The 143,705-nt window shown below is 42.8% G+C and overlaps 6 protein-coding genes across 23 annotated transcripts; 3 read left to right on the top strand and 3 right to left on the bottom strand.

The window, feature by feature from the left end:
* The first annotated feature begins 14,775 nt into the window (after window positions 1-14,775).
* kansl3 (KAT8 regulatory NSL complex subunit 3) lies at window positions 14,776-30,568 on the top strand. Of its 10 annotated transcripts, none has more exons than XM_021621499.2 (22): window positions 14,776-15,026; window positions 15,601-15,843; window positions 16,023-16,193; window positions 16,383-16,473; window positions 16,585-16,770; window positions 19,150-19,281; window positions 20,602-20,718; window positions 20,806-20,904; window positions 21,325-21,396; window positions 22,886-22,960; window positions 23,107-23,264; window positions 23,582-23,645; window positions 23,828-24,016; window positions 24,110-24,266; window positions 24,578-24,655; window positions 26,146-26,322; window positions 26,565-26,652; window positions 26,829-26,956; window positions 27,386-27,492; window positions 27,603-27,801; window positions 29,207-29,322; window positions 29,414-30,568. In XM_021621499.2, exons 2-22 carry the CDS (start codon window positions 15,632-15,634, stop codon window positions 29,414-29,416), a joined length of 2,619 nt encoding a protein of 872 aa, XP_021477174.2. In that variant the 5' UTR covers window positions 14,776-15,026; window positions 15,601-15,631; the 3' UTR covers window positions 29,417-30,568. The 10 variants fall into 10 exon arrangements, 9 of the variants coding, with proteins under 9 accessions (XP_021477174.2, XP_021477173.2, XP_021477177.2 ...); XM_021621498.2 differs by having other exon boundaries at window positions 15,556-15,843; XM_021621500.2 differs by having other exon boundaries at window positions 14,777-15,026; window positions 15,571-15,843; window positions 29,210-29,322.
* Window positions 30,569-43,658: 13,090 nt separating this feature from the next.
* bmp1a (bone morphogenetic protein 1a) lies at window positions 43,659-94,017 on the top strand. The gene is made up of 20 exons (XM_021621495.2): window positions 43,659-43,999; window positions 54,487-54,600; window positions 55,608-55,751; window positions 56,063-56,180; window positions 57,841-58,019; window positions 58,243-58,348; window positions 68,196-68,320; window positions 83,047-83,162; window positions 84,440-84,542; window positions 84,688-84,804; window positions 85,178-85,323; window positions 86,178-86,373; window positions 86,645-86,770; window positions 87,656-87,816; window positions 88,022-88,202; window positions 89,937-90,062; window positions 90,313-90,440; window positions 90,871-91,084; window positions 91,227-91,477; window positions 92,355-94,017. Exons 1-20 carry the CDS (start codon window positions 43,855-43,857, stop codon window positions 92,487-92,489), a joined length of 2,931 nt encoding a protein of 976 aa, XP_021477170.2. The 5' UTR covers window positions 43,659-43,854; the 3' UTR covers window positions 92,490-94,017.
* Window positions 94,018-98,595: 4,578 nt separating this feature from the next.
* On the bottom strand, window positions 98,596-112,649 carry disp3 (dispatched RND transporter family member 3). Its single transcript, XM_021621494.2, has 21 exons — window positions 112,280-112,649; window positions 107,439-108,461; window positions 105,212-105,431; window positions 104,847-104,983; window positions 104,526-104,660; window positions 104,242-104,402; window positions 103,951-104,090; window positions 103,719-103,810; window positions 103,444-103,608; window positions 103,080-103,241; window positions 102,581-102,730; window positions 102,313-102,449; window positions 102,031-102,200; window positions 101,797-101,927; window positions 101,493-101,668; window positions 101,269-101,395; window positions 101,027-101,172; window positions 100,746-100,905; window positions 100,480-100,593; window positions 100,075-100,247; window positions 98,596-99,421 (listed from the first exon to the last, which is right to left on the bottom strand). The coding sequence occupies exons 2-21, from the start codon at window positions 108,451-108,453 to the stop codon at window positions 99,062-99,064; spliced, it is 4,071 nt and encodes a 1,356-aa protein (XP_021477169.2). The 5' UTR covers window positions 108,454-108,461; window positions 112,280-112,649; the 3' UTR covers window positions 98,596-99,061.
* Window positions 112,650-115,876: 3,227 nt separating this feature from the next.
* On the bottom strand, window positions 115,877-134,645 carry si:dkey-32e23.4 (dynamin-1-like protein). 4 transcript variants are annotated; one of them, XM_021621487.2, is made up of 18 exons: window positions 134,489-134,645; window positions 132,906-133,009; window positions 132,557-132,698; window positions 132,277-132,312; window positions 131,986-132,032; window positions 131,727-131,798; window positions 131,529-131,615; window positions 131,224-131,386; window positions 122,431-122,551; window positions 121,318-121,656; window positions 120,787-120,907; window positions 119,079-119,234; window positions 118,889-118,978; window positions 118,643-118,741; window positions 118,309-118,422; window positions 118,086-118,195; window positions 117,819-117,978; window positions 115,877-117,707 (listed from the first exon to the last, which is right to left on the bottom strand). In XM_021621487.2, exons 2-18 carry the CDS (start codon window positions 133,005-133,007, stop codon window positions 117,651-117,653), a joined length of 2,016 nt encoding a protein of 671 aa, XP_021477162.1. In that variant the 5' UTR covers window positions 133,008-133,009; window positions 134,489-134,645; the 3' UTR covers window positions 115,877-117,650. The 4 variants fall into 4 exon arrangements, with proteins under 4 accessions (XP_021477162.1, XP_021477161.1, XP_036791742.1 ...); XM_021621486.2 differs by lacking the exon at window positions 134,489-134,645 and adding an exon at window positions 133,662-133,665; XM_036935847.1 differs by lacking the exon at window positions 132,277-132,312 and having other exon boundaries at window positions 134,489-134,644.
* Window positions 133,408-137,505, top strand: LOC110536016 (ras-related protein Rab-7a). Of its 2 annotated transcripts, none has more exons than XM_021621489.2 (6): window positions 133,408-133,629; window positions 135,136-135,193; window positions 135,373-135,499; window positions 135,707-135,925; window positions 136,181-136,309; window positions 136,470-137,505. In XM_021621489.2, the coding sequence occupies exons 1-6, from the start codon at window positions 133,611-133,613 to the stop codon at window positions 136,557-136,559; spliced, it is 642 nt and encodes a 213-aa protein (XP_021477164.1). In that variant the 5' UTR covers window positions 133,408-133,610; the 3' UTR covers window positions 136,560-137,505. The 2 variants fall into 2 exon arrangements, with proteins under 2 accessions (XP_021477164.1, XP_021477165.1); XM_021621490.2 differs by lacking the exon at window positions 133,408-133,629 and adding an exon at window positions 134,161-134,383.
* ubl4a (ubiquitin like 4A) lies at window positions 136,359-139,599 on the bottom strand. 5 transcript variants are annotated; one of them, XM_021621491.2, is made up of 5 exons: window positions 139,373-139,599; window positions 138,821-138,926; window positions 138,425-138,618; window positions 137,948-138,096; window positions 136,359-136,555 (listed from the first exon to the last, which is right to left on the bottom strand). In XM_021621491.2, the coding sequence occupies exons 1-4, from the start codon at window positions 139,418-139,420 to the stop codon at window positions 137,989-137,991; spliced, it is 456 nt and encodes a 151-aa protein (XP_021477166.1). In that variant the 5' UTR covers window positions 139,421-139,599; the 3' UTR covers window positions 136,359-136,555; window positions 137,948-137,988. The 5 variants fall into 5 exon arrangements, with proteins under 5 accessions (XP_021477166.1, XP_036791745.1, XP_021477168.1 ...); XM_036935850.1 differs by having other exon boundaries at window positions 136,359-136,552; XM_021621493.2 differs by having other exon boundaries at window positions 137,970-138,096.
* Window positions 139,600-143,705: the final 4,106 nt, after the last annotated feature.

Raw genomic sequence — 143,705 nt, 5'->3', positions numbered from 1 at the left:
AGCCAGTGTCAAATTTGATCACATGTATTTAAACCTCATTTTAATATTTTGAAGTAACCTTTTCAAAATATAATGCATGCTAAATGGCCTCGCATTCTGCTAGTTTGATTGTCTATTTGAACAATTTAAACGGAAATGCTACAGCACATTTCTATGGAAAATACAAATAGTTTTTGAATAGATTATTGTGTTTCTATATCTTACCTTGGTAGAGGCTCTGAATTTAAATAGGTTACTATCGCAGAGCACTACTGTAGCCAACCCATCCTTTCAAATATTTTAAATAGGCTACCGGATCTCTACTTTTGAGCAGGTGGTTAGGCTATTAAATGAGTGATGGATAAATGGTAGCCTAATAGCTTTTGTCTAACGAGAATAAACCAGTTTGGGTCCGAAAAGGAGCGACGTGTCTGAAAAGACTGCGCACATACAAAAAATATTGAGACGTGTGTGTGTGTGTGTGTGTGTGTGTGTGTATATATATAAAACAAATCACGACAACTGTGATGGAAACACGAAGTTTCGGTACCATTTTATAAACGCAGACAGATATTGTTCATTGGACACATGGGATCTTTTTCTGTCGGTAAAATGTATTATGCGAGAAATGGCGGTGGAAACAACTTTATGTGGAAATATTGATATAATAACCATCATATGGAAGTAAACTTGGAGTCTGCCTCCCACTACAACTCGGGAAACCATGCAGTTTATGAGGCTACAGATTAAATAAATAATGATGAACTTCACAGGGTAGTGAAAGTGCAAGGTGATGAGCTTGATGCTCCTTTCCAATAAATGTCTAGGGTTTGATTTTGGTGACATGATGATCGATGCTTGACTGCCATTTGACAAATATTATTGTAGACAAGCCTACCCCCACAATATCATGTAGACTAGCCTACCCCTACAGCCTACTGTATCTGCAAGCTGTTGGAGTGCACATGCCCATACCAGAGAGGCACGTTTCTATTTAATGCAACAGTTATTGTGACAAAACTACACTATATATACAAAAGTATGTGGACACCCCTTCAAGTGAGTGGATTCACCTATTTCAGCCACACCCGTTGCTGACAGGTGTACAAAATCGAGCACACAACCATGCAATCTCCATAGACAAACATTGGCAGTAGAACAACCTTACTGAAGACACAGTGACTTTCAATGTGGCACTGTCATAGGATGCCACCTTTCCAACAAGTCAGTTCTTAAAATGTCTGCCCTGCTAGAGCTGCCCCGGTCAACTATAAGTGCTGTTATTGTGAAGTGGAAATATGGTCTGGGGCTGTTTTTCATGGTTTGGGATAGACCCCTTAGTACCAGGGAAGGGAATTCTTAACCCTAAAGCATAGAATGACATTCTAGATGACTCTGTGCTTCCAACTTTGTGGCAACAGTTTGGAGAAGGCCTTTTCCTGTTTCAGTATTACAATGCCCCCGTGAACAAAGCAAGGTTCATACAGAAATTATTTGTCGAGATCGGTGTGGAAGAACTTGACTGGCCTGCACAGAGCCCTGACCTGAACCCCATTGAACACCTTTGGGATTAATTGGAACGCTGACTGTGAGCCAGGCCAAATCGCCAACATCAGTGCCCGATCTCACTGAAGCTCTTGTGGCTGAATGGAAGCAAGTCCCCGCAGCAATGTTCCAACATCTAGGGGAAAGCCTTCCCAGAAGAGTGGAGGCTGTTATAGCAGCAACGGGGTAACCAACTCCATATTAATGCCCATGATTTTGGAATGAGATGTTTGACGAGTAGGTATCCACATACTTTTGGTCATGTTGTGTATCGGTAGAGTTGAAAATGCGATGGAAACACTATGAACTACTGGTGGGAAGATATGCGTATTTTCTTTATGTGTATTTTTAGAACATTAGCACGAAAAACTGTCACCCATTTGATGGAAACCTAGCTATTGTCTAGTTAGTCTGTCTACTGAAAAATGTTTTTAGCTACAGTGGAAGCCCACAAACTTCAAAGCAAAATATCAACTATCTGTTCATCAATTAAATTCTACAGTATATTATAAACCACGCTCCCTTTGGGATGTAAAGATCAAAAGAGGTTACTTGAAAAAATAGCCTGTCTAATAGGTCTGATTTAAATCATTTATATTGTTTACTTGAGACACATTACCGTTCAAAAGTCACTTAGAAATGTCCTTGTTTTTGAAAGAAAAGCAAAAAAAAGTGTCCATTAAAATAACATCAAATTGATCAGAAATACAGTGTAGACATTGTTAATGTTGTAAAGGACTACTGTAGCTGGAAATGGCAGATTTTTAATGGAATATCTACATAGGCGTACAGAGGCCTTTCTTCTGAAACTCATAAGTCTATTCTTGTTCTGAGAAATTAAGGTTATTCCATGCGAGAAATTGTCAAGAAACTGAAGATCTTGTACAATGCTGTGAACTATTCCCTTCACAGAACAGCGCAAATTGGCTCTAACCAGAATAGAAAGAGGAGTGGGAGGCCCCGGTGCACAACTGAGCAAGAGGACAAGTACATTAGTGTCTAGTTTGAGAAACAAACGCCTCACAAGTCCTCAACTGGCAGCTTCATTAAATAGTACCAGCAAAACACCAGTAACAACGTCAACAGTGAAGAGGCAACTCAGGGATGCTGGTCTTTGAACCCCTGAGACAGCAGGGGTTTGTTGTTGTGCACCCTGTTCATATAGCATGGTATTTTTTCACTGTAATAGCTACTGTAAATTGGACAGTGCAGTTTAAAAAAATCACCTTTATTTACCAAGTAGGCTAGTTGAGAACAAGTTGTCATTTACAACTGTGACCTGGCCAAGATAAAGCAAAGCAGTGCGACACAAACAACAACAAAGAGTTACGCATGGAATAAACAAACATACAGTTAATAACACAATAGAGAAAAGGTCTATCTATATACAGTGTGTGCAAATGAGGTAAGATAAGGGAGGTAAGGCAATAAATAGGCCACAGGGGTGAAATAATTTCAATTTAGCAATTAAACACTGGAGTGATATACAGTGGGGAGAAAAAGTATTTGATACTCTGCCGATTTTTCAGATTTTCCTACTTACAAAGTATGTAAAGTATGTACACTTCAACTGTGAGAGATGGACATCACATTGTATGATTTTTAAGTAATTAATTAGCATTAACATTGAGCCCCCCCCCACAGTTTTGTCAAGTTGTCTGGATGTCCTTTGTGTAGTAGGCCATTCTTCACACAGACAGGAAACTGTTGAGCTTGAAAAACCCCTGCAGCGTTGCAGTTCTTGACCCAAACCCGTGCGCCTGGAACCTACTACCCCACCACCGATAAATCCATGATAATTGAGAATTTCAATAAGCATTTCTCTAGGCTGGCCATGCTTTCCACCTGGCTACCTCTACTCCGGTCAACTGCCCGGCACCCTCCCCTGCAACCCGCCAAAGCCCCCACCATTTCTCCTTTACCCAAATCCAGATAGCTGATGTTCTGAAAGAGCTGCAAAATCTGGACCCCTACAAATCAGCTGGGCTAGACAATCTGGACCCTCTCTTTCTAAAAATGATCTGCCGAAATTGTTGCAACTCCTATTACTAGACTGTTCAACCTCTCTTTCGTATCGTCTAAGAGGGGGTGACACTCTAGACCCAAACTGCTACAGATGTCTATCCTACCCTGTCTTTCTAATGTCTTCGAAAGTCAAGTTAACAAACAGATTACCGACCATTTTGAATCCCACCGTACCTTCTCTGCTATGCAATCTGGTTTCAGAGCTGGTCATGGGTGCACCTCAGCCACGCTCAAGGTCCTAAACAACATCATAACCGCCATCTATAAGAGACATTACTGTGCAGCCGTATTCATCGACCTGGCCAAGGCTTTCGACTCTGTCAATCACCACATTCTTATTGGCAGACTCGACAGCCTTGGTTTCTCAAATGATTGCCTCGCCTGGTTCACCAACTACTTCTCTGATAGAGTTCAGTGTGTCAAATCGGAGGGCCTGTTGTCCGGACCTCTGGCTGTCTCTATGGGGGTGCCACAGGGTTCAATCCTCGGGTCGACTCTCTTCTCTGTATACATCAATGATGTTGCTCTTGCTGCTGGTGATTCTCTGGTACACCTCTTCGCAGACGACACCATTCTGTATACTTCTGGCCCCTCTTTGGACACTGTGTTAACTAACCTCCAGATGAGCTTCAATGCAATTACAACTCTCCTTCCGTGGCCTCCAACTGCATTTAAACGCAGGGGAAACTAAATGCATGCTATTTAACCAATCACTGCCCGCACCTGCTCGCCTGTCCATCATCCCTACTCTGGACGGCTCTGACTTAGAATACGTGGACAACTACAAATACCTAGGTGTCTGGTTAGACTGTAAACTCTCCTTCCAGACTCACATTAAGCATCTCCAATCCAAAATGAAATCTAGAATTGGCTTCCTATATCGCAACAAAGTATCCTTCACTCATGCTGCCAAACATGCCCTTGTAAAACTGACCATCCTACCGATCCTCGACTTTGGTGATGTCATCTATAAAATAGCCTCCAACACTCTACTCAACAAACTGGATGCAGTCTATCACAGTGCTATCGGTTTTGTCACCAAAGCCCCATACACTACCCACCATTGCGACCTGTACGCTCTCGTTGGTTGGCCCTCACTTCATACGCGTCGCCAAACCCACTGGCTACAGGTTATCTACAAGTCTCTACTAGGTAAAGCCCTGCCTTATCTCAGCTCACTGGTCACCATAGCAGCACCCACTCATAGCACGCGCTCCAGCAGGTATATCTCACTGGTCACCCCCAAAGCCAATTCCTCCTTTGGTCGTCTTTCCTTCCAGTTCTCTGCTGCCAATGACCGGAACGAACTGCAAAAATCTCTGAAGCTGGAGACTCATATCTTCCTCACTAGCTTTAAGCACCTGCTGTCAGAGCAGCTCACAGATCACTGCACCTGTACATAGCCCATATATCTACCTACCTCATTTTGCACCCCAGTATCTCTACTTGCACATTCATCTTCTGCACATCTACCATTCCAGTGTTTAATTGCTATATTGTAATTACTTCGCCACCTGCTCCTTTGCACCCCAGTATCTCTACTTGCACATTCCTCTTCTGCACATCTACCATTCCAGTGTTTAATTGCTATATTGTAATTACTTCGCCACCATGGCCTATTGATTGCCTTAACTCCCTAATCTTACCTCATTTGCACTCATTGAATAGACTTTTTGTTTTCTTTTGTTCTACTGTATTATTGACTATGTTTTGTTTATTCCATGTGTAACTCTGTGTTGTTGTATGTGTCGAATTTATCTTGGCCAGGTCGCAGTTGCAAATGAGGACTTGTTCTCAACTAGCCTACCTGGTTAAATAAAGGTGAAATAAAAATAATTAAAAAATTGACTTAGGAGTTTAGGCGCAATTTGGATTTCTGCCACTAGATGGCAGCAATGTACGTGCAAAGTTTTAGACTGATCCATTGCATTTCTGTGCAGAATGTTGTATTAAGACTGCCCAAATGTACCTAATTGGTTTATTAATAACTTTTCAAGTTCATAACTGATCACTCTCCTCAAACAATAGCATGGTATTCTTTCACTGTAATAGCTACTGTAAATTGGACAGTGCAGTTAGATAAACAATCATTTGAGCTTTCTGCCAATATCAGAAATGTCTATGTCCTGGGAAATGTTCTTGTTACTAACATCCTCATGCTAATCGCATTAGTCTACGTTAGCTCAACCATCTCACGGGGGACCCATCGATTCTGTTAACCTGTTTCCTCTCCTTCATCTACACTGATTGAAGTGGATTTAACAAGTGACATCAATAAGGGATTGTAGCTTTCACCTGGATTCACCTGGTCAGTCTATGTCAGGGAAAGAGCAGGTGTTCTGAATGTTTTGTACACTCAGTATATATATGATATAGTGGTAGGACAGGGCAGTTTGAAGCTATGAAGTTGCTTGTTTACTTGCTCAACCCAGACCTTACAAAACATGTAATGTGTCTTTCGATATAAAAAAAACCCTGCATGGTTGGGAAGGGCACATAAGCAAACATTTCATGGTCAAGTTTACACCCGTTGTAGGCTATTTAGCACATGTGACAAATACAATCTCTCAACCAGCTTCACCTGGAATGCTTTTCCAACAGTCTTGAAGGAGTTCCCACATGTGCTGAGCACTTGTTGGCTGCTTTTCCTTCACTCTGCGGTCCAACTTATCCTAACCATCTCCATTGGGTTGAGGTCAGGTGATTGTGGAGGTTAGGTCACTCTCCTTCTTGGTCAAATAGCTCTTACACAGCCTGGAGGTGTGTTTTGGGTCATTGTCCTGTTGAAAGACAAATGATAGTCTCGCTAAGTGCAAACCAGATGGGATGGCGTATCGCTGCATAATGCTGTGGTAGCCATGCTGGTTAAGTGGGCCTTCAATTATAAATAAATCACTGACAGCCTCACCAGCAAAGCACCATCACACCTCCTCATCCATGTATCACTGTGGGGACCACACATACGGACATCATCCGTTCATCTACTCTGCGTCTCACGAAGACACAGCGGTTGGAACCAACATTCTTACATTTGGACTCATCAGACCAAAGGACAGATTTCCACCGGTCTAATGTCCATTGCTCGTGTTTCTTGGCCCACGAAAGTCTCTTCTTCTTATTAGTGTCCTTTAGCAGTGGTTTCTTTGCAGCAATTCAACCATGAAGGCCTGATTTACACCGTCTCCTCTGAACAGCTGATGTTGAGATGTCTGTTAATTGAACTCTGTGAAGCATTCATTTGGGCTACAATTTCTGAGGCTAGTAACTCTAGTGAACTTATCCTATACAGCAGAGGTAACTCTGTCTTCCTTTCCTGTGACGGTGCTCATGAGAGCCATGATGGGTTTTGCGACTGCACTTGAAGAAACTTTCAAAGTTTCAAATGCATAACACCAGTCTCAACGTCATCAGTGAAGAGACGACTCCGGGATGCTGGCCTTCTAGGCAGAGTTCCTCTGTCCAGTGTCTGTGTTCTTTTGCCCATATTAATATTTTATTTCTAATTAGCCAGTCATAGATATGGCTTTTTCTTTGCAACTCTGCCTTGAAGGCCAGCATCCCAGAGTCACCTCTTCACTGTTGACGTTGAGACGGGTGTTTTGCAGGTACTATTTAATGAAGCTGCCAGTTGACGACTTGTGAGGCGTCTGTTTCTCAAACTAGACACTCTTATGTACTTGTCCTCTTGCTCAGTTGTGCACCAGGGCCTCCCACTCCTCTTTCTATTCTGGTTAGAGCCAATTTGCACTGTTCTGTGAAGGGAGTAGTACACAGTGTTGTACGAGATCTTCAGTTTCTTGGCAATTTCTCGCATGGAATAGCCTTCATTTCTTAGAACAAGAAAAGACTGATGAGTTTCAGAAGAAAGCTCTTTGTTTCTGGCCATTTTGAGCCTGTAATTGAATCTGCACCAGATACTCAACTAGTCTAAAGAAGGACAGTTTTAATTATTCTTTAATCAGCACAAGTTTCCAGCAATGCTAACATAATTGCAAAAGGGTTTTCTAATGATCAATTACCCTTTTAAAATGATAAACTTGGATTAGCTAACAACGTGCCATTGGAACACAGGAGTGATGGTTGCTGATAATGGGCCTCTGTGCGCCTATGTAGATATTCCATTTAAAAAATCAGCTGTTTTCAGCTACAATAGTCATTTACAACATTAACTATGTCTACACTGTATTTCTGATCAATTTGATGTTATCTTAATGGACAGAAATGTGCTTTTCTTTAAAAAAACAAAGAAATGTCTAAGTGACCCCAAACTTTTGAACGATAGTATATATGTCTCCAACGTATTTTCTCTATCATGTAGTTTCAATCCACCATAAATTCTAACTCAAAACAAATGTGTTGAGTTAAAAAATATTCATTTTGTAGTATTTACTGTATAATGTCCACATTATGACAACAAAATTAAACCCAATTAGGATACCTATGTGCCATGAAGAGCTACAGTAAATTACAGTAAATTAGCAACAACACAGCTTTTGGTATTGGAAAATCAACCAAATTAAAGGACTGTTCTATCACCTCCAAAATCGTGAAAACATAGCATGCAAAATGACTTGATTCAAATGAATGTAGACTGGATTCTGATGTAATGCTACTAGCTAGGGGTCTTCTAGGGAAGTAGATAACTTCACATGCTTTTAAGTAGTGGGTCTTTGTGAGTAGCCTACCCTCTCCTCCTCCCCACCCGTAAACAAAAGTGAGAAAAGTGCTTACCATACTGTTTACATAAGAGCCACTGCTTTTTCAGGATTAAGGGCAGGTGCAGGCCAGGGCCTCAATTATCAATGGTGCGTGAGCACAAAAAAAAACTACACGCTGTATGCACCAGTTTTACCGCAAAGGTTGGTATTTAGCCATTTGGAACTTGAGGGGAAAATGTATGTATCTCCACGTAAATCTCAGACCATGTGTACACACAAGATCTAATGGATGGTCAATTGTATTGCAAGCAAATATTGTTATTTTGGTGAAAATGGAGGTGTTTGATGCACATGAATTATAATGGTAGTAAAATAAAAACATTAAAATGTAAGCCTAATGCTCAAACGGATGCATTTGTCATTGGTGGGAGATCACATAGCAGCATGTGGCTAATATATTTCTTTTACTTTTATTATATAGGCCTAAATCTTGATTATATTGCAGGGCATGCCTCTCCTTTTCTGATATGACTGGTTTATTCCTGCTACACAACAAATATTGTGCTACCATTTATCCATTGCTCATTCAATAGACAACCATGCTTGAAAGTAAATAGACCGGTAGCCTATTTAAAATATTTGAGAATATGGGTGACATTTTAGCCCCACAACCACAGGGCTCTCCAGAGGGTGGTGCAGTCTGCACAAGGCATCACCGGGAAGCTTCTATCTCAAGGCCATCAGACTGTTAAATAGCCATCACTAGCACAGAGAGGCTGCTCCCTACATACACAAACTTCAAATCATTGGCCACTTTAATTAATGGAACACTAGTCACTTTAATAATGTTTACATATATTGCATTACTCATCTCATATCTATATACTGTATTCTATACTATCTATATCTATACTATTCTATACTGTCTATGCCACTCTGACATTGCTCGTCCATAAATGTATGTATACATTCTTAATTCCATTCCTTTACTTAGATTTGTGTGTATTAGGCATTTGTTGTGAAATTGTTAGATATTACTGGTTAGATTTTGCTGCACTGTCGGAACTAGAAGCACAAGCATTTGGCTACACCCGCAATAACATCTGCTAAACACGTGTATGTGACCAAATAAAATTGTATTTTATTTATTTAATCTCAGGTCCTATACCAAGGCAGGAGATAGAAACACAACCATGTATTGATGAACAAAATATTGAACATCAATTTCTCTTTTGCATAGAAGTGTGGGCTCTAGGCAGCACTTTTAAATTGTTTGAATAGACAATCAATCTTGCAGAATGTGTGGCCAGTGTTTGGCACTCGCTATCGAGCCCCACAGTGGAGGTGTCATAATACTCATAAAACCTAGCGGTCAAACAGGGAAATGGTTCCAATTGTTTTTCCACCATTCAATTTTACCATAGGGAATTATAGAAACACTTAAAATCCAGAGCATCCGGCGACGGTCCGGAGTCCCCGGCGACGGTCCGCGGTCCGGTTCCACTGGCGATGACCCACGGTCCGATTCTTCCGGCGACGAGCCACGGTCCGGTTCCTCCGATGACGTGTCCACGAGTGGAGTGGGTACTTCGCCCCACACCGGAGCCGCTCCCGACGGTAGATGCCCACCCTGACCCTCTCCTATTGAGTCCGGTTTTGCGGCCATAGTCTGCACCTTTGGGGTGGGGTACTGTCACTCCCTGACCATAGAGAGCTTTTATTCTCTATGTTGGTTAGGTTGGGGTGTGATTTAAGGGTGGGTTATCTAGGTGAATTATATTTCTATGTTGGCCTAGTATGGTTCCCAATCAGAGGCAGCTGTTTATCATTGTCTCTGACTGGGGATCATATTTAGGTAGCCATTTTTCCATTGTGCTTTGTGGGATCTTGTCTATGTATAGTTGCCTGTGGGCATATTATTAGCCTCACCGTTTGTTTGTTTTATTCTTGTTTTGTTCTTGTTCTTTTGTTTTCTATTTCTATTATGGAAACATACCACGCTGCATCTTGGTCCACTCCTTATAATGATCGTGACAGCTCTATTTACTCTCAGATTAGAAAATGCTAATTAGCAACAAAGTAGAGTGGAAAAAAGTGGAAAAAGTGGAAAAACGATTGGAACTATTTCTTTGTTTGACCCCTAGGTTTTATGGGTATTATGACTCATACGGTGGTACTATATAGGCGGCATGCATTTTCAGTGTGAATAATAGTATTTTTAAGACTTGACTTCTCAGTAACTGGGAAACATTGTAACAGTCCTGAACTACTTTGTGGTTATTTATCTGCTGCAGGTCTTGCTGCTGCTGGCATGGATGGGCACACTCCTCAACCACCTTTAGCGTCTTTGTCGTTCTTCCTCAGCCCTGTTTTGTTGTGGATTAACCCAAGAATGAGGGTGTGACAAGCTGGTTTGCATACCTGGAAGTCCATGTGTTTCCCTCTGACTGGACTTGTGTTGGGTGTGGATCTAATGTTTTCCCCATGCCAGCTGCTCGTTCTCTGGTTTGTGGGGTGTCTGTTTGGCCCACTGCTACAGTTTGGGTGGCTCATGAGGAATGTCCATGCACACAGGAGGTTTAGTGAGGGCACACTGCTTCTTCTCTTCACCCTTGGCTGGCTGAAGCACAGGTCTGGTGGTGCCTGTGTCGAGGCCCTTGATACCAGCAGAGGAGTGGTGGTTCTGCCCGGTGTCAAGGGTGAGGCCCCTGGCGTTGGCAGCAGGGTGGTTGTTCTGCCCAGTTTCGAGGATGGAGAACTCTGAGCAGGCAGCAGGGTGGTGGCCCTGCCGAGTGTCAGGGACCATGGTGCCAGCAGAGGTGTGGTGGCTCTGCCCGGTGTTGAGGGCTGAGACCTTGGAGCTGTCAGCAGGGTGATGGCCCTTCAGATCAAATCAAATCAAATGTATTTAAATAGCCCTTCGTACATCAGCTGATATCTCAAAGTGCTGTACAGAAACCCAGCCTAAAACCCCAAACAGCAAGCAATACAGGTGTAGAAGCACGGTGGCTAGGAAAAACTCCCTAGAAAGGCCAAAACCTAGGAAGAAACCTAGAGAGGAACCAGGCTATGTGGGGTGGCCAGTCCTCTTCTGGCTGTGCCGGGTGGAGATTATAACAGAACATGGCCAAGATGTTAAAATGTTCATAAATGACCAGCATGGTCCAATAATAATAAGGCAGAACAGTTGAAACTGGAGCAGCAGCACGGCCAGGTGGACTGGGGACAGCAAGGAGTCATCATGTCAGGTAGTCCTGAGGCATGGTCCTAGGGCTCAGGTCCTCCGAGAGAGAGAAAGAAAGAGAGAAAGAGAGAATTAGAGAGAGCACACTTAAATTCACACAGGACACCGAATAGGACAGGAGAAGTACTCCAGATATAACAAACTGACCCTAGCCCCCCGACACATAAACTACTGCAGCATAAATACTGGAGGCTGAGACAGGAGGGGTCAGGAGACACTGTGGCCCTATCCGAGGACACCCCCGGACAGGGCCAAACAGGAAGGATATAACCCCACCCACTTTGCCAAAGCACAGCCCCCACACCATTAGAGGGATATCTTCAACCACCAACTTACCATCCTGAGACAAGGCTGAGTATAGCCCACAAAGATCGTCGCCACGGCACAACCCAGGGGGGGGGGGGGGGCAACCCAGACAGGATGATCACATCAGTGACTCAACCCACTCAGGTGAGGCACCCCTCCCAGGGACGGGATGAGAGAGCCCCAGTAAGCCAGTGACTCAGCCCCTGTAATAGGGTTAGAGGCAGAGAATCCCAGTGGAAAGAGGGGAACCGGCCAGGCAGAGACAGCAAGGGCGGTTTGTTGCTCCAGAGCCTTTCCGTTCACCTTCCCACTCCTGGGCCAGACTACACTCAATCATATGACCCACTGAAGAGATGAGTCTTCATTAAAGACTTAAAGGTTGAGACCGAGTTTGCGTCTCTGACATGGGTAGGCAGACTGTTCCATAAAAATGGAGCTCTATAGGAGAAAGCCCTGCCTCCAGCTGTTTGCTTAGAAATTCTAGGGACAATTAGGAGGCCTGCGTCTTGTGACCATAGCGTACGTGTAGGTATGCACGGCAGGACCAAATCAGAGAGATAGGTAGGAGCAAGCCCATGTAATGCTTTGTAGGTTAGCAGGAAAATCTTGAAATCAGCCCTTGCTTTGACAGGAAGCCAGTGTAGGGAGGCTAGCACTGGAGTAATATGATCAAATTTTTTGGTTCTAGTCAGGATTCTAGCAGCCGTATTTAGCACTAACTGAAGTTTATTTAGTGCTTTATCCGGGTAGCCGGAAAGTAGAGCATTGCAGGAGTCTAACCTAGAAGTGACAAAAGCATGGATTAATTTTTCTGCATCATTTTTGGACAGAAAGTTTCTGATTTTTGCATTGTTACGTAGATGGAAAAAACATTATGTTTTCGAATGACATCCCCAAGAGGTCAAATATATAGTGAAAACAATAGTGGTCCTAAAACGGAACCTTGAGGAACACCGACATTTACAGTTGATTTGTCAGAGGACAAACCATTCACAGAGACAAACTGATATCTTTCCGACAGATAAGATCTAAACCAGGCCAGAACTTGTAGACCAATTTGGGTTTCCAATCTCTCCAAAAGAATGTGGTGATCGATGGTATCAAAAGCAGCACTAAGGTCTAGGAGCACGAGGACAGATGCAGAGCCTCAGTCTGATGCCATTAAAAGGTAATTTACCACCTTCACAAGTGCAGTCTCAGTGCTATGATGGGGTCTAAAACCAGACTGAAGCATTTCGTATACATTGTTTGTCTTCAGGAAGGCAGTGAGTTGCTGCGCAACAGCCTTTTCTAAAATTTTTGAGAGGAATGGAAGATTCGTTAATGGCCGATAGTTTTTTATATTTTCTGGGTCAAGGTTTGGCTTTTTCAAGAGAGGCTTTATTACTGCCACTTTTAGTAAGTTTGGTACACATCCGGTGGATAGAGAGCCGTTTATTATGTTCAACATAGGAGGGCCAAGCACAGGAAGCAGCTCTTTCAGTAGTTAGTTGGAATAGGGTCCAGTATGCAGCTTGAAGGTTTAGAGGCCATGATTATTTTGATCATTGTGTCAAGAGATATAGTACTAAAACACTTGAGCGTCTCTCTTGATCCTAGGTCCTGGCAGAGTTGTGCAGACTCAGGGCAACTGAGCTTTGAAGGAATATGCAGATTTAAAGAGGAGTCCGTAATTTGCTTTCTAATAATCATGATCTTTTCCTCAAAGAAGTTCATGAATTTATCACTGCTAAAGTGAAAGCCATCCTCTCTTGGGGAATGCTGCTTTTTAGTTAGCTTTGCGACAGTATCAAAAAGGAATTTTGGATAGTTCTTATTTTCCTCAATTAAGTTAGAAAAATAGGATGATCGAGCAGCAGTAAGGGCTCTTCGGTACTGCACGGTCTTCCAGTTTGGTGTGGCGCCATTTCCGTTCCAATTTTCTGGAAGCTTGCTTCAGAGCTCGGGTATTTTCTGTGTACCAGGGAGCTAGTTTCTTATGAGAAACGTTTTTAGTTTTTAGGGATTCAACTGCATCTAGGGTATTGCGAAAGGTTAAATTGAGTTCCTCAGTTAGGTGGTTACCTGATTTTTGTCCTCTGGCGTCCTTGGGTAGACAGAGGGAATCTGGAAGGAAATCAAGGAATCTTTGTTTTGTCTGTGAATTTATAGCACGACTTTTAATGTTCCTTGGTTGGGGTCTGAGCAGATTATTTGTTGCAATTGCAAACGTAATAAAATGGTGGTCCGATAGTCCAGGATTATGAGGAAAAACATTAGATGACTGTTGACTGTTAGCTACCTAACTGAACTAAGTTACTGTACTGTCTATAGCGCTACAACTGTACTGTTGTAGCGCCATAGACCTTCTAATATGTAGATGGCGTGGGAAGAAGCTCCAAAAATCACCTTCTCTCTTCAGGATGTTTATTGTAGATAAACAGTAACTAAAGTGTTATAACTTAACTCCAGTTCAGTTCACACATAGGTGTACATATCAGGGCCATACAACAACTGAGGAACCAACAGAAAAACACTTAACCTAATTTACAATATCATGACAATTGGAACATGTAGAGATCAAAGTAGGCGGGACATACTGCTTCTGTGGCGCAACAATATTTTCCATAACCAAAAATATTGTGTTTTCAGCTGTTTCAAGCTGGTGTACAAAACCTAAAGTAAAAGACGCAAAAACGAAATGTAAGAACGGGAAACATAGAAATAGCGCATATAGAACACATCTACAGCTTCTTAGACTTGCTGTCAACGAGAATGGCAGATCTATAACTCATATTTCTATGTGCATTTAGTGTGGTTGTCCAAAAAGTTACATATTGCAGCTTTAAAACAGCAACATTTTCTCTCAGCCTCATTACAATATGTATAGAATAGTATGAGCTTGGCTATAAAACTGCACATGACAACATTTATAGAATTGTAGGACGTTAGCTGTTTCCCCAACAAAAAAGACCTTGCGAAGGACGGGCGTAACTGCGGTACGCCTCTAAACTAGGCACCATAACATGCACCGTCCTTAGGAATCCAGTCCGTGTTTTGTATATGTGTGCAGAACTAACTGTGGCGGTGGCTCGCGCCCACGCAAAACAAAAGGAATTCGGTCGTAATATATCAACGAGGCGTAGCTAGTAGCTAACGTCCGTCCTTCTCAAATTTGTGACAAAATCTAGACGTAGGTTGTTTGTTGACATTTATATATTACTTAATTTGGTGTAAATTATTGTTCGATTGCAAATACGTAATGCTATCAATGGAAGTAGCATGAAAAGGTGAGTAGCCGATGCTACTAGCGCGTGCTAGGTTTAATGCTACGTTACCATGTTGGCTAGCTAATGTAATGTTCGCCTTGTTAATATTTGCTACAATAATACACGTTGTAATGCCCTGTATAGTTATCAGTTGTTAGTTACCCCTTCTGTTAGCCATGCTCTAACGTTAGTTTAATGAATATATCGTGTTGTCGCTAACTAGCGTTAGCCGTCTAGCTAAGACATGTAGTTAGCCAACTAGTAACGTCATGTCAACAACGCAGACCTTGCGTACCGCCGTGTATTTTACTATCAACCTTAGCTTCTTCAGAGACGTTCCCCTGTGTACTGTAGCTCGCTAAAATAATGACTTTACGTGTAACTAGTTAACGAACTAACGTTAGTCAACGTCACTTGCCTAAGCTGACGTTACAAAATGGATAAGAATGGTGCTTGTACTAACCAGCTGTGGGCTAAAGAGGAGGGGTACAAATTACATGTGATGTCACATGATGATGTTTGATGAATATGATAGTGGTATTGCTCACAGTTCCTCCTTGCTCAGGCTTGGATTGAAAGCAGAACTCTGTCTCAGAGCTGTAGGGCCCTTGGGGCCCCAGTAGAGGATGCACCGTGGTGTGGACAAGGACTTCCAGACTTCAGTGCGGAGGATGGGTACATCTTTGCTGTTCCAGTTGTCTGTCCATGAGCGTGAACTGGACTTGGTGTTCCTGGACCACAGCTATGCTAAGCCATGGAATGCCCACCCGGACGCCAGCAGTGCCCGGCCCACGCGCATGCTGTTCGTCACACCCCGTCGCCAACCTGATGCCGTTCCGTGAGTTTCAACCCTCATTATCCTCACTGATGACTCATTGCCCAAACAATTTTAACATTGAAAACCTGTGTCTCAGAACAAATGTAATTTTGTAGCAGTAGCTTTATCACGACAATAATAAAGTTGCAGCTTAAATTGGATGACAGCATTTACTGAAGTATGTTTGTGTTCTTTTGCAGGGAATCAGACCTGTCAATAGATGTGGAATCTGTCACGCCTACACCTATTCCACTCTATGACAATCAGAAAGCACGCAGTGTTATGAAGGAGTGTGAGCGACATGTTTTATTTGCTCGCACAATTGCTGAGGGTCCCCCACCCCCTGATGACTGGGAGGAACACATCAACAAGTGAGTGGCCTCCACCCGACCTCCCTTTGAATAACCCTATTGAGGTTTAAAAATATATCTATGTTCTGTAAGGACTTATGTGTTGCAGATGCCTTGTTTGCTCAGCTCTTGTATACACCGTCTTTGTCTCAATCTCCATTTCAAATGGTGATAATCGTCAGACTTCATTACTGACTGCTTGTATTACAGGGCTGGATGGTCGGTCATTCAAAACAAGTTGTTTAATAAGGTGCTGAAGGCTCTGCAAGCTGAAAGACTGGCCCGGCTGGCCAATGAAAACGTGAGTTCATATGCACCAACTAAGTGCTTTTGTATGTGGTACTAATTCAGTTTCAATGACTATCAAAGTTCCTGTCCCTCTAGTCTTACCATCCCTTCCTCTGACTCATAGGCCTCCAATGAGCCAGTATTGCGCAGGATTGCTGTGGACAAGTGTGCCCGAAAGGTGCGCCATGCACTGGCCAGTGTCAACTGGGACACCAAATTGACCCAGTGGCTACACAGCACCCTGATAGAATCCCTCAGTCTGGCCATGCTGGCTGCTTACCTAGACGTACTGCAGACACTCAAGAGCAAGGTACTCCTCTGTCTCTTTCTCTCTCAAAAAGTGTGTACACATTATTTGATGTTGTGACATGCATTCTTATATAGAGGGATACGTTCTATCACTGTGACAATCGTCAAATAAAGATTTTTTTATACCGCACATTTCAGACATGGAATTCAACACAATGTGCTTAACAGGAATATACAATGAAAATGAATACTGAAATATTTTCTACACAACAAACATAAGAGGATTAAAACTAAAGAATAACAATCAAAACTGAACGACTTTAAGATCTCTTTTAAAAATGTCCACAGTTTCGGCCCCCCTCAGGTCCTCTGGCAGGCTATTCCAGAGGCTGGAGTCATAATAACTAAAGGCTGCCTCTCCATGCCTCTTGGTCCTAGGCTTTGGGATAGTCAAAAAGGCCTGTGCTAGAGGACTTGAGGGACCTACTGGCTAAATGACTTAAAAGCCTGTCTGACATGTATTGGAGTGCACAGTTGTGGATTGATTTTAAAAACTAATAGAAGAAGCTTAATTTATTCTGAAATGCAAAGGCAGCCGGTGCAGAGACCTTAAAACCGGTGTATTTTGTGCTCTCCGTCTGGTCTTGGTCATTACCCGTGCTGCAGCATTCTGCATGTTTTGTAGTTGACCAATGGCTTTCTTGGGTAGACCAGAAAGGAGATGAGTACACTAGTCAAGCCTGCTTGTAATAAAAGCATGGATAAGTCTCTCAGTATCAGCCTGAGTGAGGAATGTTCCTCAGGTGGAAAAAAGCTATTTGTTCACATTCCTGTGATTTTGAAATTGAATTCAGAATCTAAAATAAAACCTTTTTTACCTGGTGTTTTATCTTTATTGCCTGTGAACTAAAATGTGCAGCCAGATTCTCTGTGCTTTGGCTCCAACAATAAGTACCTCAGTCTTGTCTTGATTTAGCTGGAGGAAGTTGTTAGCCATCCAAGTTTTTAAATCATTAATACAGTCTAATTTATCCGTGGAGCTAAAATCCTGTGGTGACACAGATGGAAAGTTGTGTATCGTCTGCGTAGCAGTGAAAATCAATGCTGTGCTTTCTGATAATGCTGCCAACGGGTAACATGTATAAACTGAACAGCACCGAACCCAAAATCTAGCCTTGTGGAACGCCACATGTGATATGTATTTTCTCTGAGTTATGTTTACCATGGGTGAAAAACTCTCGACCTGTTAAGTAGGTCCTAAACCAATTAGAACTAGACGGTTAGGCCAATCCACCTCTCCAGAAGGACTCATGGTCAACCGTGTCGAATGCAACACATAAATCCATGAGTACAAGGACAGAGAGCTGTTGGGCATCTGCGCTGGGTCATTTACCACTTAAACTAAGGCTGTCTCTATGCTGTGGTAGTCCTGAAAACCAGATTGGAATTTTGCAAAAATACAGTTTGCACTTGAAAAACTAATATAGCTGTTTGTAAACCAATTTTTCAAGAATTTTGCTTAAGAATGGAAGGGTGGAGATTGGCTGACAATTGCTAAACGCTGAATAATCTAGATTACTTTTCTTCAGAAGGGGTTTCACCATAGCAGTTTTTACTGCAGTGGGGAAAGTGCCTGTGAACAGGGAGTGATTTTCAATAGCTTACACTTCTTCAGATATGCAATTAAAATCTGTTTTGAAGGTGGGGGGGGGGGGGGGGGGGGATAGGATCAAGAAGGCAGGTAGAAGGCTTAAGTTGTGATATCACTTTCCTGAGCATGTCTGTGTCAACCAGGGAAAATAAATCCATAGTGCCTTTGCGTGGTAGGCTAGGGCACATATCATCAAAACTCTCATCAGGTCTTGCTTGATTGATACCCAGCCTAATGTTTATCTAATCTCTGAAATATGCTGCAAACACAGAGCGAGCACTCTCAAATTATTCTGATTATTAGTGATCAAGTTAGAAAAATTTGCCCGTCTGGTAAGTGGCTTTCTCAATGTCATAATGGACCTGCAACTTTGACTTCATCCTCTTCTGTTTTGCCGTTCTGTAATTTCTTAAATGTATTAGTTTCCTCACTCATCCAAGGGGTTCTCCATTAGAATGTTGACTTTTTCAGCTTTGTTGGAGCTATGGCATCAATGGTTGCCCTTTTATTTGCTATTAAAATGATCAACTAAATCATTACGAGGAAGGCAGAATCGGTGGAGTATTGTTCACACTCAGTTAAAATCTCTAGCAACTTCAGAAGTAATATGGTGTTTCTTAATAATGCGTTCAGTATTACCCTGTGCTATGGGCAAAAAGGTAGTAAAAAATACATAGTGGTGATCCGATAAAGCAGCAACACCAATAGTGGATATGTCAATAGAAAGCCCCTTGGTAATAATCAGGTTCAGAGTATGGCCAGGATGACTCAACATCTCTGTCTGTGCAGTTGCCCTCGCTGATTGACAGGATGCTGCTGACTTCATCAGTGAAGACTGGAGCGGCCGGTGCAGAGGCCCTCTCTCTGCTACTGAAGAGGCCCTGGGACCCAGCCGTGGGCGTTCTGTCTCACAACAAACCGGTAGGTCTCTAATGCTAATCCCAGTCTGTGGTTCTGGGAGCAATCAGAATTCACTGCAGTCAGAATGAAAAAGACAATGGAAACATTCCAAATGGTAGTAGGGATGAAATTGATAGTTGTGGCAGGAAGTGCTTTGTAGTTTCATCTTAATACCGTTTCAGTGCATTGCAAAAGTATTCATTCCCCTTGACATTTTTCCTATTTTGTTGCATTACAACCTCTAATTTAAATGGATTTTTATGTAATGGACATACAAAATAGTCCAAATTGGTGAAGTGAAATGGGAAAAAAACCCGGAAAAGTGGTATTTGGGGTATGACTTAAAGATTGCAGTTCAACAGCGGAACCCATCCAATTCGCTGGAGCACTTTTGCCTTGAAGAATGGGCAGAAATCCCAGTGGCTAGATGTGCCAAGCTTATAGAGACATACCCCAAGAGACTTGCAACTGTACTTGCTGCAAAAGGTGGCTCTATAAAGTATTGACTTTGGGCGGGTGAATAGTTATGCACACTCCTGTTCTGTTTTTTTTTGGTGTTATTTCATGTTTGTTTCACATTAAAAATATTTGGCATCTTCAAAGTGGTAGGCATGTTATGTATATCAAATGACACAAACCTCCAAAAAATATTTTTTAATTCCAGGTTGTAAGGCAACAAAATTGGAAAAATGCCAAGGGGGTGAATACTTCGCAAGCCGCTGTATATGCCTAACTTTGACCATTAAAAAAATTAATGGTCCAGACATTGTTGTGAGTTCACTTCTTTTTCAGAAACTTGCCTCAAACCACTCCCTAATCCTTGTTGTGCAGTAAAAAAAAACTGAAAAAAGACACACAAAAATACATCCTTTCAGAAACAGCAAATATATCAGTATAGTGATGCAGGTCTTTGTCATTCAGAACCTTATCTGCAACGTTATATTCCATTTTGTTTGACTCAAGCTGTTTCCCCAACGCTGCTGTGCAGGCTGGGTGTGTCCGTATAGTATACGGTACATCTAAAGACCTGCATCACTATAGTGAGAGCGTTTCTAAGATGCGTGTTTGGGTGTTTTTGGAGCATTTGTTCATGTTTTTTTTCAGGGCCCCCATACTACACAACAAGGATAAGGAACTGATTTGCTATTTGGGGTATGTTTCTCAATAACAAGTGAAATCAGTCTGAGGTGTCTAAAGGTGTCTATATTCCATTTACTTTAAAAAAAAAGAGATTTGGTCATTAAAATAAATTCTACTTTAATGTTTCTGGATTGACTTGGGATCCTTTGATTGCATTTGCTATTAATGTGATAATGACTGGATTTCTATTTTGTATTGCAGAGCAAGCTTCCTGGCTCCCCACTCATCTTAATTGCACCATCAGGGCCCACCAATCCTGCTCTTTCTACCTCGCGCCGAATGAGATTTTGGCAGTCACAGCTTTCCTGCTTGGGAAAGGTTTGTATCTATTCATTCTCAAGTGTGATTGTGCATCACTGCGTTTTATACACACCCAATAGGTATAAACCAACATGTTTGTCTCAGGTAATCCCGGTAAATACCCACGTGAACAGTGGAGCCAATGTGGGCATCACTCAGTGTCTGGAGCACATGTTGGGCACCGTCAGGGCCAAAGTCATGGAGGTAAGGCTGTTGTCTGAACCTGAAGTTGTGTAGCCAAATATCTGTTCCTAATGGACTAGGTCTGCAGTATTCAAACTTTTTCAGCGGGGATCTCCAACTGTACAATTGGTACATTTCAACAAATACATTTAAATTCATTGCACTTTCATCTCTTATGAAAATGAAAAGAAACCAATAAATATATTTACTCAATACAATTATTTCTCAAATCATCTTTCTGGAAAACATTTCTATATTGTCCCATATAATAATCGGCATTCTTATTTTTTATTTCGATTTTTGGCAACCCCAGTGCATTACCCCCATATTTGAATACCACTGGACTAGATTGTTACTGCAATTTCAGATAGTTCTTTGAAAGTTATGTGCTAGACTGTCTATTTGTCTCTTTATCTGCCCTTCAATGTATTTATGAACCAGGTCCACAGTCACTTCCCTCACAAACCCATTATCCTGGTTGGCTGGAATGTGGGAGCGCTCATCGCCTGTCATGTAAGGCTGCTGTATGACTGCTGTCTCTGTCTACTACATGTCATCAACATTTTCTGAGAGTGTTCTGTGATGCTCAGAAAGTTATACAGTGCCTTCAGAAACTATTCACACCTCTACGTTTTTCATATTTTTGTTACAAAGTGTGTTTTAAGAGGGATTTAATTGTCCTTTTGTCAACTTTTTATGAAAAATTAAACACTAATATACTGTATCTTGATTAGATAAATATTTAACCCCCGGAGTCAATACATATTAGAATCACCTTTGGCAGTGATTACAGCTGTGAGTCTTTCTGGGTAAGTCTATTAGAGCATTCCTCACCTGGATTATGCAACATTTACCTGTGTATTATATTCTAAATTCTTCAGTCTCTGTCAAATTGGTATTCCCATAGATTTTCAACTGTTTTAGGTTATTTTCCTGCTGAAAGAAATTAATCTCCCAGTGTCTGGTGGAAAGCAGACTGAACCAGGTTTTCCTCTAGGATTTGGCATCTGCTTAGCTCCATTCAGTTTCTTTTTTTTATGATGAAAAACTCCCAAGTCCTTTAATAATGATTACAAGCATACCCATGATGCAGCCACCACTGTGCTTTAAAATATGGAGAGTAGTACTCAGTGTTGTTGCAAACAGGATGCATGTTTTGAAATATTTGTTCTGTACAGGCTTCCTTTTCACGCTTGTCAGTTAGGTTAGTGTTGTAGAGTAACTACAATGTTGTTGATCCATCCTCAGTTTTCTCCTTTCACAGCCATTAAACTCTAACTGTTTAAGTCACGAATGGCCTCATGGTGAAATCCCTTTGGGGTTTCCTTCCTCTCCGGCAACTGAGTTAGGAAGGACGCCTGTATCTTTGTAGTGACTTGGTGTATTGATTCACCATCCAAAGTGTCATTAATAACTTCACCATGCTCAAAGGGATATTCAGTCTGCTTTTTTTAACATCAATATTTTTTTTACCTATCAGTAGGTGCCCTTTGCAAGTTATTGGAAAAACTCCTTGGTCTTTGTGGTTGAATCCGTGTTTGAAATTCACTGCTCAACATAGGGACCTTACAGATAATTGTATGTGTGGGATACAGAGATGAGGTAGTCATTAAAAAAAGCATGTTAAACACTATTATTGCACACAGAATGAGTCCATTCAACGTGTGACTTGTTAAGCAAATGTTTACCCCTGAAATTATTTAGGCTTACTATAACAGCGGGGTTGAATACTTATTGAGTCAAGTCATTCCAGCTTTTGATTTTTTATTAATTTATAAAATAATTCAAAAAACATAATTCCACTTTGACATTTGTGTGTTGACCAGTGACAAAAATCAAGCTATAACAGAACAAAAATGTGGAAAGTCAAGGTGTGAATACTTTCGGAACATCCTGTGGTTATTGAAAACAATCCTTGTGGAATCTGAGCTCTGATCTGTGTTGTGATTGGTGGATGTGACGTTGGTGCACTGCACATATTGACGTGGTTGTCCTCTGCCAGGTCTCTCTCATGGAATACCTGACTGCTGTGGTGTGTCTTGGCTTTCCACTGCTAACCATCAATGGACCAAGAGGGGTAAGGAAATGTGCTCAAATGTTTATTGCATTGTGGAGACATTTAGATATGATGCTTCGACTTGTCTTACACCGATCAACATAATTTTGCCACATGTCTCTGGATCTTAGATGTGTATTGACTGTTTTTGTATTGTTGACTGGCAGGATGTGGACGACCCTTTGCTGGACATGAAGACACCAGTGCTGTTTGTGGTTGGTCAGAATGCTCTGCAGTGTGGCACAGAGGCCATGGAGGAGTTCCGAGAGAAACTCCGAGCCGACAACAGCATGGTGGTGGTGGGGGGAGCCGACGACAACCTCAGGTGGGTTTACTCTAGGACTGGGAATTGCCATATGATATTATCACGATACTTAGGTACCCATATGATATATCATTCAATTGTATATGAATCACAATTCTTTGTTTTGCAATTCCATGTTCCAAACATTTTGCTCACGATATGTATTTTTAAGACGGAAAGGTAGCAGCAGTTGAAAGCATTCTGAATGTTTTCTTGTGAAGACAAAAGGCCTGAAGTTTTCACTGCTCGCTGTAATTTTCTGCAGGGCTATTAAATTGAAGAATTTGAGTGCATCAGAGTTTGTTTCTCATTCTTAACTAAATGTTTTTCTTCCTCAGAATCAACTCCACAAAGATGAAATCAGAGGGACTGACACAGACCATGGTGGATCGCTGCATTCAGGTTGGTCCATGTCGCTCTTGTCCTGTAAAGAAGCCATAGTGTTTTTATTCAAACAAATTTAGGTTAAGATTCTATGAAAACGTCAAAGGATTTTAAGGATTTAACCCTAGCCATCAAACTCCTCACATGGAATTCCATTGAAATGCTTTTCATGCAGATATACGTCTGTCTCTCCTGTGTAGGATGAGATAGCAGACTTCCTGTCGGGGGTGCTGACGCGGGCGGAGAGCCACGGCCATGGCTCAGGAGAGCTGAGGGACCTTGACACGGAGAAGAAGAAGAAGCCTAGACGCGAGCTACCCTTTGACCTGGAAAGGGGCCGCCCCTCCTCCCCTGCCCTCAGAGTACCAATATCCCCCTCAGGCTCAGAGGTATGTCCTGCATCAGCTCAGGCACGCTCCGGGAGAATAATATAAACATTGCTGATCATTTGACTGGCTTTGTTTTTATGGTTGTGTTCTCAGGACCTGTCCAGTGTGTGCAGTAGTCCCACCTCCAGCCCCAAGCCAAAGACGTCGGGACTGTCCCCAGCACAGAAGTCCAGTCTGATCACTGCAACACAACTCCTCAAGACCCATATGCAGCGGTCTGGGACTGTGCTCACACACAAGCAGGCACAAGGTTTGTGTGCCAACTAGCATGTACGAAAACAGACGCAGACACACACACCACAGCTCTCACATTTGACACATTTGTTTGTGTGCGCTTGTTTTAATGAGTCATTTAACTCTCTTGCCAATGGGTTTTTCAATAGCTCTATGGGCTTGGGAAGATGTGAATGCGATATTGAATGGTGAAAATGGTTTACTTGGACACAAATCTTGTTAGGGCAGTAACGACATCAGAAGGGCACAATGGAACGTGACTATCTTTTCATCCCTTCTCTACTCTCTTTCGACTATCCTTCCACCTTTCTTTTCAATTAATTTCAGCCCAGTTTGCTGCTTTTATGAAACAAAACATGCTTGTGAGGAAAAATCTTCCTCCTGGCACTCCCTCCTGTGTCTTTGGTAAGTATGTCTTTCTCCTTTCTTTTCTCTTCCTTTCTGTCTGCCATCTCCCTCTTACTGCCAGATCATTGATGTACATTGTTAACAGGGTCATATAACCATTTTAAGTGAGCATTATACATACACTGAACAAAATATAAACGCAACAATTTCAAAGATTTTACTGAGTTAGTCCATATAAGGAAATCGGTCAATTGAAATAAATGAATTCCCTAATCTATGGATTTCACACGACTGGGAATACAAATATGCTTTTGGTCACAGATTCCTTAAATAAAAAAGTGTAAACCTAATGCAGCGTGACACATCTCTTTCGCATAGAGTTGATAAGGCTTTTGATTGTGGAATGTTGTCCCACTCCTCTTTAATGCCTGTGCGAAGTTGCTGGATATTGGTGGGAACAGGAATACGCTGTCATACACATTGATACAGAGCATCCCAAACATGCTCAGTGGGTGACATGTCTGGTGAGTATGCAGGCCATGGAAGAACTTCGACATTATCAGCTTCCAGGAATTGTGTACAGGTCTTTGTGACATGAGGCAGTGCATTATGCTGAAACGTGATGGCGGTGGGTGAATGGCACGACAATGGACCTCAGGGTCTCATCACGGTATCTCTGTGCATTCAAATTGCCATCGTTAAAATGCAATTGTGTTTATCTGTAGCTTATGCTTGCCCATACCATCACCCCACCACCACTATGGGGCATTCTGTTCACAACTTTGACATCAGCAAACCGCTCGCCCACTGCCTGGTACAGTTAACCAGGATTCATCTGTGAAGAGAGCGCTTTTCCAGCGTGCCAGTGGACATCGAGGGTGAGCGTTTGCCCACTGAAGTCGGTTACGACGCCAAACTGCAGTCAGGTCAAGACTGGTGAGGACGACAAGCACACAGATTAATTTCCCAGAGACGGTTTCTGACAGTTTGTGCAGAAATTCTTTGGTTGTGCAAACCCAGTTTCATCAGCTGTCCAGGTGGCTGGTCTCAGACAAAAGCTGCATGTGGAAGTCCTGGGCTGACGTGGTTACACATGGTCTGTGGTTGTGAGGCCAATTGGACATACTACCAAATTACCTAAAATGATGGAGGTGGCTTATTACATTCTCTGGCAACAGTTCTGGTATACATTCCTGCAGTCAGCATTCCAATCGCGCACACACTCAAAACATCTGTGGCATTGTGTGGTGTGACGACTGCACATTTTAGAGTGGCCTTTTATTGTCTCCAGCACAAAGTGCCTCTGTAACGGTCATGCTGTTTAATCAGCTTCTTGATATGCCACATCTGTCAGGTGGATGGGTTATCTCGGGAAAGGGGAAATGCTAACCGGGATGTAAAATTTCAGCTCATGAAACACTTTACATGTTGTGTTTATATTTTTGTTCAGTATATTCCATTATACTTTGAGAAGTGATTTTGTAATCAGGGTTGGAATGGTCTGGTCTGTTTATCCCAGTCAGTGATGTGCTGTGTCTGTGTTTCAGTTCCTGTATCCAGTGAGCAGACCGAGGGCCTGGAGAGAGACGAGCTGCGGGCCCATCTGAAGAGGAGGCAGACTCCCAGCCCCACTCCCACCAAAACCTCCAAGAGAGCCAAGATTAAGGTGACCATTCTGCATGGAGAGACAGCAGGGGGCGCTGTCAGTTCTACAGCACAGGAAGGTAACTCGCTCAGATTTAACTATGAGCAGTTTTCTGAACCTCTAAGTGAATGATCCAGTAAAGAGAGATTGGAAGTTGTTGCCAAATGAATTGTAATATGTGTGGGGCTTTTATCTGAATGTTTATCAAATATTTTCTAATTTCCACTATTTCTAAAGTCATTAGAAACCATTTTCAATGTTATAGTGTGGTGTTGTCTGATCAGATTTGGCTTATTTTCTTAATTGTCTGTTCTAATGCAGGGGGTCCTTCTGGGATGCCCCTAGCTGTGACTGTGGGACAGACTGTGTCTGGAGCCAAGGAACTCTCTGGACTCCTCACATCCCAGCGGTAGGCCTGACACACACACGGACACACAATGATCTCCAACTCCCCAGACAATCTCCTGTTGGGCAGCTCTGTGCAGCAAACGGATTGAGTTTTGGACTCGGGTTGGAAGTTGTTGAATAGGAAAAAAACTATGGGGTGGGTAGCTACCACAGCTCTGGTTATGTGTGTTACTGCAGGTCTGGTAGTCTGACAGAGGTGTCTAGTGCCCTGAGCTCGGGGTCCAGCTCTTTCCACAACCTGCAGAGTTGCATGGTGTCAGGGTCCTCCTCACCAGTCCAGGCGCAAGCTCCTGCTACTGCCCAAGGTATCTCCTACCTGCCTGCATGACTGTCCTAACTCGGCACAGCAGCGAATCTCAAAGATGACAGTCTAGACTCTAGACACTGAACTACAACCAAAAATGTTGTACAGTATATTTTCACTGATTTGTTAGTTGTGCAGAGGAACAGCAAATCCATCACACATTTAAAAAGGGGAGAGTTCTGTTTTATGTCCTGATTTTGAGCACTTCATGAGCCGATCTGAGCAAACAATGTTATTGATTACTTGTAGTGTTACTTCTGCATTATCTATGGAAGCTTAACCGTTGGACTTTTCTAGCAGAGGTTGTTTTGGCGATTGGACGAATAGGGGTGGATTCAACTGTCGTCAGTAGTTGTGTTGTTGAGCCTTCGGTATTGACTGTGTGTAAATGTGAGCAGTGCTGATTCATTCTCGCTGTGTTTGTGTGCAGCACCTTCCGCCAGCAGCCTCCTCCAAGGCCTAAGTTTCAGTCTTCAGGAGATCGTGACCAAATCCCCTAGCCTGCCCACCACCACAGCTAGCATGGGCAGCATTCAGGTACACCCTGGACTTTTCTCATGAACCTGTAAAAAGTATACTCAGTAATGTGAGTTTGTCTGTGTGCTGACTCGTTGTCTGACTGACTCCACCTCTCCTATCCCCCTCAGGCCTCTGGTGGGAAGCCCCAGGGTCAGGTCCTTAGCTCCATAGGTACTGGCAGCAGCACTCTGCTCCGGGCAGTGCCTGTGGTCTCCACTGGAGGGCTGTCCAAGACCACTGCCATCCACCAGCTACTCACCAATGGCGGGCTGGCCAAGCTGGCGAGCAGCCTCCCTAGCCTGGCACACATCTCCACCCAGAGTGCCGGTACGTCCCGAACTGCCAAACCACGGCGGCCACGCTGAATGCCCAGGGTTCTCCTTAACCCCCTGATTTTCGGAAAAGCTAGAATAGCAGGACGGGCCCTATCGCCAGGTCACCTTGGCCACACTACAGATAGCTGACTGAGATAGTGGACAGCATGATCAATAATGTGTATGCAGATAGTCATCCATGAGGATCCTAGGTGTGGTCAGTATCAGGAAAACCAGACTTGTAGCCATGTAACATCAAAGTGTACAGATTTGTATCGTAAGGGATGATGTGTTTTTGTACTAATGTTCATGTTTGGAAGAGCCATAAGGAAAACATCAATGAATACATGATCCAGGTGTATGTGACATTGGAATTAGCAGTTTGATGAAGTCATGTTTAATACATATTGTTTATGTATTAGTCGACACATTTCAAATGTAAATGCTTACATGAGAATCTTTGAATATGTTCATGTTTGCCCGTAGTTTCCTTGATACATGGAACTCATTGATACAAAATTGTTGTCACGATAATTGTGAATCAAGAGGGCCAAAAACAAATGGACATTCATGCATTTTGGCGTTTTGAATATCGCCTAAATGTCACATGACAACTGACGATGTCAATGGCCCTGTTCAGACTGCATTTGTTCACCAGATCTGTCCACTCGGTAGATGCCTCTTTATGTTTGTTTCATTTTGATTGATTTGATTGCTTGGTCTTCATGTTACATTTTGTAAATCCATTAATTAAATCACCTGCAACAAGCAAGCAGCAGCCATGATTCCAGATGCACGCAAGGACCCACGGACTCACTGGACTTTGTAGAGAGGAAAGAGTATGAGGAGAAGTAGCAATAATATTCACATCCGGCATACCACCTGTTTCTATCATTGCAATAAAGACTGGAAAATAACCCACGTTTTCATTCCTCTTTTTTTGATCGAGAAATGGGTGTTGCTGTTGCGATATCCAAGTTGTCCACTCCTTTCCCAGGATTGCTGTTGTCTTTGATAGCTTCTTTTTTTGTAATTCTGTACAAAGTTCAAACCTGGATTAATAATTATTTACGCTAAGAGTAAAACGGTACTCATCTCTCTCTAGTCTACATCTCCTGACATGGACTATTCTTACCATTGAGAAAAGCAAGCCAGACATGACAATACAGGCAAAATGCAAAATAAGCCCTTGGGCACTGAGTTGTATTTTAAGAACTATTTAATTTGATTTAGAGAAGAAAAAAAATTCCCTCATTGGATTAGCACACACTGCTGGATTTGCTATTCAGGAATTTCAGTTGGAATGTTGTCCGCTTTGCTGTGTCTGAGGGAAAATGCTGTCTGAACTAGGCTTGACACCCAGTTCTAGTATACATATCTGAGTAGATGTGTAACCCATACCATCACTTTGTTGGCAGCAGGGCTCAGAGCCCCCACCATTATAACTGTGATGCTGCGAGGACAGCCCAGCAGAATGACTACGCTGGGCCAGGCTGAGAGGCCACTGATGCTGTCCAAACCACCTGATATGAAGGTGGGTCTCCTCACAAGCAGCAATATGTTAACATCTCCATCACATGTTCTAAAATGAAGATTTGTTTTCAAATCAAAATACTCTATTGCAGTGATGAACCCAAAGATCGCACGCATCATGCCAGATGTGATACTCATCCTGGAGGAGTGACTGGACTGGCTATGATCCGACTCCATAGAAAAGGAGTGTAGCCATGTACCCCCTGCCCTTATGTCTATTCTCTCCCCAATGCAACAGATGAACACTTGGCGAAGGGTTCCTTCCCCATGGTGTGAATTGACTTGTGTAGTGGACCAGTCTCTATGCTGCAGGAAACGTCATCAGCCCAACATATATGTATGGCCACACTCATTTCAGTTAAGAGTTGAAGATGGTATAAAATATTGAAGGTATTTTATTTTTGTCACAAGGTCTCAGTTGACACTTTTTTGTAAGGCAATGGATAATGTAACAGCCATATGATAGTTGTATATGTGTAGAGGGGAAAATATTGTAATTGTTACCTGTTATGTTATTTTCTTGACCATTGGATCTTTAAATTAAGCCTGTCTTTTGAGATCATTACAACAGTTTTTTTTCATGCTTTGTTCTGTAACTTTGTTTGGCTCCAGTTAGGTCAATGGATTTCTAATTTGACCATCATGGGAGGAATTATGCTAGGTGGAATTTTACAGCTAATATTGTTTCATGTTTAATTAAAGCCTTTTGGCCTGGCAAGATGTTTCAAAAGCCGAACCATGGAATTGATTTCTCAATTCATGTTCAGAAAAAATATGTTCTATGTAGCGTGACAATGATCATGTTTAAGTAGGTGGACTACTCCTGGGTTGAAAATGTGAATTTACAGATCTACATTTGTAAACCATTTTACTTTTAAATGGAACAAAAGTGCGGTTCTCTCTGGGAGTCCTTACCTTTCAGTAATATAATCAAGAGAAAGAAATCCACTGTCTTCACTGAACTTTAATTGTCAAAATGTGTTGGTCTAAATTATATTTATAATGTTATATCCAAAGTTCTGCGGCTGGCGGATTGTAATGATAATGCTTGGCACCATCGTTTGGGGATTTTCATGTAAGTTTGAATAGCTCAATTGGATATTAGTGAAGAATTGAACAAGCATATCATCTCCAAACCGTATTCCAATTCAGAATACAATGATTGAACCGTCTCCTGCGCACTGAATGAATTGAATTTGCATTAAATGATGTGAGTGCATAATCATTCTCACAGGCAGCTGCATTAATATAGACCTACTCATTTAGCAGACATCCTCTGCATCTGCGTTACACACATGGGTAACGGTCCGACAAGATAGAGGACAGTGTGTTTTAGGTTTTAGCTCTTATATAAGCCAGGCTTTGTCTATTATAAGCAGACGATACATATACCCGTCAGGAAGCTAGCGAGAGACCTCTGTCAACTAACTTCCCCACAGTTCATGTCCATTCCTTCAGCGATCCATGATGAGAAATATCATATTCACACTCTCTAGTATGGGACTTTTACTGTAACACAACATGAGTGATCTACAGAGCATTCGGAAAGTATTCCGACCCCTTGACTTGTTACACATTTTGTTACATTACAGCCTTATTCTAAAATGGATTCTGTAGTTTCCCCCCCCATCAATCTACACACAATACCCCATAATGATAAAGCAAAAACAGGTTTTAAGAAATTTCTGCAAATGTATCCAAAAAAAGCACAAAAAAAACTGAAATAACACATTTAAATAAGTATTCAGACCCTTTACTCTGTACTTTCTTGAAGCACCTTTGGCAGCAATTACAGCCTCAAGTCGTCGTAGGTATGATACTACAAGCTTGGCACACCTGCATTTGGGGAGTTTCTCCCATTCTTCTCTGAAGATCCTCTCAAGATCTGACAGGTTGGATGGGGAGCGTTGCTGCACAGCTATTTTCAGGTCTCTCCAGAGCTGTTCGATCGGGTTCAAGTCCGGGCTCTGAATGGGCCACTCAAGGACATTCAGAGACTTGTTCCGAAGCCACTCCTGTGTTGTCTTGGCTGTTTGCTTCGGGTCGTTGTCCTGTTGGAAGGTGAACTTTCATCCCAATCAGAGGTCCTGAGCGTTCTGGAGTAGGTTTTCATCAAGGATCTCTCTGTACTTTGTTCCATTCATCTTGCCCTCGATTCTGAATAGTCTCCAAGTCCCTGCCGCTGAAAAACATCCCCACAGCTTGATGCTGCCACCACCATGCTTCATCGTAAGGATGGTGCCAGGTTTCCTCCAGACGTGACACTTGGCATTCAGGCCAAAGACTTCAATGTTAGTTTCATCAGACCACAGAATCTTGTTTCTCATGGTCTGAGTCCTTTAGGTGCCTTTTGGCAAACTTCAAGTGGGCTGTCATGTGCCTTTTACTGAAGAGTGGCTTCCCTCTGGCCACTACCATAAAGGTCTGATTGGTGGAGTGCTGCAGAGATGGTTGTCCTTCTGGAAGGTACTCCCATCTCCACAGAGGAACTCTGGAGCTCTGTCACACCTCCCTGACCAAGGCCCTTCTCACCCGATTGCTCAGTTTGGCCGGGCGGCCAGCTCTAGGAAGAGTCTTGGTGGTTCCAAACTTCTTCCATTTAAGAACGATGGAGGCCAGTGACCTCTTGGGGACCTTCAATGCTGCAGGCATTTTTTGGTGCCCTTCCCCAGATCTGTGCCTTGACACAATCCTGTCTTAGATCTCCACAGACAATTCCTTTGACCTCATGGCTTGGTTTTTGCTCTGACATGCACTGTAAACTGTGGGACCTTATATAGACAGGTGTGTGCCTTTCCAAATCATGTTCAATCAATTAAATTTACCACAGGTGGACTCCAATCAAGTTGTAGAAACATCTCAATTTTTTTCAACTCGAAATCTCAATTTCGAGTCTCATAGCAAAGGGTCTGAATACTTACATAAATATGGTATTTCTGTTTTATTTTTTTATACATTTGCAAAAAATTCTGAAAACCTGTTTTCATTTGTCATTATGTGGTATTGTGTGTAGATTGATGTAGAGTCATCCATTTTAGAATAAGGCTGTAATGTAACAAAATGTTGAAAAAGTCAAGGGGTCTGAATACTTTCCGAATGCACTGTATATTGCCTCAAACACACTGAAATGGCAGATTTTTTTTCACACAACTCAGAAGTCACCTTTCAGTGTAAATGAAAGCTTTTCCTGTCTGTTCTAAATTATTTGAAATGTCAAAAACAGCCACATTTTCTCTCCTTGGTTGCTTTGCAGTTTAAAAAATAAAAAATAAATCAGACTGCAATTTCATCATGATCTTTGTGTCAAAAGGACACTTTTATTTAGTCAACACAGCTCCATCCTGTTCAGTCCCCAAGCAATGGGCTGAGACACATGACAAATCACATGTTTACTCAGCTAATCTCAACTCATCTCTACTTTCAGTGTAAAAATCAGTACACTAAAAGCTACCTAACCTATGTGTTTTTGCAAAGTTGAGTAATGTAGTAGGCCTATGATTACACAAAGAATGAGGGTTGGGAAGGCTTTCCCTGGAACTTGACATTGAAGCTGACCTTTTAGCAGTGATGCCACTTAATCAACAAGATACAGTGGGCAGCTGAGCCAGCATTGGCCCAATAATGCTGGGGTTGGGTGGGCAGTTAGTTAGGAAATGATCCGTCTGCAGCATTGTGTTTCATTATTCCTCTATTGAATATTTGGTGAAAGGTTTTTATAATATATGTGATAGAATTGAAAATAATCTAATAATCGGATTAAGTTACTATTTTTGAGTAATCCATTGCTGTACCTTATTTTGTCATGCCCTCCTTTTGGGTTTCTTCACATACACATTAAAATAGTTTCATCATTCTTCATGTTTATTTTTAGATAACAAAATGAGTGATCAGGTTTTTCTCTGCAGGTAAAATATTTCCATAACTGTAGTGTAAAATATGATAATTTTATGTGTTGGCAACAGGTGGAGCTTGACTCAATAAAAACCATTGCCTATATTTAAAATGATACAGTACGAATTATAACTCCCTTTTTTATTTAACATTATATTTATTTTTCTCCAATTGTAGTTGGATATCTAATGAAGTGATGATAATGTTCAATAGGCTGTGATAATGGTCACTTTCGCTTACAGAAGATTTCTACCTTGTGTCTGTTGTAAGGGAACCCTCTAAGACAATGTCACCCAGGAATATAAATGTATGTGTGTGTGCGTGCACGTGTGTGTTGACTATAAGAGCAGAGAGAGGGGCATGATGATACACAAAATGTCACTTTGGTGATTTGTAGCTTTGGAATGATGATAGATTTGAGATTTTACTGACTCTCACATCACATAAAAAAAAACATACACATTGACCAGGAGGTATCATAAGAATGATGCTCTTTCTTTTCCAGGATATTGTCCATGCACGCACATTTCGAGATCTTTTGCTGTGTTGAAATTAAATGTTTTGGCAAAATGTTATATATTTTTTCAAACATTGTAAAAATTGAAAGGTTTTCCAGAAGGTGTACAAAAAAACATTAAGTTTAAGGGTTATCATTTTATATAGGCAAATATAAAGTATTTTCCTATAGCTGTGGCTCCTCTCCAGACCGAGGTAAAGACAGTTTCAAGTTGGATATTCGACGGATATTGGCGCTTTCTAACCTCAATAGCTTTCAAGCCACTTGAGCCACAGACTCCAAATAAGTGTCATGATGTTGGAAAATTGCGCACAACATTGCACAGGTGTTATTTTCACAATTTGGACATTAATTCGCTTTCAAAAGCTAAAAAACCTGTGTAAATGTGAGAAGCATTTTGTATTCCAAGTTGAATTAGTTAGGGAGCGTAAAAAAAGTACAAAATATTTTTACAATGTTCAGAATGTCCACTCAGTGGGCCTACACATTGCACACCCTTTAGTTTGTCCATTTTCATCTCACATGGTTTTACATGAATTTTTCAAATGTAAAATTTCAATAGCTCCTTGGTCATGTGGCCTACTGACCTCAAACAAGGTTCAGAATGTCCACTGACTATGCCTTCATATCGCACACTCTGATGCTTGTCTACTTTCATCTCATGCTATTAGACTTAAATCTGTAAGCTTTGCAGGCCTTCATTTCACATTGGTGTTAAATTCGTAAATATTAAGTCAACAAATGTTCCATCCTCGCAATAACTATCTTTCACATGGACACTGAAAAGATCCGCAAATGGCTGTATGTGGTATGGATCAAGGACAGGAGAGGTGTTCGAACAGAGGTGCTTAAAGTAAGGTGCACAGGTAGGCTTCATGAAAAACAATGTTTCATATGCTCTTTTTAATCACGTAATCATGTATTCTCTCCTGATTGGCTCTGTGGTGCACAGTCTGGCAGTCTGACTAAAGTGCCAGAGGTATGAGGAGAGACATCCTCCTTTGTATTTATGGGAACAAATATTTCCTAACACTTTGGATCCTATTCTTGGACAGTTAGAAGACATAATGCATCATTGCAAAAAAAACATGTATTACTAATTACTGTCCATGAGTAACCTCAACCTTGTGGGTCTATGGGTGTTTGGGCCAATAAAGTGCCAACTCAATTCTACCACTGACTAGTCTCTCATGCCCCTATGAACGAGGACACAGGGAAATAGTTTTTAATCTAAACCAGACCTTTTTTACTGGACTACACTACCCCCTAATTGGGGCTCTTTTCTTGACACATAGTAGCAGTTTACCAGATAAGAAGTCAAGAAGAACAAAAGTAGATTGTTGTAAGGGTGTATTACATCCTGTGCTGGACCCATTGCCATATCCATTCTGGATTCTGAATGGTAAAATCATAGCTGAAAAATGCATTTACAGTGCCAGTAATCCTAGATTCAGTTCATTCAGGTGAGAAAAAACATCACCCAGATAGGCCAGTTGTGTGAGAAACTCATCATCATGCAAGCGGTCAAACAACTGAAAATTATGGTCAGTAAAGAAAACTTTAAGCTCGTCTCACAATTCATAAAAAGTGTCGATACTTTGCCCCTTGATGACCAGCGCACTTCTGTATGATGTAAAAGCATTCCATGGTCGCTGCCCATATCATTGCATGGTGTAGAAAATATACGAGAGTTCAGGGGCCTTGCTTTAACAAAGTTAACCATTTTCACTGTCGTGTCCAAAAAGTATTTCAAGCTGTCAGGCATTCCCTTGGCATCAAGAGCCTCTCGGTGGATGCTGCAGTGTACCCAAGTGGTGTCGGGAGCAACTGCTTGCACACGCGTTACCACTTGTGTCTCCCTGTCATGGATTTTGCAGATACCAACACATCTTGACCACCAAAGTCCATTTGATGTCACAAATCTGTTCAGTACTTTAAAAATATCCTCTCCTGATGTCATGGTTCTTCCTTAATTGACCCCCCCATAAACATAATGGACATATACCAGGAGCTGTGCCAGGCCCGCCACGTCTGTTGACCCATCCTGCAGTAAGGCATATAATTCACTGGCTTGTATGTGAAGCAGTAATTGTTTCAAAACATCTCCTGTCATGTCACTGATGCGTCATGAAACAGTGTTGTTTGATGAAGGCCTGGTCTGTATAGTTTTTTTTACCTTTTCCCCCAGCATTTTCCCAGTCATATCTGCAACAGCAGGAAGAATCAAGTCTTCCACAATAGTATGGGGCTTGCCTGTCCTAGCCACTCTGTAGCACACCATATAAGACGCTTCTAGCCCCTTCTTATTAATGTTATCTGTTGCTTTTATACATGTCTTACTACTCAAAAGTCATCTTATTTTTCAAATGGGCATGTTTTCTTTCTAAATGTCTGCACAAGAGTGAAGGTCTCATCAAGTTGTTAGATAGTACTTTTACACATATACAGTGCCTTGCGAAAGTATTCGGCCCCCTTGAACTTTGCGACCTTTTGCCACATTTCAGGCTTCAAACATAAAGATATAAAACTGTATTTTTTTGTGAAGAATCAACAACAAGTGGGACACAATCATGAAGTGGAACGACATTTATTGGATATTTCAAACTTTTTTAACAAATCAAAAACTGAAAAATTGGGCGTGCAAAATTATTCAGCCCCTTTACTTTCAGTGCAGCAAACTCTCTCCAGAAGTTCAGTGAGGATCTCTGAATGATCTAATGTTGACCTAAATGACTAATGATGATAAATACAATCCACCTGTGTGTAATCAAGTCTCCGTATGAATGCACCTGCACTGTGATAGTCTCAGAGGTCCGTTAAAAGCGCAGAGAGCATCATGAAGAACAAGGAACACACCAGGCAGGTCCGAGATACTGTTGTGAAGAAGTTTAAAGCCGGATTTGGATACAAAAAGATTTCCCAAGCTTTAAACATCCCAAGGAGCACAGTGCAAGCAATAATATTGAAATGGAAGGAGTATCAGACCACTGCAAATCTACCAAGACCTGGCCGTCCCTCTAAACTTTCAGCTCATACAAGGAGAAGACTGATCAGAGATGCAGCCAAGAGGCCCATGATCACTCTGGATGAACTGCAGAGATCTACAGCTGAGGTGGGAGACTCTGTCCATAGGACAACAATCAGTCGTATATTGCACAAATCTGGCCTTTATGAAAGAGTGGCAAGAAGAAAGCCATTTCTTAAAGATATCCATAAAAAGTGTTGTTTAAAGTTTGCCACAAGCCACCTGGGAGACACACCAAACATGTGGAATAAGGTGCTCTGGTCAGATGAAACCAAAATTGAACTTTTTGGCAACAATGCAAAACGTTATGTTTGGCGTAAAAGCAACACAGCTGAACCCACCATCCCCACTGTCAAACATGGTGGTGGCAGCATCATGGTTTGGGCCTGCTTTTCTTCAGCAGGGACAGGGAAGATGGTTAAAATTGATGGGAAGAGGGATGGAGCCAAATACAGGACCATTCTGGAAGAAAACCTGATGGAGTCTGCAAAAGACCTGAGACTGGGACGGAGATTTGTCTTCCAACAAGACAATGATCCAAAACATAAAGCAAAATCTACAATGGAATGGTTCAAAAATAAACATATCCAGATGTTAGAATGGCCAAGTCAAAGTCCAGACCTGAATCCAATCGAGAATCTGTGGAAAGAACTGAAAACTGCTGTTCACAAATGCTCTCCATCCAACCTCACTGAGCTCGAGCGGTTTTGCAAGGAGGAATGGGAAAAAATGTCAGTCTCTCGATGTGCAAAACTGATAGAGACATACCCCAAGCGACTTACAGCTGTAATCGCAGCAAAAGGTGGCGCTACAAAGTATTAACTTAAGGGGGCTGAATAATTTTGCACGCCCAATTTTTCAGTTTTTGATTTGTTAAAAAAGTTTGAAATATCCAATAAATGTCGTTCCACTTCATGATTGTGTCCCACTTGTTGTTGATTCTTCACAAAAAAATACAGTTTTATATCTTTATGTTTGAAACCTGAAATGTGGCAAAAGGTCGCAAAGTTCAAGGGGGCCGAATACTTTCGCAAGGCACTGTATGTATGTGTATTCATTTTCCGCCAAGACAGAACTGCCAAAGGGGGTGGAGTTGCAATCTACTGCAGAGACAGCCTGCAGAGTTCTGTCATGCTATCCAGGTCTGTTCCCAAACAGTTCGAGCTTCTACTTTTAAAAATCCACCTTTCCAGAAATAAATCTCTCACTATTGCCGCTTGTTATACAGACCCCCCTCAGCCCCCAGCTGCGCCCTGGACACCAAATGTGAATTAATTTCCCCTAATTTATCTTCAGAGTTAGTAATGTTAGGTGACCTAAACTGGAACATGCTTAACACGCCACAGGATGTTTTTATGCTGGTCAAGGGCAGTCAGGTCTGGAGTGAACCAAGGGCTATATCTGTTTCTGGTTCTACATTTTTCGAATGGGGCATGCTTATTTAAGATGGTGAGGAAAGCACTTTTAAAGAATAACCAGGCATCCTCTACTGACGGAATGAGGTCAACATCCTACAATGTGATTTTCTAGATTTTTTTTCTCATTTTGTCTGTCATAGTTGAAGTGTACTATGATGAAAATTACAGGCCTCTCTCATCTTTTTAAGTGGGAGAACTTGCACAATTGGTGGTTGACTAAATACTTTTTTGCCCCACTGTATGGGACTTTTCAGGGAAGTTAGGAACCAATATACACAGGCAGTTAGGAAAGCAAAGTCTAGCTTTTTCAAACATAAATTTACGTCTTGTAGCACAAACTCCAAAAGGTTCTGGGACACTGTAAAGTCCATGGAGAATAACAGCACCTCCTCCCAGCTGCCCACTGCACTGAGGCTAGGAAACACTGTCACCACCGATAAATCTACGATTATTGAGAATTTCAATAAGCATTTTTCTAAGGCTGGGCTTGCTTTCCACCTGGCTACCCATAACCCGGTCAACAGCTCTGCACCCCCCACAGCAACTGGCCCAAGCCTGCCCATTTCTCCTTCACCCAAATCCAGATAACTGATGTTCTGAAAGAGCTGCAAAATCTGGACCCCTACAAATCAGCTGGGTTAGACAATCTGGACGCTCTCTTTCTAAAATTATCCGCCCCAATTGTTGCAACCCCTATTAATAGCCTGTTCAACCTCTCTTTCGTATCGTCTGAGATCCCAAAAGATTGGTAAGCTGCTGCGGTCATCCCCCTCTTCAAAGGGGGAGACACGCTAGACCCAAACTGTTACAGACCTATATCTATCCTACCCTGCCTTTCTAAGGTCTGCAAAAGCCAAGTTAACAAACAGATCACCGACCATTTAGAATCCCACCGTACCTTCTCCGCTATGCAATCTGGTTTCCGAGCTGGTCATGGGTGCACCTCAGCCACGCTCAAGGTCCTAAACGATATCATAATCGCCATTGACAAAAGACAATATCCATTGACCTGGCCAAGGCTTTCGACACTGTCAATCACCACATTCTTATCGGCAGACTCAACAGCCTTGGTTTCTCAAATGACTGCCTCGCCTGATTCACCAACTACTTCTCAGACAGAGTTCAGTGTGTCAAATCGGAGGGCCTGTTGTACAGACCTCTGGCAGTCTCTATGGTGGTGCCATAGGGTTCAATTCTCGGGCCGACTCTTTTCTCTGTATACACCAATGATGTTGCTCTTGCGGCTGGTGAATCTCTGATCCACCTCTATGCAAACGACACCATTCGGTATACTTCTGGCCCTTCTTTGGACACTGTGTTAACTAACCTCCAGGTGAGCTTCAATGCCATACAACTCTCCTTCCGTGGCCTCCAACTGCTCTTAAATGCAAGTAAAACTAAATGCATGCTCTTCAACCGATCGCTGCCCGCATCTGCCCACCCGCCTAAAATCACTACTCTGAACAGATCTGACTTAGAATATGTGGACAACTACAAATACCTTGGTTTCTGGTTAGACTGTAAACTCTCCTTCCAGACTCATATTAAGCATCTCCAATCCAAAATTAAATCTAGAATCGGCTTCCTATTTCGCAACAAAGCATCCTTCACTCATGCTGCCAAACATACCCTGGTAAAACTGACTATTCTACTGATCCTTGACTTCGGCGATGTCATTTAAAAAATAGCCTCCAACACTCTACTCAGCAAATTGGATGCAGTCTATCACAGTGCCAACCGTTTCGTCACCAAAGCCCCATATACTACCCACCACTGCGACCTGTATGCTCTCGTTGGCTGGCCCTCGCTTCATATTCGTCGCCAAACCCACTGGCTCCAGGTCATCTGTAAGTCCTTGCTAGGTAAAGCCCCGCCTTATCTCAGCTCACTGGTTACCATAGCAACACCCACCCGTAGCACGCGCACCAGCAGGTATATTTCACTGGTCACCCCCAAAGCCAATTCCTCTTTTGGCCGCCTTTCCTTCCAGTTCTCTGCTGCCAATAACTGGAACAAATTGCAAAAATCACTGAAGCTGGAGACTCATATCTCCCTCACTATCTTTAAGCATCAGCCATCAGAGCAGCTTACAGATCATTGCACCTGTACGTAACCCATCTGTAAATAACTCATCCAACAACCTCATCCCCATATTGTTATTTATTTTATTTATATATATTGTTTTGCTCCTTTGCACCATAGTATCTCTACTTGCACATTCATCTTCTGCACATCTCACTCCAGTGTTTATTTACGAAATAGTAATTATTTCGCCACTAAGGCCTATTTATTGCCTTACCTCCCTAATTTTACTTAATTTGCACACACTGTATATAGACTTTTGCATTGTGTTATTGACTGTATGTTTGTTTATTCCATGTGTAACTGTGTTGTTGTTTGTGTCACACTGCTTTGCTTTTTATTGGCCAGGTCGCAGTTGTAAATGAGAACTTGTTCTCAACTGGCTTATCTGGTTGAATAAAAGTGAAATAAAAAAATACTGTATGTGGGAATGTCTTATGTCCGTTCTACATGTAGTGTTTGTACATGGAATATTCCTCAACTGCATATATCATAAATTGCTATTGTAAGCAGAAGTATTATGTTCAACAACTGACATTTTCAGAAATTATTTTGGCACATACTTTGGTGCTTACAATTCATTCTCTATTGTCATAGATTTGGTGGGCACTGTCATCTGTGATCTTTGTGATATGACTTTCTTAAGCAAGTACTGATGAAACTGTCACTTCATGTTTATTTTCTTAAAGTCTACAAACGCTCTACAGTCGTGGCCAAAAGTTTTGAGAATGACACAAATATTAATTTCCACAAAGTTTGCTGCTTCAGTGTCTTTAGATATTTTTGTCAGATGTTACTATGGAATACTGTATAATTACAAGCATTTCATACGTGTCAAAGGCTTTTATTGACAATTACATGAAGTGGATGCAAAGAGTCAATATTTGCAGTATTGACCCTTCTTTTTCAAGACCTCTGCAATCCGCCCTGGCATGCTGTCAAATACCATTCTTGCATAATCAATGCTTGGAGTTTGTCAGAATTTGTGAGGTTTTGTTTGTCCACCCGCCTCTTGAGGATTGACCACAAATTCTTAATGGGATTAAGGTCTGGGGAGTTTCCTGGCCATGGACCCAAAATATTGATGTTTTGTTCCCCGAGCCACTTAGTTATCACGTTTGCCTTATGGCAAGGTGCTCCATCATGCTGGAAAAGGCATTGTTCGTCACCAAACTGTTCCTGGATGGTTGGGAGAAGTTGCTCTCGGAGGATGTGTTGGTACCATTCTTTATTCATGGCTGTGTTCTTAGGCAAAATTGTGAGTGAGCCCACTCCCTTGGCTGAGAAGCAACCCCACACATGAATGGTCTCAGGATGCTTTACTGTTGGCATGACACAGGACTGATGGTAGCACTCACCTTGTCTTCTCCGGACAAGCTTTTTTCCGGATGCCCCAAACAATCGGAAAGGGGATTCATCAGAGAAAATGACAGTACCCCGGTCCTCAGCAGTCCAATCCCTGTACCTTTTGCAGAATATCAGTCTGTCCCTGATGTTTTTCCTGGAGAGAAGTGGCTTCTTTGCTGCCCTTCTTGACACCAGGACATCCTCCAAAAGTCTTTGCCTCACTGTGTGTGCAGATGCACTCACACCTACCTGCTGCCATTTCTGAGCAAGCTCTGTACTGGTGGTGCCCCGATCCCATAGCTGAATTAACTTTAGGAGACGGTCCTGGCGCTTGCTGGACTTTCTTGGGCACCCTGAAGCCTTCTTCACAACAATTGAACCACTCTCCTTGAAGTTCTTGATGATCCGATAAATGGTTGATTTAGGTTCAATCTTACTGGCAGCAATATCCTTGCCTGTGAAGCCCTTTATTTAACATGTTTATAATCTTTTGACAACAGTGACGGCATGTAAGACAATTTATGATATAACACAATGGATGGCTAATTCGTCATTCGTCATACTGCATTGATATTTGATATTATTTATAACGTGTTACGCTTTGTTTTGTTTTAGATTGAATGTTTTGCATGCCAACGGTGGTTCCATGTGCTGTGCCAAGGAAGGAAGACAAATGAGTTCAACAGAGTGAAGAACACAAACTGGAAGTGTAGTCTTTGTTGTTGAAAATGTATGCTATACCCCATCCACACTGAAGAGGCTCTGAAATGTACATCAACCAGGGATAAAGAGAAAGTTAACACTGTGAAATGTTTCATACTTAATTGAATTTAAGTGTCTGTTGACATGTTGGAAAAGATTAAAGGTCTACAATTGGTTTAATTTGTCAATATTACATTTTTATTAATTGATTTACTGGCCACCGTTACTGTGGTTACATGTTCAGTATATATATTGACCAGCAAACCCCCTGCAGCCTACCTCACTAGCTCATTCTCCATCTCTGCTTTGGACAATTAATAGCATGACTCGTACTTTGCCCTTTTCCTTTATGGTTGATATTAATGACGAAAGGAGATATTATCTGTCTCTCTCCTATTGTGTACCACTGTTAAATACTGTGGAAAAATAAAAAATATGGAAAATAAGTACTTAGAACTACCAATTATTGTCGATAAATATTTAAAAAAAGGGTAAACACAACACTGGACTGAACCCCCTAATGGTCAAACTAATAATAATGTACCACAATATATAAATACATGACTAGGTTATGCAATATGGGTGTATATCCACTGCATGCTTCTTAGGTGTGTAATTGACATGCCCAAGGAGCTATTGCAAATTTAAAATGATGTACAATGTACTTTACACTGCGTGATTTTACAGTACACAAACAAGAGTGTGCAATATAGAAGGGTAATCAGCGGACATTAGGTCACATGACCAAGGAGCAATTGAAATTCAAAATGTTGAAAAATTCATGTAAAACCATGCGAGATGAAAATAGACCAACGTGTGCAATGTGTAGGCCCACTGAGTGGATATTCTGAACCTTGATTGAAGTCACTAGGTCACATGACCAAGGAGCTATTGAAATTCTACATTTTGAAAAATTATTTTAAAATCTTGTGAGATGAAAATGGACAAACTTAAGGGTGTGCAATGTGTAGGTCAACTGAGTGGACATTCTGAAACTTGTTTGAAGTCACTAGGTCACATGACCAATGAGCTATTGAAATTTTACATTTGGAAAAATTCATTTAAAATCATGTGAGATGAAAATGGACAAACTAAAGGGTGTGCAATGTGTGTCTATGCCATCGGGTACAACCAGTTTTGAAAGTGTTAGGAGTAATAGTTAAAGAGCAACATTTTGATTTGTCACTATGTTGACAGTCCCTAACTGCTGTTGGTGGACGTAAGGGAACTACAGGCGAATATCCGTCGAATATCCAACCTGAAACTGCCTTTACCTCGGTCCTCTCCAGACATACCAACGCGATGATGTGCCACGATCACCGAAGTTTGCTGGCAAATGCACTAGCCCGGAGCACGACTAGGGGAGCGAATCACTGCCCCAGAATCAAGACATTGTGGAGAGGCTGAGCTCTGATTTTAAACCCGCCCTCCGGAGAGATCTCATTTCCCCCAAAACCTCCCATTTTTTCTCTCTCTCTTTCTGTCCCTCTCGTTCCTCTTGTTCTTTACCTCTTATTTCTCGTCTTTTGCTGTACCCCTCACTCACGAATCATGGATCTCACAATGAGATGTTTGTTTCTTCTATCCTGCTTTTGCATGATATCGGCGATCGATTTAGAAGCAATAGAAACAAGCTACTATGTGGAGCCCACTGCCACCTCAGATGTGATCGACTATAAGGATCCCTGTAAAGCTGGTAAGCTTTTGGAATGCTTTTTATCTAACATTTATGTGGACCTAAAACATGCCACGAAATGCTTTTATGTGTTTGGAAGTGAGGGATATTCATTTTGGAGATGACAGCGGGGAATCGAGTTTTAAAATATATATTTTTAAATGATTCTTTATTTTTTACATATTGTCATAGTTTTGCTGATTTACACATGATTGAGAATAGTAACATACTGTTGGCATAACTCATGGTGGAAAGATGGCACTCGTGGAAATAAACCGAGGACATCAATGTAATTTCTCAGGGTACATTTTTCAAAGCATGGAAAAAAAAGTTTGGAATTTTTACTGGAAGAACATAATGGAAAATGCTATTTGTTTTAAAGTTTCGCCATATCTTTATCTATAGTTAATAGTATATTTAATGTATAATCTGTCTGTGTAGTTGTCAAAAAATTTGCATTTTTAGAATAGCCTATTTAATCAAATGTATAGCCAAACTTGGAAGATTCATTTTGATAGCACTAAATCTTCACCCATTGAACTGTCGGTTGAAATTATTCAAATCCTTGCCGATGTTACTTTTACTTAAGCTATGCAAGCCTTGGTCGTGAAGAAAAACACTGCATTCTACTATGTTATTATGAGGCTCTTGTGTTCCCCAACTGGTTTTGTCATTGCGCAAAATGACGTGCATTTACTTCACCGGCTGTTCACGCGACCGCTGAAAACAAGCGGCTGGAGATTGGGGTGTTGTATGCTACATATGGGGTGTATTCATTACGCCGTTTCTATTGGAAAACATTTCACCATTTACTCCACGCGAGAAACGTTTTGCAACGAATCCGAGAATTTCTATTGGACAAATTCAGGTAGGTCCCTCCCGTTTTCGTTCCGTTTGGTTCTGTTTGGCTCATAGTGAATACACCCCTGATCTATTTCATCCTCATGTATGAATGATCTCCACTTCTGACCCCATCTAAAAACCATTAGACCCATATTGTATGTGTTCTTCTAATTATATGTTGGCTGTTATATGCAAGTTTCCTTGGACATTGCTCTCATCATCATGGGTCTTCTTCTCCCATAGCCAAGGTTGAATGGGTCTTTATTCATAATCCAGACAATAAGTGCAGCCTAATTAAACTAAATCAATACATTTGGTTTCTGTTGAAGTATCGGATTGCACCATCCCCTGTCTAGCTGATGTCTCCAAATATAAAGTCAACATTCATAACAGAATAGGCCTATATTTTGTATAGAAGAAGATATCCCAGTTGTCATCGCAATAAACACTGTGCTGTGAGTTCACTGTATCTCCTAGTGTCTTTGGGGAATTCTGAGAGATATTTTCCTCATCTGGGGAATACATTTGTTACAGATAGAGACATGGCTCCACTTAGAAATGACCCCTCTGGAAGTTCTCCCTGGTACTTAAATGTGTTGGTGCTTGTATGTGTCTCATTCTCGCTTGACAGCATCATGCAGGGGATGTGGGCTATTCCATGGTAAACAGAGTGATGCCACAAACAGCACAAACCATCATTATTTTACCAAACTTTGCATCTGCCCTGTTCTTCAGGTAAATGTGTTTTTGTAAAATGTTCCGCGGAAATTGTTAAAAGTAGTCCTCGTGCATAGAGTTGTATGGTTTGTTTAACTTTTCAATCAGTGGTTTTTGTTTTACATACATTTTAAAGAGTCGCAGCATCATTCTGTTACAGTGGAATTGACCATGTGTAAAGTCGTACTCTTCGTCACCTCCTCTTCCTCTCTCATCAGTCCAGTGGCCTGGATTATTTGTCCTATTTTTGTAATGAGAAGAAGCTGGGTTGAGCATGACATAGAAGACCATATACCAGCCACTCTAAATTGCTGCAGAGGCAGATTATAATTCAAGTGGCATGTTGCAGTACAGAATGCATCACACACACACTGCTCATATTTCATGTGGCTTGTTTATACTCCTCTTTTGCATAGTAAGGAGTGATATGTTTTTTTTTTTTTGGGGGGGGGGGGGGTTCAAGAGGTTGCTTCCTCTCCTCTACTCTCAACTCCCTACATAGATCTGTTTAGAGGAGCAACCCTTATGTAAATCATCAGTATCCGTCATTTCAGTGGTCAGGACAAATTGTTATATGTCACTTGTAAATAGTAGGATAACTGACGCATGACTAGGGTTGCAAAATTCAGTCGACTTTCAATAAATTCCCTGGTTTTCCCAAAATCACGGTTGGAGGTAACCAGGAATAAGCAGGAAAGCAGGAAATCCAGAATCTTCCAACCAGGATTTTTGGAAAGCCAGGGAATTTATTGAAAGCCCTACACATGACTCCAGGTAAAGAGCCCCCCAAAAGCAGGGTCAATCGATCAGTACAAGTGCTCCAAAGTGGTATTCCTAAATGTAAAAAATGATGTCTTCAAATAAGGATGATATGTTTTGGCTGGAATTGAGGATGCAACATGAACAAAGATGTAATTTGCAAGAATAACTCCCACCCACGTCAAGCCTCTGAGCCCCCTCTCCCCTCCTCAATCCCAGCTCTTTCCACCTGCTCCTTCAGCATGCTCTACATTTGTTAAATAATCCAAGGGATGGCTGATGTTGACCCGGATCCAACTTTTGTACTCTTTTTCCCAAAGATATGCTGCACCTATGATTCAGCCCTATTTCAACTCACTCAAACGTCTTCACTCAATGACTCGCTCACTGACTCACTCACTCACTAGTTTACTTGTTCATAATGCTAGAGCGCAAAAGGTGACAACCACTGTCAGCAATCAAAACTGCTGTTGTGTTCCTTCACTTACTTGGCCTCGTGCCTGTATAGATTTCTACTCTTATTTCCCCTTAAGGACACCATTGCATTGAGTCAATTTGATAGCTGTCTGCTGCTCAAGGTTAGCTTTAGATCAATACAATGGACAGAGTGTGCTTTCCAGCTGACAAGATTAAACGATAAATTAAACCAATCATTTAACTTTAGGTTCACTTGAGCAAAATATAATTTCTAACATTCATTAAAAATGTATATGGTGAAAAGCCATTTAAAGCTGATAGTTAAATGATGGAAAATGCCTTAGTTCACAGAGCTCCAACCTTGGTAGCATCCCTGAAACTAATTTAAGACTGTAAGAACCCATTGAGATTAGATCCACTCACTTGCTATATGAAAAATGGATGAGAGCAAGTCACGCTCAATGTCTTCTCTATTTAAATAATGATACATCTTCAAGAGAGCAGAAACTGAGTTGACATTTGATTATGGATTATAATGGGGTAGATTACTTAATCTACCAAGGAGCGTCTTGCAAGGGTTGAGTCTCCTGAATTTTAAATCGTATCCTAATTTGTATTCTGACATCAGTCTGCGGGCTTGCCCTGTGTTTGAGCTCCTCTACTCTAAGCATTACCAAGAGACATCTGCTGTGTAGCCTATAGGGAGGGAGAGGAGACCAGTCTCAAGCAACCCCCTGCCCTCACTTATGCAAGTGGTTTTCCGTCTCGCCCAGCCCCTCTCCTCTCCCCTCTGACTAGCTCTGGCAGTTCCCACAGACTGTAGGTCATTCACACCATGCCAGGGCAGAGCTGCTGGAAGGTGGAGGGCAGGCTGGGCAGACTGGCCACACCAGCGTAAGGTGAGTGCAGCCCATTCAGAGGGGCTTGGCAGCTTATCCCGGGGCTGTTTACTGGCCCTGAGAATTGCATGTGTGCCTATAACCCAAGCCTTTAATCATTCCCGCCTTTACTTGTGCATTTGGCTATGAGCTAGTCTCTGACTTGATAATAAACACAGGATTATGGGGTGATGAGGGATGGTTCGAAGGCAGGCAGCCGTCTGATGCCTTTTATCATCTGACAAGTTTAGTTTGATAATTCCCTGATTTTATTTCAGGTGTCCTCAGTTGTTGAGAGTATGACCCAGAGGGAGCTTGTTGCTTGAGGCCCTGTTCTCTTGCCAGACATGGAGAGCTCACATGTCTGGGTTCAAATCCTGGATCTTTATATAACTCACAATGCAAAATGTGATCCTAGCGTGTATAGGCATTCAAGAAACAGAGAGTGAAGTGTGAATGGTTATCCTCAAACAGATGTAGTTACTAGTGCGATTGACAGTAAGAACCAGATGTTTGTCATTGGAGGCGCCTCTTTGAGGGGTGATTCTATTAGTCAGCGAAAAAACAGTAGGAATGTCAGTATTGTTGTAGAAATGTTTTACTCATAGTATGGCTTGATAATGGTTGTTAAATGGTTTGTTGATTTACTTCTAAACTTTACCTCTCTATTTCATTATTTAGTTCATATTGCTCCTAGAAAGCCCATTATCATTACAAGGCAAATAGTTATCTAAAGGGTAAGCAGCCATGTATGGAAGATGAAATGTATACAAACCAGCCCACCCCACACACAATGTAGTTTACATCAACAGGTTTGCTCCTGTAGTTTTCAGGTGATTAGGGTGCCATAATGTGTGTGCATTTGTGGGGAGTGGGACAATTGATTTGTTGTCAGCGCTAAGAAATAACAAATGCCGTGGGAGTGCTCATTTAAATGACTCAAAGCACGCCCAATTAAGCAACAATAATGATGCTAAACAAGCAAAATGGGGACTTCTTTACAGTTCAGTCCCATTTGCCATTCAGTTTGACTATTCATTTGATCTTCATTACTGTTCAACTGGATATAGTATTGTTTTCCAAACCTGTAGTTTCTTAGAAGTCTCTCTTGATTTTGAACATTATTTTTTATTCATGGAATATTTTAAGAGGGTTTGAAGTCTATTTGTGACTCCAATGCATCTTTTAAGCATATCTCAGCTTGACTAATGAATTCAAGTCATATCTTAAGCAACTCTTCTCTAATCTCAGATCTGTACCTTATGTAGCTAGCTATGTAGCTAGCGCTCTTGACGAGCAATGCATTGCCAAGATGTGCATTGCCAAGATAACAGATGTAATGTGTTGCAATGGTTACATGATCATGGAACTCTATAATTCTGATTATTTAAAAATGTTATGGACATACAGTTTGGAAGTTATTGGAGAACACTGTCAGTCAACATTAAGGTTACATTTTAGACATGGATAAATATTGGGAAATTAGATCTAGCTAATGGGCCTGATGGAGTGTGAAATGTGTAAATTGAGACAGGCGTTTAAACGTGTGGCTCTCCAGCTGAAGCTGTCTTCATGGTGTCAATAATAGGACTCAGTGGGGTGGCAGTAACTCTGGCCTGATCTCTGCTGTGGTGCCTGATGAGACTTCTAGGCTTTTATTGGAGTGTTATCCCCCCTTGAATCTGGGGCTTTAGCTTGAGGCTTCTCCGGAACCTCTCTCCTAATTACACCTTAGTTATCTTTGAAATGAGTATACAAGTTGAGTTTGTACTCCTGCCTTGGGCTGAAATTGCAGTGTGAGGAAATGTCAAGATAAGCATTTGTTTAAGATTAACAGCTGGAGTTGTTTTTACAGGAAAGGGGCATAATATTTACAATACTCCCACTCCCACCAGCTCTTACTGGAGTTATAAGCTTTTCATAGATCGTAAGATGCTGTTGCCTCACTATTCATGATGCTTTCTTCGTTTTTTTCTCTCAGACATTTTAAAGATGAAGTATACTCGTTGTGCCTCCTGTTGCTGTATCTCCCTGTTGTCTCACTTTAGCCAGTATGTGTGGCGTCAGATAGGGTTTGCAGGCACAGAATGAAACCTGAAAAGTGATACCTGTACTGACATCAGATGGTAATCATCTTAACTCAATACAGTATTGGCTTCCATTGGAATTCAAATGCAAAGTTTGTTAAAGAACACATTCACTGTGAAAGGCGTCGCCATGTCATTGTAATGCATTTCAAGCACACGTCAGCTGTTTTTTTTCCCTCCTCCCCCTCATCTCAGGGTCTTCGATTGGGGAAAATGCCATTTTTCTTCAGGGAAACTGAGTCCTACAGATGTCTAAGCCTCACTTTGCCTGCACTGTGGCTCTACTGATCCAACTTTCCTTTGTGTGACAGTGGTGTTAATTTTTAGATGATGTAGCAGATGTGGTGCCCTGGAAGTCACACAGGGACAATTGCCGGTAAAGAGTGTCTGTCAGTCATGGTGTGTGTCTGACACTAAAGGAGGCCATGTCCTGGGAATTCCCTGAATCAAGTGGTGTTTAATTTGATAGAGATCTTGTGCGTACTCTTACAGGACACAGATTGATGGGGGTGGTCTGAGATTAAAGGGATTATGATGGTTAAGATTATCTAAAGATACATTCCTTCCAGCTATGGGGGAGGGGGCAGCCTGGTTACATAGACTAGACATAACATAGTAAACTTAAATCCGAGACACTGAAATTAGTGTGACATGTTAAATTTAGTATGGTTACATAAGTATGGTTACATGGTTACATAAGACAGAAGGTTACTTAATGGTGCACTATGCAGACATAGCTCTGCCATTTCCTGTTTGCTAAGATTCTAATACTTTGCCGAATTTCAGTTTGTGACAAAACAGAGAATCATTGTACGAAATATATTTTCAATTACCAAAAATATAGTATTTTCAGCTTTTTGATGCTGGTGTTAAAAATCGAAAGTCAAGGAAGCAAAAATGAAACTTAAGAACGGGAAGCATAGAATTGTCTCACAGAACAGATCTACTGCTTCTTAGACTTGCTTTCAATGAGAGTGACAGATCTATAACTCATACTTCTTTGTGAGTTACATATTGCAGCTTTAAATCAAAAAAGAAAGGAGGGTGGTTGGTCGGGGTGGATGGGTCAACATATAACGTGAACGTCTAGCAACCCAAACGTTGTGTGTTCGAATATCATCACGGACAACTTTTGAATTTTAGCTCGTTAGCAACTTTGCAATTACATAGTCCTTGGAATGTTAGCTAACCCTTCCTCTAACCCTAACCTTAACCTGACTCTTAACCCTAACCCTAACTAACGTTAGGGTTAACTAACTAACGCCTAGCTAACGTTAGCCACAACAAATTGGAATTCATAACATATCATACATATTGCAAATTCGTAACATATCATACATATTGCAAATTCGTAACATATCATACATATTGAAAATTCGTAACATATGTGAATTGTAATACGTAACATATCATACAAAATGGATAATCGACATCCACAAATTAATACATACCATACAAATTGTAACATGTATATCATACTAAATGGAGGGAGACAGATTAGCATTTACTATGTTAAGTCTACCCCTGAGTCCGGGCTGCAGCGGAGGGTCTAAGTGTAACACACACACAAAGTGCAATCAATCAAATGTTTCTTCAAAGGCCGTTTTTATCTTCACATTATGTCCACATGAAAACCATATTTTTCCCAGCCACCGAGCGTGTCGCACTGATGAAAAATGCCTGTTGTGTGTTTTCCTATCATAGATGTTTATGTTAGGACACTGAAAACCATATCATCTATCAACTGGAATGAAACTATTTATCAGAGCGGAAATGATCAAATTGTTAATCTTTTAAATTCCTGTTGATATTAATACCATGCCCGCAGCTGTTGTCATTTAGTTAATGAATGTTGCTGGAAAGAGAGAGAGAGAGTGGCAGCAGTGCTATGCTCAATAATGATCTGCTCCCATCTGCCACTCTCTCTCTCATGCTCTCTCTCTGGGTTTGAATCTACACTACTAGTCTTTCTATGCTTAGTCTGTTTTGACAGGGGTGCACATACAGTGGGGTTTCTCAGTTTAAAAAACAACTGGCCAGTGCAATGGCTGCCATCCTGTCCTCTGCCCGGTGCCCCATATTGAAGATTCCAGAGATTCAGTCTGTGTCCGTGGATAATTCAAGCCAGGAGACAATGGGATTAATTCTCAATCCCTGCGAGATTTTCCTTAACCTGCAGCTTCTCCACGACGACTGGGAAGCCTGGGGAAATGAGGCCCAATGATGCAGGGGCTGTGCATTTGCTCATTTCAATCTTCGCTGTTGTCAGGGAACAATTATAGGCTGGATTAAGAGCTTGTCCCCAGAATGTTTTGTGGATGAGTGAGTGTCCACCATGGATGAAGAATACATTAGAACTCTGTGTAGGGGTGGGGGTAGGGGGACAATCCTGCACCTTGTCGTGTGGTTAGTTCTAGCATTAGGCCAGTAAATCACTGCTAATAACTAACTGAGTGCAGTATTACTGTAGCATTAAGAATTAGGTAAAGCAGGGTAACTCTTCAAATTGCAGCTGCATTTTCATCTTCCACTGTGTTAAAGGGAAGAGTACTTTGCAAATGATTTTGGACATACCTATCTTAGTGCTCACTGTCCTCTCTGTGACATCAGCCCCAAATTTATGTTGGTTTTGTTCAAGTGCTTGTCTGTTCTCTCATCCTTTAATGCTGTCAGTCAGTTTTAGGAATCAAAAGTAAGAAGTAAGACAGTTTGTATCCATTGCATACTGTATGGACAGCTGGTAGCTAGCAATGATCAGATATACTCTTGGCACAGAGTTTCTGTATTAGTGCTGATTAGGAATAGTCTGTTTAGTGTTTCGGGGTTTTGGTCACACACAGCAATTTAGCGTTTTTCTGAGTGCAAATTCAAGGATCCCTTTGACTTCTGGTATTTCAAACGTGCCCGCAGAGCTCTGAGCGTGCCCTATCTTGCAGGCAGAGATCTACATATTTTCTTATTGCTGTCATTAGCCTGTAATCCTGCCTAGCCCCACCGCTCTACAACATGCCCTCTCTGACCCTCTCTGTTGCTTGTGGGAGACTGGCTGCATCTCAGCCAGCTACATACTGTTTCAATAATTCTCCTCTGGTAGAGAAGGGACACAAGCCAAAACCCTTTTTTTCCTCTATTGTTTTCTTTCTCTTCTCTTTGAGATAATCACACACCACTATCTGACTGTTATCAAGGGCCGGGCCAATGATAGCTCAGTTATAAAAGAGCTTTGTCTTAGATGCTTTTGTAGTGTTCTAAAAACAACTATACACTCTGAACATATGCTTTCACTTTGATTCCTAGACCACAGTTTGTCAGTTCCTAGTTGTCCATCTTTCTCTATTGCACTTGATTTTCAACAACTCTGGGTAATTCTTGGGGTAACCTACTTTCACGCTCAAATTGTGAACACACAGTAGTCGGTACCATATTCACTCCAGCCACAGCAGATAACTCAATTGGGTCTGACTTGTTCTATCTCTTGCTACTCTGCCTCCTATCCCCAAGGAGTAGAACCCTCACACACAGTGAAAACATGTTTGCAAAGGATAATCTTTCTCTCTCCTCCTCACATTCTCCTCCCCATAGTGTTATGAGGTGGGCAGTGAGGATTTATGCCCTCCTCACATTCTCCCCCCCACAGGGTTATGAGGTGGGCAGTGAGGCTTTATGCCCTCCTCACATTCTCCCCCCCACAGGGTTATGAGGTGGGCAGTGAGGCTTTATGCCCTCCTCACATTCTCCCCCCCACAGGGTTATGAGGTGAGCAGTGAGGCTTTATGCCCTCCTCACATTCTCCCCCCCACAGGGTTATGAGGTGGGCAGTGAGGCTTTATGCCCTCCTCACATTCTCCTCCCCACAGGGTTATGAGGTGGGCAGTGAGGCTTTATGCCCTCCTCCTCCCCTCTTCCTCCTGCTCTCATCTTCCTGTTCAGACATGGATTACCCTGCCACCCCTTCTCTCTTCCGCCTTCCTTCCTTCCCTCCCTTCCTCCACCCCTTCACTCCACTCCTTCACAAAGAACAGGCTGTAAATCCAGCAAACGTGCTGGTGTTGAAAGCTTGTAAAACAGAGTGGCGTGTCTCTGTGGAGAGGACTCCTACCCTAACTGCTACAGAAATAGGGCATTTTAGAAAGGAATCCCATAAAGCATATTCCTCATAAAGGGTGACTGTTTGGTTATTTGTCCTTCTCCTTGGCCTCCATTTAAAAACCTATTACTTGTTCAAGGTGCCCCATATACCGTATCGAGGCAGCAACTCGCAGTATTAGGTCTGCTTGAGGACTAATTAGCGGTACAAGAATATCAGGACATGGCATTTTCCCTCAGTTCTCTTAGCGGCAACTGGATTGACCCAGCACATCTGGGGTATGCTGTTCTAAAAGCTTTTGAATGTAGCTCTCATTAATTGATTTAATATGTCCTCCATTGAATGTCATACAGATATGTTCCCTCCCCTGATAATATGATTTATTTAGCTTGGAGCTTATAGAGCTCTGAGATTCAGACCACACTCCTCTCCTGTTATTCAAACATTCACATAACTGCTGTTTCACAACTCTGTGTTCTGTTTGAGAGCGAGGGAGAGAGGGCTAAAGAAAAGGGAGGGATTGTGTGTGGTTGTGCGCATGTGTATCAATGTCTAGCTTTTTCACCCATGGTTTGAATGGCTGTCTATGTGATCCACGTGGTTTGTCTGACTGCAGAGCAGGAAAACCTTGAGGCTAATGGACGGTGCAAAACGATGTCCAATATTGTGAAAACACCTTAAATATGTCTGACATACTTTCTCTCTCGGTGTCTGTTTCAGCTGCCTTTTGGGGAGACATTGCTCTGGATGAGGAGGACATGCGCATGTTTAAGGTGGACCGGGTTATAAACATGGTCCAGCGGACCGTCCAGACCTTCAATCAGACAACCACAGGTGAGCAAGAGCTGTGAGGCTGACCCAGTCATGGTCATTGTGACTATAGACTTCGGCCTAGTGCCATAGGCTTAAAGCTAGCATTTTCTTATAAATGTGCCTGCCATCAGTTCTAAATGTCTGACTCCATTTGTGCATGTGCTATTATATAGTGCTGACTAAAATGTGTCTCATAGGAAAACTCCACCAGTATTTGTTTCATTAGTCCATTGTTGATATAGTCTCAAAATGTTTTGCTTGTCAGCAATCAAGTTGTCAAGATATGTACCAGAACTTTCAAAATATGATGCATTTTGTATCACATGATGCTGCGTTTTGCATTATTCTGTATTTAGAAAGTTACATATCTTGACAACTTGATTGCTGACAGGAAAAACATTTAGGTACTAAATCAACAATGGACTAATGAAACAAATAAGAAATGATAGTTTTGGGGTGGAATTTTCATTTAATGACACAATACAAACAATTCCAAGAAAAAAGCTTTAATACGGTGAAATAGTTTCCACATTTTCCCGCCTCAAGGCCAATTATAAAAGGAGGCTTTTGCAACTCTCTCCCAGTGCATCTGCCAGGAAGATGTGTACTATGCATGAACCACTCAGCACCACGTGATGGCTCGGCTCCAACACTTGGTTGGCCATGACACGTGTTATAAACTAACAGCATGTTTATCACCAGCACTCTCAAAGTGTTTATGAAGGCGCTATAGAAAATGCTCAACAGGAGTTATAAAGCACGCTTCATTGTCGTTGTTATCTCTTTACCATTTAGGAACAGCTGAAAAGTGGTAGTCTCAAATGTTTAAGTTTCTCATGGTTTGTATTTGATGGTCTGTGAACTGTCAATTCACATAACAGGTCACTTTCTGACTCAACAGATATTATTAAGGCCCATTCTAGATTCCATAAAAAGGTGGTTTTTTTTTTTACCATGTTCTCACCGGAGTTGAACTTTTTGATTATATTGTACAAACTTAATCTTTGGCTGGGTTTTGTGAATGACAGGGTCTTCTGCAAATGAGACCAGTCGAAACATAGTGGTGCCAAACCGGCAAGGATCACACCGCAGGAAAAGGGCGGCAACCTCCAGGCCTGAGAGGGTGTGGCCAGAAGGTGTCATTCCCTATGTCATCAGTGGGAACTTCAGTGGTAAGTCCCACATCATCACTGATGTTTACTTGCCCTATGGTTCTCATATGAGCCCTATAATATAGTTCCCTACTAAAAGGTGGCAGCTGGTGTCTGTTCAGCATACTTGCATTCACAATACCTACATTAAAATGAATATCTTGGCAGCTATTCTACATAAAACATTTTATTAACTTGACTTGGGACGAATTTGGCAGTGGATCTCGAACTACGAGCAAGCTGTCAGCATTGGTACAGTATTTTATCCTCCTTTTTACATGCGTCTTATGTTCGTCAGCCTCACTGATCTCCCTTCTTCCCATCACATTCAGGCAGCCAGCGGGCGATATTCCGCCAGGCCATGCGTCACTGGGAGAAGCACACCTGTGTGACCTTTATGGAGAGGACAACAGAGGAGAGCTACATTGTGTTCACTTACCGGCCATGTGGGTGAGTCCACGGAGGTCTAGGCTCGCATCCCTCAGGAAGGAAATCTAACTGGTCAGCCTGCTCACACATGACACTCCTTTATCCACACAGCCATAATGATTTATCGCTTAAGTACTTTTCCTTACCTCTCCTCCATCGGCCTTTAGTGCTTGCTCATCCCCTCTGTCCGCAGTCTGTCTGCATGAATTGTGGTAATTGCAGCCCCCTGCAAGTACTGGGAAAGACGGCCATTCAGGCCCGAGGAATGCTTGCTGTGCCTCAGTCCTGATTCATCTTTCACTGAGCACATGTTTTTTTTTTAATGGCATCCAAGGGAGACCTCCTCAGCTTTATCATAACACGCCAGCTTTTATTCTGCGTGATATAGTTGGTCCTTTTCCCAGCTATGCATGTTTTTAAGTTCAAATGAGTTTACACAAAAACTTTAGCAGCGTTGATGGTTACATTCTGACTCGGTGCACACACAGTACATCAGTTACCAAGAAGAGCATATTAATGTGCGGATATGGAACATAAACTGCCCTTTTTCCACCCAGCTGTTGTTAGCCATTTTTTTCCTGGTAACTGGCCTCCAGAGTAACAGGGATGACATTATCCACGCAGGCGGCTGCGGTTAGCAGTGGGAATGCCTGAGCTCTGGGCTGGCCTGCTGCATATTCAGCAGGCTCCATCTGTCCTGTGCAAAGTTCAAGACCCATCTCAGGAGAGCCTGGCTGGGTTCATAGTAATTAGAGAGAGGCTGGTTGGCCCACAGGGGCGCGGTGTGTGCCCATGGACCGGGCTCCCACACTGAGCCTTTCATGTCAGGGAGGGAGAGAAAGAGCCCTGCAGTCTGCAGCCAGCCTTTATGGTCACACACTGTAACCCTCCATCTATAGTGAAGCACGCATCAATGAATGTCACCACTGTATTCGACCGGGGCACTACCGGGAGACCCATGAGGCGGTGCGCAATTGATCCAGCATCGTCCGGGTGGAGGAGGGTTTGGCCGGCTGGGATGTCTTTGTCCCATCGCACTCTAGCGACTCCTTGTGACCGGCCAGGCGCATGCACGCTGACTTCGGTTGCCGGCTGAGTGGTGTTTCCTCCGACACGTTGGTGTGGCTGGCTTCCGTGTTAAGTGAGCAGTGTGTCAAGAAGCAGTGTGGCTTGGTTGGGTCGTGTTTCGGAGGATGCATGGCTCTCAACCTTCGACTCTCCAGAGTCCACACGGGAAATGCATCGATGGGACAAGACTGTAACTACCAATTCGATATCACGAAATTGGGGAGAAAAAGTGGTAAAAAGTACAAAAAATTAGAGATGCCAGTTGAACCACAAACTGTTGCCGTCAGCCCCTGTGTCTCTCTACAAACAGGGATTCCTTCCCTTGGCTTATTCGTTATTTGTTCACTGCCTCTGGTTTACACTTGCATGTTTGTGGAAGTAAAGCTCTATATCCGGTGTAACACGAAGTTCACAAAGTTCTTGTTACATGATTGATCTGTAGACATAAATGTAGCACTTAGATAGTACCATGGTAAGCAAGATGGCCCCTCTTGCGCTAACACTGTCATCTTTGTGTCTTTTATGTAGCCAGTTACCACAGTCTTGGGCACTAGCTTGCTACCCTGCCTGTTGACCTGTCCCTGATCTGTGTTCTGTGTGTTGGAACCTGCAGGTGCTGTTCCTATGTGGGCCGCAGGGGTGGCGGTCCACAGGCCATCTCCATTGGAAAGAACTGTGACAAGTTTGGAATAGTGGTTCATGAGCTTGGCCATGTGATTGGTTTCTGGCACGAGCACACCCGGCCCGACAGAGACGAACATGTCAGCATCATCAGGGACAACATCCAGCCAGGTAAGACAACTGTGTATGGAACAGCCCACTCATCTAACAGGGAGAGATGTCATATGAGATCAGCTTATTTTATGGCTCGATGATGAGACCATCACATGATTCTGTGATGAACATAGTTTTCCCTTTCTAGGTGATAGCCACTCACGTTTGCCATTCAGTTTGCTGGTACAGTATTTGAGGTAGGGGTAGGTTTCAGCTTCTGTTTTCTTGCTTCTATTCACAGGACAGGAGTATAACTTCTTGAAGATGGAGCCAGGGGAGGTGGACTCTATGGGAGAAGTGTATGACTTTGACAGCATCATGCACTATGCCAGGAATACATTCTCAAGGTAGGAACTGGGCTAAGTTCCACTTCATACACAGCAGAACAGACATAGAAACCAGTTGCAAACTAGGTCAGAGAACAGATTCCCAGACTATGTAACTTTTGCTCTCTTAATGTTTCTCTCCATATCTGTTCTATGTTACTGCTGGAAGTTTGATCTCTTCATAGTTGGGGCTGTGGCGGTCAGGACATTTTGTAAGCCGGTTATTGTCATGCAAATGCACGCCTTTGGAACATCCACATTTTTTTTAAAGTCTAAATAAATCCATTTATTATACACCAGTCATTATTTATTTTAAGCAGGTCTAAAGAAACTATTTCAGAAGAACCGAATATTAGTCTGCCTATTGTATGTTATCTGGCTATGCTCCATGCCATCGGCTGTAGGCTTGTTCATTTAGCAGACAAGATATGCTTATAAGTCCTGTACCATTTTTGAAATTTTATATTATACGATTTTAGAAAGGATATTTCTACCATTCTGGAGCGTGTGCGTATATGAAGTGGCTATGTTGAGCTTAAAAGTTAGAATTTGAAAAAGGTCCTATACGCTAGATTTAGAGTTGCACTAAAAGTATGTGGACACCCCTTCAATTAATGGATTTGGCTATTACATCCGTTGCTGACAAGTGTATAAAATCGAGCACACAGTCATGCAATCTTGGTAAACAAACATTGGCAGCAGAATGGCCTGTACTGAAGAGCTCAGTGACTTTCAACGTGGTACCGCCATAGGATGCCACCTTTCCAACAAGTCAGTTCGTCAAAGTTCTGCCTTGCTAGAGCTGCCCCGGTCAACCGTAAGTGCTGTTATTGTGAAGTGGAAACGTCTAGGAGCAACAATGGCTCAGCCGCGAAGTGGTAGGCCACACAATATCACATAATGGGAATGCCGAGTGCTGAAGCGCGTAGCTGTCCTCGGTTGGAACACTCACTACCGAGTTCCAATCTGCCTCTGGAAGCAATGACATCACAATAACTGTCTGTTTCCATGGCTGAGCAGCCACACTCAAACCTAAGTTCACCATGCTCAATGCCAAGCAGTCCAACGGATTTGGTTTGGCGAGTGCCAGTAGAACACTACCTCTCCAAATGCATAGTGTCAACTGTAAAGTTTGGTGGAGGAGGACTAATGGTCTGGGGCTGTTTTTCGTGGTTCGGACTAGGCCCGTTAGTTCCATTGAAGGGAAATCTTAACGCTGCAGCATACAGTGACATTCTAGATGATTCTGTGCTTCCAACTTTGTTGCAACAGTTTGGGGAAGGCCCTTTCAGCATGACAATGCACAAAGCGAGGTCCATACAGAATGTCACGGTTCCTTCCGTAACTGTCATTAAGCACACCTGGTCCCCATTCCCATTGATAAGTAATTGTATAAGTGTGCCCTTTGTTCACCATTGTCCTGTCGATGTATTGTTACAATGACCGTAGGTCATGTGAGTATCTGTGTTGTTTTGGCTTTCCTGCCACTTGTATTGCGCAGATGATTACGGGTCTCGCCCCGTGTGGCATCACAAGTTGGGCAATAAGGCTTGGCTCACACTTGGCGTTCCAATTCATCCCAAAGGGGTTCGATGGGGTTGAGGTCAGGGCTCTACAGGCCAGTGAAGTTCTTCCATACGGATCTCGACAAACCATTTCTGTGTCACATTGGTATAAAGGGATCGGGAGACAGGCGCAGGAATGTGTAATAGAGGTTTTTATTGAGGTATTGAACAGTACCATGTGAGGTCATTTGTGTACCTCTGAAGGTACAGGTAACTGCCACAATAAAGGAAACGCGAACATAAAGTGTCTTAATAGGGTGTTGGGCCACCACGAGCCAGAACCGCTTCAATGCACGTAAGTAAGTGTTCAATTGGGTTAAACCTGGTGACTGAGACGGCCATGGCATATGGTTTACATGTTTTCATACTCATCAAACCGTTCAGTGACCACTCCTTCCCTGGGATGGGGGTATTGTCATCCTTTGCGGGCATAGCCATGGTAGACAAAATATTTGGCCAAAATAACGGCTTGCCCAGCATTTCTATACATGACCCTAAGCATGATGTGATGTTATTTGCTTAATTAACTCAGGAAGCACACCTGTGTGGAAGCACCTGCTTTCAATATACTTTGTAGCCCTCATTTACTGAAGTGTTTCCATTATTTTGATAGTTACCTGTACCCCAAGAAAGAATACTGTACCCTAACCATACCCTTTTTTTGAAAGTGTACTATTCAATTATTGATCTGCTGAAATTCTTAGCTTGGGAGACAGAATCTGAAGAGTTTTAAGTACAGGGAAGCAGGACAAATTTCAATAAACACTTGATGGACTTCATGAATGTGTCAGTGCCTTGGCTTTAAGGAAGAACAGATGCAGAATATATGACTTCTTGAGTGTCTTGACTTTCTCTCTTTCTTCCACAAGTTTATTTTGCCTTGGATCTTTTAACTCTCAACGGTCACTGCTTACATTTTAGCATGCAGTGAGATTCAGATAGGACTTTATTGCTCATCCTTGTAATGGGATTTCAGAGGAGAAAATAGTGTAATCTGGAGTAACATGTCAATAGAGTTGAAAGAGCGGAGTTATAGAGCTTTTCATTTCAATCATGGTACTGTTTCTGATTTACTAAGTTTTCCTAGACAGCGCCAACTTTTCGATATTGTATAGCCTCATGTCCACCTTACCCAGTCACTCTGTACTCTGAGTAGAGCCTGCCTACCAACCCCCATGTAATACAATGCCTATCTGTTCTTCATAATGGGGTTGAGCATATATCATATTCATTTCTTCCAGGTAGCTTTTCAGATAGCTAAGTCACTCAGTGAGGTTTGATTATGTCTACCTTTTGTTGAGCTAGCTTTTACCCACAGCCACAGGTTGTTCCAATTATCCCTCCCTTGGTTGGCTCCTGCTGCTGGAGTGTAGCAGCAGCCCAGTAAACCTCCACATCCATCCCCAGTTTCAGGTTTAGGTAGAGCAGCTAGCACCAGTGTTCCTGCTGCATCAGGCTGAGTGTCACTTTCATACATCCTGTGAAGTTCCTTGTAAAAGCTCTCCTCTCGTAGCGTGAACTGCCTCATTATGCCACATATGGCCGCTTTTGAAGAGGCTTTGATCGTCGTTAGCAACATGATCCCACATACCAAGCAGTTATAGGGTTTTATTCCTGAGGTGTCTGCTGGCTAGCTTCATGGCTCCCAGGTGTTAGTGGGATTTAGGTCAAACACTAATGATCAGATGAACATGTTTAGGTATGGGGAAATGGAGACATGCACCGTAATTTCTCCGACATTGACCTGACAAGCCAAATCTCAGAGTACAGAATCAAACTGATCCTGTTTCCAGGTGCGTTCTGACTGCAGGCTGTAGATTTTGCAATAAAATAGTTTATTTAATTTATCTATTGTGGCATTTGTAATCAAAGCGTCAAAGACGATTTGTGCAGTCTTTAATAGAAGAGTAAGGACGTAAGGAGTGTAATAAATCACATCAGAAAGATGCATTCTTTCCCAGATTTTTTTCATGGCCACATAGATAGCTTTTGTCTAATATTATCTTACTTTTTCCTCTTTATGATTTTTTTCTGTATAATGTATGTCAGGATTAAGAAAAAAATACAGCAAAAAAACTGCTGTCCACTCCATCCAAACTCTCCTAGTGCTGTTGTAGTACATGCTGCTGCCATTTGACAAAAAAAATGTCTTCTTGGCCTTGAAGTAGGCTTGAAAAGGAGAGCAGTGAATGTGTCATAATCTTAATGATACTCCACCGTGCCAGTTTGTCCGTGGGTGCTAGCTGACCTCTTTCTTCCAGATTCCCTGTCTGACGTTTCTGGAAATCTCTCCAGATGCTGTCCTGTCAGCCCCAGACCGAGACGGTGGTGTTATAGTGGCTGTTTGAGGTTTGGACCAGCCCACCCTCTGACTACTGCATGCTATTTTGGGTTGTGTCCACCCATTCTCTTTTTTAGGCTGCAGTTCAGCACTGTTTCCATTGGATCAAAGCATGGCCAAACAAGTCCACTTGGGACTGGGTTGGAGATTGACGTGTCATTGTAATTATATACTGAACAATAAATATAAAAGCAACATGTAAAGTGTTGGTCCCACGTTTTCATGAGCTGAAATAAAATATCACGCACAACAAGATAATTTCTCTCAAATTCTGTGTACACATTTGTACATCCCTGTTAGTGAGCATTTCTCCTTTGCCAAGATAATCCATCCACCTGACATGTGGCATATCATGAAGATGTTTAAACAGAATAATCACTACACAGGTGCACCTTGTGCTGGGGACAATAAAAGTCCACTCTAAAATGTGAAGTTTTGTCACACAACACAATTCCACAGATGTCTCAAGTTTTGAGGGAGTGTGCAAATGGCATGTTGACTGCAGGAATGTCCACCAGAGCTGTTGCCAGAGAATTTTATGTTTATTTCTTTACCATAAGGCGCATCTATCATTGTTTTAGAGAATATGGAAGTACGTCCAACTGGCCTCACAACTGCAGACCACATGTAACCACGCCAGCCCAGCCCAGGACCTCCACATCCGGCTTCTTCACCTGCGGGATTGTCTAAGAGCAGCCTTAGACAGCTGATGAAACCAAAGAATTTCTGCACACACTGTCAGAAATCATCTCAGGGAAGCTCATCTGTGTGCTCGCTGTCCTCACCAGGGACTTAAACATGACTGCAGTTTGGCGTCGTAACCGACTTCAGTGAGCAAATGCTCACATTCGATGGCCACTGGCACGATGGAGAAGTGTGCTCTTCACGGATGACTCCCGGTTTCAATTGTACCAGGCAGATGACGGCGTCATGTGGGCGAGAGGTTTGCTAACTCCACTGTTGTGAACAGAGTGCCCCGAGGTGGTGGGGTTATGGTATGAGCAGGCATTGTAATAGGTGCGTGTTGGTGGCAGGGAAGTCAGGCGCAGGAAAACGAACTTGGTATAAACGGAGTTGTTTAATAAGTGCTCATAAAAGTCCAAAAACCAAATATACAGAAAATAATGTAAGTGGGTTAAATACAATAAAACAATCTCCAACAAGGACATGAGGGGAAACAGAGGGTTAAATACACAACATGTAATTGATGGGATTGGAACCAGGTGTGAAGGAAGACAGACAAAACCAATGTAAACTGAAAAATGGATCCGTGATGGCTAGAAAGTTGGTGACGTCGACCGCCGAACACCGCCCAAACAAGGAGAGGGACCGACTTCAGCGGAAGTCGTGACAGGCATAAGCTACGGGCAACGAACGCAATTGCATTTGCTCAAGTTTCCGCTTGATAATGCACAGCCCCATGTTGCAAGGATCTGTACACAATTCCTAGAAGCTGAAAATGTCCCAGTTCTTCCATGGCCTGCATACTCACCAGACATGTCACCCATTTGAGCATGTTTGGGATGCTCTGGATCGACGTGTATGAGAGCGTGTTCCAGTTCCCGCCAATATCCAGCAACTTCACACAGCCATTGAAGAGTGGAACAACATTCCAAAGGCCACAATCAACAGCCTGATCAACTCTATGCAAAGGAGATGTCACACTGCATCACGTGGTCACACCAGACACTGACTGGTTTTCTGATCCACTCCCTTACCTGTTTTTTAAGGTATCTGTGACCAACAGATGAATATCTGTATTCCCAGTCATGTGAAATCCATAGAATAGGGCCTGATGAATTTCTTTCAATTGACACATTTTCTTATATGAACTGTAATTCAGAAAAAACTTTGAAATTGTTGCATGTTGCATTTTTATATTTTTGTTCAGTGTAGGTTTTATAGTTTGAGATGGATGAAGAAGTGATTGATAGAAAGGATATGGGAGTGTATGTTATTAAAAGTTTGGGGTCACTTAAAAATGTCCTTGTTTTTGAATGAAAAGCATTTTTTTTTTTCATTTTTAAAATAACATCAAATTGATCAGAAATACAGTGTAGACATTGTTAATGTTGTAAATGACTATTGTAGCTGAAAACGGCATAATTTTTAAAATGGAATATCTACATAGTTGTACAGAGGCCCATTATCGGCAACCATCACTCCTGTGTTCCAAGGTATCTGTGACCAACAGATGCATATCTGTATTCCTAGTCATGTGAAATCCATAGATTAGGGCCTGATGAATTTATTTAAATGGACTGATTTTCTTGTATGAACTGTAACTCAGTAAAATCTTTGAATTTGTTGCATTTTGTTCAGTGTATAATGCATACAAACCCAGCATAAAGGTTTCATATAATCTTTGTCAGGCAGTGGGCAGTCTATAGGGGATTGCGTGACAATGGGGGAGTATCCTGGCACTGAGTTTAACATACCAGTTACATGAGGTTCCCTCCCACAGCCGAGTGTGTGCGTGTGTGATTTGAATTTTGGTACCGTCTGTGCAATTCGACCCAAATTTTCCCAAACAATATGTGAAACTGTTTAGCGGTACAGACAGCGGTACCAGTGATTGTTATTCAAATTTAATGCCCCTTTCCCAATTGCAGGAAGAGATTTGATAGGCCCCAGCTCCCCAATGTGACTGTAACGTGAGTCTGGGCACACGCAAAGCGAGTGAAAGCTGGAGGAGAGGGAGGCCAGACCAGACCAGACCGTAATCATTACTACACAGCTCTCTGATATGAGAACCAGCTGTTGGCTGTCCTTTTGTTCTTATTTTTCTGCCCTCTTTTTCACTGAGCCTGGACCTATCCTCCATGCCTCCTATTGCAGCCTTGCTGTCTGGACCTCGTCCCAAATAAGCTGCCATGCGCTCGTGGCAACCAAATTTTGGGAAGCCGGGAGGCTGAGATTGGATACAAACACTGCCAAGCCACTGCACAGAATGGGCTGTCTGGCCCTTTATTTTCTAACTGTACAGACAGAATGAAGTAGGTTTATGATTGTTGATGCTCCCTGCTTTGTTGTCATTTCACCACTCTGAGCATTCCTATTTTCCCTGAATATAGCCGTATACCATTATTTTACTGTTTAGAGATACATTTTTTCATTGTGGATTGTATCGAGAGTGTGGTCAGTGTGTTTTTCAGAGATCCTTATTAGGAGACAAGGTGCTCCTGTTAGCTTTTCTCAAGTCACTGAGGTTTGTGATCCAGTTTACACTTCCCCTGCATGTTGATTGGCTGATGTACCTGTCCCAATGGTCTCCCTTTGTTTCCCCATTATTAGCCTGTGTGTTTGCACAGCGTTTTTACTGTAAATCACCGTGGGAAACCAGGGCCTTTGCTGAGATTGTTGTTAGGAAGATTTCATGGGCAGCCCTCATGTTTTGAAGTGTCCTCCTGGGGACAAGTAAGGCAGCTCCCCATGCTTTTTGTCTGGGGCATGTTACCCGACCCTGGGCTTTATCCGCCCCCCCTACGCTGGGGACATTTTTAAGGCCTGGTGCATGGAGCAGAGCCAACTCAAATAAAGACCTTCCAGTGTGCCCTTTGTCTACTCTGACACCGGCTGCAGTGGCGTTGTTCACCGGCAGGCAGGCAGACAGACAGGCAGGCAGTGCTTCAACTGTTAGCTCAGGCTGTTCTGTTTGCACATGCCTGGCATTGATGGGCACGTCACCATGGGAACGGCCAGGGAGAAGGCCTTTGCTCGCCATTGCAGAGAGAGAAAAGGAGATGATAAACTAGCAAAGTGTCAAGTGAGAAAGTGGTGTGAAAACGTCTGTTTTTTCGGCATCAACTGTTCCTTTTCAAGCCAAACGCAAGCCACCATGGTGTGAGTTTTGTACTTCTTTGTAATCGTTCTTGTTCCTTTTGACTTTTAATCCTTATGCTAAATGTTGTTGTCCATACAACAAACCAATCCATTTTGTGACTTTTCCATAGAGATGTCAGAGGAGGGCTTTTGTTTGCAGTGTTGGACTTTTTGTTCTGTACAGATGGAAGTAGTACAGCACACATGATGAGGTCAGTGTGAGTTCAGTTCTGACACTCAGACCTGTCTGAACTACCTACGTCCTCTGAGGAGGACATTCCTACAGCCTTAGAGGGGACCACTGACCAGGAACAGTCCATTAGTTAGTTATTATATAATAAAATTAGAAGTTAAGCACTTAGTTATTTTAGCTTTTTTTGTATTTTACCCCCTTTTTCTCCCAATTTCAATTATGATCATGTCTCATCGCTGCAACTCCCCAATGGGCTCGGGAGAGGTGAAGGTCGAGGTATGCGCCCTCTGAAACATGACCCGCCAAACCACGCTTATTAACACCCAGCTGCTTAACCCAAGAAGCCAGCTGCACCAATGTGTCAGAGGAAACAATGTTCAACTGAAGACTGAATTCAGCCTGCAGCCGCCCGGCCAGCCACAAGGAGTCGCTAGAGTGCGATAAACCAAGAAACCAAACCATAGTGAGGACACTGAGAACCAATCAGTGGGCAGCACGACTTGGCATCACACTCTGTGTCCACTCTCTTAACTGGCAGAATGTTCCAGTGTGTATTTGGTGGTGTCTCGGCACCATATTCCAAACACAATAACCGTGTTTAAGATGGGGGGGGGGGGGGGGACTTTTTGTACATATTTTCTCATATGTTCGTTCGTACATGTATGAATTCAAAGGCTTATACATATCTTCATTATTATTTGAGTTATTTCCACATCTTCACCTTTTTAAATGCATCCCTTTCTGATCCAGAGAGAGTGAAACAGGGATTATATGGCCTCCAAGCCCCTTGTCTGCCCCCATACAGTAGATCTCACTCCTTGGCTCAGGCCCTACTGTCAGGCCGCCAGACTCAAACAGGCAAAGCTGTGGCCTGATGCTTCCATAAGTTTCAGCGTCCTCAGTAGATCCCTGAATAATGCCTACTGTCAGTGTTAATGGCAGCAGTTTAGCTGCTGGTTGATGGATCTTTAGGCTTCACCAGAGTCCTGAGTGAACATATTTTCTGAGTGTGTGCAGTGGTGGAAAAAGTACCCAATTGTCATTCTTGACTAAATGTAAAGATAAATTTTTAATAGAAAATGACCCAAGTGAAAGTCACCCAGTAAAATGCTACATGAGTAAAAGTCTAAAAGTAGGGCCTCCCGAGTGGTGCAGTGGTCTAAGGCACTGCATCTCAGTGCTAGCTGTGCCACTAGAGATTCTGGGTTCGTGTCCAGGCTCTGTCGCAGCTGGCCGAGACCGGGAGACCCATGGGGCGGCGCACAATTGGCCCATCGTCGTCCGGGTTGGGGAAGGTTTGGCCGGTAGGGATATCCTTGTCCCATCGCGCACTAAAGATTCTTGTGGCGGGCCGGGCGCAGTGCACGCTGACAGTCGCCAGGTGTATGGTGTTTCCTCTGACACATTGGTGTGGCTGGTTTCCGGGTTAAATGGGCATTGGGTCAAGAAGCAGTGTGGCTTGATTGGGTTGCGTTTCGGAGGACGCATGGCTCTCGACCTTCGCCTCTCCCGAGTCCGTACGGTATTTGCAGCAATGAGACAAGACCGTAACTACCAATTGGATACCACGAAATTTGGGTGAAAATACAAAAAATACTAATAAAAAGCTCAAAAGTATAAATAATTTCACATTCCTTATATTAAGCAAACCAGAAAGCACAATTTTCTTGTTTTTTCATTTAAGGATAGCGAGTACTTTTGGGTGTCAGGGAAAATGTATGGAGTAAAAAGTACATTATTTTTTATTTAGGAATGTAGGAATATAGTAAGTAAAATTTGTCATAAAGTAAATTACAGATACCCCAAAAAACTGCTTAAGTAGTACTTCAAAGTATTTTTACTTAAGTACTTTACACCAATGTGTGTGTGTGCCAGTGTGTATGTGTGACTGCCTTCTTGGTTTTGTTGTGTTTTGATCTAACCGCAGTCTCTTCTCCTGAAATGCAGAGGAATCTTCTTGGACACAATCCTGCCACGCTATGATGTCAATGGAGTGAGACCGCCGATTGGCCAGAGGACAAGGCTAAGCAAAGGAGATATCACACAGGCACGCAAACTCTACAAGTGTTCCAGTAAGAACAGCACAATATTTGTAAACAATATTTTGAATGAGTTCAACATACATGTTGGTGTAGAGTTGATACATACCATATTGTAGATATTAAACAATAGGCCTATGAAGTTGAGATAATATTGCATAATGGACATAATATAGTGCTTGCTGTTGCTTTAGCTTACTGCTGGGAGTGAGTGTGTTTTTTTTGTGTCTCATCACAGAGTGAATACTGAAAACACTTTGTTTTCTGAGGTCTTTTACTGTACATTGGATGGAAAAAGTTGAGCATTTACCATTGATGTGGCATGGTTCCCTGGCAGTGGAGGCTGCTGAGGGGAGGACGGCTCAAAATAATGGCTGGTATGCAGTTAATGGAATGGCATGAAAACATGGTTTTCATGGGTTTGATACCATTCCATTATACTCCATTCCAGCCATTATTATGAGCCGTTCTTCCCTCAGCAGCCTCCACTGTTCCCTGGCTTTGGTTGCTGTGACTTCCCCGGGCCAGGAGAAGGAGTGTAAACAGTACCCTGGGACAGGACGTTTGTCATCACTCTTTCCCAGATAGACCCAAAAGAACAGCTGGTTTCAAGAGGACAATGGCTAGAATGATGGCTAGGAATCATCACTCTGTTCTTAGGATCCAGAGATCACGACATTTACAATGTAAACTGAATACATACAGTTGAAGTCGGAAGTTTATAGACACTTTAGCCAAATATATTTAAACTCAGTTTTTCACAATTCCTGACATTTAATCCTAGTAAAAATTCCCTTTCTTAGGTCAGTTAGGATCACCGCTTTATTTTAAGAACGTGACATGTCAGAATAATAGTGGAGAATGATTTATTTCAGCTTTTATTTATTTATTTCATCACATTGCCAGTGGGTCAGAAGTTTACATACACTCAATTAGTATTTGGTAGCATTGCCTTTAAATTGTTTAACTTGGGTCAAATGTTTTGGGTAGCCTTCCACAAGCTTCCCACAATAAGTTGGGTGAATTTTGGCCCATTTCTCCTGGCAGAGCTGGTGTAACTGAATCAGATTTGTAGGCCTCCTTGCTCACACACGCATTTTCAGTTCTGCACACAAATTTTCTATAGGATTGTGGTCAGGGCTTTGTGATGGCCACTCCAATACCTTGACTTTGTTGTCCTTAAGCCATTTTGCCACCACTTTGGAAGTATGCTTGGGGTCATTATCTATTTGGAAGACCCATTTGCGACCAAGCTTTAACTTCCGGGCTGTCTTGAGATGTTGCTTCAATATATCCATATAATTGTCCTCCTCATGATGCCATCTATTTTGTGAAGTGCACCAGTCTGTCCTGCAGCAAAGCACCCCCACAACATGATGCTGCCACCCCCGTGCTTCACAGTTGGGATGGTGTTCTTCGGCTTGCAAGCATCCCCCTTTTTCCTCGAAACATAACGATGGTCATTATGACCAAACAGTTCTATTTTTGTTTCATCAGACCAGAGGATATTTCTCCAAAAAGTACGATCTTTGTCCTCATGTGCAGTTGCAAACCGTAGTCTGGCTTTTTTTATGGCGGTTTTGGAGCAGTGGCTTCTTCCTGGCTGAACGGCCTTTCAGGTTATGTCGATATAGGACTCGTTTTACTGTGGATATAGATACTTATGCACCTTTTTCCTCCAGAATCTTCACAAGGTCCTTTGCTGTTGTTCTGGGATTGATTTGCACTTTTCGCACCAAAGTACGTTCAACTCTCCTTCCTGAGTGGTATGACGGCTGCATGGTCCCATGGTGTTTATACTTGCACACTATTGTTTTTACAAATGAACGTGGTACCTTCAGGCATTTGGAAATTGCTCCCAGGGATGAACCAGACTTGTGGAGGTCTACACATTTTGTGCTGATTTCTTTTGATTTTCCCATGATGTCAAGCAAAGAGGCACTGAAAGTTGAAAGTAGGCCTTGAAATACATCCACAGGTACACCTCCAATTGACTCAAATTATGTCAATTCTCCTATCTGAAGCTTCTAAAGCCATGACATAATTTTCTGGCATTTTCCAAGCTGTTTAAAGGCACAGTCGACTTAGTGTATGTAATCTTCTGATCCACTGGAATTGTGATACAGTGAATTATAAGTGAAATAATCTGTCTGTAAACAGTTGTTGGAAAAATGACTTGTGTCATGCACAAAGTAGATGTCTTAACCGACTTGCCAAAACTATAGTTTGTTAACAAGAAATTTGTGGAGTGGTTGAAAAACAAGTGTTAATGACTCCAACCTAAGTTTATGTAAACTTCCGACTTCAACTGTACATGTAGGTGTTGGAAACAAAAAACAAACCCTCCTGGCGCTTTACTAGTAGTTCCGTTGGTCTTTAGAAATCCTTTTTTGAAGGCTGAACGGATAAAAACATTCACAAGTTTGAAATGGTCATTAAAAAAATAAAGGTGATGTCAGTGTGTTAATTGTGGCTCAGAGAGGGACAACGGGGTTTGTCAGAACCACATTAAAGCTCAGTGAATAAACAGCATACTGCTGACCAGAACTGGACCGCTGAATGTGGTTTTATTTGGGGCAATCATCCGTCTTGACCATAGATGGTTCAGAGGGGTGGGGCTGGTTGAATGGGTGTGTTATGTGTCTTTCCCAGTGATTAACTCCGTTTCAGTGGAACAGGAGAGAGTAGATGATGTGGCGCACGGCGCAGCACAGGGGATGCAGCTAGGAGGGAGTCTCTGTCTGTTTTCCTGGTGCGGTGGATCCTCATTCATACTGCATTCCTGGGAGCATTTGTCATATCCCAGTGTGCTTGTTAATGGTTTAGTATCAGCATACCTTATTAGACAGAGCTCTCCACTCCTCTTTATATGCTCACACAGGTTTGGAGGGAGTCAATGAACAGTAACTGTTGGGGGAGTTATTTTTCTTTCTCCCACTGAAAGAAAAATAATCTAGGTTAGATTACTCGTTGGTTATTACTGCATTGTCGGAACTAGAAGCACAAGCATTTCGCTACACTCGCATTAACATCTGCTAACCATGTGTATGTGACAAATAAAATATGATTTGATTTGAAGCAGAGGAAGGTGAAGTGAGCAGGGAAGTAATATCTGAGGTTTGTGTCCTAGAGAGACAGTAATTATATGCTTTCATGCTTTTTCCTCTCCTCTGTTGATCAGTGACTAGAAAGCTTCCAAGGTCTGTTCAGTTCCCCTAGAGACAGTTTTTCACAAACATTTGTAGTCCTGTACCCCTTCAAACATTCAACCTCCAGCTGCGTACCCCCTCTCGCACCACGTTCAGCACTCTCTCAAATGTTGTTTTTAGCCATCATTGTAAGCCTTCCACACACACATTATACGATACATTTGTTAAACATAAGAATGAGTGTGAGTTTTTGTCACAACCTGGCTTGTGGGAAGTGACAAAGAGCTCTTATAGGACCAGGGCACAAATAATAATATAATAAAAATCAATCATTTTTCTCTTTATTTAACCATCTTACATATAAAACCTTATTTGTTCATCGAAAATTGTGAGTAACTCACCACAGGTTAATGAGAAGGGTGTGCTTGAAAGGATGCTCATAACTCTGCAATGTTGGGTTGTATTGGGAGAGAGTCTGTCTTAAATCATTTCCCACACACAGTCTGTGCCTGTATTTAGTTTTCATGCTAGTGAGGGCCGAGAATCCACTCTCACATAGACATGTAGTTGCAAAGGGCATCAGTGTCTTAACAGCGCGATTTGCCAAGGCAGGATACTCTGAGCGCAGCCCAATCCAGAAATCTGACAGTGGCTTCTGATTAAATTACATTTTCACAGAAGCACTGTTGCAATTTCGATGAAGCTCTTTTGTTCAGATCTCGGTAAGTGGACTGGAGGCCTGGCATGAAAAGGATAACAAATCCAGTTGTTTGTGTCGTCCGTTTCGGGAAAGTACCTGCGTAATTGCGCACCCAACTCATTCAGGTGCTTCGCTACAGTTGAAGTCGGAGGTTGACATACACTTAGGTTGGGGTCACTAAAACTCGTTTTTCAACCACTCCACAAATTTCTTGTTAACAAACTATAGTTTTGGCAAGTCGGTTAGGACATCTACTTTGTGCATGAAACAAGTCATTTTTCCAACAATTGTTTTCAGACAGATTATTTCACTTTTAATTCACTGTATCACAATTCCAGTGAGTCAGAAGTTTACATACACTAAGTTGACTGTGCCTTCTAAACAGCTTGGAAAATTCCAGAAAATTATGTCATGGCTTTAGAAGCTTCTGATAGGCTAATTGGCATAATTTGAGTCAATTGGAGGTGTACCTGTGGATGTATTTCAAGGCCTACCTTCAGATTCAGTGCCTCTTTGCTTGACATCATGGGAAAATCAAACGAAATCAGCCAAGACCTTAGAAAAAACATTGTAGACCTCCACAAGTTTGGTTTATCCTTGGGAGCAATTTCCAAACGCCTGAAGGTACCACGTTCATCTGTACAAACAATAGTACGCAAGTATTAACACCATGGGACCACGCAGCTGACATAACGCTCTGGAAGATGACTCGTTCTGTCTCCTGGAGTTGAACGTACTTTGGTGCAAAAAGTGAAAATCAATCCCAGAACAACAGCAAAGGACCTTGTGAAGATGCTGGAGGAAACGGGTATAAAAGTATATATCCACAGTAAAACGAGTCCTATATCGACATAACCTGAAAGGCCGCTCAGCCAGGAAGAAGCCACTTCTCCAAAACTGCCATTAAAAAAGGCCAGACTACGGTTTGCAACTGCACATGCGGACAAAGATGGTACTTGGAGAAATGTCCTCTGGTCTGATGATACAAAAATTGAACTGTTTGGCCATAATGACCATCGTTATGTTTGGAGGAAAAAGGGGGAGGCTTGCAACCCGAAGAACACCATCCCAACCGTGAAGCACGAGGGTGGCAGCATCATGTTGTGGGGGTGCTTTTCTGCAGGAGGGACTGGTCCACTTCACAAAATAAATGGCATCATGAGGAGGAAAATGTATGTGGATATATTGAAGCAAAATCTCAAGACATCAGTCAGGAAGTTAAAGCTTGGTCGCAAATGGGTCTTCCAAATAGATAATGACCCCAAGCATACTTCCAAAGCTGTGGCAAAATGGCTTAAGGACAACAAAGTCCAGGTATTGGAGTGTCCATCACAAAGCCCCGCACCCCACCATAACCCTGTCTGTACATTATGTACTGATTCTATTCTTCTGCACACAGAAATCTGCTCCTTTTAATCTCTGTCCCCAACGCACTAGACGACCAGTTTTAATAGCCTTTAGCCGTACCATCATCCTACTCCTCCTCTGTTCCTCAGGTGATGTGGAGGTTAACCCAGGCCCTGCGTGTCCCCAGGCATTCTCATTTGTTGACTTCTGTAACCGAAAAAGCCTTGGTTTCATGCATGTTAACATCAGAAGCCTCCTCCCTAAGTTTGTTTTACTCACTGCTTTAGCACACTCCTCCAACCCTGATGTCCTTGCCGTGTCTGAATCCTGACTTCGGAATGCCACCAAAAATTCAGAGATTTCCATACCTAACTACAACATTGTCCGTCAAGATTGAACTGCCAACGGGGGAGGAGTTGCAATCTACTCCAGAGATGGCCCGCAAAGTTCTGTCATACTTTCCAGGTCTATGCCCAAACAGTTTGAGCTTCTAATTTTCAAAATTAATCTCTCCAGAAATAAGTCTCTCACTGATATAGACCCCTCTCAGCTCCCAGCTGTGCTCTGGACACCATAGGTGAAATGATTGCCCCCCATCTATCTTCAGAGTTCGCTCTGTTGGGTGACCTAAACTGGAATACGCTTAACACCCTGACAGTCCTACAAACTAAACTAGATGCCCTCAATCTCACACAAATTATCAAGGAACCCACCAGGTACAACCCTTAATCCGTAAACATGGGCACCCTCATAGATATTACCCTGACCAACTTTCCCTCCAAATAAACCTCTGCTGTTTTAATCAGGATCTCAGCGATCACTGCCTCATTGCCTGCATCCGCTATGGGTCCGCGGTCATACGACGACCCATAATCACTGTCAAACTCTCCTTAAAACACTTCTGCGAGCAGGCCTGTCTAATCAACCTGGCCCAGGTTTCCTGGAAGGATATTGACCTCATCTCGTCAGTCGAGGATGCCTGGTCGTTCTTTTAAAGTAATTTCCTCACCATCTAAAATAAGCATGCCCCTTTCAAAAAATGTAGAACTAAGAACAGATATAGCCCTTGGCTCACTCCAGACCTGACTGCCCTCGACTAGCACAAAAATATCCTGTGACAGACTGCACTAGCATCGAATAGTCCCCGCGATATGCAACTTTTCAGGGAAGTCGGGAACCAATACACGCAGTCAGCCAGGAAAGAAAAGCAAAGGCAAGCTTTTTCAAACAGAAAATTGCATCCTGTAACTCTAACTCCAAAAAGTTTTGGGACACTGTAAAGTCCATGGAGAATAAGAGCACCTCCTCCCAGCTGCCCACTGCACTGCACTGAGGCTAGGTAACACTGTCACCACCGATAAATCCACCATAATCGCAAATTTCAATAAGCATTTCTCTACGGCTGGCCATGCTTTCCTCCTGGCTATCCCAACCCCGGCCAACAGCTCCGCACCGCCCGCAGCTACCTGCCCAAGCCTCCCCAGCTTCTCCTTCACCGAAATCCAGATAGCTGATGTTCTGAAAGATCTGCAAAACCTAGACCCGTACAAATCAGCTAGGCAAGACAATCTGGACCCTCTCTTTCTAAAATGATCTGCTGCCATTGTTGCAACCCGTATTACCAGTCTGTTCAACCTCTCTTTTGTATCGTCCGAGATCCCTAAAGATTGAAAAGCTGCCGCGGTCATCCCCCTCTTCAAAGGGGGTGACACTCTAGACCCAAACTGTTATAGACCTATATGCATCCTGCCCTGCCTTTTCTAAAGTCTTCAACTTTAAACAGATCACTGACCATTTTGAATCCCACCGTACCTTCTCCGCTGTGCAATCCGGTTTTCGAGCCCGTCACGGGTGTACCTCAGCCACACTCAAGGTACTAAACAATATCATAACCGCCATCGATAAAAGACAGTACTGTGCTGTGCAGCCGTCTTCATCGACCTGGCCAAGGCTTTAGACTCTGTCAATCACCGTATTCTTATCGGCAGACTCAACAGCCTTAGCTTCTCAAATGACTGCCTCGCCTGGTTTACCAACTTCTCAGACAGAGTTCAGTGTGTTAAATCAGAGGGCCTGTTGTCCGGACCTCTGGCAGTCTCTGTGAGGGTTGCATAGGGTTAAATTCTCGGGCCGACTCTTTTCTCTGTATATATCAACAATGTCGCTCTTGCTGTGGGTGACACCTCTACTCAGACGACACCATTCTGTATACATCTGGCCCTTCTTTGGACACTGTGTTAACTAACCTCCAAACGAGCTATAATGCCATACAACACTGCTCTTAAACGCTAGTAAAACCAAATGCATGCTTTTCAACCATTCGCTGCCCGCACCCGCCCGCCCGACTAGCATCACTACTCTGGACGGTTCTGACTTTAAATATGTGGACAACTACAAATAACTAGGTGTCTGCCTAGACTGTAAACTCTCCTTCCAGACTCATATTAAACATCTCCAATCCAAAATAACATCTAGAACCGGCTTCCTATTTCGCAACAAAACCTCCTTCACTCACGCAGCCAAACATACCCTCGTAAAACTGACTATCCTACCGATTATCGACTTCGACGATGTCATTTACAAAATAGCTTCCAATACTCTACTCATTAAACTGGAAGGCAGTATATCACAGTGCCACCCGTTTTGTCACCAAAGCCCCTTGTACCACCCACCACTGCGACCTGTATGCTCTAGTCGGCTGGCCCTCGCTACATATTCGTCGCCAGACCCACTGGCTCCAGGTCATCTATAAGTTTATGCTAGGTAAAGCTCCGCCTTATTTCAGCTCACTGGTCATGATAACAACACCTACCCGTAGCACGCACTCCAGCATGTATATCTCACTGATCATCTCCAAAGCCAACACCTCGTTTGGCCGCCTTTCCTTCCAGTTCTCTGCTGCCAATGACTGGAACGAATTGCAAAAATCGCTGAAGCTGGAGACTTATATTCCCCTCACTAACTTTATAGATCAGCTATCTGAGCGGCGAACCGATCGCTGCAGCTGTACATAGCCCATCTGTAAATAGCCCACCCAATCTACCTACCTCATCCCCGTATTGTTTTTATTTACTTTTCTGCTCTTTTGCACACCAGTATTTCTACTTGCACATCATCATCTGCTCATCTATCACCCCAGTGTTCATTTGCTAAATTGTAATTACTTCGCTACTATGGCCTATTTATTGTCTTACCTCCTCACGCCATTTGCACACACTGTATATAGACTTTCTTTTTAAAATTGTGTTATTGACTGTACGCTTGTTTATTCCATGTGTAACTCTGTGTTGTTGTATGTGTCACACTGCTTTGCTTTATCTTGGCCAGGTCGCAGTTGTAAATGAGAACTTGTTCTCAACTAGCATACCTGGTTAAATAAAGGTGAAAAAATAACTCAATCCTATCCAAAATTTGTGGGCAGACCTGAAAAAGTATGTGCTAGCAAGGAGGCCTACAAAGCTGACTCAGTTTAACCAGCTCTGTCAGAAGGAATGGGCCGAAATTCACCCAACATATTGTGGGAAGCTTGTGGAAGGCTACCCAAAACGATTGACCCAAGTTTTAAACAATTTTAAGGCAATGCTACCAAATACTGAGTGTATGTAAACTTCTGACCCACTGGAAATGTGATGGAAAAAAATGAAAGCTGAAATAAATGATTCTTTCTGCTATTATTCTGACATTTCACCTTCTTAAAACAAAGTGGTGATCCTAATTTTTACTAGGATTACATGTCAGGGATTGTGAAAAACTGAGTTTAAATGTATTTGGCTAAAGTGTATGTAAACTTCCGACTTAAACTGTATATCACATTTGACATTGTCTGTAAGCTTGAGTTCATTTGCACACAACAATCATACAATGATGGCAAGACCTGTGTGTTGTCCTTGTTAATGCAGATAGAGAAGAGCTCCAATGACTTAATCATAGCATACATTTTGTCCCGCACATTGAATATAGTTGCGGAGAGTCCCTGTAATCCTAGATTCAGTTCATTCAGGTGAGAAAAAACATCACCCAGATAGGCCAGTTGTGTGAGAAACTCATCATCATGCAAGCGGTCAAACAACTGAAAATTATGGTCAGTAAAGAAAACTTTAAGCTCGTCTCACAATTCATAAAAAGTGTCGATACTTTGCCCCTTGATGACCAGCGCACTTCTGTATGATGTAAAAGCATTCCATGGTCGCTGCCCATATCATTGCATGGTGCAGAAAATATACGAGAGTTCAGGGGCCTTGCTTTAACAAAGTTAACCATTTTCACTGTCGTGTCCAAAAAGTATTTCAAGCTGTCAGGCATTCCCTTGGCATCAAGAGCCTCTCGGTGGATGCTGCAGTGTACCCAAGTGGTGTCGGGAGCAACTGCTTGCACACGCGTTACCACTTGTGTCTCCCTGTCATGGATTTTGCAGATACCAACACATCTTGACCACCAAAGTCCATTTGATGTCACAAATCTGTTCAGTACTTTAAAAATATCCTCTCCTGATGTCATGGTTTCCAGTGGTTTGCAGGAGAGGATGTCTTCCTTAATTGACCCCCCCCATAAACATAATGGACATATCCCTGGAGCTGTGCCAGGCCCGCCACGTCTGACCCATCCTGCTGTAAGGCATATAATTCACTGGCTTGTATGTGAAGCAGTAATTGTTTCAAAACATCTCCTGTCATGTCACTGATGCGTCATGAAACAGTGTTGTTTGATGAAGGCATTGTCTGTATAGTTTTTTTTACCTTTTCCCCCAGCATTTTCCCAGTCATATCTGCAACAGCAGGAAGAATCAAGTCTTCCACAATAGTATGGGGCTTGCCTGTCCTAGCCACTCTGTAGCACACCATATAAGACGCTTCTAGCCCCTTCTTATTAATGTTATCTGTTGCTTTTATACATGTCTTACTACTCAAAAGTCATCTTATTTTTCAAATGGGCATGTTTTCTTTCTAAATGTCTGCACAAGAGTGAAGGTTTCATCAAGTTGTTAGATAGTACTTTTGCACATATAACACATTGTGGCTGAGGAAAGGCACTACTCCCAATATAAGTGAACCCCAAATCAATGTAGTTCTAATCATATTTGCGTCTCTTCGATGGTCCAACGTCCCTGTCTGTTGTTCGGTGCTTTCCCGGGTAAAGGGGCAGTAGCTCTTCGACTGCATCAGATCCACAACTGTCAGTGTCCATGCTAGCTGGGCTAACAACAAATGTAGAATTACTGATGCTAGCATTAGATGTACTCGTGGAAGCAGAACAACTTGTGTCATTGACAGCTGCAGGTGTAGTATGTGTCTCTATGGACACAGGCCTTACTAAATCGACTGTTTGTTTGAAAATGTGAAGAAATTACATTTTTTATATTTTATTGTATTTTTAAATGTGAATCACATTTTTATTTGGCATGACCCCAATGGCATGGCGCGTACCCCAGTATGGGAATACTTGCCCTAGAGCACTGTCCCCCTAAGCCACGCGTGCTGGTTGGAATGAACCCCTGTAGCACAGTTGGTTTAGCCAGTTGTCCATGGGGAGGCTTGACTACCAGAATGTACATTATGTATTACGCCTCCCAGAGGGTTGGGTTATTTATAGTAAGCCAGGTTTATTTTGAGACGATGTACAGAGGATGTGTCTCATACTGTTTTCTGCTATCGCTTCTCATCATCTGGAAGAGGTTGAATATCATCACGATCAGCAGATGTGCCTCTGAACATGAAAGAGTTGCCCTCCTCTTAAGATTCAGGATTATACAGTGCCTAAACAAAGTATTCATACCCCTTGACTTATTCCACATTTTGTTTTGTTACAGCCTGAATTCAAAATGGAGTAAAAATAATAATAATTCTCACCCTTCTACACACATTACCCCATAATGATGAAGTTAAAACATGTTTTTAGGAAGTTTTAGCAAATGTATTGAAAATGAAATACAGAAATATATAATTTATATAAGTATTCACACAAAGGTGAATCTGCCTCCCAGTGTCTGCTGGAAAGCAGACTGAACCAGGTTTTCATCTAGGATTTTGCCTGTGCTTGTAGCTGTATTCCATTTCCTTTATTATGAAACACTCCCTAGTCCTTGTCGATGACAAGCATACCCATAACATGATGTAGCCACCACCATGCTTGAAAATATGAAGTGTGGTAGTCCGTTATGTGTTGTGTTGGATTTGCCCCAAACACAACGTTTTGTATTTGGGACATAAAGTTAATTTCTTTGCCACATGTTTTGCAGTTTTACTTTAGTGTCTTTATTGTAAACGGGATGCATGTTTTGGAATATTTTTATTCTGTACAGGCTTCTTTCTTTTCAATATCTCATTTCGGTTAATATTATGGTAGCTACAATGTTGATCCATCCTCATTTTCCTCCTTTCACAGCGATTAAACTCTGTAACTGTTTTAAAGTCACCAAACAAGAAACCACTCACCCAGAGGCGGCGCTCCTAGTGGCTAGAGACTTTAATGCAGGGAAACTTAAATCAGTTCTACCAAATTTCCATCAACATGTTAAATGTGCAACCAGAGGGAAATAAATTCTAGATCACCTGTACTCCACACACAGAGATGCGTACAAAGCTCTCCCTCGCCCTCCATTTGGTAAATCCGACCACAACTCCATCCTTCTGATCCCTGCTTACAAGCAAAAATTAAAGCAGGAAGCACCGGTGACTCGGACTATAAAAAAGTGGTCAGATGAAGCAGATGCTAAACTACAGGACTGTTTTGCTATCACACACTGGAACATGTTCCAGGATTCTTCCGATAGCATTGAGGAGTACACCACAGTCACTGGCTTTATCAATAAGTGCACTGAGGATGTCGTCCCCACAGTGACTGTATGTACATACCCCTCACCAGAAGCCATGGATTACAGGCAACATTCGCACTGAGCTAAAGGGTAGAGCTGCCACTTTCAAGGTGCGGGACTCTAACCCGGAAGCTTACAAGAAATCCTGTTATGCCCTGTGATGAACCATCAAACAGGCAAAGCATCAATACAGGACTAAGACTGAATCATACTACACCGGCTCCGACGCTCGTCTTATGTGACAGGGCTTGCAAACTATTACAGACTACAAAGGGAAGCACAGCTGCGAGCCGCCCAGTGACACAAGCCTACCAGACGAGCTAAATCACTTCTATGCTCGCTTCGAGGCAAGAAACACAGAGGCATGCATGAGAGCATCAGTTGTTCCCGGACGACTGTGTGATCACGCTCTCTATAGCCGACGTGAGTAAGACCTTTAAACAGGTCAACATACACAAGGCTGCGGGGCCAGACAGATTACCAGGACGTGTGCTCCGGGCATACTGCTGACCAACCGGCAGGTGTCTTCACTGACATTTTCAGCATGGCCCTGATTGAGTCTGTAATACCAACATGTTTCAAGCAGACCACCATAGTCCCTGTGCCCAAGAACACAAAGGCAACCTGCCTAAATGACACAGACCCAGAGCACTCACGTCCGTAGCCATAAAGTGCTTTGAAAGGTTGGTAATGGCTCACATCAACACCATTATCCCAGAAACCCTAGACCCACTCCAATTTGCATAACACCCAAACAGATCTACAGATGATGCAATCTCTATTGCACTCCACACTGCCATTTCCCACCTGGACAAAAGGAACACCAATGTGAGAATGCTGTTCATTGACTACAGCTCAGCGTTCAACACCATAGTACCCTCAAAGCTCATCACTAAGCTAAGGATCCTGGGACTAAACACCTCCCCTCTGCAACTGGATCCTGAACTTCCTGACGGGCCGCCCCCAGGTGGTGAAGGTAGGTAGCAACACATCTGCCACGCTGATCCTCAACACTGGAGCTCCCCAGGGGTGCGAGCTCAGTCCCCTCCTGTACTCCCTGTTCACCCACGACAGCATGGCCAGGCATAACTCCAACACCATTAAGTTTGCAGACGACACAACAGTGGTAGGCCTGATCACCGACAACGACGTGACAGCCTATAGGGAGGGGATCAGAGATCTGGCCGGGTGGTGCCAGAATACCAACCTATCCCTCAACGTAAGGAGACTAAGGAGATGATTGTGGACTACAGGAAAAGGAGCACCGAGCACACCCCCAAAGCCTATTCCCCCTCAGGAAACTAAAAAGATTTGGCATGGGTCGTGAGATCCTCAAAAGGTCATACAGCTGCAACATCAAGTGCATCCTGACTGGGTGCATCACTGCCTGGTACAGCAATTGCTCGGCCTCTGACCGCAAGGCACTACAGAGGGTAGTGCGCACGGCCCAGTACATCACTGGGGCTAAGCCGCCTGCCATCCAGGACCTCTACACTAGGCGGTGTCAGAGGAAGGCCCTAAAAATTGTCAAAGACCCCAGCCACCCCAGTCATAGACTGTTCTCTCTACTACCGCATAGTAGCGATACTGGAGTGCCAAGTCTAGGACAAAACGGTTTCCTTACTCTCGGGCAATTGAGTTTGGAAGGACGGCTGTATCGTTGTAGTGACTGGTGTGTATTGATACACCATCCAAAGTGTAGTTAATAACTTCACCTTGCTCAAAGGGATATTCAATATTTACCCATCTACAAATAAGTGTTCTTCTTTGCGAGGCATTGGAAAACCTCCCTGTTGTTTTTGGTTGAGCCTGTGTTTTAAATTCACTGCTCGACTGAGGAACATTACAATTATCTGTATATCTGGGGTAAAGAGGGCACTCAGGGTGAGTTCATGCAACTTAATATGTGACTTGTCATGCACATATTTACCCCCGAACTTATTTAAGCTTGCCATAACAGCAGGGTGGAATACTTATTGAGTCAAGACATTTCAGCTTTTCATTTTTAATGAATTTGTAAGACATGAGTGACCCCAATAACATAATTCCACTTTGACATGATGTGGTATTGTGTGTATGCCAGTGACACAACATCTCAACAGGCTGTAACACAACAACATGTGGAAAAAGTCCAGGGTTGTGAATAGTTTCTGAAGACACTTTAATTGTTGCATCAAGCTGCTGTCTTCTGGAGCATCCTTTTAGTGGGACTCGGCTACTTCATTGCTGTTTCTCTATGCTACTGCTGGAGTCCATATGTCTTAGCCCATATCATTACAGAAACTAATTGCTATGTCCTCCACTGGTTGACGTGGTCCTCATGTTAATGTCTGTCTCTCTCTCTCTTGCGCACTCTCTCTTTCTCTCTCTCTTGTGCTCTCTCTCTTTCTCTCTTGTGCTCTCTCTTTCTCTTTTTTGTGCTCTCTCTCTTTCTCTCTTGTGCTCTCTCTCTTTCTCTTTTGCGCACTCTCTCTCTTTCTCTCTTGTGCACTCTCACTTTCTCTCTCTGTCCGTCTCTCTGTCCTTCTGTCGCTCTCTGTCCTTCTGTCTCTCTCTCTCTCTGTCTCTCTCTGTCCTTCTGTCTCTCTCTCTCTCTGTCCGTCTGTCTGTCTCTGTCCATCTCTCTCTCTCTCTCTGTCCGTCTGTCTCTCTCTCTCTCTCTCTCTCTCTCTCTCTCTCTCTCTCTCTCTCTCTCTCTCTCTCTCTCTCTCTGTCCGTCTGTCTCTCTCTGTCCGTCTGTCTGTGTGGATAGGATGTGGAGACAGTCTGCAGGAAAGCAGTGGGAACTTCTCTTCTCCTGGCTTCCCCAACGGATACTCAGCCTACATGCACTGCATCTGGAGAATATCGGTCACGCCAGGGGAAAAGGTGGGAGGCATGATGAGGCCTTGGAAAACTGACTGACATAGAAACTTGGATCAGTCTTAGGAGAAGTGCTTTGTTTATCACGGCTTAGTAGTGATACCTCTGTTTTCCTTAGGATAATGTAATCTTAGATGATGATCTATATGATCCCTTTGAGTCAGCACTGGAGTTTTGTTCTTCTCATGTTGAAACTGTTTGGACTCGGGAAAAAAAAATATATAAATGCTGACGCTCAACTAGTCTAAAGGCCAGTTTTTTTTATTGCTTCTTTAATCAGAACAACAGTTTTCAGCTGTGCTAACATAATTGCAAAATGGTTTTCTAATGATCAATTAGCCTTTTTAAAATGATGATAAACTTGTATTAGCTAACACAACGTGTCGTTGAAACACAGGAGTGATGGTTGCTGATAATGGGCCTCTGTACGCCTATGTAGACGTTCCATTAAAATCAGCCGTATCCAGCTACAATAGTCATTTTCAATATTAATTCAATATTATTTTCAATGTCTAGACTGTATTTCTGATCAATTTGATGTTATTTTAATGGACAAAAAAGTAGCTTTTCTTTCAAAAACAAGGACTTAAGTGACCCCAAACTTTTTAACGGTAGTGTGTGTATATATATGTATGTGTGTGTATTATATGTACATATATATATATCTCCACAATCACCCGACCTCAACCCAATTGAGATGGTTTGGGATGAGTTGGACCGCAGAGTGAAGGAAAAGCAGCCAACAAGTGCTCAGCATATGTGGGAACTCCTTCAAGACTGTTGGAAAAGCATTCCAGGTGATGCTAGTTGAGAGAATGTCAAGAGTGTTCAAAGCTGTCTTCAAGGCAAAGGGTGGCTGCTTTGAAGAATCTAAAATCAAAAATATACTTTGATTTGTTTAACACTTTTTTTTTGGTTACTACATTATTCCATGTGTTATTTCATAGTTTTGATGTCTTCACTATTATTCTACAATGTAGAAAATAGTACAAATAAAGACAAACCCTTAAATGAGTAGGTGTGTCCAAACTTTTGACTGGTACTGTACTTATGTTTTATTGTCACATACGCTGGATAGATGCAGGAAAAGAAGTTGTTTTACAGGTTCAGCCGTAGTAGTACCACGCCCCTGGAGCAAATTAGGGTTAAGTGCACGTAGGAAGATTATTTTCACCTTGTCGGCTCAGTTATTCGAACCAGCAACCTTTCGATTACGAACACTAACTGCTAGGCTACCTGCCGCACTGTACCAGGTCTGTAACCATGCTCTCTTGGTTTTTAAGATCATCCTGAACTTCACCTCCATGGATCTGTACAGGAGTCACCTGTGCTGGTACGACCATGTCGAGATCAGAGATGGATACTCCAGGAAAGCCCCTCTGAAAGGTCAGGATTTATTAGAAGAAAGATATAGTTCCATACGTGCACTACAGTACAGTGATGCTGAAAATAAACTTAATATAATAAGTTTGTCTGGACAAAAAAGTAGTTCTGGAGTCTGATAAGGTGGTCTGGTGTGTGTGTGTTCCAGGTCGTTTCTGTGGGGATAAGCTGCCTGAACCAATCATCTCCACTGACAGCCGGTTGTGGATCGAGTTCCGCAGTAGCAGTAACTGGGTGGGGAAGGGCTTCTCCGCTGTGTATGAAGGTAAGGCCAGAGCCGGAGCCCAATCCCCAGCAGACCCATAACAACACAGCTCAGCTGACTGACTGGGCACCTGGGTCACAGACTGAACAACGTGCCTGAAAACAGCTCAGTGATTCTGTCAAATCCCCACATCTGGCTGCCTCCATGCCAATGGGTAGAGCACGTTATTCTGCATTAATCAGATTTTGGTCCGAGGTGATTTTCAGCTCAACATTATATCCAGACTGTAGAGCATGATGTATTTAATATAGGAATCGTTTTTAATAATCAACATTGTGATGAAACAAAACACAATACCCCTTGAGAGAAATGTGGTAATGATGATGAGGATGATAGATAACGATGACATCACTGCATGTTCTCTGACATTCAGCCATCTGTGGAGGGGAGGTGAAGAAGGATAATGGACAGATCCAGTCTCCTAACTACCCAGACGACTATCGTCCCAACAAGGTGTGCATATGGAAGATCAGTGTTTCTCAGGGCTACCACGTCGGCCTGACCTTCCAGTCCTTTGAGGTAAGAGATACGAGCCTCTTTGTTATTTTCATACCCTCCACATCCAGTAACACATTTTTACACAGTGCTACACCGACTGCGAATCATACCATGACATTGGGGGTCTCCATTTTTTTTCATGGGACTGATTGTTAAAATTTTATTTATGTGGCATGATGTTATTTTCATCTGATCGTCAAACAAATAACTTCAAAAAGTAGGCCACCTGCACACTTTCATCAACTGCAAAATAATTACAGCACTGTGCACCTGTGATTGATGAAGGGAATCTGTTGGAAAATACCCCAATTGTTATTAGGCCCACTCTTGTAGCCTGAATTAATTGATGCGTCTTGCTGACAAATTGACATTATTTGTAAAAAGTAAAGTCGGGACACCTGAAAAGGGGCTGAACTATGGCTGTGTCTGTCCCAAGCTCACCGGCAAGGTAAACTTTTGAGGGCCCAGTTAGAACAATGTTGCAAGTTTGCTAGCGATAGCTCAAGACCGAGGCAGAGTGAAGAAATGAATGTGATTGAAAGAACTTGAACCAGTTTAAACCATGACAGAGAGATGGGGGTGTTCGTTTCATTTGGAATAAGCTTTTATTTGTATATTTACCACTGTAGCAGTACACCATTGCGTTGTAAACAAATAGGAGATTGGATAAATTAGCCCCCCCAAAGTTAGACTTTTGTTACATTTAGCAGCACTCATCTTTCATTCAGGGGGGCCCCCTAACTCCCCCAAACCGCTTTCTAATTTGCATACTGCCGCTACATCCATATCCTCTGCAACCTTTGATTATGAAAATGACTTGAAGTTCTACTAACCCGGTCCCTTTGTCTCCCTTTGTCCCTTTGTCTTTTCCTTAGATTGAGAGGCATGACAGCTGTGCCTATGACTACCTGGAGGTGAGGGATGGGAACTCAGACAACAGCCCACTGCTGGGACGCTTCTGTGGCTACGACAAGCCAGATGACATCAAGACCAGTTCCAACCAGCTGTGGATGAAGTTTGTGTCTGATGGCTCTGTCAACAAGGCTGGTTTCGCAGCCAACTTTTTCAAAGGTCAGATCTCAAGGGTTTGGACTATAGAAAAGAACACCTAAAACGCTATTGTTGATGGCATATACCCTCGCTGTAGAAATTACCAGCGTGATTTCCATAGTAATAAATCTCTCAGCAGCATGTCAAATTGAGTAATTTGAGAGTAATTCCGTCATGATTGATTTAGTTAAATGATGTTTATTTCAGGATAGTTAAATTGCAGCATTTGTGAGTTGTAGGCTGTTGAGATGCGAGGCCATGTAAAGGTAACATGTTGTTGTTGTGGTTGTAGAGATGGACGAGTGCTCCAAGCCCGACAATGGTCGCTGTGAGCAACGCTGTGTCAACACACTGGGCAGCTACAAGTGTGCCTGTGACCCGGGCTACGAGCTGGCTGCCGACAAGCGCAGCTGTGAGGGTGAGTACAGCAGAATGCTGCCCAGAGCCTGCTCAATAATGTCTCCTCTACTGCAGGTCACATAGTGATGCAGTTCACTGCTGTTATTTAATCACTACCACCCAAATACACCAAGTCCAGTTGCCCCACATAGTAGCTAGAAAACATACCGCCAGAGATTGCTCATTGGATTGTCATTTGGATTTCTGCCACCAAATGGGGTTGTAATTTGATGCACTCACCCGACCAAAATTCAATCCAACATCCCAGGTAATCAGAGCCCAACGCAAGTGTTAAAAACATCCTAATTAGAACCAGACAGAAGTGCTGATGCAGTGGTTTATAGCTTCACCTTTTCATTGCTCTTTTCTTTTCACCAAACCTGACCACTGTCTGCCTCTAGAGGAGGAGGCCTGCTATTACATGTTCCTCAAACATTGAATAATTATCGAGCTTAACCCTTTTGGATTACATACAGTTCTGCATGTTTAAGTTTTTGGTGAAAATAAAGTAGGGTGTCTGTTATAACATTATCCTCAATGGTTTATTAATACCCAGCTTAACCTTTTTGGATGACATGCATTGTGTTTTTAAGCTTTTTGGGGATAAAACCCTACCACACTTTTCATTAATACGACGGAACATGATATTGCGTAACTGTCAAGCCTGTCGGAGACCATCAGCAGTAGGTTGCTTGTGAAAACAGCAGGTCAGCCAATTGTGTTGACCTTTATTGACCGATATGGGTAATACAAATTATTCTGCTACTACAGATAGATGTTTTGCACAAATTGTCAGTGATACACATTTTTATATACACCATTATATCATTATAACCATTTGAAGTTTAAGCACATCTTAACCATTGTCCTGCTCTTCTCTCCTCCCCTCTGTCTGTCTGTGTAGCTGCCTGTGGAGGTTTCATCACCAAGCTGAACGGCTCCATCACCAGTCCAGGCTGGCCTAGAGAGTACCCCCCCAATAAGAACTGTATCTGGCAGCTGGTGGCGCCCACACAGTACCGAATCACCCTGCTTTTTGACGTCTTTGAGACTGAGGGCAATGACGTGAGTACCGGGGTTGTTATGACTGAGCACAGGTTGGGTTTGTTTTATCTCCATGGGCCTTAGTGGTGTCATCATGAAACTGTCCTCCTGTCTGTCATAGAGTACAAACTGTTTGTAATATATTCCTGTGCATCATATTTGTACAAGTTTGAATTACATTCCCTTAACGTTTCATGTTGTGATGACCTGCTGTTTCTCTGTCCAGGTGTGTAAATATGACTATGTGGAGGTGCGCAGTGGGCTTTCTGCAGACTCAAGGCTACATGGGAAGTTCTGTGGAGCAGAGAAACCCGAGGCCATCACCTCTCAGTACAACAACATGCGCATTGAATTTAAGTCAGACAACACAGTCTCCAAGAAGGGATTCAAAGCTCAGTTCTTCTCAGGTGAGCCTTTGACACTGTGTGTGTGTGTGTGTCTTTCCCTCCAAGAGTCTGTTTCTTTGTGTACAGTGGCTTGCGAAAGTATTCACCCCCCTTGGCATTTTTCCTATTTTGTTGCCTTACAACCTGGAATTAAAATGGATTTTTGGGGGTTTGTATCATTTGATTTACACAACATGCCTACCACTTTGAAGATACAAAATATATATTTTTGTAAAACACAAGAAATAACACACAAAAACAGAACAGGAGTGTGCATAACTATTCACCCGCCCAAAGTCAATACTTTGTAGAGCCACCTTTTGCAGCAATTACAGCTGCAATTCTCTTGGGGTATGTATCTATCTATAAGCTTGGCACATCTAGCCACTGGATTTTTTTCCCATTCTTCAAGGCAAATCTGCTCCAGCTCCTTCAAGTTGGATGGGTTCCGCTGGTGTACAGCAATCTTTAAGTCATACCACAGATTCTCAGTTGGATTGAGGTCTGGGCTTTGACTAGGCCATTCCAAGACATTTAAATGTTTCCCCTTAAACCACTCAAGTGTTGCTTAAGCAGTATGCTTAGGGTCATTGTCCTGCTAGAAGGTGAACCTCCATCCCAATCTCAAATCTCTGGAAGACTGAAACGGGTTTCCCTCAAGAATTTCCCTGTATTTAGCACCATCCATCATTCCTTCAATTCTAACCAGTTTCCCAGTCCCTGCCGATGAAAAACATCCTCGGGGTGATGAGAGGTGTTGGGTTTGCACCATACATAGCATTTTCCTTCATGACCAAAAAGTTAAATTTTAGTCTCATCTGACCAGAGTACCTTCTTCCATATGTTTGGGTAGTCTCCCACGTGCCTTTTGGCGAACACCAAACGTGTTTTTCTTATTTTCTTCTTTAAGCAATGGCTTTTTTTGGCCACTCCTCCATAAAGCCCAGCTCTGGAGTGAATGGCTTAAAGTGGTCTTATGGACAGATACTCCAATCTCCGCTGTGGAGATTTGCAGCTCATTCAAGGTTACCTTTGGTCCCTTTGTTTCCTCTCTGATTAATGCCCTCCTTGCCTGGTCTGTGAGTTTTGGTGGGCGTCCCTCTCTTGGCAGGTTTGTTGTGGTGCCATATTCTTTTCATTTTTTAATAATGAATTTAATGGTGCTCTGTGGGATGTTCAAAGTTTCTGATGTTTTTTATAACCCAACCCTGATCTGTACTTCTCCACAACTTTGTCCCTGACCTGTTTGGAGAGCTCCTTGGTCTTCATGGTGCTGCTTGATTGGTGGTGCCCCTTGCTTTGTGGTGTTGCAGACTCTGGGGCCTTTCAGAACATTTGTGTGTATATACTGAGATTGTGACACTTAGATTGCACACAGGTGGACTTTATTTAATTAACGTGACTATGTGACTTCTGAAGGTAATTGGTTGCACCAGATCTTGTTTCGGGGCTTCATAGCAAAAGGGGGGTGAATTCATACGCACGTACCCCTTTTCTTTTTTTGTATTTTGTACAATATGTATATGTATAACAACATTGTATATGCCCATTACATGAAATCCAAATAAAAATCTATTTAAATTACAAGTTGTAATGCAACAAATAGGAAAAACGCCAAGGGGCATGAATACTTTTGCAAGGCACTGTATGAGTGAAGGTTCATCAATTTGACACCACAAGTGTGCTTGAGTGCTTATGGCAGTGTGGTAGTGTGGGAGAAACGTTCATCAAGGTAGTGTCCCTTTATGTCCCCAGACAAAGACGAGTGCTCGAAGGAGAATGGAGGCTGCCAGCATGAGTGTGTCAACACCTTCGGGAGCTACAGCTGTCAGTGCCGCAGTGGCTTTATGCTGCACGAGAACAAACACGACTGCAAAGAAGGTACCAATCGGCCACCTGCACACTGAAACTGAGACCCACTGGCACGTTGATTCTGGGTTCATTTATTTTATGCGGGTTGGAGCTCTAGAGGTTAGATTTAGGGGGATGACTTCCTATTGCAATGAGTGGGGGTGAGCGAGGAAACACTACCATGTGCCAAGAACAACAGCCCCTGAGTGGGGTTTGGACATTATCTTGTGTGGAGCAGTGATGATACAGGAGGATGCTAACTTTGGATGTGTTTTTGCAGCCGGCTGTGATCACGTTGTGAACAGTGTGACTGGCACCATCACAAGCCCCAATTGGCCAGATAAATACCCCAGCAAGAAGGCATGCACTTGGGCGCTCTCCACCACTGCAGGCCATCGCATCAAAATCGTATGTGTCCCCCTCCAACTCTCTAACATACAGATTGCATGTGTGTGGCTCTTGGTATGCTTGTGTTTGCGGGAAGGGGGTTTGAATGTACTGTGGAAATCATTGAGGACTTTATACTGTACTGTACTGTACTGTCCTGAGCATCACAGCCTCTGTTGACAATCCCCTAAGCATGAATGGCTCCCCCTTCTGTCACATTCATACCATTTGTCTTCATCCATGGCATGCTGTACATATCTCAGCTTTTTGAATATAGTTAAATGGGCTTAGCCAATGAAAAGTGATTGCATGTGTCTTCGTTCCAATGGGTTTCTAAAGGTTATTCCGCCAATAGGGAACCATTGTATTTCATACTCTAGCTCATGTAAAACATACCTGCAATCCTCTTTCCCTATTTGATCTCATTCTCTCCCCTCATGCTTTGTCTCAGGCCTTCAATGAGATCGACATGGAGGCCCATCTGGAGTGCGCCTACGACCACATCGAGATCTACGACGGGCGTGACGGCAAAGCCCCCAGTCTGGGTCGCTTCTGTGGCACTAAGGAGCCTCCTCCCATCATGTCCAGCGCCAACAAGATGTTCATCCGCTTCTTCTCTGATAACTCTGTCCAGAAGAAGGGCTTCGAGGCCTCCCACACAGCAGGTATATTACCGCCAACACAACTTAGACTGACAACTTAGAGCCCACTGTATGGCTAGATTTATTGCACTGGCTTCTCCTCAAAGGTTATTGGTTAGTTCCTTCTGAGTGATATCTATGGATGTTTTTTTGTTATTATCTCCAGAGTGTGGAGGTCGTCTTAAGGCTGAGGTCAAGACCAAAGACCTGTACTCCCATGCTCAGTTTGGGGACAATAACTACCCCGGTGCGTCTGATTGCCAGTGGGTGATCGCTGCTGAGAAAGGCTACGGGGTGGAGCTCATCTTCCAGACCTTTGAGATTGAGGAGGAGGCTGACTGTGGCTACGACTACATGGAGCTCTTTGATGGTGTCGATACCAAGTCCCCAAGGCTGGGACGCTACTGTGGCTCTGGGGTAAACTCACTGATAGTCTCATCTATTGAAGGACTTTTTCTGCCCAACAGTATTTGTAGCACCAGCGATGTACTGTCATAATATCGGTATTCTCTCTTTCAGGTCTAGCTTTGTTGAACCAGCTGTGTAAAAACAACACTTTCAGAGATTGTGTAAAATTAGCTCTGCAGTTGATAACCTTTCACACTGTGTCTGTGTTTGAGTGTTAAAGTTTTGAAGATTACCACTCCGCTCTCCGGCTTTAATCACTTTGTTAAAGTTGATGTGTTCCACCGGGTTGGAGTATATTGCTTCAGTAGCAGCAGAGCTTGATAAGAGCGGACTCTGGCTGGCTTGTGAAAGGCTATCATGGTCTCCAGCATTGAGCTGTAACCGAACCAATCAGCTGACGCTGAGGCTACAGTAGGTGGGGGGGGGGTGGGGTGGGGGGGGGGGCTGAAACAATGAGGCCACTGGGGAGTTGAAGCATTAAATCTGTAGGTCAAGGAACAGCTTGATTTAATTTAACACACATCAGTAATAAGCCTGTGTCTCTACTCTACTGATGCCTGGTCCTGTAAATCAGTGCTAGCAGGAGCTGGAGGACATATAATGCTCACAGTACCAAGTGGGCCACTTCCTCCATCAAGCCCTTTTTTTTTTAGACATATTGGACTAAACTGGAAACAGACTGTAAAGTAAGGTGGAAAGCTCATTATATGATTTTTATTGGAGAATAAGGGGCAGTTGTTCACTCCAACAGCCCTCCCCTCCCTTACCCTACAGCCCCCTCAGTCTGGATCTATGAGATATCATTTGGTTTTAATTGAAGTGCAGTCGGAGTGCCAGAAGGCGACAGCGGTTAACTTCATGTGCGTTTTCTCCTCTGTTCCCCCAGCCTCCTGAGGAGATCTACTCTGCCGGCGACTCCGTTGTAATCAAGTTCCGCTCTGATGACACCATCAACAAGAAGGGCTTCCACGTGCGCTACACCAGCACCAAGTTTCAGGACACACTGCACTCGCGCAAGTGACCAGCGGGGGCCGGAAAGGGCCGGGTGGGGAAGAGGGGCAAGTGGAGGGGCCCCCAGGGGAGGCGACAGCCTGACACTCGGAAACCTTCGGCCACCAAGATCATTCAGAAACGACAGAACAGCCGCAAGACCACCAACCGCACCTCAACTCCAAGGGGCTCCAGCTTCCTACAGACTGTGAGGAGTAAAGCCATTCTGCAGTAGACCTTGTTTTTACCTTTTTTTTAATGGTTATGATTGGGGCGGGTGGGTGGATATCCGTTTAGGTGGATTCAGGGGGAGAATTTTCTACCCCCAGGTTTTTTTTGGTTCTTTTTTTATTTTCTATGCCTCCTAATGAGAGCGAAATGAACAACGGTGGATTCTCAGGACCTGTAGGAAGGCAGGCATCAGCCAGACAGATCCCTGCTTTTGTCAGGCCAGCCCCCCCCCACGCCAGGAGGGAAGGAGGCGAGGAGAGAAAAGGAGGGGGAGACCGGAGGAAGTTCCAGAGGGATTCACCAACCTCAACCTTCCAGCCAAACTCCTCCAGAATACTAGAGCTCCTCTCCTCCTCACATTCCCACCCATATTGTTCAAGGATTCCAGTCAATAAGAGGATTGGAGGGATGCCCTTGACTTGAGGTTTTAATACTGTATGTCTGAGAATTGCATGTAATTACAAGAAGAGAGAAGGAAACTGTAGGGTGACAACACCAGCATTTGTAATTGGCATTGTCCTGGCAACCAGTGCAAGATTCTCGCTATTACCATTAACAAGGAAATTAAAGAAGCAGTTATCTTATTAAAGGACTAATAAATGAAATGTGGCCTATGTCTTCTGGTTGGTAATTGCTTGCCCATTGAGGGGCTATTGCTGTATCTCTCTGTGTAATTGTAATGTGTATGATTATTCAAAGGGACATGACATGCTTTCCTCAACTCAAATCATCAGTAAGCACTTTACAGTGAATTGTTCAAAAATCATGAACTAACGATTTTTTTGTAAAATGCAATGCAAGTTCACTTATTTTTTATGCATTTTATCACTTTTATTCCCTGATTTTATTTTCATTGCACCATTTGGTTTCTCAGGCGTGCTTGAGAGCTGTTTGTACCCTGTACCATGGGGTAATAAAGATATGGGTTCTGTTTCAGTGTTCATGTACAGTTTTAATGTGCAGCATTTTCTCTCCCTAGACTAAAACTCTCCATAAATAGTGCAATCTCCAGGGGCAGGCCAGAACCCTTTATTGTGACAGAAGGGTCTGGTGCAGGCGAGTCTGAGTAGTCATTGTCATAGCAACACCTTCACAATATATTCATCTGTTTATGGTGGGGCTCTGCTGAATTCCATGTATTATGATGTGTTGGTATTGTGCAGCGAGAATGATGTTGAATACATGACAAAAACTGTTATCCCACTCTCTTTTCGGGTTCTCTTTCATTTGACTGAAAATGCCAGCTGTCACTTAATGTCTTTGCCTCTATAGCCAATCAATGCAGATGTTCAGCATGGTTGGTTTTGTAAGAACCAATGGATGTGCTTGTGCTAGCAAAGTAAATGGTGTGTGTGTGTGTGTGCTCCTGTGTCGTTTCAGCTGTGTTTTTACCCTATTCTGTTTAGGTGAGAGCCCTGGGCACTGTAGAGGTAGAGAATGCTTCCACAAGACTGATTATTTTCTAATAGCCTGAAGCACATAGGTCTGAGAATGCCAAGCTCCATAAACCAATGAAGGCCAAGAATGTTCAGGTATTCAATCACACAACACCCCCCCGACTAATGTTGACCTGTGAACATATCCAATAACCTCTGACAATGGTTCAGCCACCGTTTTGCTCTGTACAATACTGCCTTATTATTCATGTCGCATGAGTGAAGATGGTATCAAGCAGTCATCCTCGGGGTGGCACCAAACAGTGAATTCACACTAGCTGTGCTCACTGGAAACCAAATCTGCACATCTAAGAGTAAAAAATAGCATAGGTGGTCTTTGTGCATTTTAAAATGTGATAATTTGAATAGTATTTCTTTATTTGTTTGTTCTTGCTTGGCAGGTAGGACATGGTTTTGTACAGTATAATTAAAAAAATGAAATATTCTGTAGCTAAACTGCAAATGGATTTGGAATAATTTATTTAACTAGATATTATATGCTCTGCCATGGTTGATGCACAGTAATTGCAAATGATGAAATCCCAATAGTGTTGTCCCTGTATACAGTGTTGGCAGAATCTCCAAGCACAGACATTCAATATATATACTAATTCCATATTTGAACATAAGCTGGCAGACTGCTGCTGTGTGATTTTAGTCATCAGACAATAAGGCTTGTGTCAATAACAGTTCTGTGTTCACCTAATGGCTGACATGAAAAATTCATTACACTCATTGCAATTCATTATTAATCCTGAGATATTTGTCATGAATTATTAACTGTCACTAGAGGAGACATGTCAAGCTCTCCTCCTAGCTCTCACATTGGCTGAGTGTCACACTAAGCTGATTATGACATCTCTCTTAGTATCCCTGCTCTCCTGAAACATTGTGCTACCAAGCTAAATCAGAGGGGGGGGGGGGGGGACGACAAGGACACACACCACTAAACCCACTCGATTGTTCAGCTGTAGAGAGAAGTACTTGCAATCAAATACTACCAAAATAACATCTCTGTTGGATGTTTGCCCTTCAAGAACATATATAAATGCTTAGAGTTAGTGGGTAGTGCTGTTGAAATGTGTGATTTAAGACAGATGGCTCATACAAAGGTTATATGCAAACATTAGCCTATATAATTTCAATTATCAGTCTTTTAAAATTAACTTTGAAATGCAGTGAAAGAAAATAACCACTTTCAAGAACATTCTTCTAAAGATATCTGCTTTATTTAATATGAACAGCAATACACACATATAACAAGACTAGTTACAGTTACATCAAGTAACTCCCTTTAAAACCATTATTGTGTCACATAAATGAACCAATGTGTTTGACCTTGTCTGCAGGGCAGGAGAGAGCCTTTGCGTTGGTGTATAAAACAGTGCTCTCTACTAGCCTGAAAGCAGTAGAGGGAGCCGAGTGAGTTATAGTAAGTACCATCAAGTGCTTTGCAAAGAGCATTGAGTGCCTTCACCTGAGAGGCTCACAAGTGATCATGTTATTATTATTATCTTAGGGTTGGGTCATGGTTGAGTCATTCAAACAGCCAATGTGTGAGCAGTTGGTAGAGGTTTGTGTATTGTAGGTAGGCGGACAGAAAAAGGGTAACGGGAAGCATACAAGCCTACTATTGATATAAAAGCACATGGAAAAATATTTTTTTTTTTACACCCATCGGGGAAAGAACATGTTTTAAGATGTACTGTGCCATAGAAGAGAGAAACCTTCACCACAGAACGTAACTCACATTTCTCTATGTTACAATTTTCCCATTTACAATCTGCAGTGCAGGAAGATAGGGTACCACTTACCTCAGAGAGAAATGTACAGTACATACCTCAGAGCGAAATGTACAGTACATTTGAACCATAATGACAGGTTAGCATTTCTTGTTGTTGCATTTTGTTCAGGTAGGTGTGGCTTCTCCTTAATGTCCTTGTCTGCTGTTGAAGTTGAATTACTCCTGGCTGTGGCATTGTTCGTGGAATTGCAATTTCCTTTCCTCCAAGGTGCTCCTCAAATCACTGCTCTGTTTGCACAGTATGTTGCAGCACTTAGAGTGTGTTAGTAGTCTCAAGATACAAGGAATCACTTTTCAAATGTGTGTTAGCAGCATAGATACTTACACATTAAGCTACATCTCACACTACATCTAAGATGCACATATATAAAACGGACAAGAGTCAGAGTACAGTAGGGATTCATATTTTCCCGAAAATCTACCAAGTTTAAATACCGGGAATAATTCATATTTATCCCGATAGTCCCATACAGCAAAAATCGGAAATGCATTTAAAGCGTTAAAACCAAGATATGGTCACTATTCCAGGGTTCTCCCCAAATAAGAAGGTCGCTGTGCCACCTCATCACTTGACTGCATGCGCCAATATGTACAGATTTCAGAGAAAATGAAACATATATTCAGCAATAATATGATCTTTGATCGCCAGTGCATTTCAGCAGTAGGATATCTCGAGACAGAGCGAACCGAGTATAGGGTTGTCGAATCATTCTAACTTTGTAATGGCAGTCAAAAGCCAAAATTGCTAAAATGCTAGATAACCTCCAACGAATGACAGATCAACTAGATTTTTTTTTTTTTTTTTACAGATAGCAGATCAGCTCATAAATAATGGGGAGATGAAGAGTGGAAATAGTTTAAATATCAAGGTAGGCGATCTTAACAGGGACCAACTCTTTCAAAAACATGAGTATCTACTCGCATACCGTTTGTTGATCACACAATCTCTACCAAAGCTCTCATTATGGGCAAATACCAGACTGCGCAGAGAAGATGGGGAAATGTTATAGAGGTATTTTGCCATGCATAGGTGAGACGTGCCTTGATCATTATTACATTTTTTATTTAACTTTTTATTTAACTAGGCAAGTCAGTTTAAGAACAAATTCTTATTTACAATTACGGCCAAACCCAGACGACGCGGGGTCAATTGTACGCCGCCCAATGGGACCACCAATCATGGCAGGTTGTAATACAGCCTGGATTCGAATCAAGGACTGTAGTGACGCATCTGGCACCGAGATGCAACGCCTTAGACAGCTGCGCCATTCGGGAGCCCAAATAATGCAACATATGGATTACAGAATAAAGTTAGGAATTTTCATGCATACAGGAGTTAGGATTTGGCGTTTCGGTGGTATTGGGACTGGATATGAAAATAGCCAAGGCTCTAGAATAGCCTCTGAATTGTGTCTGTGACAGAGCTGCCTTGTGAATTGTGCATAGGCCTGTCAAATTCGTGCCTGTCTGAAGATTCACAATGACAGGTTTAAGAGCAGCCCAGCGAGGCTCATGTTCATTTCTAGGCTATAGCCTACTGTAAGGGTTTCCTGATGGTTATTACCTGCATTCGGCTCACTTGTGCAGTCCGGCAGTGTTAATTATGCGTTCGCTTTGCATTTATGGCGACTTTGTTTGAAGTAAATATGCTAGGCTAAAAGGCTTCCATGCGACAACCTGTTTGTATTTTGTGGAATTGCATATTGTACCAACTTTGGGGGAATTTTAAAAATAATTTCCCCATTACCCATGTTAATTCCTGGAGTAGGCCTACAGCTGCAGTACCTTTCATCCATGTTTTTACATCCCTCTAAATGTACATTTATCTGCCTTGTGGTGAATAACCTTATGACTCCTAACATTCTCTTTTGAACAATCATATAAGTGAAGAGAAATTGTATGTCATTTCAACCAAAAGGTCTGTGTTGACATTGAATCAATGTGGATAATTGATTGGATTTGCAAAAAGTCATCAATGTCAGGGAATGTTGTCATTTTTTTCACCCAACATTTAACCTAAACCCAATGAGAAAGTGATTTTTTTTGTTGATTTCACATTGAATTCCAGCCTGGTCTGATAGACTAGACATAACATAGTAAACTCAAATTAGTATGATACAGTAGTTCTTTTTGGCATGGGTTCGTATGGTTGCGAATGTCCAGCAACCCAAAGCTTGTGTGTTCGAATTTCATAAAGAACAACTTTAGTATTTTAGCTAATTAGCAACTTTGCAACTACTTAATATGTAACCAAACCTTAACCCTAACCTTAACCCCTAGCCAGCATAGCTAATTTTAGCCACCTAGCTGACGCTAGCCACAACAAAATTCGTAACACCATACATTTTTATATATATTTTTTTGGACATATTGTACGAATTGCAATTCATAATATATCATATTAATTATCATTTGTAACATATCATACAAAATGGATGATGGAGATCCACAAATTAGTACATACCATAAGAAACATATCATACTAATTGCAGTGTCCTGGATTTCCGTGTACTATGTGACATCTACCCCTAAGTCCAGGTTGTGAATTCATGTTAGTTGACAATTCAACCAAATGTAAATCAAAACTAGACATTGAACTGAGGTATGTACCCAGTGGGAAGTGATATGAGTGATATCACCGGAATAAGGGAGTGCATGACACATTCTGGCTTGCATTTGTTTATGGTACAATACCTGTCTTTTTGGACCTCAAAGTGTGGTTTCAAACTGCCAGAGATGAGGTCAGTGCTAACAACAGCAGGTCAGAGAACAGTCAGTGATTTTACAGTCAGGAACAGAATAACGTGGACAATAGTACAATGTGGACTCAACCAGTATTTCGTTACCATTGTGTCATCTCCTTTCAGCAGTAGGCTGCATCCACAGAAACCAAAGCATGTCCTGCAGACTACCTATTCTCAACAGACTATGTTCTGTTCTTTTGGGAAAAAAATGATTAAACTTTAAATCATCCACACAAAGAAATATCTACTTCCACAAGATGCTTTTACGTACATCTGAAACCTTCCACCTGCATTTATAGAACAATACTACACTGATGTTTAGACCGAGCCTTTTGGTTCTGCTTACAGAGGTAACAGTGACAGTAGTAGTTGTGTTATGTTTGTGGGGTCACATGGTGACTGCTGTGTGCCAGGTGACTGGTCCTAGTTGCCCTCCTGCCCAGCACAGGGCAGCCCCAAAGGCTGTGGTGCCCAGTACTGCCAGGCTGGCCTTCAGCACGGCACCAGGAGGCCTGTTGAAGTTGGCAGGGCCCATGGTGGCCAACATGGCTGCAGTCACAGTCAGGGTAAACAAGATGGACACTGCTGTGTTAATGGCCACAATCTGGCCAAACTTAGCAAAAGGCACGATGACACAGAAAAAGAGAGGGACTGTGGAGATCACGGTGGTGACAGCACTGGACACAATGGCAACTCCCACGTGGTTTACTGCATCTAGGGACCTTCTCTGCCTTTTAGCTGACAGGCTCTGAGAATGAAAAACAGATTGATAGAATGAGTCTTTTCTCTTTATGCATTATTTCCCTCAGGCTTATTTCATTAAATATGATGACTTTTAAAGGCCCTGTAGAGTCAAAAATGTGACTTTTCTGTGTTTATATAATTCCAAACTATGAGGTTGGAATAATACTGTGAAAATTATGATAATGCCCCTTTAGTGTAAGAGCAGTTTGAAAAGACAGCCTGTGTTGGAGGGTTGGAGATTTTTGGCCTGCCTGGTGATGTAAATTAGTCAATAGACCAATAAGAAACACTTCCAAACCTCTGACAATAACAGCACATTTTCAGTTTTCCCCTCCCTACTCAGACCACTCCCAGATAGTCCTAGCAAAATTCTTGCTTGAGAAATTGCTCTTTGCTCTTTGCTTAGAAGCTATTGTTGTTTGTTTTCAATGAAAATTGTAATAAAATAATCACAGTGAGGTACTAAATTGTTATCCAGAAATTATTTGATATTGAGATAAAAACGGCTGCAAAGGACCTTTTTAGGTAAACTGAATATTGTTGAGGCAAATCCTTAATTTACATAGTTTTACTCTCTTACAGTAGAATATATAAAGGAGTGAATTCAATACCTCTATGCCAGTTATAGATGATTATCAGATTATGTGTTGTATGTACCATAGTGTGTCCTGATGTGGCTGGTATGGTCTCCCCAGCTAGCAGGTAGCCCTCCACCAGGTGCAGGCAGTAGTCCACTGAGGAGCCCACAAGGATGGACAGAGAGATGGCCTCCACAGCCCCCAACTCCCAGCCCAGCCAGTACATGATGGCCACCACCAGACAGATGACCCCTGTATTTGGTCAGGAGCTCAATGTTGCACACTGACAGACAGATGACCCCTAACCCTCCCAAGGCTAAAACCACAGAAAATACAGTATGTACAGTACAACAGTTAATGACTTCCTCTTACATTATTCCCAATAACACTTCACTGCATCATATCTTATTATTGGAGACTTTTCTCTGCAGTCTATGTATAATGGGCCTATCTGATGACAAAGGTTGGATCAGCAGTGTCTTACCCAGGATGGTGAGGAGTATTGGCAGTAGCAGAAGCGGATGGGCAGTGAAAACAGACACAGCTGCCACACAGATGGCCAGGGACAGGAGCAGACTGCAGAGGGCGCTCTCGACACCTACAGAAAACCCACAGAGGAGGTAGTCAGTCAGCACAGGAAGGTTACATTCCCAGAAGGACTGAAATAATCTTTTAGATACATAAAAATGAAACATTTATTGATTGTGCCTTAGGTATGGAACAACTGTGTCCTCCGGCCTCTCCACTTGCCTATGATTTCCATAAAGATCTGCTTCCAGTGCTCACAGGTCTGGAAACCTCTCCGTAGAGCAGAGGACTCTGGGAGAGTCGAGAGCTGCTCTTGTAGGAAGGTCTCCCATTGGAGGAAGTCTGAGTGTGTCTGGAAAGAGGATTTCCCCTTGTAGGTGGTCTTGGGAACAGACAGATGAAAAATACATGGGCTCAGTTTCTGGCACAGATCTGGACTGGGCTACAACATTAACATTACATTAGAGGTGGTAGTATACACCACAGACAACCGTTGTACTCACAGACTCAAAGGCCATGGAGAGCCAGCTTACTCTGCCACCATGCGTCCCCACGACCCCATGGGACAGCTGGCCTGGCAGAAGGTTGGGCTCAGGGAGGGAGTGGCAGTCTGGGTTGAGTAAGGGCAGGATAGAAGAAAGCTTGTTGCCTAAGGGGGAGAGAGAGAGAGAATACATGTAACTCCTATCAAACATGGTTTATGTGTGCGGTTATATTTGTTAGACTGTGTCTCTGCAGTTGGTACCTGACGGTAGACACTGGGCTCCTCCCGGCTTCACAAGCTGTTTATTAGCACTGATAGCTTTACAGATTTGGCAGAGGTGTCCAATCTCTTGGAAGATATCGAAGTTTGGATCCAATATCACACTACCCTTTGGAGATCATTTTAGAACAAATCAATACCACTAAAACAGTATTGATTATTGAATTACACCTTATATCGTTATTGTCATGCAGTTGGCCTCTCACCATGTCCCCAATGACGTGGTTGTCTGTTCGTTGGGTGCGGTTGACTCCAAGTATTCCAAAAACCACAAACACCATCGCACCAGTGTCAACCAGAGGACGGACTGCTGGCTGGCCACAGCCACCTCCACTACAGGGGTTAAAACCAGAAGTCTTGGACCTTTTGGTTGAGGTGGAATCTTTGAAATAAGGTACAAATGAGGAAAAAAAGTAACTCCCTCACATTCATATTCAAACATTCATTAAACCAATGCAGAGCATTTATGCAGTTTTGATGTCTTCTGACTCCAGGTGCTCTCCCTCTTACCTGTGGGCAGTGGAATGTAGAAAGAGCCCTTTGTGGGTCCGTCAGGCCCGGAGCTGATCACACAGCCAGGTGGTTCTGCACACACTCGGCTGGGATGAGGACTCAGCTTGTGCTGGGCAAAGTACAACCTCCTGGGAGGCACAAGGAGCTCTGTCAACAACTTGCCCACAAAAAGCTTGACTGATTGACTAATTCACTATTCAGCCATCATCTGTCCCTCATCATTCCTCTTACCTGCTGTGCTGCTGCTCAGCCGATGCCACATAGAAGCTGAACTCTGACCTCCAGCCGTGGCGTGGATCACATGACTGGGAAGTGATCATCCAGCGAGGGTGGGGGTGGTACACACGGGACACACACACAGTCATGTGGGTGCTGAAGTTGCTGTGAGGTCCACTGTATGCCTGTTTAGAGACACCAGAAGCTATACTAAGTATATGATGGAGTTGGTTATCAAAGGTGAGATATTAGATCATAACCCAGAAATAGTGTGTTTATATTTGTGGGTCTCCTAACCTGAAAGGATGGAATTTCTCCTTGCCCGGCACTGAGGCTTTTCCAGGGCGATGGCACGCTGGTATTCAGAGAGAAGCGGTACAGAGTGATAGAAGCACCCACATCCAGCTTAGAGACATACACTGTCAACAGAGGCCCTGCCATGAAAGGATACAGTGAGTGGCAGCAGTAGAGAAATAGAGGCACACATTAAAACATTGCCAGAACATTGCCACGGATATATTCATGTGAATCCTCTTTGGATATATAATACCATTTTATCCAGTACCTGTTGTGATGGAGGATATGCTTGGTGTGATTGGGCTTTGTAGAGTTGAGTTTGAAGGGCTCTGTGTATGTTGCTGAGTGTGAAACCCAGGCATGGAGGGGGTTGTATGGGTAGGGCTGTGCAGAAGATGTGGTTTCTCCATGAACAGACCTGCAGGAAATATGACACTTTGATTCAACACTTCAAATCAAAGCCAAATGCTCAGCTGACCTTAATATCCTGATACATGCAATGGCCTGGGAGTGTTGTGAATGTGGGCACTGAACTCAAGCATGCAAATATCCGTAGGAAGAAAAATGTCATTGAGTCAGTTCTTATCAGGAGTCAACTGTAAATTAATATCCCAGTTTAAAATGAATTGTACCATGTCATATGAAGACATTTACAGCCAGACAGTTGCAGGACCTGGGTTTAAAGTTAATTTGGGTTTAAAGTAGTGGAATCGGTTTACTTTACACCCATCTGGGTTCCATTACACAGATCGATGGTGACGTCTCACCAGAGCACATGTGGCAAGAGATGCCCTGGGCACTGAGGTTGTTCCTCAGTCCCAGTAGAGTCTGGAGGTTGGTGTCTGGGCGAAATAGTAACGGGGCATGAGTAGCCGGCCGCAGGAGGCAGCAGCACCCAGCAGACAGCAGCAGAACCAGGATGTAGATGCCTATGGGCAGCAAGACAAAGACTGGCCTGTGAGAGAGCCAGGTCAGATGGGGTAGATCACTGAGGGGAGAGGCATTAGATTAAATTGCTTTTCTGTGAGGAAGAGCAAGGGATAGGCAATACAAAACACTTAAGTTGAAAAAGGCATATGGGCATCATGATATGTGATTTTCCCAGCCCCTGCAGACAGACAGAGCCCTTACCTAGAATGACTTTGCGTTTCTCCACGGCTGGCTCTGCCACCCAGTGCCTCAGAGCCCACTGAAGGTTAGCGCTAACCACGCCTGCAGTCCCCCGCCCTGGGGGTGAGAGCGAGGTCTCCACTGACAGGGACAAAATGGCTGCATCTACATCAGTGTCACAGGAGCCTAGATGGGACAGGATGAGACAGAGAGGGGGGATGAATAGTGTCAGGACTCTAGTACCTTTCATTCTCCTGCCATTCATTTATGCAGCTCTGTCCAGATCAGTATCTCACCTGGCTCCATCTCCACCGACAGGAGGGCCACATCTTCATCCTCATCTGACAAAGGACTGTGACTAACTGACAGTCCTGTAAGTGCTTTCCACCTTTAAAATAAAGTGCATCAGAGAGATGCAGCTTTAGATCCTCACTTTGTTCATAGTAGGAAAACAGAATGAAAAGGCAAGCAGCACAACAGTAGGAACTCTGTTCTCTAGCAAAAAAAGGAGGAAAGATGGAATCACACCACTTGAGACAGGTGTTCTCCTGGGGGTCAACACACTGGGTCCAGATACACAGGGCAGCGGGCATGAGGATGGACACCCAGAGCCAGCAGCAGCTGACAATGAGGGCCATGAACAGGCCAAAGTCATGCACTGCCGGAATCTGTTTGTAAGGGTAAAAGACCTCAATATCACAATACATTTACATTGTACTTTTCATATTGATACATACTGTATACAGACAGTTTGACCTCAGAGCTATTCATTCCCTTTGGAAGGATTATGCGATATGGCCTGACAATATTTCTGAGTACCTGTGAGAAGGTGTTAGCAGCGTAGGCAGCTGCGGTGGTGAAGGAGGTGAGAAAGGTGGCTCGGCCAGCAGTTTTCACTGTGTACATCATCCTCTGCACCGGGTGGACCAAGTGGGAAGCCTGTCTGAAGGTACTGATGAACACAAACACATCATCCACACCTGGAGAACAGTAAGAGGGGAAACAGAGTAAAGAGCGGCATGTTACCTGTAACAAAGATGTTGTTTCTCAACCAGTTTGACCATGAGAGAAATTCTAGAGTATATTTTAATATTGTCACTAACCAATGCCAATGATCACAAAGGCTGCAACTCCATTGAGGATGCCAAGGTATCTCACCCCAAAGACCACATGGTAGAGGAAGAGAGCCACCTGGCAGCTCAGACCAATGCTAGTGAGCCCAAAGAATGTCAGGAACACTGTAGAGACGCACCAAATAGACTGGGTGGGAGACCTCATGTTCATGTGGTATCAAAATTCTAAGAATAAGATACTTATGCTAGCTTTTATCAGATACTATGTATGACAGCAAATTAAGTATAGGAAATGTTAGAATAACATGCATGTAATATCCAATGCAGGTGTGAGAGTGCATGGGAAATTACCTGAGAAGGAGGTGAGGACATAGACCAGTAGAGTGATGCAGCCCCCACTGATCAGCGCCAGCAACATGTCTCTGTGGAAGGTCTGTCTCACCTCGTTATCAAACAGCTCTGTGCCCCCATACAGCACCTTCACCTGGCTGGCATCACACAAACCCAAAGACGTTCGTAGTCAGAAAGAGGGAATGGAAGAATAATGTGTGGGTGTCATGAAAGGAGGTACTCTTTTGATGTGCTTAATTTCAATTTGTCTGGAAAGCGGAGACAATATTTACAAAGTCAAGTCTTGGGGGCAATGAAGAACAACATCAGTTAATCTCAATATTGATGGCTCTTTTGTTTTTTAGAGTTTATAAGCCATAGCCCACCTGGTGGACTGCTGAGCCAGGATGTCAGCGTACTGAACCACAAAGTTCCTGAAGCGCTGTCTCTGCTCCTCAGGCCGGTCCTGGAGGGAGTAGTATGAGGGCAGCGGAGCTCCGAATTGGATCTCACTGCGCAGAAGAGAGGAGGAGAGCCGGTCAGGGGCCAGACTCTCATCCACATACCAGTAGAACTGTGGGTGGGTAATCGCTAGACTCAGAGCACCTGGGAACAGAAACACAAGTGAAGATCAAAGTGGTAGTCACTGCCAGATCCCTCTGATGTTTCAATTGACCCCCCAAAATAAAAATGAAGGACAAGCTCCCTACTTAATCATGCAGAGCAGTGACTATACCAGTGGAGGCTCCTCAGAGGAGGAAAGGGAGGACCATCCTCTGTGATAATAAAAATCGTAAAACATAAAAAAAAGTTAGTGTTTTTAGATAAAACTATACTAAATATAATCACGTCACCAAATAATGTACTAAAACACACTATTTTGCAATGAAGGTCTACAGTAGCCTCAACAGCACTCTCTGGGGTAGCACCATATTGTAGCTGGAGGACAGCTCAATTCCGTCCTCCTCTGGGTAGATTGACTTCAATACAAAACCTAGGAGGCTCATGGTTCTCACCCCCTTCAATAAACTTACATAGTAATTATGAAAACGTCCTCCAACCTATAAGAGCTCTTTTGCAGCATGAACTGACATGTTGTCCACCCAATCAAAGGATCAGAGAATGAATCTAGTGCTGAAAGCATAAGGTACAGCTAGCTAACACTGCAGTGGATAAAATCTAATAAAATGTTATTTGTCACATAATACAACCTTATGCTTGCGTACAAGCTCTTAACCAACAATGCAGTTCAATAAATGAAGTAAAAAATAAAATAAAAAGTTATACAATAAAATAACAATAACGAGGCTATATAAAGGGGGTACCGCTACTGAGGTAATGTGCGTGTAGGTAAAGGTAAAGTGACTATGCATAGATAATATGCAGTGAGTAGCAGCGGCGTAAAAAAAGGAGGGGGGTCGATGTAAATAGTCCGGGTGGCCATTTGATTAATTGTTCAGCAGTCTTATGGCTTGGGGATAGAAGCTGCTAAGGAGCCTTTTGGGCCTAGACTTGGAGCTTCGGTAGCGCTTGCCGTGTGGTAGCAGAGAGAACAGTCTATGACTTGGGTGACTGAAGACTGAATTTTTGTGGTTAGTAGTTGACTCAAAGAGAGAGAAAGACAATAGTTGAACAGTTTTGAACAAATACATTTCTTCCCAAAATGGAGAAGCAAGAGAGAGAGAGAAAGTGCCATTTTTCAATTTCAGTTTCACTTACTTAGCTAGCTAATGCAGCTAATGTTATTTAGTTTTGCCTATTGTTATTTAGTTTTGCCTACCCTGCTCAGACAGAGGGATGCTATGTTAGCTAGCTGGCTATGACTATCCCAACACAACACGGGAAATCCTCCAAGTCAAGGTAAGCTTTTGGTATTCCACTGGGGCCTGCCGGTGTAACTGCTTACTGACTGTACACTGTAACGTCACTGCATGATTATAGCGGGTTAACTAACATGTTAGTTTTATTAGCTATGCTGACTATGATGTTGCTTTATTTAATATGGAGATAACGATGTAGACTGTGTGTAGCGGTTATGATATGGTTTGGCTTGGAAAGGTGTTTTTGCCTGGTCACATACAGCTTATGTGTTGTGCATTGAAGTCCACAAGCAAAGGGACAAGGGGAGAGGAGGAAAGCGCATAGATGCATGAAGGAATACAACGTGGCTGCTATGAAAGGGAACTATGTTTACACATGATATGGGGTGTATTTATTCTGCCGAAAAACGTTTCTTAAATGGAAGCAAGCGGAACAAAACGGGTATAAACAGACCTGAATTTGTCCAATAGAAACTGTTGGACTAATGTTTGCACCCTACTGTATATCAGCTCGACCTGTGTGCATCTACATTGTAAACTTTCATTCATAGGCTAGGTTGTAGCAACCTCATGATGGATATAGGGAAAAGTAGAGTATCATGTAGTATATTAAACCTATCACAGTTACATTGAACTGGGTGAATGGAATATGAATGACAGTCATCCAATATGCTGTAATAGAAATAAGGCCATACCCATGAAGAAAAAACAAATCTTTGCGGATCTTAAACGGCATTGATCGCCACTGGACTGTACCTACAGTAATGCCAAGTTTTATGAACCTCAGACTCACCATGGATGTCAGCCAGGTCAGGTCCCATGCCATCATAGTAGATCCTGCCTCCCCGTTCACTGGGGAAGAGGTAGGAGAGGAGGGAGCTTGGAGGGGAGCAGTAGGAGGGACCCAGGGGCAGGTCTCTCAGGACCTCCAGAGGCTTCCAACAGAACTGGTGGAACTGGGGGTGCTGCATGAGCAGGTGCTCTATGTGGTGGATGGTGCGGAGACGCTCTGGGGTGAAGATGTTGTTGTCCCCCCCACCCTGAGCTACAAACACCAGCTCCATCCTCCACAGGGCTTGGCTCTGCAGGTATGAGTAGTTGGGAGCAAACCTGCGCATCCTAGTGCGAGATCTCTCACTGTCTCTGTCGCCCTCTTCCCCTTTGGACTCATGACTCTCAGATTTTCCTAAGTTAGTTGTATTTTTATCCTCCTCTCTTATCTTTGCTTTACCAGCCCTTGCCTCTATATGCCTCTCAGTCTCTTGCTGACTCAGGGCAACTCCTCTCTGTTGCATAACTACTCTTTTGAACGTGTGGTTTTTCAGAGATTTCGAATTCAGCCCCCCGTGTGATGTCCAGTTGGATGCTTCATCTCCCTGCCTACCCAGTCTGTCCAACAGCAGCTCCTGTAGAGCAGTGAAGTCATAGTGGTTCACGTCACGCCTGCGTCTGTCCCAGGACCCCAACTGAGTCTTTATGGCAATGGTGAGTGCATCAAACCGCTCAGCGGAGAAGTGGCTGTGAACCTCAAAGGCACTGTAGGAAAGGTCTATGTCCAATGGGGGGCAGTATAGGAACATGTAGGCAGAGAGGGCACAGGGAAGAAAGACTCCAACTCCCAGGACCACCCCACTCACCCAGGGCTGTGTGTAGACCCAGCCCACCGCCCCCCACACTATGCTGCCTCCAGTGGTGCTGCTCCCCCCATTAATCTGTGTATCGGACTCCCCATCTTCCTCGTCCTGCTCCTCTTCCTCCTCAGCATCCCAGCTGCTCTGGAATAACAACGGCTCGTCTTCTAAGTCCATGGCAGCACCTGTCAAACACACAGTACTTCATCATCACTCACTTTCCTAATGTAAATCCTCTTCTGTCCTTGTACATGAAAACATAGACCTAAACTATAGGTGATTTACAGAGCAAACATAATAGTGGTTTCAGGATATTCTGCAGTACACAGCCAACAAGGGCACAACAATTAAATATGTCCCTCAACAGCCAAGACACACAGGGTTCCTATTCAGCTCACAGAAAAGTAAAGGGGAGAATTTAGGAAGAAGATGGACCTTGTCTCAAGGGCCCAAAGCAGTATATGGTCTGCTAAGCCCACCATTTAAGATGCTGAATTGTGGCTGGGGGCTTAGAGAGAGTACTGGCTGCAATTTGATTCCTCTCACTCCTTCCTTCAGTGTGTGCGAAAACCATCTCCCCTTGAGTGCTCGGTGGTGTCCTTGTCCATATCAGCAGTCGACTTGGGTTCGGCTGATCTGCAGCAAATTAAATCATCTCACTTGTCTAATTACTGACAGGGGAGAGAGGTGTGGAATGTAAGATAGAGGTGTGGAATATGTTAGGTGTTTTATGCCTGGTGATAGACAGCTTCTGCCTGATCGTGTCAAACTATTGTTCCTGCCTCTTCTCACTCCGCTGCAACCACAAGATAATGCAGTGACTTGGTATTCAAGTGGAAATAGTCGTGTTAAAGGAAAATTGGCAAGTCATCGACTATCTTTAAAATAGAGCTCAAGGGTCATCTAGGTGGGGCAAGGGAGGCCAAAAGAGCGGGAGCATCTGTCTTCAGCCTGGGTCTTGAATATTTACATTTCTGATAAGGTAAGTGTGTTTGGATCGACTGTTAATTTGGTGGTTAAGTAAACCTATGGCCATTGATCAAGAACCAAGATAGGCATTATGATAATTTGTGTAATTAGCTGTTATCAGCTGTAGTAGGCTATCTATTCAGATTTGCAGCTGCAATTGCACATAGCCACAAATACACTATATCCAAGGAGATCACCATGACAATGGGCTCCTGAGTGGTGCAGCTGTCTAAGGCACTGCATCTCAGTGCAAGAGGCATCACTACAGTTCCTGGTTCGAATCCAGGCTGTATCACATCTGGCCGTGTTTGGGAGTCCCATAGCGCACAATTGGCCCACCATCGTCCGGGTTTGGCCGGGGTAGGCCATCATTGTAAATAATAATTTGTTCTTAACTGACCTTCCTAGTTAAATAAAGGTAAAAGAAAAATAATAATTAAAGAAAAATATTAAATAAAACATTTTTTAAATAAATAGAGCCCACCCAATGCCATGCCATTGTTCAAGACACAGTTGGACACCAATGTTCGTGTTCACTGAGAGAACAGAGCAGTTGAACATCTGTCTGCACTGGGAAAACATCTGGGTCTGCAACCCCTTCAGAGGACAAATTTATTAGACACAAGATCAGTCCGTTGGGAGGGGAGAAGAAGAGGGTATAGAAGAGAGAGGAAGGGAGGGAGAGAAAGGGGGGGGAAGGGAGGGGAATGGAGGACCTTAGGCTGCAACAGTCACCCATCAACAAATGATGATCTCCTGTGTGATAAAAGGCAGCTTTGTGCTGTTTGATATTCAAGGCAGTCTAAATCCGCTAGCTCTGTACATTTCCATAACTGCCTTGTTTGTCTCCACATCCCTGGAATATCTGATCAGTTGTCGTGAGACACCATGCTGGCCCCTCATACTTACACCACTCATCAAAGACTGTTATGCTATTAAAGCAACGTTGTGCATTTCATGTTAATGGTCGTTTGCTGGTTGAGTGCACCGTTACACAGACATAGTGTAAAGTAGACCCTCCCTGGCTCCCTCCACCAACAGGCAGATTACTGCCATGCCTCCTACAGTAATCTGTCTCTGACAGGCTCCTGGGACACATCATTTTCCCCTGTTAATGAATTCAGCTGCGCCGCTTTGCCAACCATACGATATCTAATGTACATTAATTATGAGAGAAGCCTCAACTGCAGGGTAACGCTCCCAGTGCTGAACCGAGAATGAGGAATGTGTTGACAAGCTGAGAGAATCGTTCAACTTTTCTATTTATTCTCAGTGCTTGAGAGCGGAGGGAGTCAATTTAGACTGTGCAGGTGGGGAATAAAAATAGAAGGGAACTTGGTGAAGACTGGCTTTATGGACAACAAAAGCATTCTCCCATCTGTTTCAATCAGCATGATTCGGGAACTCTTTATCCTTCTAGTCTTACTCACTCCTTGGTCTGACATTTAGTTTCAGGCCCATATTGTAGAGCTGCTGTCCAGTAGAATTTATAGGTTATTTTCAACTACAGATTTTCCACAGCAAAAATACATGAATTTGATGAGGTCGATAATTTTTTACATTATTGACAATGCTGTGATATACCAATTGCCCTGATACAACTAATCAAAAAGAAATGTGTTCTGTCCTTGTCTATTAATGTGATGTATTATGTCAGGTCTTATGTTTGTGTGACCCCCAGGAAGAGTAGCTGCTGCTTTAGCAACAACTAATGGGGATCCTAATAAAATACCAAAATACCAACTCATATCCTTATGTGAATAAACTTTCTAAAGAACTCAATATGTAACTGTTCCACAGACCAAATGCTAGTTTTTTGAGTTGACTTTGGAGTGTGAAGCGCCAAAGACCAGGGTTGAATGTAAGTTGGTGACTATTGCAGTTGTGTAGCAGTGTGCTGTTTTCTTGGTACTGTGCAAACTGTGTTAGTCTCATGTGGACCTGATGTGATACTATAAACACTCTCAGCATGCCATCCAACTAACTAACAGGCGTATAAAGCTTTTCTTTCTTACTTTCTGTGTGTGTGTGTGTGTGTGTGTGTGTGTGTGTGTGTGTGTGTGTGTGTGTGTGTGTGTGTGTGTGTGTGTGTGTGTGTGTGTGTGTGTGTGTGTGTGTGTGTGTGTGTGTGTGTGTGTACAAGCATATCGAAAGGTGGGGGTAAGGGGGGTACATAACCTTCCTTACTGACAACAGCTAAAAATAGTACACTCCCCTCTGCTTTCCTTCCTCCCCTCCTTCCCTCTTGTTTCATCCTCCCTCCATCTCATCCAATATGGATTTCACACTGTTTCTCCTGCCCCACAGATTCAGCATGGTGTAATTTCACAGAGCATGCAACACCATTTAATACAGGGACATTCATCTCAGCCCAACACTCCAAAAAATAGACATTGCTTATGTATGAGCACTGAGTATCACTACAGGAGAATCACTGAGGGCGATGCCTCTATTCTTCACATATCCCCAGGATATAAAGGTTCAGCACAGTGCAAGTGTTAAGACCTCACGCTCTCATGCTCCTTTTGCACCTAATGATAGTAATTTGTTTGATATTTGCATACATGGATGACCCCCTCAACAAATACAAGTGCTGTAAACCTGAAGTTGAAAGCTCACTATTGCTGCTACACTTGTGTGAGAGATGGTGGGTGATTGCAAAAGACAGAATGATTGCCTGGAGATCTACAGGGCAATTTCCTTCAATCTAAGAATTCAAATGCAATACCATGTGAAGTTTGACAACAGACGAAACCAATGCAATCTTTGCCTGGTCCTGGGTTTCTTCAGAGGTCTCTGAAACTTCTCTATCCACCTGAGAGCTCAATTTACTGCAGCTGTGCTCCTCAGAAGCTGCAGGCAGAATTGACCTTTTGCTGCCACCTATTGACTGTGTTATTTGGCTTAGTAAATGAGAGAATGACAGGATAATGCCATGCTCAGTTGTTGTTTTGGTGTGTAGTTGATTATTTAAGCATCTGTAATATCTAAACAAAATATACATTTAGTGTATGGCAGAGCTGGGGAACCTTACCTGAGCTTGATGAGTAGAGGTATGATCTGATGGGATGTGCAGCCCTATGGGGTCCTCTTCTGAGGATGCAAACCTATGCTGAACAATTTCATTTCAAACTTGTTCTCCAGATGCTCTCTTAATTTTCTCTGTTGATCCGTTTTATTTTCATAGTACTCTAGCTGCACGAGGGAGAGCGACTGCACCTCAGAACAGCCTCTCCTACACAAGATTTATGAGATCTTTAATTTGCTTAATAAGTCTTGTCTATCATCATTTTTTGTTTTCTCCCTTTCTGCCTTTCTCTTTCTCTCTTCCCTCCCTCCTCTGTGCCTGGTTGTCCAGGCGACCGAGTCAGTGAGAGTATCAGTTCTTTCACTCTCCCAGCAGCTCCTCTCTCTCAATGCTTTGTTCAAGCTCCTCTCTTGACTGACTCACCAATGGGGAGAGGAGGGGAGGAGAGCACAGCCCTGAGCATCAAGGAGACTATGTCTGACAGGGATACATCTCATCGCAGCCTAACAGGTAAAGAAGAAAAAGGACTGACTCTGATTCAAGCTCTATTTGTCAGGAAACACGTGCCTAAAATGAAGGTTTTGCCAGGAGGCTGCAGCAGAGTCCCCCTCTAGTTTGAAGAGGATTTTGTTGGTATAGTCTGGCTGGGGCTCTGTGAGGAGGAAAGGGGTAGGAGGGGGGTAGTAGAGGAGGTAGACCAGAGTAACTGGATACAGTGGAAGACGAGGTGTAGGCCATATAATTTCCACCCCAGGAATCTGAGCCCTTTAAACATCTCTTATTGTTTTGCTCCCCAATTCCCTGCTGCATTCATATCTAATGAATTTTGTTAAATGCAACTCTCAGAATTTTTTAATCGATTTTTTATTGAACCTTTATTTAACTAGGCAAGTCAGTTAAGAACAAATTCTTATTTACAATGACAGCCTACCCCGGCCAAACTCTCCCCTAACCCGGAAGATGCTGGCCAATTGTGCGCCGCCCTATGGGACTCCCAGTCGTGATACAGCCCGGGATTGAACCAGGGTCTGTAGTGATGCCTCTAGCAGTGCCTTAGACCGCTGCGCCACTCTGAGCTTATTCAACATGAAATTCCATTTGTGATTGAGGTTATTTAGTAGGCTGCTATGATTGAATAATATGGTCAGATAGGGCTGCTTGCTGTCACATCACTTTTCTTTGTTACGATACAGTGATGGTTTTACATATTCTCTCCACTGTTTACTCAGCTGATTGTGCCCATTTGTCCATGTACTGATACACTACACTGGGCGTAGACCTACACTACCGTTCAAAAGTTTGGGGCCACAGCTTTCCTTTCAAAAACAAGGACATTTCTAACTTTTTGTTCATTAAAATAATATCAAATTGATCAGAAATACAGCGTTGACAATGTTAATGTTGGAAATGACTATTGTAGCTGGAAATGGCAGATTTTTTATGGAATATCTACATAGGCGTACAGAGGCCCATTATCAGCAACCATCACTCCTGTGTTCTAATGGCATGTTGTGTTAGCTAATCCAAGTTTATAATTTTAAAAGGTTAATTGATCATTAGAAAACCCTTTTAGAATTATGTTAGCACAGCTGAGAACAGTTGTGCTGATTAAAGAAGGACAGTTTTGTTGATTCTTTAGACTAGTTGAGTTTCTGGAGCATCAGCATTTGTGGGTTCGATTACAGGCTCAAAATGGCCAGAAACAAAGAACTTTCTTCTGAAACTCATCAGTCTATTCTTGTTCTGAGCAATGAAGGCTATTCCATACAAGAAATTGCCAAGAATCTGAAGATCTCGTACAACGCTGTGTACTACTCCCAGAGCATTGCGAACTGTCTCTAACCAGAATAGAAAGAGGAGTGGGAGGCCCCGGTGCACAACTGAGCAAGAGGACAGGTACATTAGAGTAGATAGTAAATAGAGTAGAGTAAATAGTATGCGCAAAACACCAGTCTCAACATCAACAGTGAAGAGGCGACTCCGGATGCTGGCCTTCTAGGCAGAGTTGCAAAGAAAAAGCCATATCTCAGACTGGCCAATAAAAAGAAAATATTAAGATGGGCAAAATAACACAGACAATGGACAGAAGAACTCTGCCTAGAAGGCCAGCATCCCGGAGTCGCCTCTTCACTGTTGACGTTGAGACTGGTGTTTTGCGGGTACTATTTAATGAAGCTGCCGGTATTCCCATATTCTTTTTATCAATCACTTCTTCATCCATCTCAACTTTAACTACACTGAATAAAAATAGAAATACAACATGCAACAATTTTACTGAATTATAGTTCAAATAAGGAAATAGGTCAATTGAATTATATTCATTAGGCCCTAATCTATGGATTTCACATGACTGGGAAAAGAGATATGCATCTGTTGGTCACAGATACCATAAAAGGTAGGGGCGTGGATCAGAAAACCAGTCAGTATCTGGTGTGACCACCACCACCGGCAATCGAAGGTGATCATTTGCCAGCTGAAGCCGCTTACGACACCAAACTCTTCAGGTCAAGACCCTGGTGTGGACAACGAGCATGTAGATGAGTTACCCGGGGACTGTTTCTGACAGTTTGTGCAGAAATTCTTGGTTGGTTGTGCAAGCACTCAGTTTCATACCCCCAGTATCATTAGCTGTCTGGGTTGCTGGTCTCAGACGATCCCGCAAGTGAAGAAGCCGGATGTGGTGGCGTGGTTACTCACGGTCTGTGGTTGTGAGGCTGGTTGGACATACTGCAAAAATTCTCTAAAATGACATTTGAGGCAGCTTATGGTAGAGAAATATACATTCAATTCCCTGGCAACAGCACTGGTGGATGTTCCTGCAAACTTGAGACATCAGTGGCATTGTGTTGTTTGACAAAACTGCACATTTTAGAGTGGCCTTTTATTGTCCCCAGCACGAGGTGAAACTGTAATGATCATGCAGGTTTAATCATCTTCTTAATATGCCATACCTGTCAGGTGGATGGACTATCTTGGCAAAGGAGAAATACTCATTAACAGGGACGTAAACATATTTGTGCACAGCATTTAAGAGAAACGCTTTTTGTGTGTATGGAACATTTATGGGATCTTATATTTCAGCTCATAAAACATGGGACCAACACTTTACATGTTGCATTTATATTTTTGTTCTGCGTGATATCCAAGCCTCGCCTGTGTGTTTATACACACGCATGCACCTGCACCAGAAGACAGCCAATCCATCATTGCTAAACTGCAGTATTTTAGATAAGGCTGACATTCAGAGTCCTGCTGGTTTTCTCAATTACAAAGGATGTTATTGCACGTGATAGGCAGGGAAAATGAGGTTGCAGACAAGGCCAGGCGTGTAAGTGCAAGTCAATCGGTCTCTGCAACATGCAGGCCAATTTGTCATTGTCTTTTTCAAGAAGGATCCAATCTTACCTCAGAATAATCCTACATATCTAGTGATTTCAGCTCACCTGCTTAGTATGAATAGAGGACAATGGCAATAGATACCAGACTGCTGTGAGTCATAGCCATCTGCAAGACTGAATGGTACATTTCTGGAGATCTTATCATGACTTTACAGATCATATCAATTATAAAGGACATCCTGCAAAGCAATCTCAGAGGTCAGACTGTTGTTGTTAAGAGTTTAATGAGTCCCTCCCATATCAATTTACATGTATCACAAATATTGGCAGTCAAGCACTTCCAGGCAGTTTGTAAAGATGTAAGATATACATTTAAATAATAGAAAACACAGTCTCATTCAGATAGAAAAACTTAAGACATTCACACACACACACACACACTGTCCTTTCAGAAAGACAGACTAGACACCAAACTCTCCTTGATCACATAGAAGTCAGTGTTTCTGCTAGATGGTGCTTGGTACCTGTTCCTTTAAGGCTAGTCTTTCTGAATAATGCTCATCATCCTTTGAACATTTCCATGACATACAAAAACCGATGTACACTTACACTATAAATTATTTGAAATTTTTTAGAATCTAATTCTAAATGGAAGATACACTAACGTCACGCAATTGGTACTAAGTCACAAATAAAAGGCTGCAGGGCATACTTCCCTTGGGGATCTACATCAACAAAATGAGGATATAATTACAGCTGCATGCACAAGTTCAAATCAGAAACAATGTTGGTCTCTTACACCTCCAACATCCCTGTCATCTGGGTAGAAGCAGGCTTAGGGACAGTCTTCAGAAGAGGTGGCACCCCAGCAACAGCCCCCTCTCTCTCTGAGGCACACTGCATACATGGGTTAATTTAAAGGGGGGGGGGGGGGGGGGGGGGGGGGGGGGGGGGGGGGGTGTAACTGGGGTACAATATTTCAATGCATTCTGAGATTTTGAAAATTATTTTAACTTTCCTTTGGCCAAGTAGATTTCTGCAATGAATCGCTATACCCCTGGCCCTCAAATCATTGCTGGACTCCACCTACTATTCTGCATCTCCTGACAAGCTAGCTATACAATATCTATATATACACACACACACCTATTCAACTCTTTGTGGGTGCTATTCATAAATGTGGTTTCAGTTATCCAACAACATGCGAATTAAGAGAGTCTGACTAGAAACTTCATACGGAGAAAAGGAACACTGTATTCTATGTTGTGAACGTACAACTTTGTTATAGGACTAGATATGCACAAACAGTGCAACCGTACACCTGGAACGATACATAAATGCGACACACGTAAAGAACATACGTCTGCTCTCAGGTACAACTACTGTACTCAGTTGCACTGTAGACCAGGTCAAACCAAACCTCTGCAGCATCCCCGAAGACCAGGATCATATTTCAACATTACATTGCAGACAATGCCCACTGTTCAACCTCGGGTTGGGTTGTCACCCTCTGTTCAACTTTACAGAACGTTGCTTAAAACAAGGGGAAACCTGATACCGACTGATTATACTTACTCTACATATGTTCGGAAACTGCTACATGCATATCAAGCAGTCATGGTTTGAGATCACCCTTTCACAAATAGATACCTAATCAATGGAAACAAATGCAGCAGCACAACCTGTGTCATGATCAGATGCAAGAAAGACTCAGGAAAACAACGTAATACTCCACGTGATAAACAACACATTGACAACCAAAAGACCAGACATTTAGACAGACGATTGTTGCAACAAAAACAAAATGGTTTTTGATCATGGTTCTCTTTCACATTAAAGACATCTCATCACAATGGACCCGCTCTGCCTGAGTGTGTTGGTCTCATCACTATATTCACAGTGAGACACAATAGTCCAAATCCTGGACAGACAAAAAGGACGGCTGGATGTTTAATGGACAGTGTGAGCTCAGTGGTATTGCCATACATTACCATCACACACACACACACACACACACGGGAACGGTCAGTTGCATTGGGCTACCACAGGTGTGTCTCCCGGATCTCTGAGATGATGTTGCTGGCTTTTTGGAGAGCCTGAAGTGAAGAGAGAGAGAGAAGGATACTGGTGTTAAAAAGGGGGAAACCGAAAGTACAACACAAAGTGCATGAGAGTAATTAGGGGTACTAGTAGCACTTGTACAGTACCTCCAGCATCTGGGCCACCTCTGTCCTCTGTTGTGCTGTGTCTTGGGACTCGATGAGCAGCCCCTGCAGCAGGTTCTGTTTGTACAGCTGGCCCACCAGCTCACTCTGCAGACGCTCCTTCACAAAGTTCACCAGGAAGTGCATCACCGTCTTGGGAACACTGCAGTCACAAGACACAGTTAGCTAGGCCAGAGAAGGATCAACTCACCACTAACTGGATACCCAAATAATAACACCCCTAGATGCCCTGGAGCGCCGGTCTCTGACCTGTCCTGAATGCTCTTGCGGACAATGAGGAAGTAGCATTTGATGAGGCGTTGAATGACCTCACAGTCTCTTTGCTCGCGGGCACTCAGCTTTCGGGACACCGGCACCGCCTGGCAAACAGAGCAGGGGTCAGATGTTACAATCTGTCACAGATCGAATCAGATACAGTGCTGCTCTACAGGGTAGCGCTGGGTCAGTTCTGACTGCTGATTCCACTACTCACTGTGTCCAGGAGGTTGATGGCCTGGCCCTTAACAGGGCTGCTGAAACCTGCCACTGGTGCCTTCTCCTCAGCCACCTTCTCATTCATCCAGCATTTATCTCCATCCTGCAGGCCCTAAAATAAGTGAAATGGGGGGGGGGGGGGGGGGTCAATTCTATTTAGTTGTTCAGGTATCGGTGTTAAAGTCACAACTGGCTTATTGGAATTCCTGAAAAGGTGTGATGTCCATACTGGTATGAGAAGACCGCATCAGACTCTAGAACCCTCTGGTCAACATTAGGCTCATCTATATGCATGAAAGCAGAGCATGTGCTTTGAGTTGAGGCAGAATTACCTGTTGACTGTTGACAGATGCTGAGACCTGAGCAGCATCGGTGAAGTCTGGGTGCTTTGTGTTGATGTAAGCAAGCTCAATTTGAACCAAGTTGTGGACCTGAAACAGTTTGGTGCTCAGAATCATTCACGAACATAGACAGACCCCCAGTAAGCAATAGCACTAAATTGTAGAATAATTACACAGGATTTTTGTACAAAACAAATGAACTGAAAATGTCAAATCACAAAAACAAATTTGTCGTACCATGTCATTAGTAATGGGCAAGCGCTTCCTGAGTAAACTAGTCACCACCTCCACAATGGAGTCGTGCAGCTTGGGAAACCGAAGGAGCTCCTGACAAACACACAGCATGTCAGGAAGCATACAGAGACACTTCTACTACAATTTGGTTCTGGCTTGCTTTGTAATATGTGTTGTGCAGTGTCTAGTGTACCTGCGTGCTGTAGGAGGAGCAATGCTGGATGATCCTCTGCAGCTCCTCGTGGACCAGCTCCACACAGCGCAGACTGGGCTCCTCCAGACGCTTGATCTGCTTCTTCACCAGCAGCTCAAAGGAAATCTCAGGTACAAAGAGGGCCGGCCGCGGACCCTGCAGCACAGCACAACACACACCTCTATTAACCAGTTGCATCTCTAGGGGCGCTATTTCATTTTTGGATAAAAAACATTCCCGTTTTAAGCGCGATATTTTGTCACGAAAAGATGCTCGACTATGCATAACTTGACAGTTTTGGAAAGAAAACACTCTGAAGTTTCAGAATCTGCAAAGATTTTGTCTGTAAGTGCCCCAGAACTCATTCTACAGGCGAAACCAAGATGATACGTTAAACAGGAAATGAGCAGAGTTTCTGAAGCTCTGTTTTCTAATGTCTCCTTATATGGCTGTGAATGCGACAGGAATAAGCTTAGACCTTCTGCCGTTTCCCCAAGATGTCGGCAGCATTGTGACGCATTTGTAGGCATATCATTGGAAGATTGGCCATAAGAGACTACATTTTCCAGGGGTCCGCCCGGTGTCCTTTGTCTAAATTTGTGCGTAATCTTCAGGTGCGAGCATTTTCTCCTGGGATTCAGGAGAGAAAGCACACTTCCACGAACGATATATCATCGAAGAGATATGTGAAAAACACCTTGAGGATTGATTCTAAACAACGTTTGCCATGTTTTCAGTCGATATTATGGAGTTAATTTGGAAAAAAGTTCGCGTTTTGAGGACTGAATTTTCGGGTTTTTTTGGTAGCCAAATGTGATGTACAAAACAGAGCTATTTCTAATACACAAAGAATCTTTTTGGAAAAACTGAGCATCTGCTATCTAACTGAGTCTCCTCATTGAAAACATCTGAAGTTCTTCAAAGGTAAATTATTTTATTTTAAGGCTTTTATGTTTTTGTTGAAATGTTGCGTGCTGGATGCTAACACTAATGCTAACGCTAAATGCTACGCTAGCTAGCTACTTTTACACAAATGATTGTTTTCCTATGGTTGAGAATCATATTTAGAAAATCTGAGATGACAGTGTTGTTTACAAAAGGCTAAGCTTGAGAGATGGCATATTTATTTCATTTCATTTGCGATTTTCATGAATAGTTAACGTTGTGTTATGCTAATGAGCTTGCTGATAGATTTACACAATCCTGGATACAGGGGTTTTTTCATAGCTAAACGTGACGCAGAAAACGGAGCGATTTGTCCTAAACAAATAATCTTTCAGGAAAAACTGAACATTTGCTATCTGAGAGTCTCCTCATTGAAAACATCTGAAGTTCTTCAAAGGTAAATGATTTTATTTGAATGCTTTTCTGTTTTTTTGTGTAAATGTTGCCAGCTGAATGCTAATGCTAAATGCTACGCTAAATGCTACGTTAGCCATCAATACTGTTACACAAATGCTTGTTTTGCAATGGTTGAGAAGCATATGTTGAAAATCTGAGATGACAGTGTTGTTAACAAAAGGCTAAGCTTGAGAGCTAGCATATTTATTTCATTTCATTTGCGATTTTCATGAATAGTTAACGTTGCGTTATGGTAATGAGCTTGAGTCTGTATTCACGATCCCGGATCCGGGATGGGGAGATCAGAAAGGTTAACATAACTCACGTGATTCACACAGACAATGCGATTGGAGCTGATGGCTATTACCGTAGCATTGCGGATTGCAGTGAGGATGTCGAGCTCCGTCAAGCCCCCCAGGGGGTCAATAGACTGAAGAGTGCGGCCAAAGGTCTCATGGAATATGTAGCAGATCCGAGCCCCCCCGCAGCTTACCAGAGAGGAGGACAGAGGAAGCAGTATCAGTGGCTGTGTCCGAGGGTTGTCAACATCAGATGCAGTCAGCCAGAATGAGTCAATACTTGCTTCACATGCTTGAGGAAATCAATAAATCAGTGAGCGGTACAAGAGCTATTGAAATGAACCCACAAAATATGAAATGCCAATACATGAACACGTACAAAATTACAAGGAGGCCAAGAAATACAATAAACGCCTGCTTAAGTGAAATGCATTCAGCAGAACAATAACCAAGTTTTCCGTCACAAAATGTCCGCTGTGCAGATTCTAGGTGGTTGCTAAATATTTGGTGGTCAATGAGGAGTTGCTCCAATACAATATAAAATACTAAAAGATGATTGGTGCCTGGATAAAGGAGCCTAAAGCAGTTGAACTACTCACAGTTCAGATGTCTGGATGTGCGTGGCGGTGCCCTCGATGGTGTTGCAGTAGTCGCTGGCGAACTTGGTGACGATCTGTAGCAGGGTGGAGCTGTGGTCCTCTACAGGCTGGCCGTAGCTGCTGAGCCGGGCCTGGTACTGGGCACTCAACACCGTCACACGCCTCTTCAGCTCCGGCAAGCAGTCCCTGATGTGGTGCATGAGCAGGCGGCTCAGGGTGCGAGCCAGGTAGCGGGAGCCGCAGCGGGAGGCCAGAGACGGGTAGTGGCGCTGGAGGAAGGCCTGCTCGTCCCGTGCCGTGTCCTCTATGCTCTTCTGCGTGTTGATGTCATGCTGGCTCCTAGCAGGGGGAGACATGGAGGATGACAGCTGGAGTTCCAGAATACTCCACAGTGCATCTGATCATGCAGAACGTCACCTGCTCCAGCATAGCAGGAAATTATACACGCAAATAGGATGCAACACTTTTGAAATGGACGTTACTGTAGCCGTACAGATTCCTTTAGCACTCTGGAGGAATGTGCTAAGCTGAGGTCCCTACTGACTTCAGACAGCCTTCCAAGGCGGTTGCTATGATTGCTAGTGTGAGCTGTCGGTTGAACTAGATTGTCTCTGCTCAGTGAAATTACTTCAGAAAATGACTTACCATTTCAGCCTTTGAGGGGCAGATATGTTTTTTTTTGTGTTGCAATTCTGTACCCTTGGCGAAAAACCACTCAGATAACTCATACATCAGCCCTGTGCTGGAGCCCCATGAGTAAGACATGGCACACATTATCTCAGCAGGATGTGTGAGAACAATCTCAAAGTAGGGAGAGACAATCATTCAGAAATTAGAGCTTTGTTTGAAAAATGCAAACGAATTGATCTGGTGAATAGCAGGGCCATTGGAACATTCGTTGTTTATAGCACAAAGGTCTCTGAGGGTACTTGAGTTAATTTAACGACCATAATGATTCAGATCCTTTATACTCAATCAGATGTGATACATTGGCCTAATATTTGTATAGCATCTTTCACTGCTATGGGACTTCATCTTTTTAAGCACCGAGGTGACATCACCCAGTAAGAATTAGGTAAATCTGTTAGATAAGTTGTAGGCATATGGACAAACCTGTTGACCACTCCCACAATTCCGAGCCGCACTGGAATGACCCGGCCCAGCAAGACCTCCAGAGCATCTGTCCCTGCGTCCATCAGGTCCAGCTTACTGACCACCAGCAGTGTTCTGCGGCCTGCAAGACACATGGATACAGAAGGGTAAAGACACACCCCTTTTGTCCATGGCTCTTTACACACACACACAGCACTTGAATGGCACAGTTCATTATGTAATCTAAAATTTTGTGTATATAACAATCACTGATGTTAAAAAGTTGAGGTCAAACCTAAAGTAACATTGACCATGTTTACTGATGTTTAACACATCTGTATCAATGCGCAAACAGGGTACCTGCAAGTTCCATGAAGTTGAATTTAAGACTTAAGACCTTTTTAATGCCACTTGGAATGCAAATTAATACAAATTTGAAATCTGCTTGTGCCACACAGACGCTAATAATAAGGCGAGCTCTTTCACCAAAGGCTATATACTACATGGCTCATATTATCAAGCAGGTGTGCTATTCTAGCAATGAGCATTCTCCTGTAGTCTAACAGATGTAGTAGCATAGTAGCTAGGCTATAGATGGCTGAAGCATGGGGTTGCCCATCTGCATTTGTTCAGGCTACCCCAATGACCTAATCATCAGCTAGATCACAACTCTTAAGTGTTTAGAATTTTGGCTTCAATACCACTACCAGCTTAGTATAATGATACTCAACACCATAATGATAACACTGTGAAAAAATGCCTTAAAATGTAAATATACAGAACTGTTACTGTATAAAACAAGTGGTCCACTCTCCATCTGGAGAGCTAGGGTAATGGGTGAGCAGTTTGATCCAGCACTGCTCAAAACACACCTGAGTCAGCTTAACAAGGTCCTGTTGAGCTGTTGATTTATCAAATCTGGTGTGTTAGAGTGGGATTGGAACAAGTCTACACACCCAGTAGCTCTCCTGGAGGTGTTATGCTAGAAAAGACTACAACACCAAAACATTTTTAAAAATCCCTCTTTCAGTGAATCGGGTATCACATGGCTATACTTGGGAGCAAGGTAAGCTCAGCAAGAGAGCTCTAGAACTGACAGTGCCAAGTAAGACGTGAAAGAAGTTAACTATTTCATCTAACATGTTCAGGGAATGCATAATGAATATATTGATGTGCTACATGACAAAATAACCAGATATATTTTTGGATCTCTCGAGATTAAATTTGCCTGCATGTTTTTTGTGCATATTGCCCTAGGCTATGCTACATGTTTTACAACCGGAGGAAGTAGGAACTCAAACATTAGCTAGATTGCTAACTAAATACACTGCTCAAAAAAATAAAAGGAACACTTAAACAACACAATGTAACTCCAAGTCAATCACACTTCTGTGAAATCAAACTGTCCACTTAGGAAGCAACACTGATTGACAATAAATTTCACATGCTGTTGTGCAAATGGAATAGACAACAGGTGGAAATTATAGGCAATTAGCAAGACACCCCCAATAAAGGAGTGGTTCTGCAGGTGGTGACCACAGACCACTTCTCAGTTCCTATGCTTCCTGGCTGATGTTTTGGTCACTTTTGAATGCTGGCGGTGCTTTCACTCTAGTGGTAGCATGAGACGGAGTCTACAACCCACACAAGTGGCTCAGGTAGTGCAGCTCATCCAAGATGGCACATCAATGCGAGGAGCACTGCCAGAGCCCTACAAAATGACCTCCAGCAGGCCACAAATGTGCATGTGTCTGCTCAAACGGTCAGAAACAGACTCCATGAGGGTGGTATGAGGGCCCGACGTCCACAGGTTGGGGGTTGTGCTTACAGCCCAACACCGTGCAGGACGTTTGGCATTTTCCAGAGAACAGCAAGATTGGCAAATTCGCCACTGGTGCCCTGTGCTCTTCACAGATGAAAGCAGGTTCACACTGAGCACTTGACAGAGTCTGGAGATGCCGTGGAGAACGTTCTGCTGCCTTCAACATCCTCCAGCATGACCGGTTTCGCGGTGGGTCAGTCATGGTGTGGGGTGGCATTTCTTTGGTGGGCCGCACAGCCATTCATGTGCTCGCCAGAGGTAGCCTGACTGCTGCCATTAGGTACCGAGATGAGATCCTCAGACCCCTTGTGAGACCATATGCTGGTGCGGTTGGCCCTGGGTTCCTCCTAATGCAAGACAATGCTAGACCTCATGTGGCTGGAGTGTGTCAGCAGTTCCTGCAAGAGGAACACATCTGGGACATCATGTCTCGCTCTATCCACCAACGCCACCACAGACTGTCCAGGAGTTGGCGGATGCTTTAGTCCAGGTCTGGGAGGAGATCCCTCAGGAGACCATCCGCCACCTCATCAGGAGCATGCCCAGGCGTTGTAGGGAGGTCATACAGGCACATGGAGGCCACACACACTACTGAGCCTAATTTTGACTTGTTTTAAGGACATTACATCAAAGTTGGATCAGCCTGTAGAGTGGTTTTCCACTTTAATTTTGAGTGTGACTCCAAATCCAACCTCCATGGGTTGATAAATTTGATTTCCATTGATAATTTGTGTGTGATTTTGTTGTCAGCACATTCAACTATGTAAAGCAAAAAGTATTTAATAAGAATATTTCATTCATGCAGATCTAGGATGTGTTATTTTAGTGTTCCCTTTATTTTTTTGAGCAGTGTATATTGTTGCTAGATATATCCATTCAATGGATCGATCTAACGGTACATTTTATGTCCCACAAAAACATTACATTGTGTGCCTATAGGCTACTTAGGGTATTAACCGCAAAAGGCGCTCTCCACTCCGTATCATCTCAATTACATAGCCTACTCAGTTTGTAAAGTGGTTATTTCCTCTATAGTGACAGTTGAGAAATAATTGTTCTACTCACATAAAGCGGCCACTCTGCTCTTGTTCAACAGTAAAAGCTGTCTTTCCCAGTTACATTTAGAAATGTTTCTCAACTATCAGTAAGTAACGTTATGCTTGCACTTCTCAGAATGCATCTTTCCCTTCACTGTGCGCAAAAGGTGGGAGAGGGAGTGAGAACAAGCAGCGAAACAGGGTCAGGGCAAATACTTTCATAGCGGGACGCAGGTTAATGCACATTACTGTTGAATAAATAATGTTTTTTTTAGAACCAAAACATCTGCAGGAACGTTGTGCAGCCTAATCACTGACATTACAGACATAAGCCAAATTGCATAGGTAAGAGGAGGGCAATGTCGGTGTCTGTAATTTCTGGTTTATTGTCCCAGCTCTAGTTAGTGTTGTCTATCAAATTGTATAGGCTACCATGCGCATTCCTCTCCCGCTCTCCTCTAGCAATGGCCCGACTCCCATTGGCACATGATGTTCACACAAGGAAGCGAACATGTGGTTGGAAAGCTCAGGAAAGTGCCTCGACTATTATTTGATGTTCTATTTTTTTCTTTCTTGCCACGTTGGCAACAATTAAGCAGAGACACAATATTATATTGTCGTCCACGTTTAAGAACTTTGAAAACGGAACTAAGGCATTTAAATCAGATAAATTAATTTAAGACTTAAACACACTGAAAAATATATACAGTGCACTCGGAAAGTATTCAGATCCCTTGACTTCTTCCACATTTTGTTACATTACAGCCTTATTCTAAAATATATTAAATTATTTTTTCCACCTCTCAATCTACACACAATACCCCATAATCACAAGGTAAAAACAGGTTTAGAAATTTTTGCAAATTTATTACAAATTAAAAAAAACTGAAATATCACATTTACATAAGTATTTAGACCCTTTACTCAGTACTTTGTTGAAGCACCTTTGGCAAAGAATACAGCCTCGAGTATTCTTGGGCGGCAGGGTAGCCTAGTGGTTAAAGCGTTGGACTAGTAACCGGAAGGTTGCAAATTCAAACCCCCGAGCTGAACAGGCAGTTGAAAATTGAAATTGAAAATAAGAATTTGTTCTTAACTGACTTGCCTAGTTAAATAAAGGTAAAATGAAGAAAGAAAATGACACTACAAGCTTGGTACACATGCATATAGGGAGTTTCTCCCATTCTTCTCTGCAGATTCTTTCAAGCTCGGACAGGTTGAATGGGGAGCGTCGCTGCACAGCTATTTTCGATGAGGTCCGGGCTCTGAATGGGCCAGTAAAGGACATTCAGAAACGTGTCCCGAAGCCACTTCAGACCTGACTGCCCTTGACCAGCACAAAAACATCCTGTGGCAGACTGCACTAGCGTCGAATAGTCCCCGCAAAATGCAACTCCAAAATGTTTTGGGACACTAAAGTCCATGGAGAATAAGAGCACCTTCTCCCAGCTGCCCACTGCACTGAGGCAGTGGGCAGTTGCAGCGAGCGATTACCCCTCTTCAAAGGGACACTAGACCAAAACTGTTATAGACCTATATCCATCCTGCCCTGCCTTTCTAAAGTCTTCGAAAGCCAAGTTAATAAACAGATCACTGACCATTTCGAATCCCACCGTACCTTCTCCGCTGTGCAATCCGGTTTCCGAGCTGGTCACGGGTGCACCTCAGCCACGCTCAAGGTACTAAACGATATCATAACCGCCATCGATAAAAGACAGTACTGTGCTGTGCAGCCGTCTTCATCGACCTGGCCAAGGCTTGCGACTCTGTCAATCACCGTATTCGGCAGACTCAACAGCCTTGGTTTCTCAAATGACTGCCTCACCTGGTTCACCAACTACTTCCCAGATAGAGCTCAGTGTGTCAAATCGGAGGGCCTGTTGTCCAGACCTCTGGCAGTCTATGGGGGTACCACAGGTTTCAATTCTTGGGCCTACTCTTTTCTCTGTATATATCAACGATGTCGTTTTTGCTGCGGGCGATTCCCTAATCCACCTCTATGCAGACGACACCATTATGTATACGGTTCTGGCTTAGAATGTGGACAACTTCAAATACCTAGGTGTCTGGCTAGACCGTAAACTCTCCTTCCAGACTCATATTAAACATATCCAATCCAAAATAAAATCAAGAATCGGCTTCCTATTTCGCAACAAAGCCTCCTTTACTCACGCCGCCAAACATAAGTCTATGCTGGTTAGAGCGCCGCCTTATCTCAGCTCACTGGTCACAATAACAACACCTACCCATAGCACGCGCTCCAGCAGGTATACCTCACTGGTCATCCAAAGCCAACACCTACTTTGGCCTCCTTTTCTTCCAGTTCTCTGCTGCCGATGCCTGGAACGAATTGCAAAAATCACTGAAGCTGGAGACTTATATTCCCCTCACTAACTTTAAACATCAGCTATCTGAGCAGCTAACCGCTCGCTGCAACTGTATATAGCCCATCTGTAAATAGCCCACTGAATCTACCTGCCTCATCCCCATATTGTTTTTATTTACTTTTCTGCTCTTTTGCACACCAGTATTTCTACTTGCACATCATCATCTGCACATCGATCACTCCAGTGTTAATTTGCTAAATTGTAATTACTTCGCTACTATGGCCTATTTATTGGCTTATCTCCTCCCGCCACTTGCACACAATGTATATAGACTTTTTCTATTGTGTTATTGACTGTATGCTTGTACAGTGGGGCAAAAAGTATTTAGTCAGCCACCAATTGTGCAAGTTCTCCCACTTAAAAAGACGAGAGAGGCCTGTAATTTTCATCATAGGTACACTTCAACTATGACTGACAAAATGAGAAAAAAAATCCAGAAAAATTCATTTAAAAATCCTACAATGTGATTAAGTTATTTGCAAATTATGGTGGAAAATAAGTATTTGGTCAATAACAAAAGTTTCTCAATACTTTGTTATATACCCTTTGTTGTCAATGACAGAGGTCAAACGTTTTCTGTAAGTCTTCACAAGGTTCACACACACTGTTGCTGGTATTTTGGCCCATTCCTCCATGCAGAGCTCATCTAGAGCAGTGATGTTTTGGGGCTGTTGCTAGGCAACACAGACTTTCAACTCCCTCCAAAGATGTTCTATGGGGTTGAGATCTGGAGACTGGCTAGGCCACTCCAGGACCTTGAAATGCTTCTTACGAAGCCACTCCTTCGTTGCCCGGGCGGTGTGTTTGTGATCATTGTCATGCTGAAAGACCCAGCCACGTTTCATCTTCAATGCCCTTGCTGATGGAAGGAGGTTTTCACTCAAAATCTCACGATACATGGCCCCGTTCATTCTTCCCTTTACACGGATCAGTCGTCCTGGTCCCTTTGCAGAAAAACAGCCCCAAAGCATGATGTTTCCACCCCCATGCTTCACAGTAGGTATGGTGTTCTTTGGATGCAACTCAGCATTCTTTCTCCTCCAAACACGACGAGTTGAGTTTTTACCAAAAAGTTATATTTTGGTTTCATCAAATCAAAATCAAATCAAATGTATTTATATAGCCCTTCGTACATCAGCTGATATCTCAAAGTGCTGTACAGAAACCCAGCCTAAAACCTCAAACAGCAAGCAATGCAGGTGTAGAAGCATGGTGGCTAGGAAAAACTCCCTAGAAAGGCCAAAACCTAGGAAGAAACCTAGAGAGGAACCAGGCTGTGGGGTGGCCAGTCCTCTTCTGGCTGTGCCGGGTGGAGATTATAACAGAACATGGCCAAGATGTTCAAGTGTCTGACCATATGACATTCTCCCAATCTTCTTCTGGATCATCCAAATGCTCTCTAGCAAACTTCAGACGGGCCTGGACATGTACTGGCTTAAGAAGGAGGACACGTCTGGCACTGCAGGATTTGAGTCCCTGGCGGCGTAGTGTGTTACTGATGGTAGGCTTTGTTACTTTGGTCCCAGCTCTCTGCAGGTCATCCCCCCCGTGTGGTTCTGGGATTTTTGCTCACCGTTCTTGTGATAATTTTGACCCCACAGGGTGAGATCTTGCGTGGAGCCCCAGATCAAGGGAGATTATCAGTGGTCTTGTATGTCTTCCATTTCCTAATAATTGCTCCCACAGTTGATTTCTTCAAACCAAGCTGCTTACCTATTGCAGATTCAGTCTTCCCAGCCTGGTGCAGGTCTACAATTTTGTTTCTGGTGTCCTTTGACAGCTCTTTGGTCTTGGCCATAGTGGAGTTTGGAGTGTGACTGTTTGAGGTTGTGGACAGGTGTCTTTTATACTGATAACAAGCTCAAACAGGTGCCATTAATACAGGTAACTAGTGGAGGACAGAGGAGCCTCTTAAAGAAGAAGTTACAGTTCTGTGAGACAGAAATGTTGCTTGTTTGTAGGTGAGCAAATACTTATTTTCCACCATAATTTGCAAATAAATTCATTAAAAATCCTACAATGTGATTTTCAGGATTTTTTTTTCCATTTTGTCTGTCAAAGTTGAAGTGTACCTATGATGAAAATTACAGGCCTCATCTTTTTAAGTGGGAGAACTTGTACAATTGGTGGCTGATTAAATACTTTTTTGCCCCACTATATATTCCATATGTAACTCTGTGTTGTCATTTGTGTCGCACTGCTTTGCTTTATCTTGGCCAGGTCGCAGTTGTAAATGAGAACTTGTTCAAATAGCCTAACTGGTTAAATAATGGTGAAATAAAAATGTTTTAAATTTTCTTTTCTGTGTGCTTAGGGTTGTTATCCTGTTGGAAGGTGAACCGTTGCCCAGTTGAGGTCCTGAGTGCTCTGACGCAGGTTTTCGTCAAGGATCTCTCTGTATTTTGCGCCATTCATCTTTCCCGCGATTCTGACTAGTCTCCCAGTCCCTGCCGCTGAAAACATCCCCACAGCATGATGATGCCACCACCGCCCCCCGCACCTCTCTGATTCAGAGGTGTTGGGTTAAATGCGGTAGACACATTTCAGTTCAGTTGGACAACTGACTAGGTATTCCCCTTTCCCTTACTTCACTGTAAGGATGGTGCCAGTTTACCTCCAGACATGATGCTCCACATTCAGGCCAAAGAGAATCTTGGTTTCATCAGACCAGAGAATCTTGTTCCTCATGGTCGGAGAGTCCTTTAAGTGCCCTTTGGCAAACTCCAAGCGGGCTGTCATCTGCCTTTTACTGAGGAGTGGCTTTCGCCTGCCACTCTACCATAAAGGCCTGATTGGTAAAGTGCTGCAGAGATGGTTGTCCTTCAGGAAGGTTCACCAATCTCCACAGAGGAACTCTAGAGCTCTGTCAGACTGACCATCAGGTTATTGGTCACCTCCCTGACCAAGGCCCTTTGCCCCCGATTGATCAGTTTGGCCAAGCAGCCAGCTCTAGGAAGAGTCTTGGTGGTTCCAAACTTCTTCCATTTAAAAATGATGTAGGCCACTGTGTTCTTGGGGACCTTCAATGCTGCAGAAATGCGTTGGTACCCATCCCCAGATTTGTGAATCGACACAATCCTGTCTCGGAGCGCTAAGGACAATTCCTTCTACCTCATGGCTTGGTTTTTGCTCTGACCTGCACTGTCAACTGTGGGAACTTATATAGACAGGTGTGTGCGCCTTTCCAAATCATGTCCAATCAAATGAATTTACCACAGGTGAACTCCAATCAAGTTGTAGAAACATCTCAAGGATGATCAATGGAAACAGGATTCACCTGAGCTCAATTTAGAGGTTCATAGCAAAAGCTATGAATACTTATGTAAATAAGGTGTCTGTTTTTATTTTTTATACATTTGCTAAAATATCTAAAAAACGTTTTTTGCTTTGTCATTATTGTGTGTAGATTGATGAGGTATTATTTTTTTTTAATCGATTTTATAATAAAGCTGTAACATAACAAAATGTGGAAAAAGTCAAGATGTCTGAATACTTTCCGAATTCACTGTATACACTGAAAAGACATGCAGTGAAAAATGAAGGAGCACAAGTGTACACTATGCCTCACCATCCAGGTCGACCTCGCGGGCCAGTTTGAGGGCATCAGAGGTGGCCAAGTCGGAATTGGCAGGAGACACTGAGAGGATAAGGGAGTTGGGGTTGGAGATGAAGGATAGGATCATCTCTTGGACTTGAGCTTCTATGTCCTCTGGCTGATCTCCAACCGGAACCTAGTACAACAAGAAATAACTACATTACTGCAATTAAATATACACATTTGTTTTCAATGAGTAATGTCATTAATTTTACCATGAGGAACACCATAGTTGTGCATTTTCAAGTTAGTGGGATTAACACACTGGTTGGGCTTACCTTGGTTATTCCTGGCAAATCAACCAGTGTGAGATTGAGGACATGAGGAGAGAAAATCTTCAAATAGATGGGCTCAGGGCTGATTCCCTAAAGACCACAAGAGAGGAAATGGGGATGGAGCGAGAAGCAGACAAAAGTAAATCAATAACGCATAAACTGGAGATAAGACAAATCTATCTACAATGTATACATACATACCTTGTTGCCTCCTGAGCTACGCTCAGTCTCTTCTTCAATCTCCTTGCGAATCTCCAAGAAATCTGTGAAAATCTATAATGCAAACAGAGATGGGATACTGAAATATCGACTTCACCAACACCCCTGGTGGCATGACGTTAGGAGATACAGTACCAAGTTTCTCGGACAATGTAATGCCCTACTGCAAATATGAAACACTCAATGTGCAGTGCAAAACAGCTAAATAGATTTTGTGCAAAGCGAAGATAGTGCCACATACCTGGTTCTTGCTATGAAGGAACGTGCCCCATTCATCAGCCTTGATCCCTTGACAAAATATAAAAAGATTGAGTGTAAAATAATGTGTAAACGGAAATGAAATACTTGTATCACATAAAAACAGACTGATGGGGTTTATAAATATTTTGAAACAAAATATGACAGAGACAGAGTTTGTAAGTTGATGTGATGATTAGACAGAGGAAATGAAAAGACGATGAGGATGACAAGATGATATTAAGATGAATGACAACGCAACAGGTCCATGCAGATAAACTATGGAAGTAAAGACCTGGGTAGCTGTTTGCATTTTGTTTTACCCCATTTCCTGAGAAAGGTGAAGAAGGGATTGTAAATATGTTAGAAAAGAGCAAACATCCCAAAGACCACTTAGGCTTTATCCAATGAGTGAAATTACATGAATGCGAGATATTGAAATTCATTGAATAAATGTCAGCTGCACTGGCATTGATTTGTTTCAGTGTGTCCAGTGTACGGTTTATCTGCGAGAAGCAACATGGAGACAGCTTTTAAAGTGACAATCACATCTTGTTTCTGTGTCAAGTGCATACCATTTTCTTGCAGTCTCCTCTCTGCCAATGGAGGCACATTCACCAGCTGCAACACTAGGGGTCGCCGTGTGACTATGCCTAATCCCCGAGGCAGAAAATCCCTTCCAACCAGGCTCTCCAACACAGAACTCTTGCCGCTGCTCTGTCATGGGAAAAGAGGAGATCAATTTTAGAAAGACTTTAACACTTAGCTACATGAAGGATTCATTGCTATTATCTATACTTCCTCCATCTCCCTGGAAAGACTGCTGGACATTGATATGTTAATTTCAACAATGACACAATTCCCCAATGTAACAATTCCCCAATGGAACAACCATTGATTCTTGCATTTTGATTCTGTACTGACCTGCGAGCCAACCACCACTATCTGAGGCAGCTGGATGATCTCTGCCCCCACTGTCAGGAAGACTTCCTGGAGCCGATTGATGATGGGAATTAGAGTCTCCATTTCTACAGTTGGCAAAAGAAAGTGAAAGAAGCAATGGTGAGATTATAAACATATAGTACACAGGACTCTCCTTAATCTCCTACAAAAGGCAAAAACAAGAGACCTCTTGCAGATGGATAAGAATGTGTAACGTTAGCAAGCAACAAACAAACTACACAATAGCTTAACAGTAGTATTTGTTGTTGTGATTCATTAGCTCTCGTGATGATAACCAACATTACATAAGAAAGGCCCGCGGGTGGTCATGTGAAAGGGAATGGATTCAGGCCCTACTGTTCAGGCCCTACTGTTCAGGCCCTACTGAGAGACAAAACTGGAATCGTTTGATTTGGGGTTGATCGCTGATTAGTGGCCAAAGTCCAAGATATGCTATATTCAAAGCTACCCAGACCTATCTAGCTAACAGTTAACCTAGCTTGCTTATGACCCCTATCATGCAATAAATGTAGGACTAATTTCGCAAACAACCAGACATTTAGCATTGTCAAGTCTTTCGGTATACAACATTTGGCTATTTTTTGACATTTTACATTGTTTTGAAGGGGAACAAACGGAGATGCTGCTGAACTTCCTAGTTAAACCGATTCAGGCCAAGGTGCTCTGATGAGGAAGCAGGGAAAGGGTAAGTGGCTAACGCTTTCGTCGTTTCCTTACCAGAGAAGATCAATCCAACAATACCGTGCTCACTTCATCCTGCAAAGACAGCTAGCTACAGTAACGGAAGTTCTGTACTATCCACAATTTAGCGTTATCTGTATTTTTAGCGACTTCAAACCGGGTTGTATTCAAGGCTGTCATTGAATTTTTTTTATTTTTTTTTGAAAGAGGTGATTGGTCATTCAACGTTTTTCCGTATATTATACGGTTAGCTGATTGGTTTAAATACAGTCTGTCATAATTTTGACAACGCCCTCTACACGCAACTCCCTCCTCTTTTTCCAAGTGACATCACACATGTTTCTTTATGCTCTAACATTTAAAAGCACCATATTCAATGAGTGTGGGCCACTCTGCCCTTGGGGCATCTGCTTCGAGGTAACCAATGGAATAATACATAAATAAATTATATATATGTATGTACACTTAACGTCAGCCCCTTGTGACTGGAACCCAAATGCGTGTTCACGAGAGTCAGCAGGGCAAAAGACTTGCGCAAATTTGCTTCGTGGAAAGTCCAATCCAGGTCTGCTACAGATCAGATAATCACAGCACCCTGCCCCGACCGACTCGTGAACAAGCTGCATACCGTCTGATAAAAAACAGCAGAGGGTTGTATGTCTAGACATTACCAGTTTTAATCAAAGTAGTTAGTTAATGAGAATTATTCAAGAGAACAACAGTTTTCTCTCTACATCTGTCTGACGCCAGAGTAAAAGGTAAACGATTTGATTTTTCCCTAAAAGCTAGCCAACTAGCCAACGTTAGCTAACTAATATGTCAGGTCATGTGGAAATTGAATAGTTAGCTAACATTTGGCTTACCACGATTAGTATCTTCTGTAAATCATGATTCATGGTCAAAGCCCGTCACACATAGGATCCCAAGCATCCTGCATTGACTTCTTGATGCCGCACTGATAACATCAAAGATTTTTCTAACTAACCCAAGATGGTCCACAGCCTGTTATTTCCAATGGAAGCAAATGCATCATAGTGGGTGGACTAACAAGGTGGCAGCGCCAAGCACGAGCTAGCGAGATCCTATTGGCGGTTTCTAACATATTTTAGTTAGGGAACGCCTACTTTACGAATCGCGGGTGTGCAATAACTAAATTCGCCCTTGCACTCCGAAATAAAACAATTTTTAGAAACTTTGGTAAAGTCTACAAAACGTAGTCCGCTATGTTAATAACAGATTCTAGTTTTGGGAACAGAAAACTCTATTGAGATCAAATGTTTCATTAATGAGAAAATTTGCAGTTTGTCTGACAAAATGCATCTCCTTCCATCTTCTGCCATTGCTGGCCATTGGACTTCCCCTCATCACCATATTTGGTAGTGAGTGGAAACGCCAACCAGATACTTCAAATGTATACATCTGGTGAAACATCTGGCACATTGTTCATCTGTGGTAACAGTGTCCTAGTCCTAACTGATGCACTGAAATGTCTTACCTATTCTCTCATCAGCAAATATGGCGTCTCGGAAGAAGATTCTACTCAAGGTGATAATTCTTGGAGACTCAGGGTGAGTAGAACACTTGCAGTGTGAAACCTGTTCATTCCAAATTGTCCTTACCATAGATCACATTCTTCATGTACATTGGGTTCCACTAATTTTTGGGTAAAGGTGCCTAAAGATTATTTTATCTAATTTTGTCCCTGCCTATGTTTGTTCATCACTCTCCTCTATCTCCACACTGACAGAGTTGGGAAGACCTCTCTCATGAACCAATATGTGAATAAGAAGTTCAGCAATCAGTATAAGGCCACAATCGGTGCTGACTTTCTTACCAAAGAGGTGATGGTGGATGACAGGCTTGTGACAATGCAGGTAATAGACTTCTCTATCCTTGACCATGCACATCTTCCATAACCTCTCCTCGGTATTGTGTCCCAATACCATAAGTTTAAACCTGATAGAAATGTATTCAACTAAACATTTTAGTCAAGCCTTTCTCTATGTAACATGGTCCCTTTGGATATGTATTGAAGTGCGTGTAGTGGTGAGTTCAGTTATGAATGTCATCCATTCTACTAGATCTGGGACACTGCAGGGCAGGAGAGATTCCAGTCATTGGGCGTTGCTTTCTATCGAGGTGCAGACTGTTGTGTCCTTGTGTACGATGTTACTGCGCCAAACACCTTCAAGACTCTTGACAGCTGGCGAGACGAGTTCCTGATTCAAGCCAGCCCCCGTGACCCAGAGAACTTCCCATTTGTTGTGCTCGGCAACAAGATTGACTTGGAGAACAGGCAGGTCTGTACATATGCCCAAATATGTGAAGTTGTGCCATCAAATCAAATGTTATGTCACATGTGCCAAATACAACCAGTGTAGATTTTACCATGAAATGCTTAAGGGCCCTTTACCCAAAATGTAGAGTTAAAAAGTAAGAAAAATGTTAACAATAAAACAATAAAATATGAATAACCAGACTATATACATGTGTAGCCCCAATGTTTGTTTGTGTGAAATGTAATTTGTTCATATGAATATTATATTACTGACCAGGTGACGACCAAGCGAGCCCAGGCGTGGTGTACGAGTAAGGGCAGTATCCCATATTTCGAGACAAGTGCGAAGGAGGCCATCAATGTTGATCAAGCCTTTCAAACTATTTGCCGAAATGCTCTCAAACAGGTAGGTTGATTGCTGATTGAATTTGGATAATGTTAAACTCATGACGTAGTTTTCACACTTTAAGAACAATTTATTGATGCAGATACAAGAATGTATTCACTTTGGAACTTTTTTTGAAGGCATTAATTAACCTGCCATGTTTTCCTGTCCTCATTGTTAGGAGTCAGAAGTGGAGACTTATGACTTCCCAGATCAGATCAAACTGAGGGATGACAGACCAGCCTCCTCTAGTGATGGCTGCAGCTGCTGAGGAAGGGAGAAAACATGACATATATACACATTGTTTGATTGAAGGGGGATTACAATAATGTACATTCATACCATTTTATGTCTTCACATATGCAAGATCTCAGACGAAAAATGCTAAACCCCCCCGTTTTTCTCTTTGAAGTTCATGTGGCAGGAACTGAAACATCAGTTACATCAATATCTGTATTTTCACCAAGACAACTGGCTTTGTATTTGTCAAACATTTTTGTTTTTGATACTCATCAGTCTTGCAATAATGTATGTTATGTCTGGGAGACATCCGATGCATTCTCCCTTATCAACGTGCCTTCCATTTCCTTGTGGTCTCTGTGCTAGCTCACTATGTTTGTCATAGCAGTCACAACTATAATGGTTCCTCTTTAAAAGAACTTGGTGTCACATTTATCTGCACTACTATTGCATTTCCTCTTCAAGGTGAAGACCTAAGTACAGCATATTTGCATGAACAATGAAGAAATGGTAGACAGTTTTAAGCTGCTGATCAGAAATTATGTAAATTGTACAAATGGGACTCAAGTTCAACTGTGTGTGTTTGTGGGGAGAGAGGAAACAAAGCTATCACTAGAAAATCCAATATGATCAGCAGTGTGTGCTTTCTAATATGGATAATGCAGTCGGAGGCAAATTCCTGTTATCAAGTCTTGTTCCAAACTGGACATCTTGTTAGATGGGAGTTTAAATAGATTTTCCCAGTTTAAGGTGTTACATTTGCAGGCCAAATCCTATCATAGATAAGGCAGCATCTCTCTCACACAATCTGACCTCTTATTTTTTGCTTTGTATAATATAAATACAACTATATGAACGTCCATCAATTTTATAAATTGTTACGGTTGCTGTAAGTAGAAGTTGAACATATATCTTAATATAAATGGTTAAATAATTTCCTGACAGTTGAATAAAAAAGGTACAATTATGACTAAATACTATTTGAGGTAGATTGTGCTTTATTCAGTTAAAAAAAAATGATGCTAGGCCTAGACCAAGTGAGTACTTGAAATTGAGGGAAAACAGTCAATTTTTTTATGCTTGTATAAACAATATATACAAATCATACAATGACTGCACTGAACAACATTAACTAGAACTAACCTTACAGAGTGTGTTTTCTGTAAACTATCATTCATTTACAACACATTGCTTATAAATAAGAACTTCCATAATTACTCAGTGATAATTTTAGACCAACAGTCAAAAGGTATTGGCTCTCGTTTCAGTCTGATTTGATCATGTGAAAATATCCTATCAATTGTACAGGAATGTCTGGAGAAAACAAAGAAAAGTATCATTAAGACAGGCTGTGATCTAAAAGCTTTGCAGCTACACTATAGTCAACCTTTCATGTTATCCCTGTACAACCCACTGCACCTCTGTGAAATCGCCAGAATACCGTCAAGTCAGGCAGGTTTTCAATCCATGTACGATGTGTCCATGCCCTCACTGTCTGGGTGAAGCAGTCGCCCGGCCAGGCGCTCAATGTCATCCAGACTGAGTTGCCGAAGTGAACGTTCATAATCCTTTTGGAAGAGAAAGCAGTGTAAATCGCTAGCCTGAGACTGATCAAATCATTCATACAGTACAAAAGTAGTACCTGCAGTCTAAAGGTGAGAACATTCAGTGAATTCTGTACTTCAGCAAAAGTATGTGGAGGGATATTCTTAAACACTTAATTAGTAATTATTGATGTAGTGTAGAAACAAGGGATTCAATGGTGTGCATGCAAAGCAGCTTATACTCCCAAATCAGAATAATGTACATGACCTGAATGTGTTTTGTTGGCGAGTATGATAAGATCTATGGATATGTACCAACAGCTGCCTACTCTTGTTAATGGAAATAATGTACCTTGATTAACTGTTCATGGACTTTAGCTGCATCTGCAGGGCTGAAGTGTTTCGCTAGAACAGTGGACAGAGTCTGCCACACCCCGCTGACCGCACTGCTACTGCTAGCCATCCCACTCCTCTCCCCTGCTGGACGAACCACCAAGTTTAACTTGGCCTCTGGCCCAATGGAATAATCGCTCAATCTGTGTTCATCTGTAACGAAAATGGACAAAGATGTGATTGGCTTTGTGATAGATGTACTGGTATGAATGTTATAAAGAATATTCAAGAATGCAGCAGGGCAATGTGTAACTTGGTAGATTCAGTGATGTGACATCCTCATACACAGCTGGGGAACTTCGACAATGCCAGGCTGTGTATGATTAGCTACAGTAGTTGGCCTCAGTGTAGGTACCTGCAAGGGCTTTCCCCTTGTAAAGCAATCGCTGCTGATTTGCAGGTATATTCAGACGTTCAGACACTAGTTCTTTCACCATGGAGACTTTTTCATCTTCTGTGACCTGAAATTGTGACATATTAAACAACTGACATTTAATATTATTGACAGTATTGATGTAATAGCGACAGCATAATCACATTGATATCGCTGAACTATTCCTCTTGACAAGCGGACCATATCTACAGCAGGCACATTATCTTCCCTGGCCTAGGTCTGGTCTACTGAGAGGACTAACGCCCTGAACCGCAGAGCTTTATCTTCAAGCTACGAACATGAGCCAACTCTGCTTTTGTTGCCAACTTCATTTCCTGTAGCTAATTCATGAAGTTACAGACCTGCTGTGAACACCCTCTGCATCAAGATACTCAATAGCTAGATATAACAAATAGACCTTTCCTTTAAAATGCTAGCCCGTGATACTGGAAACAGCAGTAGCAGCTAGCTGACATAGCTAACTAGGTTAGCTAGCTACCGGCTCCAGTCTGCCTTTTGCTCATAAATGCTTACCTGTACATTGCACTCCTTTCCTTTAAGTGGTTTTATAGTTAAAATCATTGTATTGACTGTGTAATTGAAAACAATTCAACGTTATGATAACAGGTTTGTTGTTTCTCCAAACAGTCCAAACCTTATCAGCAATCATGTTCTAGTTACTTCCCCACTGCTTTTAATACTCAATATGCGCGTGCTGCCCCCTGCTGTGTGGAATATGGATTGACCAGTCAGGTCAGTCGATGCGGTAATCTGCATCCCCGTTATATATGGCCTGGATAAAGGTAGCTGAACGATCTCAAATTCGTGGATGCAGTTATAGTTGCAAGAATTGTGCATGATGAATTGTTTTCAACGTTTTTATCATGCTGTTTTGATATGGAGTGCATATTACACAAATTAACATATTATTTGTTTATAACATTAGGTAACAACATTAGAAATGTTTGAACTTGCTCATCAAATTCTTCAGAAAAATTCCATAGAGAGGAAGTCCCACAGTTTCTTATTGTAATATGATGACATGACATCATATTAATTTCTGTGGTCACCTGTCTGTTTTAGAAACTTTTGGAGAACAACCCTTAATATTAAGCTGTCATGAGAGAGTATACCTAATTACACTGGCCGTTTTAGAGCAGTTTAACCACGGGCACATAGTAATCCACCCAAACAAGTCAATGGGAAAAGATCTCTAATGACAGAGTTCTGCTACTTTAAGAGAATAATAGCTACTCCCAGCTTGTATTTGTTTATTTTTTTTGGGGGGGGGGGGGGGGGGGGGGGGGGGGGGCGTTTACATGTGTTTCGGGGAGAGGGGCCCACGCCCAGAGAGGGGGAACATCTTGCGGCCAGGGACACCAGGGGATGCCACTAAATCCAGCCAGCTGGAGGTGGGAGAGAGCCGAAAGGGCATAGCCGTAGGAAGTAGGAGTGCTGAGGGTGCTGCAGAACCCCCCCCTGAAAAACGTATTTTAAAAAAAATGAAAAAGAAGCCCCCCCCCGCTGAAAAATGTATTATTTTTTTTTTTATGAAAAAGAAGCCCCCCCCCCCCCCCCCCCCCCCCCCCCCCCCCCCCCCCCCCCCCCCCCCCCCCCCCCCCATCGCAGTACTCTCACCCCCAAACTACTTCCTGCGGCTATGTGTAAGGGGCTGGTGCCAACCCAGAGAGGGGTCTATATGAGGGAGAGGGACCTATGCCGCTCGGTCAGCGCTCACCTATGTATTTATATGTACACATTCTTATTCAATCCCTTTAGATTTGTGTGTATTAGGGAGTTGTTATGGAATTGTTAGATTACTTGTTAGATATTACTGCATTGTCGGAACTAGAAGCACAAGCATTTCGCTACACTCACAAAAACATCTGCTAATCGTGTATGTGACCAATAAAATTGTATTTTATTTATCACGGCCAGTTGTAATACAGTCTGGATTAGATATCAGATAAAGGGAACCAGAGTGAACAAATAAAACAAAAATGTGATAACTTTATTTATTAAGTAAATTAAATAGGTATGCAACATCCAATGTCCCTGTGTGAAAAGTAATTGCCCCCTTACACTTGATAACTGCTTGTGCCACCTTTAGCTGCAATGACTGCAATCAAATGCTTTCTGTAGTTGTTGATCAGTCTCTCACATCGCTGTGGAGGAATTTTGTCCTACTCTTCCATGCAGAACAGCTTTAACTCAGCAACATTTGTGGGTTTTAGAGCATAAACTGGTCATTCTGAGGTAGACTGGCTTGTGTGTTCTGGATCATGGCCTTGCTGCATGACCCAGCTGTGCTTCAGCTTAAGCTCATGGACGGATGGCCTGACATTCTCCTTTAGAATTCTCTGATACAGAGCAGAATTCATGGTTCCTTCGATGATGGCAAGTCGTCTAGGTCCTGAGGCAGCAATGCATCCATAAACCATGACACTACCACTTGACCGTTGGTATGAGGTTCTTACTGTGGAATGCAGTGTTTTGTTTTTGCAGACATTACGGGACCCATGTGTTTTTGGGAATACACTCACATTCATTTATAAGACTTCTTTAACACAGTGTATTACAGCTGGTCACACATGGGCACAACGACCAGGAGATGGCACCATGTGAGGAGTTGGTTCCCACCCCTCCCCCCAAAAGTACATTTGTCGAAAGGGGCCGTAAGATTGTCAACAGGGCTTCCCCCAAGCGGTGAGGGTTGGCAACAACATCTGATCATCAACACGGAGGCCCCTAAGGGCTGTGTGCTTAGTCCCGTCCTTCACTCACGACTGTATAGCCGCACACGACTCCAACACCATTATCAAGTTTGCGGACATGACAGTGGTAGGACTGATCACCGATGACAATGAGGCAGCCTATAGGGAGGAGGTCAGAGACCTGGCAGTGTGGTGCCAGGACAACAACCTCTCCTTCAACGTCAGCAAGACATAGGAGCTGATCATGAACTACAGGAAACGGAGGTTGCGAGCATGCTTCCATCCACATCGATGGGGCTGTATTGGAGCGGGTCGAGTCCTTCAATTTCCTCGGTGTCGACATCACAAAGGAATTACATGCTCCACACACCCACACAGTTGTGAAGAGGACACAACAGTGCCTCTACCCCCTCAGGAGGCTGGGCCCTCAGAGCCTCAAAATGTTATACAGCTGCACCATTGAGATCCTTTTGATTGGCTGCATCACCGCTTGGTACGGCAACTGCAAGGAACCTGACAGGAAGGCACTACAGAGGGTGGTGAGTATGGCCCAGTACATCACTGGGGCCGAACACCCAAGCCATAAACTATTCTCTCTGCTACCACATGGCAAACGGTACCAGTGCAAGTCTGGAACCAACAGGATCCTGAACAGATTCTACCCCCAAGCCATAAGACTGCTAAACAAGACTGTAAAATAGCTAATCAAATGGCTACCCGGACTACCTGCATTGACACTTTTTTGCACTAACTCTATGCACACACACTGGACTCTACCCACACAATCACACATACTTACACTGACACACCAAAACAAAGCCTAACATAAGGACAACTCAGAGAATGGTATTATTTTCTTCAGAAATTTTACTTTGGACCTGTCGAAAATAAATAATAGATTTATTGTGTAGGCTACATTACATGGATTTATTAGACTTTTTAAAATGGCTTGTAGGCTATGTGTGGAAGCCAGGATATGCTAAATGTGTTTATGTTAATTAACAGTGAATTACCGTGAGACCGACAGTTATTTGCTTGACAATCACCAGCTGATGAAATTTCGTGACCGCCACAGCCCTAGGTACTGTATATATATTTTTTTCTATCTTTAACTCTGCATTGTTGGAAAAGTAAGTAAGCATTTCACTGTTACTCTAAACCTGTTGTTTACAAAGCACCCAACAACTAACATTTTATTTTATTTGTAAATTGCACCCTATAGGTCGTTAAACATCACAATAAGGAGCAGAGCATTCGATTTGCTTTCTGGTGGGCAAGGAGACCCCCAGCTCTGTTAAAGCCATTGACAACTGCTTGGCGTTTTCAAGGGATTGTTAAATATGTTTGAACTATCTGGTTGAGATATACTGTAGTCCACCTCTTAAAGAGCATAGAACTAAACATTTCCGATTATTCCATGTGAAACAATTGCGTATCTTTAGCTCTATCATCAGAGTTATACCGCAAGTAATTAACTGCATGCTAATGATTAGAAAACATCATTTAAACATATAATTTCAGATACGTGAGGGTAGCCTCATGATAGCTCTCAATATTGGCCTCCATTAATTGGATATTTAAGTGATATAAAATAAAAGTGAACTATAACTGACAAGAATGAGTGGTTTAGGTTAATTTCCCATCCTTTGTAGGCCCTACCTATCCAGCCTGGTCTGATAGACTAGACTTAACACAGTAAAAGTAAATCTGGGATCCCCAAATTAGTATATGTTACGATTGGTATGGTTACATAAGACAGATGGTTACTGAGGCAAAAATTAAAGTAGAGTGTTTGGTCGGGCGGGCGAGTAACGTGAATGTCTAGGAACGTCTTGCGAGGCCAAATCTCATCACGGACGACTTTAGTATTTTAGCCAATTAGCAACTTTTCAACTACTTACTATTTTTTAGCTACTTTACAACTACTTAGCATGTTAGCTTCCCCTTCCCCTAACCTTAACCCTTTTAGCTAACCCGTCCTCTAACCCTAACCTTAACCCTTTAACCTAACTCCTAAACTTAACCCTAACCCCTAGCATAGCAAGAATTCATAACATATGTTTTGCAAATTCATAATATATAGTCTGTTTAGCAAATTCGTAACATATAGTACATTTTGCAAATTCGTAACATATTTTACGAAATGGATGATG

This window comes from Oncorhynchus mykiss, chromosome 11 (genome assembly GCF_013265735.2).
Source record: "Oncorhynchus mykiss isolate Arlee chromosome 11, USDA_OmykA_1.1, whole genome shotgun sequence".
Classification (NCBI taxonomy): domain Eukaryota; kingdom Metazoa; phylum Chordata; class Actinopteri; order Salmoniformes; family Salmonidae; genus Oncorhynchus; species Oncorhynchus mykiss.
The sequence above is the reverse complement of the archived record's forward strand: the minus strand, read 5'-3'. Positions and strand labels throughout refer to the sequence as shown.

Coding starts and splice junctions, on each gene's coding strand:
- ubl4a (XM_021621491.2), bottom strand. CDS start 139,420: ATGATTTTAACTATAAAACCACTTAAAGGAAAGGAGTGCAATGTACAG. Junction 138,927..139,372: donor GAAAGGAGTGCAATGTACAG/GTAAGCATTTAT, acceptor TCACAATTTCAG/GTCACAGAAGATGAAAAAGT. Junction 138,619..138,820: donor CAAGGGGAAAGCCCTTGCAG/GTACCTACACTG, acceptor TTTTCGTTACAG/ATGAACACAGATTGAGCGAT.
- bmp1a (XM_021621495.2), top strand. CDS start 43,855: ATGGATCTCACAATGAGATGTTTGTTTCTTCTATCCTGCTTTTGCATG. Junction 44,000..54,486: donor TAAGGATCCCTGTAAAGCTG/GTAAGCTTTTGG, acceptor TGTCTGTTTCAG/CTGCCTTTTGGGGAGACATT. Junction 83,163..84,439: donor CGGTCACGCCAGGGGAAAAG/GTGGGAGGCATG, acceptor TTGGTTTTTAAG/ATCATCCTGAACTTCACCTC.
- kansl3 (XM_021621499.2), top strand. CDS start 15,632: ATGCACCGTGGTGTGGACAAGGACTTCCAGACTTCAGTGCGGAGGATG. Junction 15,844..16,022: donor CGCCAACCTGATGCCGTTCC/GTGAGTTTCAAC, acceptor GTTCTTTTGCAG/GGAATCAGACCTGTCAATAG. Junction 16,194..16,382: donor TGGGAGGAACACATCAACAA/GTGAGTGGCCTC, acceptor CTTGTATTACAG/GGCTGGATGGTCGGTCATTC.
- disp3 (XM_021621494.2), bottom strand. CDS start 108,453: ATGGACTTAGAAGACGAGCCGTTGTTATTCCAGAGCAGCTGGGATGCT. Junction 103,811..103,950: donor GAGAACACCTGTCTCAAGTG/GTGTGATTCCAT, acceptor TTTATTTTAAAG/GTGGAAAGCACTTACAGGAC. Junction 100,594..100,745: donor GATCTTTATGGAAATCATAG/GCAAGTGGAGAG, acceptor GGTTTTCTGTAG/GTGTCGAGAGCGCCCTCTGC.
- LOC110536016 (XM_021621489.2), top strand. Junction 135,194..135,372: donor ATAATTCTTGGAGACTCAGG/GTGAGTAGAACA, acceptor CCACACTGACAG/AGTTGGGAAGACCTCTCTCA. Junction 135,500..135,706: donor ACAGGCTTGTGACAATGCAG/GTAATAGACTTC, acceptor CCATTCTACTAG/ATCTGGGACACTGCAGGGCA.
- si:dkey-32e23.4 (XM_021621487.2), bottom strand. CDS start 133,007: ATGGAGACTCTAATTCCCATCATCAATCGGCTCCAGGAAGTCTTCCTG. Junction 118,979..119,078: donor GCTCCTCCTACAGCACGCAG/GTACACTAGACA, acceptor TGTGTTTGTCAG/GAGCTCCTTCGGTTTCCCAA. Junction 118,742..118,888: donor TGCCCATTACTAATGACATG/GTACGACAAATT, acceptor AAACTGTTTCAG/GTCCACAACTTGGTTCAAAT.